This window comes from Oryx dammah, unplaced genomic scaffold (genome assembly GCF_014754425.2).
Source record: "Oryx dammah isolate SB20612 unplaced genomic scaffold, SCBI_Odam_1.1 HiC_scaffold_3, whole genome shotgun sequence".
NCBI classification, from domain to species: Eukaryota; Metazoa; Chordata; class Mammalia; order Artiodactyla; family Bovidae; genus Oryx; species Oryx dammah.
The window spans coordinates 1-129,312 of NW_024070187.1; the positions used below are offsets into that span (position 1 = coordinate 1).

At 41.9% G+C, this 129,312-nt stretch overlaps 5 protein-coding genes and 5 pseudogenes across 5 annotated transcripts; 8 read left to right on the plus strand and 2 right to left on the minus strand.

Moving 5' to 3' along the window:
* Positions 1-36,873: 36,873 nt before the first annotated feature.
* Positions 36,874-38,260, plus strand: LOC120862243 (endogenous retrovirus group K member 10 Gag polyprotein-like). The gene is given in 1 exon segment (XM_040238366.1): positions 36,874-38,260. A coding segment is annotated over 1 exon segment (1,359 nt). The 5' UTR covers positions 36,874-36,901.
* Positions 38,261-39,397: 1,137 nt separating this feature from the next.
* On the plus strand, positions 39,398-41,330 carry LOC120861641. The gene is given in 2 exon segments (XM_040237347.1): positions 39,398-39,974; positions 39,976-41,330. Coding segments are annotated over 2 exon segments (1,854 nt in total). The 5' UTR covers positions 39,398-39,453; the 3' UTR covers positions 41,309-41,330.
* Positions 41,331-47,515: 6,185 nt separating this feature from the next.
* On the plus strand, positions 47,516-48,419 carry LOC120861643 (annotated as a pseudogene).
* A 6,245-nt stretch (positions 48,420-54,664) lies between these two features.
* LOC120862244 lies at positions 54,665-59,298 on the plus strand (annotated as a pseudogene).
* A 10,083-nt stretch (positions 59,299-69,381) lies between these two features.
* On the plus strand, positions 69,382-70,426 carry LOC120862246 (annotated as a pseudogene).
* Positions 70,427-80,054: 9,628 nt separating this feature from the next.
* On the plus strand, positions 80,055-80,986 carry LOC120862247 (olfactory receptor 1052-like). The gene is given in 2 exon segments (XM_040238367.1): positions 80,055-80,148; positions 80,151-80,986. Coding segments are annotated over 2 exon segments (930 nt in total).
* A 9,716-nt stretch (positions 80,987-90,702) lies between these two features.
* On the minus strand, positions 90,703-91,639 carry LOC120861644 (olfactory receptor 5I1-like). The gene is given in 2 exon segments (XM_040237348.1): positions 90,703-91,458; positions 91,460-91,639. Coding segments are annotated over 2 exon segments (936 nt in total).
* Positions 91,640-98,386: 6,747 nt separating this feature from the next.
* LOC120862248 lies at positions 98,387-99,383 on the minus strand (annotated as a pseudogene).
* A 13,200-nt stretch (positions 99,384-112,583) lies between these two features.
* On the plus strand, positions 112,584-113,510 carry LOC120861645 (annotated as a pseudogene).
* Positions 113,511-121,388: 7,878 nt separating this feature from the next.
* Positions 121,389-122,324, plus strand: LOC120861646 (olfactory receptor 4C46-like). The gene has a single exon (XM_040237350.1). It carries the CDS (start codon positions 121,389-121,391, stop codon positions 122,322-122,324), a length of 936 nt encoding a protein of 311 aa, XP_040093284.1.
* Positions 122,325-129,312: the final 6,988 nt, after the last annotated feature.

The window sequence follows — 129,312 nt, forward strand, 5'->3', positions numbered from 1 at the left end:
CCTCTGCAATCGGTGCCGGGGCCTAAGACCTCGTGTGGAGTCTATTACGGAACCTGAGGTTTCCTCTCCAGTGCTTACATGGATTGGGGTCCTTCTGGTGGATCCTCAGGGGAGTCAGTCCTCGTCTCGTGTGGGGACATGCATGTCCGCTTTCCTCACGAGCTGGAGCAGCCGTAGCAGGCTTCCCGGCGCCTTGATACAGGGATCTGTGGCATTCTTTGGAGGCTTTCCCACGAGGCTTTCCGACAGGGCTGTCACACGTGCCACTGTGGTGTGAGTCGATCATCAGCGTGCATGTTGAGGAAGTGCAGGGAAATCAGGTTCTTCTGATGTGGACTGAGACATTTTGTGCACTTTGGGAATGTTGGCACGACCCCTGGAGTTCCTCTCGACTTTCCTGTGCTGAGCGCCGCCTCCGAGATGAGACAGCAAATCCGGGAATCCTTTCCCGACGAAGCAGGGAAAGGAACACTCTTCTCGAGCTTTGAGGAGGAAACGGGGCTCCTCTTGATGTGGGCGGGACCCTCGGTGTTCCTCTCGAGTGTAGGCGGGTATGTCGGGGTACTTCTTGAGTTGCAGCAAGGGTGTGAAGGACCCTTTCTAAGTACAAGAATGAAGGGGTGATTTGCATCGAGACACGTCAGTGGAAAAGGGCCTCATCTCGCCTGGAGGGGAGAACCTCCTGGATTTTCTCGAGTTGCGGCGGGACGTTCTCGAGTTACGACGGGGACCTCTGGGACCCTCCCTTGTGGCCTCAGGACAGGCCAGTCTCCCTGCGAGTTGCGAGGGGCCCGTCGGGATTCCTTCCAGTCGGTGCCGGGGCCTAAGGCCTCGTGTGGAGTCTATGAGGGAACCTGAGGATTCCTCTCCAGTGCTGACATGCATCTTGTGGTGCTTCTGGAGTCTCCACAGGGGAGTCAATCCTCGTCTCGAGTGGGGACATGCAGTCCGCTTTCCTCACGAGCTGGAGCTGCAGAGGCATCCTTCCCGGCGCCTTGATACAGGGATCTGTGGCATTCTTTGGAGGCTTTACCACGAGGGTTTCCGACAGGGCTGTCACCCGTGCCCCTGTGGTGTGAGTCGATCCTCGACATGCAAGTCGAGGAAGTGCAAGGAATTCAGGTTCTTCTGGAGTGGACTGAGACATTTTGTGCACATTGGGAATGTTGGCACCATCCCTGTAGTTCCTCTCGACGTTCCTCTGGAGACGCCTCCTGCGAGATGCGACAGGAAAGCCGGGAATCCTTTCCTGACGAAGCACGGAATGGAGCCCTCATCTCGAGATATGAGGAGGAAACGGGGCTCCTCTTGATGTGGGCAGGATGCTCGGGGTTCCTCTCGAGTGGAGGCGGGTATGTCGGCGAACTTCTTGAGTTGCAGCAAGGGTGTAAAGGACCCTTTCGAAGTTCAAGAGGGAAGGGGTGCTTTGCCTCGAGGTGCCTCAACGGAAAAGGGCCTCATCGCGCCTGGAGGGGAGAACCTCCTGGATTTTCTCGAATTGAGGCGGGACCTTCTCGAGTTAAGACTGGGATCTTTGGGACCCTCCCTTTTGGCCTCGGGACAGGCCAGTCTCCATGCGAGTTGCGAGGGGACTGTCAGGATTCCTCTGCAGTCGGTGACGGGGCGTAAGTCCTCGTGTGTAGTCTATGACGGAACCTGAGGATTCCTCTCCAGTGCTGACATGGATCTTGGGGTCCCTCTGGAAGTCTCAAGGGGAGCCAGTCCTCATCTCGAGTGGGGACATGCACGTCCGCTTTCCTCACGAGCTGGAGCAGCCATGACAGTCTTCCCGGAGCCTTTATACAGGGATCTGTGGCATTCTTTGGAGTCTTTCCCACGAGGCTTTCCGACAGAACTGTCACACATGCCACTTTGGTGTGAGTCGATCCTCGGCGTGCATGTCGAGGAAGTGCAGGGAAATCAGGTTCTTCTGCAGTGGACTGAGACATTTTGTGCACATTGGGAATGGTGGCACGACCCCTGGAATTCCTCTCACCTTTCCTGTGGAGAGCCCCTCTTCCGTGATGCGGCAGGAAAGACGGGAATCCTTTCCCCTGGAAGCAGGGAAAGGTACCCTCATCTCGAGCTATGAGGAAGAAAAAGGGCTCCTCTTGAAGTGGGCAGGACCCTCGGTGTTCCTCTCGAGTGGAGGCGGGTATATCAGGGAACTTCTTGTGTTGCAGCAAGGGTGTGAAGGACCCTTTCGAAGTTAGAGAGGGAAGGGGTGATTTGCCTCGAGACGCCTCAGCGGAAAAGGGCCTCATCTCGCCTGGAGGTGAGAATCTCCTGGATTTTCTCGAATTGAGCTGGGACCTTCTCGAGTTACGATGGGGACCTATCGGACCCTCCCTTGTGGCCTCAGGAAAGGCCATTCTCCATGCGTTTGCAAGGGGCCTGTCGGGATTCCTCTGCAGTCGGTCCCGGGGCCTAAGACCTCGTGAGGAGACCATGACGGAACCTGAGGATTTCTCTCCAGTGCTGACATGGATCTTGGGAAACTTCTGGAGCCTCCACAGTGGAATCAGTCCTCGTCTCGAGTGGGGACATGCACGTAGGCTTTCCTCACGAGCTGGAGCAGCGGTGGCAGGCTTCCCGGCGCCTTGATACAGGGATCTGTGGCATTCTTTGGAGGTTTTCCCACGAGGCTTTCCGACAGGGCTGTCACACGTGCCACTGTGGTGTGAGTCGATCCTCGACGTGCATGTCGAGGAAGTGCAGGGAAATCAGGTACTTCTGGAGTGGACTGAGACATTTTGTGCACATTGGGAATGGTGGCACGACCCCTGGAGTTCCTCTCTACTTTCCTGTGGAGAGCGCCGCCTCCGAGATGCGACAGCAAAGCCGGGAATCCATTCACAACGAAGCAGGGAAAGGAACCCTCATCTCGAGCTTTGAGGAGGAAACGGGGCTCCTCTTGATTTGGGCGGGACCCTCGGTGTTCCTCTCGATTGGAGGCGGGTATGTCGCGGAACTTCTTGAGTTGCAGCAAGGGTGTGAAAGACCCTTTTGAAGTTCAAGAGGGAAGGGGTGATTTGCCCCGGGACGCCTCAGCGGAAAAGGGCCTCATCTCGCCTGGAGGGGAGAACCTCCTGGATTTTCTCGAGTTGCGGCGGGACCTTCTCGAGTTACGACGGGGACCTCTGGGACTCTCCCTTGTGGCCTCAGGACAGGCCAGTCTCCATGCGAGTTTCGAGGGGCCTGTCGGGATTCCTCTGCAGTCGGTGCTGGGGACTAAGACGTCGTGTGTAGGCTATGACGGAACCTGAGGATTCCTCTCCAGTGCTGACATGGATCTTGGGGTCCTTCTGGAGGTCCCAAGGGGAGCCAGTCCTCGTCTCGAGTGGGGACATGCACGTCCACTTTCCTCACGAGCTGGAGCAGCCGTGACAGTCTTCCCAGAGCCATTATACAGGGATCTGTGGCATTCTTTGGAGTCTTTCCCATGAGGCTTTCCGACAGAACTGTCACACGTGCCACTTTGGTGTGAGTCGATCCTCGGCGTACATGTCGAGGAAGTGCAGGGAAATCAGGTTCTTCTGGAGTGGACTGAGACATTTTGTGCACATTGGGAATGGTGGCACGACCCCTCGAGTTCCTCTCGCCTTTCCTGTGGAGAGACCCTCTTCCGTGATGCGGCAGGAAAGCCGGGAATCCTTTCCCCTGGAAACAGGGAAAGGTACCCTCATCTCGAGCTATGAGGAGGAAACAGGGCTCCTCTTGAAGTGGGCAGGACCCTCGGTGTTCCTCTCGAGTGGAGGCGGGTATGTCGGGGAACTTCTTGTGTTGCAGCAAGGGTGTAAAGGACCCTTTGGAAGTTCAAGAGGGAAGGGGTGATTTGCCTCGAGACGCCTCGGCGGAAAAGGGCCTCATCTCGCCTGGAGGGGAGAATCTCCTGGATTTTCTCGAAATGAGCTGGGACCTTCTCGAGTTACGATGGGGACCTATGGGACCCTCCCTTGTGGCCTCAGGAAAGGCCATTCTCCATGCGTTTGCGAGGGGCCTGTCGGGATTCCTCTGCAGTCGGTGCCGGGGCCTAAGACCTCGTGAGGAGTGCATGGCGGAACCTGAGGATTTCTCTCCAGTGCTGACATGGATCTTGGGGTCCTTCTGGAGGCTCCACAGTGGAGTCAGTCCTCGTCTCGAGTGGGGACATGCACGTCCGCTTTCCTCACGAGCTGGAGCAGCGGTGGCAGGCTTCCCGGCGCCTTGATACAGGGATCTGTGGCATTCTTTGGAGGCTTTCCCACGAGGCTTTCCGACAGGGCTGTCACACGTGCCACTTTGGTGTGAGTCGATCCTCTTCGTGCATGTCGAGGAAGGGCAGGGAAATCAGGTTCTTCTGGAGTGGACTGAGACATATTGTGCACATTGGGAATGGTGGCACGACTCCTGGAGTTCCTCTCGACATTTCTGTGGAGAACGCCTCTTCCAAGATGTGCCAGGAAAGCCGGGAATCCTTTGCCGACGAAGTAGGGAAAGGAACCCTCATCTCGAGCTATGAGGAGGAAACGAGGCTCCTCTTGATGTGGGCGGGACCATCGGTGTTCCTCTCTAGTGGAGGCGGGTATGTCGGGAAACTTCTTGAGTTGCAGCAAGGGTGTGAAGGACCCTTTCGAAGTTCAAGAGGGAAGGGGTGATTTGCTCGAGACTCTTCAGCGGAAAAGGGCCTCATCTCGCCTGGAGGGGAGAACCTCCTGGATTTTCTCGAGTTGCGGGGGGACCTTCTCGAGTTAAGACCGGGACCTTTGGGACCCTCCCTTTTGGCCTCGGGACAGGCCAGTCTCCATGCGAGTTGCGAGGGGACTGTCGGGATTCCTCTGCAGTCGGTTACGGGGCCTAAGACCTCGTGTGGAGTCTATGATGGAACCTAAGGATTCCTCTCCAGTGCTGACATGGATCTTGGGGTTTCTGGAGGCTCCACACGGGAGTCAGTCCTCGTCTCGAGTGGGGACATGCACGTCCGATTTCCTCACGAGCTGGAGAAGCGTGGCACGTTTCCCAGCTCCTTTATACGGGGATCTGTGGCATTCTTTGGAGGCTTGCCCACGAGGCTTTCCGACAGGGCTGTCACACGTGCCACTGTAGTTTGAGTCGATCCTTGGCGTGCATTTCGAGGAAGTCCAGGGAAATCAGGTACTTCTGGAGTGGACTGAGACATTTTGTGCACATTGGGAATGGTGGTACGACCCCTGGAGTTCCTCTCAACTTTCCTGTGGAGAGCGTCTCCTCCGAGATGAGACAGGAGAGCCGGTAATCCTTTCTCGACGAAGCAGGTAAAGGAACCCTCATCTCGAGTTATGAGGAGGAAACAGGGCTCCTCTTGATTTGAGGGGGACCCTCGATGTTCCACTCGAGAGGAGGCGGGTATGTCGGGGAACTTTTTGAGTTGCAGCAATGGTGTGAAGGACCCTTTCGAAGTTCAATAGGGAAGGGGTGATTTGCCTCGAGACGCCTCGGCGGAAAAGGGCCTCATCTCGCCTGGAGGGGAGAATCTCCTGGATTTTCTCGAATTGAGATGGGACCTTCTCGAGTTACGATGGGGACCTATGGGAACCTCCCTTGTGGCCTCAGGAAAGGCCATTCTCCATGCGTTTGCGAGGGGCCTGTCGGGATTCCTCTGCAGTCGGTCCCGGGGCCTAAGACCTCGTGAGGAGTGCATGACGGAACCTGAGGATTTCTCTCCAGTGCTGACATGGATCTTGGGGTCCTTCTGGAGGCTCCACAGTGGAGTCAGTCCTCGTCTCGAGTGGGGACATGCACGTAGGCTTTCCTCACGAGCTGGAGCAGCGGTGGCAGGCTTCCCGGCGCCTTGATACAGGGATCTGTGGCATTCTTTGGAGGCTTTCCCACGAGGCTTTCCGACAGGGCTGTCACACGTTCCACTGTGGTGTGAGTCGATCCTCTTCGTGCATGTCGAGGAAGGGCAGGGAAATCAGGTTCTTCTGGAGTGGACTGAAACATATTGTGCACATTGGGAATGGTGGCACGACTCCTGGAGTTCCCCTTGACATTTCTGTGGAGAGCGCCTCTTCCGAGATGTGCCAGGAAAGCCGGGAATCCTTTGCCGACGAAGCAGGGAAAGGAACCCTCATCTCGAGCTATGAGGAGGAAACGAGGCTCCTCTTGATGTGGGCGGGACCATCGGTGTTCCTCTCTAGTGGAGGCGGGTATGTCGGGAAACTTCTTGAGTTGCAGCAAGGGTGTGAAGGACCCTTTCGAAGTTCAATAGGGAAGGGGTGATTTGCCTCGAGACGCCTCAGCGGAAAAGGGCCTCATCTCGCCTGGAGGGGAGAACCTCCTGTATTTTGTCGAGTTGCGGAGGGACCTTCTTGGGTTACGACGGGGACCTCTGGTACACTCCCTTGTGGCCTCTGGACAGGCCAGTCTCCATGTGAGTTGCGAGGGGCCTGTCGGGATTCTTCTGCAGTCGGTGATGTGGCCTAAGACCTCGTGTGTAGGCTATGACGGAACCTGAGGATTCCTCTCCAGTGCTGACATGGATCTTGGGGTCCTTCTGGAGGTCCCAAGGGGAGCCAGTCCTCGTCTCGAGTGGGGACATGCACGTCCACTTTCCTCACGAGCTGGAGCAGCCGTGACAGTCTTCCCAGAGCCATTATACAGGGATCTGTGGCATTCTTTGGAGTCTTTCCCATGAGGCTTTCCGACAGAACTGTCACACGTGCCACTTTGGTGTGAGTCGATCCTCGGCGTGCATGTCGAGGAAGTGCAGGGAAATCAGGTTCTTCTGCAGTGGACTGAGACATTTTGTGTACATTGGGAATAGTGGCACGACCCCTGGAGTTCCTCTCGACTTTCATGTGGAGAGCGCCTCCTCCGAGTTGCAACAGGAAAGCCGGGAATGCTTTGCCGACGAAGCAGGGAAAGGAACCCTCATCTCCAACTATGAGGAGAAAACGGGGCCCCTCTTGATGTGGGCGGGACCCTCGGGGTTCCTCTCGAGTGGAGGCGGGTATGTCGGGAAACTTCTTGAGTTGCAGCAAGTGTGTGAAGGACCCTTTCGAAGTTCAAGAGGGAAGGGGTGATTTGCTCCAGACTCTTCAGCGGAAAAGGGCCTCATTTCCCCTCAATGGGAGAACCTCCTGGATTTTCTCGAGTTGCGACGGGACCTTCTCGAGTTAAGACGGTGACCTTTGGGACCCTCCCTTTTGGCCTCGGGTCAGGCCAGTCTCATGCGAGTTGCGAGGGGACTGTCGGGATTCCTCTGCAGTCGGGGCCGGGGCGTAAATCCTCGTGTGGAGTCTATGACGGAACCTGAGGTTTCATCTGCAGTTCTGCCATGGATCTTGGGGTCCTTCTGGAGGCTCCACAGGGGACTCAATCCTCGGCTCTAGTGTTGACATGCACGTCCGCTTTCCTCACGAGCTGGAGCAGCCGTGGCAGACTTCCCGGTGCCTTGATACAGGGATCTGTGGCATTCTTTGGAGTCTTTCCCCCGAGGCTTTCCGACAGGGCTGTCACATGTGCCACTCTGGTGTGAGTCCATTCTCAGAGTGCAAGTCGAGGAAGTGCAGGGAAATCAGGTTCTTCTGCAGTGGACTGAGATATTTTCTGCACATTGGGAATGGTGGCACGATCCCTGGATTTCCTCTCGACATTTCTGTGGAGAGCGCCTCCTCCGAGATGCGACTGGAAAGCCGGGAATCCTTTCCCGAAGAAGCAGGTAAAGGAACCCTCATCTCGAGCTTTGAGGAGGAAACGGGGCCCCTCCTGATGTGGGCGGGACCCTCGGGGTTCCTCTCGAGTGGAGGCGGGTATGTCGGGAAACTTGTTGAGTTGCAGCAAGTGTGTGAAGGACCCTTTCGAAGTTCAAGAGGGAAGGGGTGATTTGCTCGAGACTCTTCAGCGGAAAAGGGCCTCATCTCGCCTGGAGGGGAGAACCTCCTGGATTTTCTCGAGTTGCGGGGGGACCTTCTCGAGTTACGACGGTAACCTCTGGGACCCTCTCTTGTGGCCTCAGGACAGGCTAGTCTCCATGCGGGTTGCGAGGGGCCGGTCGGGATTCCCTGCAGTCGGTGACGGGCCTAAAACCTCATGTGGAGTCTGTGACGGAACCTGAGGATTCCTCTCCAGTGCTGACATGGATCTTGTGGTCCTTCTGGAGTCTCCACAGGGGAGTCAGTCCTCGTCTCGAGTGGGGACATGCACGTCCGCTTTCCTCACGAGCTGGAGCTGCAGAGGCACCCTTCCCGGCGCCTTGATACAGGGATCTCTGGCATTCTTTGGAGGCTTTCCCACGAGGCTTTCCGCCAGGGCTGTCACACGTGCCCCTGTGGTGTGAGTCGATCCTCGACATGCAAATCGAGGAAGTGCAGGGAAATCAGGTACTTCTGCAGTGGACTGAGACATTTTGTGCACATTGGGAATGGTGGCACGACCCCTGGGGTTCCTCCCGACATTCCTGTGGAGAGCGCCTCTTCTTGAGATGGGACAGGATCGACGGGAATACTTTCTGGACGAAGCAGGAAAGGGACCCTCATCTCAAGCAACGAGGCGGAAACAGGGCTCCTTTTGATATGGGTGGGACCCACGGTGTACCTCTCGAATGCAGACAGTTATTTCGGGGAACTGCTTGAGTTGCAGCAAGGGTGTGAAGTACGCTTTCGAAGTTCGAGAGGGAAGGTGTGATTTGCCTCAAGACACCTCTGCGGAAAAGTGCCTCATCTCGCCTGGAGGGGAGAACCTCCTGTAATTTCTCCAGTTGAGGCGGGACCTTCTCGAGTTATGACGGCGACCTCCGAGATCCTCCCTTGTGGCGTCAAGAATGGCCAGTCTCCATGCGAGTTGCGAGGGGCCTGTCGGGATTTCTCTGCTGTCGGTGCCGGAGCCTAAGTCCTCGTTCACAATCAAGGCAGGAACCTGAGGATTCCTCTCCAGTGCTGACATGGATCTTGGGGTAATTCTGGAGGCTCCACAGGGGAGTCAGTTCTCGTCTCACGTGGGGACATGCACTTCCGCTTTCCTCCTGAGCTGAAGCAGCCGTGCAGGCTTCCCGTCGCTTTCATACAGGGATCTGTGGCATTCCATGTGGGCTTTTCCACGAGGCTTTCTCACAGAGCTGTCACACATGCCACTTTGGTGTGAGTCGATCCTCAGCGTCAAGTCGAGCAGTGCAGGGAAATCAGCTTCTTCTGGAGTGGAATGAGCCATTTTGTGCACATTGGAATGCTGGCACGACCCCTGGAGTTCCTCTAGGCTTTCCTGTGAAGATCGCCTCCTCTTGAGATGTGACAGGAAAGCCGGGAAACATTTCCCGAAGAAGCAGGGAAAGGAACCCTCATCTCGAGCTACGAGGTGGAAACGTGTCTCCTCTTGATGTGGGCGGGACCCTCGGTGTTCCTATCCAGTGGAGACGGGTATGTCGTGGAACTTCTTGAGTTGCAGCAAGGGTGTGAAGGACCCTATACAAGTTCAAGAGGGAAAGTTTGATTTGCCTCTAGACACCTCAGTGGAAAAGTGCCTCATCTGGCCTGGAGGGGAGAACCTCCTGGAATTTCCCGAGTTCTGGCGGGAATTTTAGAGTTACGGTGGGGACTTCAGGGACTCACTCTTGGGGCCTCAGGAAAGGCCTTTCTCAATGCGAGTTGCGAGGGGCCTGTCGGGAACCCTCTCCATTGGGTGCCGGGGACAAATTCCTGGTGCAGAGTCGAGGCCGGATCCTGATGATTCCTCTCCAGTTCTGATATGGACCTTGGGGTACTTCTGGAGGCTCCTCAGTGGAGTTAGTCCTCGTCTCGAGTGGGGACATGCACTTCCGCTTTCCTCAAAATGTGGAGCAGCCGTGGCAGCCTTCCAGTTGCCTTGATACAGGGATCTGTGGCATTCCATGTGGGATTTCCCACGAGGCTTTTCCACAGTGCTGTCACACGTGGCACTGTAGTGTGAGACGATCCTCTGTGTGCAGTCGAGGAAGTGCAGGGAAATCAGGTTCTTCTGTAGTGGACGGAGACATTTGGGGGACATTGGGAATGGCAGCTCGACCTCTGCAGTTCCTCTCGACTTTCCTGAGGAGAGCGCCTCCTCTTAGATGCGACAGGAACACCGTGAATCCTTTCCCGACGGAGCATGGAAATGAACCCTATTCTCAAGCTATGAAGAGGAAATGGGGCTCCTCTTTCTGTGGGCGGGACCCTCGGTGTTCCTCTCGAGTGGACACGGGTATGTCGGGGAACTTCTTGAGTTGCAGCATGGGGGTGAAAGACCCTTTCGAAGTTCAAGATTGAAGGTATGATTTGCCTCGAGATGCCTCAGCGGAAAAGGGCCTCATCTCGCCTGGAGGGGAGAACCTCCTGGATTTTCTCGAGTTGTGGCAGGACCTTCTCAAGTTACGACGAGAACCTCAGGGACCCTCTCTTGTGGCCTCAGGAAAGGCCAGTCTCCATGCAAGTTGTGAGGTTCCTGTAGTGATTCCTCTGCAGTCGTTGCCAGAGCCTAAGACCTCGTATGTAGTCGAGGCTGGAACCTGAGAATTCCTCTCCAGTGCTGACATGGATCTTGTGGTACTTCTGGTGGCTCCACAGGGGAGTCTGTCTTCGTCTCGAGTGTGGACTTGCAGTTCCACTTTCCTCCCGAGGTGGAGCAGCCATGGCAGGCTTCCCGTCACCTTGATACAGGAATCTGTGGCATTCCATGTAGGCTTTCTCACGATTCTTTCCCACAGTGCTGTCAAACGTGGCCCGGTGGTGTGAATCGATCCTCGCCGTGCAAGTCGGCGAAGTGCAGGGAAATCAGGTTTTTCTGGTGTGGACTGAGACATTTGGGGGACATTGGGAATGGTGGCACGACCCCTGGAGTTCCTCTCGACTTTCCTGTGTAGAGCACCTCCTCTGCGATGGGAGAGGAATCCCGGGAATTTTTTCCCGATGAAGCATGGAAAGGAACCCTATTCTCGAGCTACGAGGCAGAAACTGGGCTCCTCTTGATGTGGGCGGGACCCTCGGTTGTTCCTCTTGAGTGGAGACGGTATGTCGGGGAACTTCTTGACTTGCAGCAAGGGTGTGAAGGACCCTTTCGAAGTTCAAGAGGGAAGGTGTGTTTTGCCTCGAGATGCCTCAGCGGAAAAGGGCCTCATCTGGCCTGTGGGCGAGATTGCCTCGAGACGCCTCAGCGGAAAAGGGCCTCATCTGGCCTGTGGGCGAGAACCTCCTGGATTTTCTCGAGTTGCGCCGGGTCTCTCTCAAGTTACGACGGGTCTCTCACAAGTTACGATGGGGACCTTAGGGACCCACTCTTGTGGCCACTTGCAAGGCCAGTCTCCGTGAGAGTTGTGAGGGAACACTCAGGATTCTTCTCAGTCAGTTCCGGGGCCTAAAACCTTGTGTTGATTCCAGGCCAGAACCTGAGGATCCCTCCCATTGCTGACATGCATCTTGGGGAACTTATGGAGCTCAGTAGGAGAAGGAAAGTCAGTCCTCGTCTCGAGGGTGGACATGCATGTCCGCTTTCCTCCTGAGCTGGAGCAGCAGTGGCAGGCTTCCCGTCGCCTTGATACAGGGATCTGTGACTTACCCTAGAGTATTTCCCACGAGGCTTTCCCACAGGGCTGTCACACGGGCCATCGGGGTGTGAGTTGATACTCGGTGTGAATGTTGAGGCAGTGCAGGGAAATCAGGTTTCTCTGAAGAGGACTGAGACATTTGGGGGACTTAGGGAATTGTGGCACGCCCCTGGAGTTCCTCATGATTTTCCTGTGGAAAGCGCCTCCTTTTTGAGATGCGAGAGGAACACCGGTAATCCTTTGCTGGGAAAGGAACCCTCATCTTGAGCTACGAGGCAGAAACGGGGCTCTTCTTGATGTTGGTGGCACCCTAGGTGTTCCTCTCTAATGGATATGGTATGTTGGGGAACTTCTTGAGTTCCAGCAAGGGTGTGAAGTACCGTTTCGAAGTTCAAGAGGGAAGGTGTGATTTGCCTCGAGATGCCTCAGTGGAAAAGGGCCTCATCTGGCCTGGAGGGGAGAACCTCCTGGATTTTCTCTAGTTGAGTCAGGTTGCTTTCGAGTTACGACTGGGACCTCAGGGACCCCCTCTTGTGTCTTCAGTAAGGCCAGTCTCCAAGCGAGTTGCGAGCTGCCTCTCGGGATTCCCCTCCTGTCAGTGCCGGTGCCTAAGTCCTCGTGTGGAGTCGAGGCCGGTACCTCAGGATTCCTCTCCAGTGCTGACATGAATCTTGGTGTACCTCTGGAGGGTCCACAGCGGAGTCAGTCCTCGTCTCGAGTGGGGATATGAACATCCACTTTCCTCCCGAGATGGAGCAGCAGTGTCTGGCTTCCCGTCCTGTTCATGCTGGGATCTGTGCCTTTCCCTCGAGGCTTTCCCACGAGGCTTTCCCACAGGGTTGTCACACGTGCCATCGTGGTGTTAGTTGATACTCGGCGTCAAAAATCACACCTTCCCTCTTGATCTTCGAAAGAGTCCTTCACACTGTTTTTGCCACTCAGGAAGTTCCCCGATATACCGTCTCCACTCTAGAGGAACACCGAGGATCCCGCCAACATCAAGAGAAGCCCACTTTCCACCTCGTAGCTCAAGATGGGGGTTCCTTTCCTAGCTTCCTCGGGAAAGGTTTCCCGGCTTTCCCGAGGCATCTCAAGAGGAGGTGCTCTCAACGGGAATGTCGAGTGGGACTCCAGAGGTCGTGCCACCATTCCAAAAGTCCCCCACATGAATCAGTCGACTCCAGGGGTATTTGATTACCCTGCACTGCCTCGACATTCACACCGAGTATCAACTGACACCATGGGGTCTCCTGTTTGAGCCCAGTGGGAAAGCCTCGAGGGAAAGCCTCGAGGGAAAGCAACAGATCCTTGTTTCAAGGCGACAGTAAGACAGACACTGATCCTATAGCTCGGGAGGAAAGAAAAACTTGCATGTTACCACCCGACATGAGGACTGACTACCCTTGAGCCTCCAGAAATACCCCAAGATCCATGTCAGCACTGCAGAGAAATCCTCAGATTCCGGCCTCGACTCCACACCAGGGCTTAGGTCCCAGCAACCACTTGAGAGGAATCCCTAGAGGCCCCTCGCAACTCACATGGAGACTGGCCTTTCCTGAGGCCACAATACGGATCCCTGAGTTCACTTGCGTAACGCAAGAGGGACCCGCCACAACTCGAAAAATCCAGGAGGTTCTCCCCTCTAGGCGAAATGAGGCCCTTTTCCCCTGAGGAGTCTCGAGGCAAATCACACCTTCCCTCTTGAACTTCGAAAGGCTCCTTCACACCCTTGCTGCAACTCAAAAAGTTCCCCAACATACCCGTCTCCACTCGAGAGGAACACTGAGGGTCCCGCCCACATCAAGAAGAGCCCCGTTTCCGCCTCTTAGCTCGAAATGAGGGTTGCTTTCCCTGCTTCGTTGGGAAAGAATTCCCGGCATTCCTGTCCCATCTCAAGAGGAGGCGCTCTACACAGGAAAGTCGAGAGGAACTCCTGTCGTAGTGCCACCATTCGCAAAGTCCCCCAAATGTCTCAGTCCACTCCAGAGGAACCTGATTTCCGTGCACTGCCTCGACATGAACGCCGAGGATCGACTCACACCACGGTGGCACATGTAACAGGACTGTGGGAAATGCTCGTGCAAAAGCCTCATGGGAAAGCCTCGATGAAAAGCCACAGATCCCTGTATCAACGCGACGGGAAGCCTGCCACTACTGCTCCAGCTCGGGAGGAAAGCCGACGTGCATGTCCCCACTCGAGACGAAGACTGACTCCCCTGTGGAGCCTCCAGAAGTACCCCATGAACAACATCAGCACTGGAGAGTTAACCTCAGATTCCGGCCTCGATTCCACATGAGGTCTTAAGCCCCAGTACCGAATGGAGAGGAAACCCGAGAGACCCCTCCCAACTCGCAGGGAGACTGGCCTATCCTGAGGCCACAAGAGCGGGTCCCTGAGGTCCCTGTCGTAACTTGAGAGGGACCCGCCGCAACTCGAGAAAATCCACGAGGTTATCCCCTCCAGGCGAGAGGATGCCCTTCTCCGCTGAGGCGTATTGAAGCAAATCACACCTGCCCTCTTGAACTTCCAAATGGTACTTCACACCCTTGCTGCAACTCAAGAAAGTTCCCCGACATACACGTCTCCAGTCGAGAGGAACACCAAGGGTCCAGCCCACATCAAGAGGAGCCCCGTTTCCACCTCGTAGCAAAAGATGAGGTTTCTTTCCCTACTTCATCGGGATAAGATTCCCGGCGTTCCCATCGCATCTCAAGGGGAGACGTTCTCCACAGGAAAGTCGAGAGGAAGTCTAGGGTTGATTCCACCATTCCCAAAGTCCCCCAGATATCTCAGTCCACTCCAGAGGAACTTGATTTCGCTGAACTGACTCGACTTGCACGCCGAGGATTGACTCACACCACGGTGGCATGTGTGACTGCCGTGTGGGAAAGCCTCGTGGGAAAGCCTCGAGGGAAAGCCACAGATCCCTGTATCAACGCAACGGGAAGCCTGCCACGGCTGCTCCAGCTCGGGAGGAAAGTAGACGTGCATGTCCCCACACGAGACGAGGACTCATTCCCCTGAGGAGCCTTCAGAAGTACCCCAAGTTCCATGTCAGCACTGGAGAGGAATCCTGAGGCTCTGGCCATGATTCCACACAAGGTCTTATGCCCTCGCACTGACTGGAGACGTATCCCGAGATGCCACTCCCAACTCCCATGGAGTCTGGCCTTTCCTGAGGTCACAAGAGCGGGTCCCTGAGGTCCCCGTCGTAACTCATGAGGGACCCACAGCAACTCGAAAAAATCCAGGAGGTTCTCCCCTCCAGGCTAGATGAGACCCTTTTCCACTGAGGCGTCTGGAGGCAAACCACACCTTTTCTCTTGAACTTCCAAAGGGTTCTTCACTTCCATGCTGCAACTCAAAAAGTTCCCTGACATGCCCGTCTCCACTCAAGAGGAACACCAAGAGTCCCGGCCACATCAAGAGGAGCCCCGTTACCGCCTCTTAGCTCGAGATGAGGGTTCCTCTCCCTGCTTCGTCGGGAAAGGATTCCCGGCTTTTCTGTCGCATCTCAAGAGGAGGCACTCTCCACAGGAAAGTCGAGAGGATCTCCAGGGGTCATGCCACCATTCCAAATGTCCCCCAAATGTCTCAGTCCACTCCAGAGTAACCTGATTTCCCTGCACTGCGTCAATGTGCACGCCGAGGATCGACTCTCACCACAGTGGCACGTGTGACAACCCTGTGGGAAAGTCTGGTGGGAAGCCTCCAGAGAAAGCCACAAATCCCTGTATCAACGTGACGGGAAGTGGGCCACTCCTGCTCCAGCTCGGTAGGGACACGAAAGTGCATGTCCACACTCGAGACGAGGCCTGAATGTCCTGTGGAGCCTCCTGACATACCCCAATATCAATGTCAGTACTGGAGAGGAATCCTCAGGTTCCGGCCTCAACTGCACAGGAGTTCCTAGGCCACGGCACCGACTGCAGAGGAATCCAGAGAGGCCCTTCTCAACTCGCATGGAGCCTGGCCTTTCTTGAGGTCAGAAGAGTGGGTTCCTGAGGTCACCGTCGTAACTCGAGAGGGACCTGCTGCAACCCGAGAAAATCCACGAGCTTCTCCCCTCCAGGTGAGATGAGGCACTTTTCGACTGAGGTGTCTCGAGGCAAATCACCCCTTCCCTCTTGAACTTCGAAGGTTCCTTCACACCCTTGATGCAACTCAAGAAGTTCCCCGACATACCCATCTCCACTCGAGAGGAACACCCAGGGTCCCGCCCACATCAAGAGGATACCCGTTTCAGCCTCATAGCTCCAGATGAGGCTTCCTTTCCCTGCTTCTTCAGGAAAAGATTCCCGGCGTTCCCTTCGAATCTCAAGAGGAGGCGCTCTCCACAGGAAAGTGGAGAGGAACTCCAAGTGTGTTGCCACCATTCACAAAGTCCCCCAAATGTCTCAGTCCACTCAGGAGGAACCTGATTTCCATGCACTGCCTGGACTTGCATGCTGACTATCCACTCACACCATGGTGGCACTTGTGACAGACCTGTGGGAAATCCTCGTGGGAAAGCTTCGAGGGAAAGCTACAGATTCCAATATCAACCTGACTGGACGCCTGCCACTTCTGCTCCAGCTCGGGAGGAAAGCGGACGTGCATGTCCCCACTCGAGTAGAGAACTGAATCCCCTTTCGAGCCTCCAGAAGTACTTCACGATCCATGTCAGCACTTGAGAGGAATCCTCAGGTTCTGGCCTCGACTCCACACGAGGTCTTAAGCCCCGGACCAACTGGAGAGGAATCCCGAGAGTCCCCTCGCAACTCGCATGGAGACTGGCCTGTCCTAAGGCCACAAGAGCGGGTCCCTGAGATCCCCGACGTAACTAAGTTCCGACGCATCGCAACTCGAGAAAATCCAGGAGGTTCTCCCCTCCAGGAGAGATGAGGCCATTTTCCGCTGAGACATCTCAAGGCAAATCACACCTTCCCTCTTGAACTTCGAAGGTTCCTTCACACCCTTGCTGCAACTCAAGAAGTTCCCCGACATACCGGTCTCCAGTCGAGAGGAACACCGAGGGTCCCGCCCACATCAAGAGGAGTCCCGTTTCCGCCTCGTAGCTTGAGATGAGGGTTCCTTTCCCTGCTTCGTTGGGAAAGGATTCTGGGTGTTCCCTCAAATCTCAAGAGGAGGCGCTCTCCAAAGGAAGGTCGAAAGGAATCGTGTTGTGCCACCATTCCCAAAGTCCCCCAAAGGTCTCATTCCACTACAGAGGAACCTGATATCCCTGCAGTGCCTAAACTTGCATGCTGAGGACTCACTCAGACACAGTGGCACGTGTGACAGCCCTGTGGGAAAGCCTCGTGGGAAAGCCACAGAACCCTGTATGAAGACGAAGGGAAGCCTGCCACCTCTGCTCCAGCCCTTGAAGGAATGCAGACATGCATGTCCACACTGGAGAGGAGGACTGACTCCTCTGTGGAGACTCCAGAAGTACCCCAAGATCCATGTCAGAACTGGAGAGGATCCTCTGGTTCTGGCCTCGACTCCACACGAGGTCTGAGGACCCGGCACCTACTGGAGAGGAATCTCGAGAGGCCCCTCGCAACTCGCATGGAGACTGGCCTTCCCTGAGGCCACAAGACCGGGTCCCTGAGGTCCCCGTGGAAACTCGAAAGGGACCGCTGCAACTCGAGAAAATCCAGGAGGTTGTCCCCTCCAGGCTAGATGAGGCCCTTTTCCGCTGTGGCATCTTGAGGCAAATCACACCTTCCCTCTTGAACTTCGAAAGGGTCCTTCACACCCTTGCTGCAACTCAAGAAGTTCCCCGACATACCCGTCTCCACTCGAGAGGAACACCGAGCGTCCCGCCCACATCAAGAGGAGCCCCGTTTCGGCCTCGTAGCTCCAGATGAGACTTCCTTTCCCTGCTTCTTTGGGAAAAGATTCCCGGCGTTCCCTTCGAATCTCAAGAGGAGGTGCTCTCCACAGGAAAGTGGAGAGGAACTCCAAGGGTCGTGCCACCATTCCCAAAGTCCCCCAAATGTCTCAGTCCACTCCAGAGGAACCTGATTTGCCTGCACTGCCTGGACTTGCATGCCGAGTATCGACTCACACCATGGTGGCACTTGTGACCGACCTGTGGGAAATCCTCGTGGGAAAGCTTCGAGGGAAAGCTACAGATTCCAATATCAACCCGACTGGACACATGCCACTTCTGCTCCAGCTCGGGAGGAAAGCGGACGTGCATGTCCCCACTCGAGTTGAGAACTGAATCTCCTGTGGAGCCTCCAGAAGTACTCCACGATCCCTGTCAGCATTTGAGAGGAATCCTCATGTTCTGGCCTCGACTCCACATGAGGTCTTAAGCCCGGGCACCGACTGGAGAGGAATCCCGAGAGGCCCCTCGCAACTCGCATGGAGACTGGCCTTTCCTGAGGCGACAAGAGCAGGTCCCTGAGACCCCCGTCGTAACTCAATAGGAACGCACCGCAACTCAAGAAAATCCAATAGGTTCTCCCCTCCAGGAGAGATGAGGCCATTTCCCGCTGAGGCATCTCAAGGCAAATCAAACCTTCCCTCTTGAACTTGGAAAGGGTCCTTCACACCCTTGCTGCAACTCAAGAAGTTCCCCTGACATACCCTTCTCCAGTTGAGAGGAACACCGAGGGTTCCGCCCACATCAAGAGGACTCCCGTTTCCGCCTCGTAGCTCGAGATGAGGGTTCCTTTCCCTGCTTCATAGGGAAAAGATTCCGGGCATTCCCTTGAATCTCAAGAGGAGGCGCTCTCCACTGGAAGGTCGAGAGGAATCCAGGGGTCGTGCCACCATTCCCAAAGTCCCCCAAAGGTCTCATTCCACTACAGAGGAACCTGATATCCCTGCAGTGCCTCAACTTGCATGCCGAGGACTCATTCAGACCACGGTGGCACGTGTGACAGCCCTGTGGGAAAGCCTCGTGGGAAAGCCTCGAGGGAAAGCCTCGAGGGAAAGCCGCAGAACCCTGTATGAAGACAAAGGGAAGCCTGCCACCTCTGCTCCAGCCCTTGCAGGAATGCAGACATGCATGTCCACACTGGAGAGGAGGACTGACTCCACTGTGGAGCCTCCAGAAGTACCCCAAGATCCATGTCAGAACTGGAGAGGATCCTCTGGTTCTGGCCTTGACTCCACACGAGGTCTGAAGGCCCGGCACCGACTGGAGAGGAATCTCTAGAGGCCCCTCGCAACTCGCATGGAGACTGACCTTTCCTGAGGCCGCCAGCACGGGTCCCTGAGGTCCCCGTTGTACCTCAAGAGAGACCCGCCGCAACTGGACAAAATCCAGGAGGTTCTCCACTGCAGGCGAGATGAGGACCTTTTCCACTGAGGCGTCCCGAGGCAAATCACACCTTCCCTCTTGAACTTGGAAAGGGCCCTTCACACCCTTGCTGCAACTCAAGAAGTTCCCCGACATACCCGTCTCCACTCGAGAGGAACACCGAGCGTCCCGCCAACATCAAGAAGAGCCCCGTTTCCACCTCGTAGCTCGAGATGAGGGTTCCTTTACCCGGTTCGTCAGGAAAGGATTCTCGGTGTTTCTGTCACATCTCAAGATGAGGCACTCTCCACGGGAAAGTCGAGAGGACATCCAGGGGTTGTGCCACTTTTGCCAATCTCCCCAAAATTTCTCAGTCCACTCCAGAGGAACCTGATTTCCTGCACTGCCTCTACTTGCACGTCGAGGATCGACTCACACAACGGTGGCACCAGTGACAGCCCTGTTTGGAAAGCCTCGTGGGAAAACCTCGAGGGAAAGACACAGATCCCTTTATCAAGGCGACAGGAAGCCTGCTACCTCTGCTCCAGCTCGGGAGGAATGCGGACGTGCATGTCCCCACTCAAGACGAGGACTGACTCCCCTGTGGAGCCTCCAGAAGTACCCCCAAGATCCATGTCAGAATTCGAGAGGATCCTCTGGTTCTGGCCTCGACTCCACACGAGGTCTGAGGACCCGGCACCAGCTGGAGAGGAATCTCGAGAGGCCCCTCGCAACTCGCATGGAGACTGGCCTTCCCTGAGGCCACAAGACCGGGTCCCTGAGGTCCCCGTGGAAACTCAAAAGGGACCGCCGCAACTCGAGAAAATCCAGGAGGTTGTCCCCTCCAGGCTAGATGAGGTGCTTTTCCGCTGTGGTGTCTCGAGGCAAATCACACCTTCCCTCTTGAACTTCGAAAGTGTCCTTCACACCCTTGCTGCAACTCAAGAAGTTCCCCAACATACCTGTCTCCACTCGAGAGGAACACCGAGCGTCCCGCCCACATCAAGAGGATCCCCGTTTCAGCCTCGTAGCTCGAGATGAGGGTTCTTTTCCCTGCTTCGTGGGAACTGATTCCTGGCATTCCCGTCGAATCTCAAGAGGAGGCGCTCTCCACTGGAAGGTCGAGAGGAACTTCAGCGGTCGTGCCACTATACCCAAAGTCCCCCAAGTGACTCAGCCCACTCCCAAGGAACCTGATTTCACTGCACTGGGTCGACTTGCACGCTGAGGATCATCTCACAACACGGTGGCACGTGTGACAGCCTTGTGTGAAAGCCTTGTGGGAAAGCCTCGAGTGAAAGCCACATATCCCTGTATCAAGGCGACGTGAAACCTGCCACTGCTGCTACAGCTCGGGAAGAAAGAGGACGTCCATGTCTCCACTCGAGACGACGACTGACTCCGCTGTGGAGCCTCCAGAAGTACCCCAAGATATATGTCAGCATTGGAGAGGATTCCTCAGGTTCCGGCCTCGAATCCACACGAGGTCTGAGGCCCCAGCACCGACTGGAGCGGAATCCCGAGACGCCCCTCGCAACTCGCATGGAGACTGGCCTTTCCTGAGGCCACAAGAGCGGGTCCCTGAGATCCCTGTCGTAACTCGAGAGAGACCCGGCACAACTCAAGACAATCCAGGAAGTTCTCCCCGCCAGGCGAGTTAAGGCCCTTTTCCGCTGAGGCGTCACGGGGCAAATAACAGCTTCCCTCTTGACCTTCGAAAGGGTCCTTCACACCCTTGCTGCAACTCAAGAAGTTCCCCGACATACCCGTCTCCACACCGAGGGTCCCGCCCACATCAAGAGGAGCCCCATTTCAGCCTCGTAGCTCGAGAAGAGGGTTCATTTCCCTGCTTTGTCGCGAAAGGTTTCCGGGCATTCCCATCGAATTTCAAGAGGAGACGCTCTCCACAGGCAGGTCGAGAGGAACTCCAGGGGTGGTGCCACCATTCCCAAAGTCCCCCAAATGTCTCAGTCCACTCCAGAGGAACCTGATTTCCCTGCACTGCCTTGACGTGCACGCCGAGGACTACTCAGACCACGGTGCCACGTATTACAGCCCTATGGGAAAGCATCGTGGAAAACCCTCCAGGGAAAGCCACACATCCCTGTAACAACGCATCGGGAAGCCTGCCACTGCTGCTCCAGCTCGGGAGGAAAGCAGACGTGCATGTCCCCACTCGAGACTAGGTCTGAATCCCCTGTGGAACCTCCAGAGGTACCGCAGGGTTAATGTCAGCACTAGAGAGGAATCCTCAGGTTCCGGCCTCGACTCCACACTAATTCTTACGCCTCGGCACCAACTGGAGAGAAATCCGGAGAGGACCCTTGCAACTCGCATAGACACTGGCCTTTCCTGAGGCCACAAGAGCGTGTCCCTGAGGTCACCTTCGTAACTCAAGTGGGACCCACCGCAACTCCAGAAAATACAGGATGTTCTCCCATGCAGGCGAGATGAGGCCCTTTTCCACTGAGGCGTCTCCAGGCAAATCACACCTTCCCTCTTCAATTTTGAATGGGTCCTTCACACCCTTGCTGCAACTCAAGAAGTTCCCCGACATACCCACCTCCACTCGAGAGGAACACCGAGAGTCCCGCCCAAATCAAGAGGAGCCCCTTTTCCGCCTCGTAGCTCGAGGTGAGGGTTCCTTTCCCCGATTCTTCGGGAAAGGATTCCTGGCGTTCCCATCGCATCTCAAGAGGAGGCGTTCTCCATGGGAAAGTCGAGAGGAACTCCAGGGGTCGTGCCACCATACCCAAAGTCGCCCAAATGTCTCAGTCCACTCAAGAGGAATCTGAAATACCTGCACTGCGTCGACGTGCTCGCCGAGAATTGACTCACAACACGGTGGCACGTGTGACAACTCTGTGGGAAAGTCTCGTGGGAAAGCCTCCAGGGAAAGCCACAGATCCCTGTATCAACGCGACCGGAAGCCGGCCACTGCTGCTCCAGCTCGGTAGGAAAGAGGACGTGCATGTCCCCACTCGAAACGAGGCCTGACTCCCCTGTGGAGCCTCCAGAAGTTCCCCAAGATCCATGTCAGCACTGGAGAGGAATCCTCAGGTTCTGGCCTCAACTGCACACGAAGTCTTACGCCCCGGCACCGACTGGAGTGTAATCCAGAGAGGCCCCTCTCACTCGCATGGAGACTGGCCTTTCCTGAGGTCAGAAAAGCGCGTCCCTGAGGTCCCCGTCGTAACTCAAGAGGGACCCACCGCAACTCCAGAAAATCCAGGATGTTCTCCCATGCAGGCGAGATGAGGCCCTTTTCCGCTGAGGCGTCTCGAGGCAAATCACACTTTCCCTCTTGAAGTTCAAAAGGGTCCTTCACACCCTTGCTTCAATTCAAGAAGTTCCCCGACATACCCGTCTCCACTCGAGAGGACCACCGAGGGTCCCGCCCACTTCAAGAGGAGCCCCGTTTCCGCCTCGTAGCTCGAGATGAGGGTTCCTTTCCCTGCTTCATCGGGAAAGGATTCCGGGTGTTCCCATCGAATCTCAAGAGGAGGCGCTCTCCACAGGAAGGTCGAGAGGAATCCACGGGTCGTGCCACTATTCCCACAGTCCCCCAAATGTCTCAGTCCACTCCAGAGTAACCTGATTTCCCTGCACTGCCTCGACTTGCACGCCGAGATTGGACTCACAACACGGTGGCATGTGTGACAGCCTTGTGTGAAAGCCTCGTGGGAAAGCCTCGAGTGAAAACCACAGATCCCTGTATCAATGCGACGGGAAGCCTGCCTCGTCTGCGACAGCTCGGGAAGAAAGCGGACATCCACGTCCCCACTCGAGATGAGGACTGACTCCCCTGTGGAGCCTCCAGAAGGACCCCAAGATATATGTCAGCACTGGAGAGGAATCCTCAGGTTCCAGCCTAGAATCCACAGGAGGTCTGAGGCCCCCGCACCGACTGGAGCGAATACCAAGAAGCCCTTCACAACTCGCATGGAGACTGGCCTTTCCTGAGGCAGCCAGCGCAGGTCCCTGAGGTCCCTGTCAGAACTCAAGAGGGACCCGCTGCAACTGGACAAAATCCAGGAGGTTCGCCACTGCAGGCGAGATGAGGACCTTTTCCGCTGAGGCGTCCCAAGGCAAATCACACCTTCCCTCTTGAACTTGGAAAGGGTCCTTCACACCCTTGCTGCAACTCAAGAAGTTCCCTGACATACCCTTCTCCACTCGAGAGGAACACCGAGGGTCCCGCCAACATCAAGAAGAGCCCCGTTTCCACCTCGTAGCTCGAGATGTGGGTTCCTTTACCCGGTTCGTCAGGAAAGGATTCTCAGCATTTCCGTTGCATCTCAAGAGGAGGCGCTCTCCAAGGAAAAGTCGAGAGGACGTCCAGGGGTTGTGCCACTTTTGCCAATCTCCCCCAAAATTTCTCAGTCCACTCCAGAGGAACCTGATTTCCCTGCACTGCCTCAGCTTTCATTCCCAGTATCAACTCACAGCACGGTGGCATGTGTGACAGCCCTGTTGGATAGCCTAGTTGGAAAACCTGGAGGGAAAGTCACATATCCCTGTATCAATGCTACTGGAAGCCTGACTGCTCCTACAGCTCGGGAGGAAAGCGGACGTGCACGTCCCCACACGAGAGGAAGACTGACTCCCCTGTGGAGCCTCCAGTAGTACCCCAAGGTCCATGTCAGCACTGGAGAGGAATCCTCAGTTTCTGGCCTCAACTTCACACGAGGTCTTAGGCCCCAGAACCGACAGGAGAGGAATCCTGAGAATCCCCTCGCAACTCGCATTGAGACTGCACTCTCGAGAAGCCACAAGAGCAGGTCCCTGACGTCCCTGTCGTAACTCCAGTGGGACCCGCCACAACTCGAGAAACTCCAGGAGGTTCTCCACTCCAGGCTTGATGAAGCCCTTTTCTGATGAGGCGTCTCAAGGGAAATCACACCTTCCCTCTTGAACTGCGAAAGGATCTCTCACACCCTTGCTGCAACTCAAGAAGTTCCCTGACATACCCATCTCCACTCGAGAGGAACACCGAGGGTCCTGCCAACATCAAGATGAGCCCCATTTCCGGCTCATAGTTCGAGATGAAGGTTCCTTTCGCTGCTTTGTCGGGAAATGATTCCCGGGCTTCCCGTCACATTTCAAGAGGGGGTGCTCTTGACAGGAAAGTCAAGAGGAACTCCAGGGGTCGTGCCACCATTGCAAATGTCTCCCAAATATCTCAGTCCCCTCCAGAGGAAACTGATTTTCCTGCATTGCCTCGAATTTCACGCTAAGTATAAACTCACACCAGGGTGACTCTTCTGACCTCAGGGACCCGCTCTTGTAGCCTCAGGAAAGGCCAGTCTCCAGGCGAGTTGAGAGAGGCCATTCGGGATTACTCTCCAATCGGTGCCTGGGCCTAAGACGTCGTGTTGGTTCGAGGCCAGAACGTGAGGAATCCTCTTCAGTGCTGTCATGGATCTTGGGGTACTTCTGGAGGCTCCACAGGGGAGTCAGTCCTCGTCTCGAGTGGGGAAATGCACGTCCGCTTTCCTCCCAAGCTGTAGCAGCAGTGTCACGCTTCCCATTGCGTTGATACAGGGATCTGTGGCGGTTCCTAGATGCTTTCCCACCAGGCTTTCCCACAGGACTGTCACACATACCACCTTTGTGTGAGTCGATACTCAGCGTGAAAGTCAAGACAGTATGGGAAGTCAGGTTCCTCTGCAGTAGACTGAGACACTTGGTGGACTTTGAGAAAGGTGGCACGACCCCTGGAGTTCCTCTCGACTTTCCTGTGGAGAGCGCCTCCTCTTGAGATGTGACGGAAATGCCGGGAATCCTTTCCCGACGAAGCAGGGAAAGGAACCTTCATGTAGAGCTACGAGGCGGAAACGGGGTTCCACTTGATGTTGGCGGGAACCTCGGTGTTCTCGAAGGGAGACGGGTATGTTGGGGAACTTCTTGAGTTGCAGCAAGGGTGTGAAGGACCCTTTCGAAGTTCAAGAGGGAAGGGGTGATTTCCCTCGAGACGCCTCTGGGAAAAGGGCATCCTCTCACCTGAAGGGGAGAACCTCCTGGATTTTCTCGAGTTGCGGAAGGTCCCTCTCGAGTTATGACAGGGACATCAGGGACACGCACTTGTAGCCTCAGGAAAGGCCAGTCGTCATGCGAGTTGCGAGGGTCCTGTCAGGATTCCTCTCCAGTCGGTGCCGGGGCCTAAAACCTCGTGTGGAGTCGAGGCCAGAACCTGAGGTTTCCTCTCCAGTGCTGACAAGGATCTTGGGGTACTTCTGAAGGCTCCACATGGGAGTCAGTCCTTGTCTCGAGTGGGGACATGCAGGTGCTTTCCTCTCGAGGTGTTGCAGCAGTGTCAGGCTTCCTGTCGCTTCTATACAGGGATCTGTGGCTTTCCCTCGAGGCTTTCCCAGGAGGCTTTCCCACAGGGCTGTGACACGTGCCACCGAGGTGTGAGTCAATACTCGGCATGCAAGTCAAGGCAGTACAGGGAAATCAGGTTCCTCTGGAGTGGACTGACACTTTAGGGGGACGTTGGGAATGGTGGCACAACCCCTGGAATTCCTCTCGACTTTCCTGTGGAGAATGCCTTCTCTTGAGTTGCGATGGGAATGCCAGGAATCCTTTCCCAACGAAGCAGGGAAAGGAACCCTCATCTCCAGCTATGAGGCGGAAACGGGGCTCCTCTTGATGCTGGCGGGACCCTCACTGATCTGGTCGAGTGGAGACGGGTATGTCGGGGAACTTCTTGAGTTGCAGGACGAGTGTGAAAAACTCTTTTGAAGTTCAAGAGGGAAGGTGTGACTTGCCTCGAGATGCCTCAGAGGAAAAACGCCTCCTCTCGCCTGGAGGAGAGGACCTAGTGGAATTTTTCAAGTTGCGGCGGGTCCCTCTCGAGTTACGACATGGATCTCAGGGACCGACCCTTGTGGCCTCAGGAAAGGCCAGTCTCCATGCGAGTTGTGAGGTGCCTCTCGGATTCCTCTCCAGTCTGTGCTGGGGCCTAAAACCTCATGTGGATTCAAGGACGGAACCTGAAGTTTCCTCTCAAGTGCTGACATGGATCTTGGGGTACTTCTGGAGGATCTACAGTGGAGTCAGTCCTCATCTCTAGGGGCATATGCACGTCCGCTTTCCTCCCGAGCTGTAGCAGCAGATTCAGGCTTCCTGTCGCATTGATACAGGGATCTGTGGCTTTCCGTCAAGGCTTTCCCACGAGGCTTTCCCACAGGGCTGTCACCCGAGCCACCGTGGTGTGAGTCGATACTCGGCGTGAAATTCGAGGCAGTCCAGGGAAATCAGGTTCCTCTGGAGGGGACTGAGTCATTTGGGGGACTTTGGGAATAGTGGCATGATCCGTGTAGTTCCTCTCAACGTTTTTGTGGAGAGCGCCTCCTCTTTAGATGCGATGGGAAAGGATTCTCGGCGAAGCAGGAAAGGCAACCCACATTTTGAGCTATGAGGCAGACATGGGGCTCCTCTTGAGGTTGTCGGGACCCTCAGTGTTCCTCTCGAGTGGAGACGGGTATGTCGGGGAACTTCTTGAGTTGCAGCAAGGGTGTGAAGGACCCTTTTGAAGTTCAAGTGGGAAGGCGTGATTTGCCTTGAGACACCTCAGCGGAAAAGGGCCTCCACTCTCGTGGAGGGGAGAACCTGCTGTATTTTCTCGAGTTGTGGCAGGTCCCTCTCGAGTTACAACGGGGACCTCAGGGACCCAACTTGTGACCTCAGGAAATGTCAGTCTTCATGTGAGTTGCGAGGGGCCTCTCGGGATTCTTCTCCAGTCGGTGCCGTGTCCTAAGACCTGGTTTTGAGTCAAGGCCTGAACCTGAGGATTCCTCTCTAGTGCTGTCATGGATCTTGGGGTACTTCTGGAGGCTCCTCAGGGGAGTCAGTCCTCATCTAGAGTGGGGACATTCACCTCTGTTTTCCTCGCAAGCTATAGCAGCAGAGTCAGGCTTCCCATCGCAATGATACAGGGATCTGTGGGTTTCCCTCCAGGCTTTTCCACGAGGCTTTCCCACTAGGCTGTCACACGTGCCACCATTGTGTGAGTTGATTCTCTGCGTGGAAGTCAAGGCAGTGCAGGAAATTCAGCTTCCTCTGGATGGACTGAGACATTTGGGGCACTTTGGGAATGGAGGCACGACCCCTGGAGTTCCTCTAGACATTCCAGTGGAGAACGTATCCTAGTGAGATGTAACGGGAACGCCTGGAATCCTTTCCAGATGAAGCAATGAAAGGAACCATCATCTCGAACCAGGAGGCGGAAAATTGGGCTCTATTTGATATTGGCGGGAACCTCAGTGTTAATTTCGAGTGGAGACAGGTATGTCGGGGAACTTCTTGAGTTGCAGTAAGGGTGGGAAAGACCCTTTCTAAGTTCAAGTGTGAAGGTGTGATTTGCCTCGAGACGCCGCATCACAAAAGGGCCTCCTCTTGCCTCGAGGGGAGAACCTCCTGGATTTTTTTGAGTTGCGGCAGGTCCCTCTCGAGTTACGATGGGGACCTCAGGGACCCGCTCTTGTGGCCTCAGGAAAGTCCAGTCACATGTGAGATGGGAGGGGCCTCTCGGGATTCCTTTCCAGTCGGTGCCAAGGCCTGAGACCTCATGTGGAGTCGAGGCTGGAATCTGAGAATTCCTCTCCAGTGCTGACATGGAACTTCAGGTAATTCTGTAGAGTCCACAGGGGATTCAGTCCTCATCTCTAGTGGAGACATGCACGTCCGCTTTCCTCCCGAGGTGTAGCAGCAGTGTCAGGCTTCCCGTCTCGTTGATACAGGGATCTGTGGCTTTCCCTCGAGGCTTTCCCACGAGGCTTTCTCACAGGGCTGTCACTCGTGCCACCCTGGTGTGAGTCGATACTCAGCATGAAAGTCGAGGCAGTGCAGGGAAATCAGGGTCCTCTGGAGTGGACTGAGACATTTGGGGGATTTTGGGAATGGTGGCACGACCCCTGGAGTTCCTCTCGGCTTTCCAGTGGAAAGCGCATCCTCTTGAGATGCGAAGGGAACGCCGGGAATCCTTTCCCGATGAAGCAGGGAAAGGAACCCACATCTCGATCTAGGAGGTGGAAACTTGGCTCCACTTGATGTTGGCGGGACCCTCAGTGTTCCTCTCGAGTGGAGACGGGTATGTCGGGGAACTTATTGAGTTGCAGCAAGGGTGTGAAGGACCCTTTCTAAGTTCAAGAAGGAAGGTGTTATTTGCCTCGAGACGCCTCATCAGAAAAGGACCTCCTCTCACCTGGAGGGGAGAACCTCACGGATTTTTCAAGTTGCACCATGTCCCTCACGAGTTACTATGGGGACCTCAGGGATCCGCTCTTGTGGCCTCAGGAAAGGCCAGTCTCCATACGAATTATGAGGGGCCTCTCGGGATTCCTCTCCAGTTGGTGCTTGGGCCTGAGACCTCGTGTGGAGTCGAGGCTGGAAGCTGAGAGTTCCTCTCCAGTGCTGACATGGAACTTCGGGTACTTCTATAGAGTCCACAGGGGATTCTGTCCTCATCTCGAATGGGGACATGCACGTCCACTTTCCTCCCGAGCAGTAGCAGAAGTGTCAGGATTCCCGTCATGTTGATACAGGGATCTGTGGCTTTCCCTCGAGGCTTTCCCACGAGGCTTTCCCACAGGGCTGTCACCCGTGACACCGTGATGTGAGTCGATACTCTGTGTGAAAGTCGAGGCAGTGCAGGGAAATCAGGTTCCTCTGGAGTTGACTGAGATATTTGGGGAATTTGGGAATGGTGGCACGATCCCTGGATTTCCTCTTGTCTTTCCTGTCGAGTGCACCTCCTCTTGAGATGCGATGGGAGAGGTTTCCCGGCGAAGCAGGAAAGGCAACCCACATTTCGAGCTATGAGGCAGAAACGGGACTCCTCTTGATGTTGTTGCGTCCCTCGGTGTTCCTCTCGAGTGGAGACGGGTATGTCGGGGAACTTCTTGTGTTGCAGCATGGGTGTGAAGGACCCTTTCAAAGTTCAAGAGTGAAGGTGTGATTTACCTTGAGATGCCTCAGCGGAAAAGGCCCTCCTCTCTCGTGGAGGTGAGAACCTCCTGGATTTTCTCGAGTTGTGGCAGGTCCCTCTCTAGTACGATGGGACCTCAGGGACCCACTCTTGTGGCCTCAGGAAAGGCCAGTCTCCATGCGAGTTGAGAGGGACCTCTCGGGATTCCTCTCCAGTTGGTGCCGGGGCCTAAGGAGATTCATGTAACTCATGTGATCCAGTTATATAAGTAACAATAAACAGCTGTGAAACAATAAAAAGGTGTGTAACAATAAACAGCAGTTTTTAACTCATATGTTTTGGAGTAGTTTGTTGTGCTCTCTTTAAATACAACTGATTTTCTTAGTTTTTGATGCTGCCTCAATCACCTTCCCAATTCTTCTCAAATAGCAATTCAGCATTTCTGCTTTCCTTCCACATGGAGGATGCTCAGTTCAAATGTACAATTAAAAATTTTAGAAAATTTAACATATTGTTGATGTTATTGAATCTTCTGATGAAATGATTCCCTTAAATAATATGATCTTCTGTGATATAAATACAGGTTATCAAAAATTTAGATCTTAGTATTTATAGTACTTAATTTATGTGCAATGCCTATAAAACAAATTTCAGTTAAATATTTATATTTAAGTCATTTTTAAGAGAAGTTTCTGCTTTGTCTTTAAGATAGATATGCAAAGCAGTTTTCTATGACTGGGTTGCATAGATAATATAAACATCACTGTAAATAACTCTCTCTTTTTAGTCTTACTGCCATGAGACTCTCTCCAGGGAGATGCATTTTGTTGCAACGCTTTCAGAGTATACTAAGAACAACGGCAAAAAAATGATGCTAATGAGATATCATTATGAATTTACTATATATAATAGTAATTAACTTTATATATAATACCAAAACATCACTGTATTGGCTAAAATACATGTCCAGTGCCCGTATTTTCTGAGAAAAGAAAGTTACTTATTCTAGAGGGAAACAATAAGTCATACCATGGGCTTGAAATGTCTTCAGTTCAGTTCAGTCACTCAGTCGTGTCTGACTCTTTGGGTCTACATGAATCGCAGCACGCGAGGCCTCCCTGTACATCACCAACTCCCAGAGTTCACTTAAACTCACTTCCATCGAGTCGGTGATGCCATCCAGCCATCTCATCCTCTGTCGTGCCCTTCTCCTCCTGCCTGCAATCCCTCCCAGCATCAAAGTCTTTTCCAATGAGTCAACTCTTCACATGAGGTGGCCAAAGTACTGGAGTTAGCTTCAGCATCATTCCCTCCAAAGAGATCCCAGGGCTGATCTCCTTCAGAATGGACTGGTTGGATCTCCTTGCAGTCCAAGGGACTCTCAAGAGTCTTCTCCAACAACACAGTTCAAAAGCATAATTCTTCAGTGTTCAGCCTTCTTCACAGTCCAACTCTCACATCCATACATGACAACAGGAAAAACCATAGCCTTGACTAGGCGGACCTTAGTCGGCAAAGTAATGTGGGATAGCTACCATGCAAAAAGCCCTAACCTAAGACACCGCCAGGCTCGCTCACAGAACAAAGGACTGACTAGAGCTACATGAAAAGCCCTAACCTAAGACTCCATCAGGCCTGCTCACAAAACAAAGAACTGAAAAGAGCTAGCCAGCTGCAGGCCGGCCCATCCCCCTCCGGTAACAGACAGGCGAGTGCAGCCAGAGCTGGAAGGGGGTAATCACAGCCCCAGAGAGGCATTATCTACCAAATTACAAGCAGGCTTCTTTGCTAACTAAGACTTCTTGGGCTTCTGGATGGTCAACATCCACCTGAGAAGGTGCACCAGTTGTACACCCAGAAAACCAAATGGCATGGAAGGGGGAGGTGATAAGTCACAGCAACCCGATAAGTTGCAGCGACCACGCTCACTAAACACCTGGTCACCTGAGCTGCTCGGACCTGGGAAGGGCACAAAATGCAGGTCCAACCGAGTCTGCACCTCTGAGGACTACCTGAGTGCCTGAACCTGAGCAGCTTAGATCTGGGAGGTGTGTGCAGCCCAAGGCCGGCCTCAGATGGTTCCCAGTGGAGCAACCTCGAGTCTGAGCAGTGTGGGCAGGGAGGGCACATGTGCCATGAGCGGGGGCAGGCCCACTGTGGCTGAGACACTGCAAGCACACACCAGTGTTATTTGTGGTGTCCCTCCCTCCTGACAACGCAACTGAACAAGTGAGCCTAAAAAAGTGTCCACCACTACCTCCTTGTGTCAAGGTGGAAATCAGACACTGAAGAGCCCAGCAAACAGAAGAAGCTAAAACAGAGAGATCCACCTTGGAAGTGACAGGTGCAATATATTTAAACCCTGTCGTTAGTACTGACTACATAGGAAGGGGCCTATAGATCTTGAGAAATATGGGCTGGACCAAGGATCTATCCGAAAATGAACTGACCCCACTCTGCCCACAACAACTAGTCCTAGATATACTTTTACTATTTTTACTATCATTTTTAAAATTTTTCTTTTAAAATTTGTAAGTCCTCTATTACTCCTTTAATTTTCATTTTTATAACCTGCTATTAATTTGCAAAAAAAAAAAGAGACTCTATTTTTTAAAGCAAACTTCATATATATACATAGTGACTTTTTTTTACTTTTTTTAATATTGCATTTTTGAAAATCCAACCTCTGCTACAGATTTTTAATTTTTGCCTTTTGATATTTGTTATCAATTTTTTACCTTTTAGAACCCAGTCTTCTGTACCCATTTTTACTTGGAAGCAACATTATTGGCTTGACTGCTCTCTCCCACTTTGGACTCTCCTTTTTCTCCACCAGGTAGCCTCTATCTCCTCCCTCCTCCTTCTCTTCTCTACCCAACTCTGTGAATCTCGGTGTGTGTTCCAGACAGTGGAGAACAGTTAGGGAACTGATTGCTGGCTGGATCTGTCTCTCTGCCTTTGATTCCTCCCTTTTATCCTCCTGGCCACCTCTGTCTCCTTCCTCCCTCTTCTCTTCTCTGTATAACTCCATGAACATCTCTGAGCAGTTCAGACTGTGGAGGGAACATAAGGAAGTGATTACTGGCTAGCTTGCTCTCTCCTCTTTTGATTCCACCTCATCTCACTCTGGTCACTTCTAACTCCCACCTCCCTCTTCTCTTCTCCATGTAACTCTGTGAACCTCTCTGGGTGTTCCCCACTGTGGAGAAACTTTTCATCTTTAACCTAGATGTTTTATCAATGGTGCTGTATATATAGAGAATTCTTGAGGCTACTGTAAAAATAAGACTGAAAACCAGAAGCAGGAGGCTTAAGTCCAAATCCTGAGAACACCATAGAACTCCTGAATCCAGGGAACATTAATCGACAGAAGCTCATCAAACACCTCCATACCTACACTGAAACCAAGCACCACACAACGTCCAGCAAGTTCCAAAGCAAGACATATCACACAAATTCTCCAGAAACACAGGAACACAGACCTGAACTTCAATATACAGGCTGTCCAAAGTTACTCCAAACCCACTGACATCTCATAAAACATTATTGGACACTTCATTGCACTCCAGAGAGAAGAAATCCAGCTCCACCCACCAGAACACCGACACAAGCTTCCCTAACCTGGAAACCTTGACAAGCCATCTGTACAACCCCCCCCCCCACAGCAAGGAAACTCCACAATAAAGAGAACTCCACACACTGCCAGAATACAGAAAGGTCACCCAAACACAGCAAGAAAAACAGCATGAAGAGAAAAAGGAATACACAGAAGTACAGGAACAGGATAAATGCCAACCAAAGCAAACAAAAGAGGAAGAGATAAGGAATCTACCTGATAAAGAATTCCAAATAATGATAGTGAAAATTATCCAAAATCTTGAAATCAAAATGGAATCACAGATAAATAGCTTGGAGACAGGATTGAGAAGATGCAAGACAGGTTTCAGTACAGTTCAGTCACTCAGTCGTGTCCGACTCTTTGCAACCCTATGAATCGCAGCACACCAGGCCTCCCTGTCCATCACCAACTCCCGGAGTTCACTCAGACTCGCGTCCATTGAGTCGGTGATGGCATCCAGCAATCTCATCCTCTGTCATCCCCTACTTCTCCTGCCCCCAGTCCCTCCCAGCATCAAAGTCTTTTCCAAAGAGTTAATTCTTCGCATGAGGTGGCCAGAGTACTGGAGTTTCACCTTTAGCATCATTCCTTCCAAAGAAATTCCAGGGTTGATCTCCTTCAGAATGGACTGGTTGGATCTCCTTGCAGTCCAAGGGACTCAAGAGTCTTCTCCAACACCACAGTTCAAAAGCATCAATTATTCGGCACTCAGCCTTCTTCACAGTCCAAATCTCACATCCATACATCACCACTGGAAAAACCATAGCCTTGACTAGATGGACCTTTGTTGGCAAAGTAATGTCTCTACTTTTGAATATGCTATCTAGGTTGGTCATAACTTTTCTTCCAATGAGTAAGCATCTTTTAATTTCATGGCTGAAGTCACCATCTGCAGTGATTTTGGAGCCCCAAAAAATAAAGTCTGACACTGTTTCCCCTGTTTCCCCATCTATTTCCCATGAAGTGATGGGACCGGATACCATGATCTTGGTTTTCTGAATGTTGAGCTTTAAGCCAATTTTTTCACTTTCCTCTTTTACTTTCTTCAAGAGGCTTTTTAGTTCCTCTTCTCTTCCTGCCATAAGGGTGGTGTCATCTGCATATCTGAGGTTCTTTATATTTCTCCTGGCAATCTTGATTCCAGTTTGTGTTTCTTCCAGTCCATCGTTTCTCATGATGTATTCTGCATAGACGTTAAATAAGCAGGGTGACAATATACAGCCTTGTGGCGGCAGTGGCCAGTGCACTAAGCGCAGGCAGCGGCGGTGGCGGCCGGCTCAGTAGGCACAGGTGGCGGGGGTGGCCGCCAGCGCACTAAGTGTGGCCAAGAGCTACCCTGCATCCGAGGGCAGGGGCGATGGCCAAGAGGAGAAAGGTTTAACAAGGACCTAGAAGAAATAAAAAAGAGTCATTATATAATGAATAATGCAATAAATGAGATCAAAAACACTCTGGAGGGAGCAAATAGTAGAATAATGGAGGCATAAGATAGGATTAGTGAATTAGAAGATAGAATGGTAAAAATAACTGAATCAGAGAGGAAAAAATGAATTAAAAGAAATTAGAACAATTTCAGAAACCTCCTGGACAATGTGAAATGGCCCAACATTCAAATCATAGGAGTCCCAGAAGAAGGCAAAAAGAAAGACCATGAGAAAATACTCGAGGAGATAATAGTTGAAAACTTCCCTAAAATGGGGATGGAAATAATCACCCAAGTCCAAGAAACCCAGAGAGTCCCAAACAGGTAAAACCCAAGGTGAAACACTCCAAGGCACATATTAATCAAATTAACAAAGATAAAACACAAAGAACAAACATTAAAAGCAGCAAAGGAAAAACAATAAATAACACACAAGGGGATTCCCATAAGGATAACAGCTGATCTTTCAATAGAAACTCTTCAGGCCAGGAGAGAATGGCAGGACATACTTAAAGTGATGAAAGGAAAAAACGTACAGCCCAGGTTACTGTGCCCAGCAAGGATCTCATTCAAATATGAAGGAGAAATCAAAAGCTTTACAGCAAACAAAAGCTGAGAGAATTCAGCAACACCAAACCAGCTCTCCAACAAATGCTAAAAAGGGTCTTCTCTAGACAGGAAACACAAAAAGGGTGTATAAACTCAAACCCAAAACAATAAAGTAAATGGCAATAGGATAATTCTTATCAATAATTACCTTAAATGTAAATGGGTTGAATACCCCAAACAAAAGACAAAGACTAGCTGAATGGATACAAAAACAAGACCCTATATATATTGTCTACAAGAGACCCACCTCAAAACAGGGGACACATACAGACTGAAAGTGAAGGGCTGGAAAAATATTTTCCATGCAAATAGAGACCAAAAGAAAGCAGGAGTAGCAATACTCATATCCGATAAAATAGACTTGAAAACAAAGGCTGTGAAAAGAGACAAAGAAGGACACTACATAATGATCAAAGGATCAATCCAAGAAGAAAATATAACAATTATAAATATATATGAACCTAACATAGGAGCACCACAATATGTAAGACAAATGCTAACAAGTATGAAAGGGGAAATTAACAATAACACAATAATAGTGGGAGACTTTAATACCCCACTCACACCTATGGACAGATCAACTAAACAGAAAATTAACAAGGGAACACAAAAGTTAAATGATACAATAGACCAGTTAGACCTAATTGATATCTATAGGACATTTCACCCCAAAACAATTTCAACTTTACTCAAGTGCACAAGAAACTTTCTCCAGGATAGATCACATCCTGGGCCATAAATGTAGCCTTGGTAAATTAAAAAAAAAATTTTTTTTGAAATCATTCCAAGCATCTTTTCTGACCACAATACAGTAAGATTAGATCTCGGTTACAAGAGAAAAACTATTAAAAATTCCAACATATGGAAGCTGAACAACACGCTGCTGAATAACCAACAAATCAGAGAAGAAATAAAAAAGAAATCAAAATATGCATAGGAACGAATGAAAATGAAAACATAATGATTGCAAAACCTGTGGGACACTAAAAGCAGTGCTAAGGGGAAGGTTCATAGCAATACAGGCATACTTCAAGAAACAAGAAAAAGTCAAATAAATAACCTAATTCTACACCTAAAGCAACTAGAAAAGGAAGAAATAAAGAACCCCAGGGTTAATAGAAGGAAAGAAATCTTAAAAATTAGGGCAGAAATAAATGGAAAAGAAACAAAAGAGACCTAGCAAAAATCAACAAAGCCAAAAGCTGGTTCTTTGAAAGGATAAATAAAATTGATAAACCATTAGCCAGACTCATCAAGAAACAAAGGGAAGAAAATCAAATCAATAAAATTAGAAGCGAAGATGGGGAGATCACAACAGAAGACACAGAAATACAAAGGATTGTGAGACTACTTTCAGCAATTGTATGCCAATAAAATGGACAACTTGGAAGAAATGAACAAATTCTTAGAAAAGTACAACTTTCCAAAACTGAACCAGGAAGAAATAGAAAATCTTAACAGACCCATCACAAGCACAGAAATTGAAACTGTAATCAGAAATCTTCCAGCAAAAAAAAAAAAAAGCCCATGTCCAGATGGCTTCACAGCTGAATTCTACCAAAAATTTAGAGAAAAGCTAACACCTATCCTACTCAAACTCTTCCAGAAGATTGCAGAGGAAGGTAAACTACCAAACTTGTTCTATGAGGCCACCATCACCCTAATACCAAAACCTGACAAAGATGCCACAAAAAAAGAAAACTACAGGCCAATAACACTGATGAACATAGATGCAAAAATCCTTAACAAAATTCTAGCAATCAGAATCCAACAATACATTAAAAAGATCATACACAATGACCAAGAGGGCTTTTTCCCAGGGGTGAAAGGATTCTTCAATATCTGCAAATCAATCAGTATAATACACCACATTATCGAATTGAAAAATAAAAGACATGAGATTATCTCAATAAATGCAGAGAAAGCCTTTGACAAAATTCAACATCCATTTATGATAAAAACTCTCCAGAAAGCAGGAATAGAAGGAACACACCTCAACATAATAAAAGCTATATATGTGCAGGAGACTGCCCATAATGGGTTAAGTCTTGGGAGCTGCTTGGCGTGTTTGCTAAGCCCTAAGGCCTGTTCCTTAAGCGCCCTGTCCCGCCTCTCCTAAGAATGTCATCATGACCTTATGGCTCCAAAAGGTCTAGCAGCTGCTGCACTTCAAGGACAAGTACTCCTTAAACAATGTTGGGTTTGAAGATTGTCTTGTAAATATTAGCCCTCTGATATGTGCCAGGAGTCACATATATTTTCTTATAAAAACTCTCCTCAATAAACGAAGGCATCAGCCATCAGCCATCAGCTGTGTTGGTCTGATCCTCTCAACCCCATCTTTCTGTCTCCTTTTTTTTTCTCAGCGATCGAGCTCCGTTTCTCGTGACTCCTGGGTGGGGAAAAAACCTTGCAGTGCTGGCCGCGGCAGGTGGCGCCCAACGTGGGGCTCGAAAACGACAGCTCTTCGTCACTACTCATTATATGAACGAGTGAGTAATTGCACGGTGTCGGTGCTAGTTAATAAGAAGTGGAGTAGTAAGGATTATTGTTGAGAGTATAAATCATGGGGCAGACGCACAGTCGTCAATTGTTTGTACATATGTTATTTGTTATGTTAAAACATAGAGGTATTACTGTTTCTAAAGCAAAATTAACTAATTTTCTTTCTTTTATTAAAGAAGTTTGTCCTTGGTTTCCTAGGGAGGGGACCATTAATCTAGAGACATGGAAAAAGGTAAGAAAACAAATTAAAACGCACTATACTTTGCATGGTCCAGATAAAGTGCCTATTAAAACCTTGTCCCTTTGGACTTTAATACGAGATTGCTTAGATTTTGACAATGAAGAGTTAAAACGGTTAGGTAAATTGCTCAAAGAGGAAGATAAAACAAAAAATGAGCCAGAATATGCTGTTCTGAAGGGGCTAGAGGGTAAGCCGCAACCACTTAAATCTCCCCAGTCCCTTGATGTAAATGACGTTCTTTCCTCTGAAGACGCAAATGAATTAGAAGAAGAAGCTGCTAAATACCACCATGAAGAGTGGGAGTTTTTAGCTCAAGAGGAAAAACACAAGGCTTCTGACGATGACCTGATGGAATGTGTCAGAAAACTTGCTAAATTGTTGTGCAGTTCAGACCATAAGTTTAATCTTTCCGCTTCTGCTCCTCCTCTCCCTCCCGCTTATGCTCCTTCTGTTGTTGCCGGATTGGATCCCCCGCCTGGACCAGTGGTTCCTTCATCATCTCAGGACACCATTTCTCCTTTACAAAAAGCTCTGCGACAGGCTCAGCGATTGGGTGAGACGGTATCTGATTTTGCTTTAGCTTTTCCTGTGTTTGAACAAAACAACCAACGATTTTATGAGGCCTTGCCTTTTAAACAGTTAAAAGAATTGAAAGTTGCTTGTTCTCAATATGGTCCCACTGCCCCTTTTACTATGGCAATGATTGAAAATTTGAGAACTCAAAATTTGCCTCCTAATGACTGGAAGCAAATAGCCAAAACATGTCTTTCAGGTGGAGATTATTTATTATAAAAATCAAAATATGTTGAACAGTGTGGCCGTATTGCAGACGTAAATCGGCAACAAGACATTCAAACTTCTTATGAAATGTTGATAAGAGATGGCACTTATCAAGCTACTAATGCACAACTAAATTTTTTACCAGGTGCTTATGCACAAATATCTAATACAGCACGACAGACATGGAAAAAACTTCCTAGTTCTAGTACCCGGACTGACGATATGTCTAAAATTAGACAGGGGCCTGATGAGCCCTACCAAGATTTTGTGGCCAGACTGTTAGATGCCATTGGTAAAATTATGTCTGATGAACATGCTGGTGTTATTCTTGCCAAACAGCTGGCCTTTAAAAAATGCCAATTTCCCTGGACAAGTTATACATCATTATCCTGCAGATAAATTATTACATTTTGCTATGCATCATCCTTTTATTTTTCCAAAAATAGTTAAAAATCAACCTATCAATAATGCCACTCTTTTGTTCACAGATGGTTCTTCCAATGGCATTGCAGCTTTAATTATTAATGACCAATCTTATTATACTCAAACTGCTTTTTCTTCTGCCCAGGTTGTCAAATTATTTGCAATGCATCAAGCTCTATTGACGGTTTCAACTCCCTTTAATTTGTTCACTGATAGTCAATACATCGTTCAGGCTTTAAATGTGTTAGAAACTGTTCCTATTATAGGTACCTCATCAGAAGAAGTGTTTACTTTATTTTCATCTATCCAGGCTACTATACAAGCTCGGCAACATCCTTGTTATTTTGGGCATGTCCGAGCTCATTCTTCATTGCCAGGGCCGATATTTCATGGTAATCATGTTGCTGATTCTTTAACTAAGCAACTCTTCTATCAATCTGCTGTTAGTGCTGCTCAAGCCTCTCATGCTTTGCACCATCAAAACAGTCATTCTTTGCGTTTACAATTCAAAATATCCCGTGAAGCAGCTCGACAGATTGTTAAAAACTGCCCTACATGTCCTCAATTTTTTGTCCTACCCCAATATGACATTAATCCACGTGGCCTTCGCCCTAATCATATTTGGCAAACGGATGTCACCCATGTCCCTCATTTCGGTCGTCTTAAATATGTTCATGTCTCTATTGACACTTTCTCTCACTTTCTTATGGCCTCCCTTCACACTGGAGAAGCTACTCGGCATTGTATACAACATATGCTTTCTTGTTTTTCTATCTTAAGAATTCCTCAAGTTATTAAGACTGACAATGGCCCTGGCTATGTCAGTCGATCTTTCCAACGCTTCTGTGCTTCCTTTCATATTCAGCATAAAACTAAAATACCCTACAACCCGCAAGGACAAGGCATTATAGAGCGAACTCATCAACGGCTGAAACATCAACTTTTAAAACAAAAAAGGGGGAATGAGCTATATGCTCCTTCACCACAAAATGCTTTACACCATGCTTTATTTGTTTTAAATTTTTTAACTTTAGATTCACAGGGGCTTTCTGCCGCGCAACAACTATGGGGAGACCATCACCTGAAGAAGAAACCTCTCGTAAAATGGAAGGATCCCCTCACTGGACGATGGTCTGGACCAGATCCGGTACTGATTTGGGGGCGGGGTCATGTTTGTGTTTTCCCACAGGATGCCGAAGCGCCACGCTGGATCCCGGAAAGGTTGGTACGCGCGACGGAGGAGGTCCCTTGTGTACCAAATGCGACGGATGTCCCTCAAGGATGACGTGGAAAATTTGCCTACTTCACAGCAGATTCATGCATTGATGCAGCGAGCTTAAAATAAAGTCCATACCCTGCCGCCGGTGACCCCTACAAACATGTTAATCATGCTGCTCATGACATTACAACAAATACAACAAGGGACTGCCTTAACATACTGGGCTTATGTCCCAGATCCACCATTAATTCAACCTCTGGGATGGAATGAGGAAGTGCTTCCTGTGTATGTTAATGATACGTTCCTCCTGGGTGGAATGTCCAACACTCATATTCAATCCCAACAAGCTAACATCTCCTTTTTTGGACTCACCGCACAATATCCCATGTGTTTTTCCTACAAGCTAAATCAACCTTTCTGCATAACTGTATCTGCTTTCACCTCTTACCCGCAGGTGACGATTCCAGGTATCGCATGAAGCAGGCCGTATAACACAGCATGCAGAAACTGGACCTTTACATATACCGTTCTGTGACCGTAACATCAGCATAAACATAGGCATTGATGTTCCTTGGACACTCTGCCGAGGAAGAAGCGCAACTGTCTACGACATCAATAATGCTGGCACAACGTTCTTGTGGGACTGGGCACCAGGGGGAACCCCTGAATTCCCAGAATATAGGGGACAACATCCTCCCATCCTGGCGATAGGATCCCATAAGATCTATCAAACAAAACTGTGGAAATTACTGGCTGCCTTTGACTATGGTTATGGATTGTATATTCAGCCTAATATTAGTGGGTCTAAATATGGAAATATAGGTACCACTGGACATCGGTACCCCCAGGCTTGTGTACCTTTTCCTTTTATGCTATTAACAGGATCTATATATATTAATCAAACTCATAATGTCTATCACATAAATTGTTCAGACTGTTGGTTGACAAATTGTATAAGAGGAGTCTCCATGGGAAAACAGGTCTTAGTAGTAAAACAACCTGCCTTTATTATGACACCTGTAAAAATTGCTGAAACTTGGTACGAGAAATCTGCTTTAAAATTGCTACAACACATTAATTCGGCACTCAGCCGTCCCAAAAGGGAAATTGGTCTTATAATCCTTGGGGTGGTTTCTCTCATTACCCTTATTGCTACAGCTGTAACTGCTTTGATTGCATTAGCTCAATCAGTACAAGACTCTACTATTGTAGATTCTCTAGCTTTTAATGTTACTAAGATGATGGGAACTCAAGAGAACATAGATAAAAAAATAAAAGATAGACTTGCTGCTTTATATGATACTGTAAAAATTTTGGGAGAAAAAATTCAAAGCCTTAATTTTAGAATGAAAATTCAATGTCACGCTAATTATAAGTGGATTTGCGTTACCAAAAAGCTTTATAACAACTCTGATTTTCCTTGGGATAAAATTAAGAAACACCTCCAAGGTATTTGGTTCAACTCCAATATTTCCCTTGATTTGTTACAATTACATCATGAGATTTTGAAAATTAAATATGCCCCTAAAGCCTCTTTAGATACAGCAAAAGAGGCTGAAGACTTTATAAGCAACTTGTTTTCAAACTTTCCCAGCCTCCATTCTTTGCAACAAAGCATGATTGCAATTGGCGTGATTATAACTGCGGTGCTTGTCTTGATGTGTTTAGCTCCCTGCATAACCCATATCATTGTAAAAGAATTTTTATCCATGCGAGTGATGATACATAGAAATATGTTACATCACAAACATCTAATGGAGCTTTTAAAAAATATAGAAGGGGGAGATGCGGGGGACTGCCCATGATAGGGTTAAGTCCTGGGAGCTGCCTGGCTGATTGCCTCGCCTAAGGCTTTGTTCCTTAGCTCTCTGTCCCGCCCCTCCTTAATATGATAACATTAACCGCATGGCCCCTGCAAAAGTATGATACACCGCAACATGCTGCATCATAGACACTTAATGGAGCTTTTAAAAATAATAAAGAAGGGGGAGCCCTGCCGCGGCCAGCACTGCAAGGTTTTTTCCCCACCCGGGAGTCACGAGAAACGGAGCTCGATCGCTGAGAAAAAAAAGGAGACAGAAAGATGGGGTTGAGAGGATCAGACCAACACAGCTGATGGCTGATGGCTGATGCCTTCTTTTATTGAGGAGAGTTTTTATAAGAAAATATACGTGACTCCTGGAACATATCAGAGGGCTAATATTTACAAGACAATCTTCAAACCCAACATTGTTTAAGGAGCACTTGTCCTTGAAGTGTAGCTGCTGCTAGACCTTTTGGAGCCATAAGGTCATGATGACATTTTTAGGAGAGGCAGGACAGGGCGCTTAAGGAACAGGCCTTAGGGCTTAGCAAACACGCCAAGCAGCTCCCAAGACTTAACCCATTACGGGCAGTCTCCCGCAGCTCCCCCTTCTTTATTATTTTTAAAAGCTCCATTAAGTGTCTATGATGCAGCATGTTGTGGTGTATCATACTTTTGCAGGGGCCATGCGGTTAATGTTATCATATTAAGGAGGGGCGGGACAGAGAGCTAAGGAACAAAGCCTTAGGTGAGGCAATCAGCCAGGCAGCTCCCAGGACTTAACCCTATCATGGGCAGTCCCCCGCATATATGACAAAACTACAGCAAACATTATCCTCAATGGTGAAAAAATGAAAGCATTTTCCCTAAAGGCAGGAACAAGACAAGGGTGCCCACACTCACCACTACAATTCAACATAGTTTTGGAAGTTTTGGTCACAGTAATCATAGCAGAAAAAGAAATGAATCCAAAATGGAAAAGAAGAAGTAAAACTCTCACTGTTTGCAGATGACACCATCCTCTACATAGAAAACCCTAAAGGCTCCACCGGAAAATTACTAGAATTAACCAATGAATATAGCAAAGTTGCAGATTATAAAATCAACACACAGAAATCCCTTGCATTCCTATACTCTAATAATGAGAAAATAGAGAAAAAAAGGAAACAATTCCATTCATCATTTTAACAAAAAGAATAAAATATTTAGGAATGTATCTACCTAAAGAAACTAAAGACCTATATACAGAAAACCATAAAACACTGGTGAAAGTAATCAAAGAGGACACTAATACATGGAGAAATATACCATGTTCATGGATCAGAAGAATCAATATAGTGAAAATGAGTATACTAGCGAAAGCAATCTACAGATTCAATGCAATCCCTATCAAGCTATCAGCGGTATTTTTCACAAAGCTAGAACAAATAATTCCACAATTTGTATGGAAATACAAAAAACCTTGAATAGCCAAAGCAATCTTGAGAAAGAAGAATGAAACTGGAGGAATCAATCTGCCTGACTTCAGGTTCTACTACGAAGCCACAGTCATCAAGACAGTATGGTACTGGCACAAAGACAGAAATATAGATCAATAGAACAAAGTAGAAAGCCCAGAGATAAATCCACACACCTATGGACACCTTATCTTTGACAAAGGAGGCAAGAATATACAATGGAGAAAAGACAATCTCTTTAACAAATGGTGCTGGGAAAACTGGTCAACCACTTGTAAGAGAATGAAACTAGAACAGTTTCTAACACCATACACAAAAATAAACTCAAAATGGATTAAAGATCTAAACATAAGACCAGAAACTATAAAACTCCTAGAGGAGAACATAGGCAAAACACTCTCCGACATAAATCACAGCAGGATCCTCTATGACCCACCTCTCTGAATATTGGAAATAAAAGCAAGAATAAACAAATGGGACCTAATTAAAAATATAATCTTCTGCATAACAAAGGAAACTATAAGCAAGGTGAAAAGACAGCCTTCAGAATGGGAGAAAATAATAGCAAATGAAGCAATTGACAAATAACTAATCTCAAAAATATACAAGCAACTACTGAAGCTCAATTCCAGAAAAAATAAACGACCCAATCAAAAAATGCGCCAAAGAACTAAACAGACATTTCTCCAAAGAAGACATACAGATGGCTAACAAACATATGAAAAGATGCTCAACATCACTCATTATCGGAGAAATTCAAATCAAAACCACAAATGAGGTACCATTTCATGACATTCAGAATGGCTGTTATCCAAAAGTCTACAAGCAATAAATACTGGAGAGGGTGTGGAGAAAAGGAACCCTCTTACACTGTTGGTGGAAATGGAAACTAGTACAGCCACTATGGAGAACAGTGTCAAGATTCCTTAAAAAACTGGAAATAGAATTGCCTTATGATGGACAGGGAGGCTTGGCATGCTGCAATTCATGAGGTCACAAAGAGCTGGACACAACTGAGTGACTGAACTGAACTGAACTGAACTGAACTGATGACCCAGCAATCCAACTACTGGGCATACACACCGAGAAAACCAGAATTGAAAGAGACACGTGTACCCCAGTGTTCACTGCAGCACTGTTTATAATAGCCAGGACATGGAAGCAACTAGATGTCCATCAGCAGATGAATGGATAAGAAAGCTGTGGTACATATACACAATATAGTATTGCTCAGCCATTCAAAAGAATACATTTGAATCAATTCTAATGAGGTGGATGAAACTGGAGCCTATTATACAGAGTGAAGTAAGCCAGAAAGAAAAACACCAATACAGTATACTAACGCATATATATGGAATTTAGAAAGATGGTACGATAACCCTGTATGCGAGACAGCAAAAGAGACACAAATGTATAGAACAGTCTTTTGAACTCTGTGGGAGAGGGAGAGGGAGAGGGTGGGATGATTTGGGAGAATGGCATTGAAACATGTATAATATCCTATATAAAATGAATCACCAGTCCAGGTTCAATGCATGATACATGCTTGGGGCTGGTGCACTGGGATGACCCAGAGGGATGGTACAGGGAGGGAGGTGGGAGGGGGTTTCAGGATGGGGAACACATGTACACCCATGGCGGATTCATGTTGATGTATGGCAAAACGAATACAATATTGTAAAGTAATTCACCTCCAATTAAAATGAATAAATTTATATTTAAAAAATGCCCTTAACACTGTTCCAATTTTTCTGGGACACAGAAATTACATCAGAGAATGGTGATTAATTATATGTGTTTTTTTCATGGTTTTAAGAGAATGAGGCAAGAGATAGTCTCTAGGGTTTATGACCCAAAGTATGTGACTCTGGATATAAGAATATATCAATCACTTCCAAACAGGACAGATCCTGCTTTCAACATCAGCATGTATGCATTAGATTCTAAAGACAGATTAATATTAATTTCAATGTTGGGAACCTGGGGGGAAAAGTGTGGAGGGGAAATTTACCATTTATATACAGATATTGTTGAGAATTATCTATTCATTGAAAATTGTCTTTCTGAGGTTTCAAGGAAGAGGAACTGTACTCAGCCTACAGAGCTCTGTATTAAAGCTGGCTCAGCTGAGCTCCTGAGTGAGCATGTGTGGGTGCTCAGTGGTTCAGTGCTACACAATGTTGTGCCAGGCTCCTTTATCCATGGGATTATCCTGGGAAGACTACTGAACCAGGTTGCCATTTCCTCCTCCAGGGGATCTTCCCGACCCAGGGATCAAATCTGAGTTTTCTGTGACTCCTGCATCCTCAGGCAGGAGGATTCTTTGCCATGGAGCCACTTAGGAAGTCCAAACCCCTGAGTAACAGCCCCTTAAACAAGAGATGCCTGGAATGTGGGATTAGGAGAGTTCTGGGAATCTGAGGAATGTGTATTGGCTTGCTACTACAAATGTTTGAAGTTGTAGTCGAGGTAGAAAGGACAAGTATTTTGAAAAAGAGAGAGAGATCAAGCAAACTCTATAATGATAAAAGGAAAAAGGACCATTTTTACTTAAGAAAATAAAGTGGCTCTAACAGCAAATATTACAACAAAATTGTGGGGGGCAGGATGTAGGATAACTATATGAAATGTAACATTAATTTAAAGTGAGTGTTTAGGAAATAATTCCCTGGTGACTCAGTGGTTAGAACTTTGCCAATGCAGGGGTGCAGATTTGATCCCTGGTCAGAGATCTGTAATCCCACATGCCTCATGGCCAAAAACAAACAAAAAAAAAAAAAAAAAACAAAAAACAGAAGAGATATTGTCACAAATTCAATATAGACTTTATAAACGGTCCACATCAATAAAAAATAAATAAAAGAAAATGAATGTTTAAGCACCTTAGATAAATTAATTATATTTAGAACATCCAGCTTTGTGATAGGTTGTCTTCAATACTCAAATTTATGAGTTTAGGAAGAGACAGAATCTTGAGTTCTTTGTTTTGCATGTGATCTGATCTTTGATTTGCATATGATCTGATGCATTGATGGCCATCTGAAATCTATTTCTCAAGTTTTGAAACTAGAGAGAACTTTACCAGAAATGATAGATAAAGAGCTTCTGGTTCTGGTTCAGTAGGATCTTAGAGGTACTGGTCACCAATTAGAGAAATGGAGTTAATTTATATTACTGTTTTCTCATGAAATGTTTCCATAGTACAGTGCTACCTCAAGTATTTAATCTTTCTTCTTTACAGGTAATATAGGGACAGAATAAATACCCTGTGCACCTTGAAGAGAGAAAAAAGAGAGAGGAAGGCCAAGAACTGGACATTTCTAAGTTAGAATCTTTAATAAGGATAGCTATTCTTGTTGTTATTTTTAATATAAATTTATTTATTTTAATTGGAGGTTAATTACTTTACAATATTATATTGGTTTTGCCATATGTCAACATGAATCCGGCAGGGGTATACATGTGTTCCCCATCCTGAACCCCTCTCCCTCCTCCCTCCCCATATCATCCCTCTGGGTCTTCCTAGTGCACCAGCCCCAAGCATCCAGTATCATCCATCGAACATTCTTTCTGAGAGAATATTTTTCTCAAATTTCTTTCTTTGATGCTTTCTAGTATAGCTCTGTGATATGAATACTTTCATCAGGCACATTCCCAAAGTCTCCAGTTTGTCATAAATTAGAAGTATGATAATAAATAAAGAAAATAGCATCTGGACCTTGGACAAGGATCAAGATTACTGTAGACTAGTGGATAATTGCTGGGAGCCTGGATCAGGGTTCATGTCGTAGATGTGTAGATTAGGCCTTATTTGCATGGTACAGGGAAAGTAAAAAGTCTCCATCTTCTGTTTTGACACCTCTAGAATAAATAACTAGACTAGATTATCTTTATTATTTTTTCAATATTGTTATTCCTCAAACAATGATGGGGGATTGACAAACTGGACTTGCTAGGTTAAGAAGCATACTCTGTGAAAAATTATAATTTATTTTGAAAACAAGTTTACTGATTCAGAAGCAAAACAACTATTAAAGTGCTATGGAATTAATAGTAAAGGGACAAATGTAAAATGTTAGGGGTGTCATTTTTAATGTCACATTCTGAACATACAGTGCAAAATTCAGTTTGTTTTGAAGTTTATCATTTTTGCTATTAGTTATACAACTGAAACAAGTAGCTTTGGTACTAGGGTAAATTAATCTTTTATGAAATTATAATGTTTAAGAAAATCTGAAAGTATTATGGGAGGATTTCATTTAAAATAATCCCAAGTGACTTGAACTCATTTTTTTTTTACTTTGAAATATTAAAAATTAAAATTGAGAACTAAGAAAGTTCAATAATTATAATTTTACTTAAATTAAATGTTTAAATGCTTGTCAATTCTATACATGATACAGGATGCTTGGGGCTGGTGCACTGGGATGACACAGAGGGGTTGTACGGGGAGTGAGGTGGGAGAGGCGTTCATGATGGGGAATACGTGTATACACGTGGGGATTCATGTTGATGTATGGCAAAACCAATACAATATTGTAAAGTCATTAGCCTCCAATTAAAATAAATAAATTTATATTTAAAAAATAGACATTTAGCATAGCATGCATAGAAAATACACAGATTCTAAAAAGGACACTTTGCTTCATCTTCCAGCTCTGGTAAGGAATAGTTAACCAAGTGTCTTACATCCTTATTTCCCTTAATATCTTTCTTGCTAGGACTGATTCAGATTCTGACAAACAGAAGCCATGTTTCTATCAGAGAGAAATAAAAGTCCACTCTCCTGGGCTTCTCTGATTACCCAGAGTTGCAAGTGTCTCTTTTCTTGACATTCTTCACCATCTACAGTGTCACTGTGGTAGGGAATCTTGGGATGATTGTAACCATCAAATTTATCCCCAAACTGCACACCCCCATGAACTTTTTCCTCAGCACGTCTCCTTTGTTGATTTCTGTTATTCCTCCATCGTCACTCCCAAGACCATGGTTCAACCTCATGGTTGTAGGCTGTGTAATACAATTGTTTTTCTTTTGTACCTTTGTGGTGACTGAGTGCTTTTTATTAGCTGTGATGACCTAAGACAGCTTCGTGGCCATCTGAAACCCTCTGCTCTACATGGTGGCCATGTCCTCGAGACTCTGTGCCACGTTAGTGGTTGGATCTTATGCTTGGGGAGTAGCTTGCTCCTTAATACTCACCTGTACTGTTACCAAATTATCATTTCAATGTTTCAACACAATCGATCACTTCTTCTGTGAGTTCTCCTCCCTACTTTCCCTCTCTTGCTCTGATACTTATCTCAACCAGTTGCTGCTTTGTATTTTCTCCACCTTTAATGAGGTTAGCACACTCTTCATCATTCACTTGTCTTATGTGTTTATTGTTGTCACCATCCTCAAGAAGCCTTCAGCCTGTGGTCGTTGCAAAGCCTTCTCCACCTGCGCCTCCCACCTGACCATCATCAGCATCTTCCCTTCCTCTTCCTCTACTGTGTGCCCAACTCCACAACCTCCAGGTACACAGTCAAAGTGGCGTTTGTGTTTTACACTGTGGTCATCCCCATGTTGAATCCCCTGATCTACAATCTGAGAAATAAGGATGTCAAAGACACAGTCTCCAACATCATGGACTATAAGATATTTTCATACTAAACATTATTCTGGAAGATTTTCCCCTTGATATGTAAATAAACTGTGTCTTCAAAGGTTGGTTGATAAAAGGAAATTTATTATTAATGAAATGTTAATACATAAAATAGAAAGTACATGGTGTTTTGCTTAACTGTACTAAACTTGACTTTCTCTCTTACCTACTAGAAAAAAAGTTAGCCATCTATCAAATCTTTTTCACCTAAAATTTTAGAAAAAATAATCTGATTACAAAGGTTAAAATACATAAATATCATGTGGCATACTTGTGTAATCTTAATAATTGTTTATTTCATCCTCCTTTTTTTAATACCTATGGTAGACTAGGCTCTCAATAATAACATTCATTCCTCTTACAAAAAGTGCAAATAGTAGTTAAGACAGTTTTCATCCTTCAAGGAATGAAAATTCAGTGATGATAGTAGGGCACTTTAAAAAGTGGAAATTGTATAAAATAGAAAACAGTAAGTATAATGGAAGGTTTCAGAGGGAAAATTTCAAGTCTTTAAGAGAGATACTGTTATAAAATAGGTATTATGTATCCTGGTTTGAATAACAGAAGAGACAGAGTTTTAGGAGACATATTTCAACATTGGAGTTTTATCCAGGAGACTAAAGCCTGAGAAATAAGGTCAGAATGCAATACTAAGTCGATGACACAACAATAATTTGTTTAATTGAATAAATACTGTGCTTGCATATTTGGATATTTTTGCATGTTGTGTATTCAGGTTACTTGGCATGAATGAAAGTTGATAAGACATAGTCTATATTCCGAATGTGTTTTCAAAAGAGCTCCAGTGTGGCAACATAACCAGCTATGATTGTTGTTGAGTCACTCAGTTGTGTCCAATTCTTTTGCAACCCCATGGACTCTAGTCCACCAGGATCCTCTATCCATGGGATTTCCCAGGCAAGAATACTGGAGTGGGTTGCCATTTCCTTCTCCAGTGATAGAGTCCACCAGAGACTTAAAAACGGTAGACCAGATCTCAGAAAATTTTACACACAAAAAGGAAGCATGGTAAGTACCTGCCTAACATGCATTTCAAGTTATTATTCTGCCTAGGAAGACATCAAAAACATTATCAGTTCTTTTTTTTTCTGAATAAAATGTCTGTATCCTTCACAACTAAAGAAAGTGAAAGTGAAGGTTGCTTAGTCATGTCCAATTATTTGTGACCCCATGGACTACTCCATAGAATTCTCCAGGCCACAGTACTGGAGTGAGTAGCCTTTCCCTTCTCCAGGGAATCTTCCCAACCCAGGGATCGAACCCAGGTATCCTGCATTGCATGCAGATTCTTTACCAGTTGGGCCACAAGGGAAACCCTCTCAACTAAACTCCTAGCTTTAAAAAACAGTACTTGGAGTTCCCCTAAGAGTTGAAAACAAGTTGCCTATATGACCATATTCAACATACGAGAAGAAGGTAATTACTAACATCCAGACCTATTCAATCTGACAAATTAGAAATACCAGATCTTGGGACTTTCCTGGTGGTCCAGGGGCTAAGAGTCTGCACTCCCAATTCAGGGATCCTGGCTTTGAGCTCTGATCAGGGAACTAGATTCCTCGTGCTGCAACTGAAAGATTCTATGTGCTGCAACTAAAGTCTGGTGTAGTCAAATGAATAAATATTGAAAAACAGAAATACCAGATCTTCCAATGTTCTGGTCTGGAGAACTCCATGGGGTCGCAAAGAGGTGGACACGACCAAGCGACTTTTACTTCACCTAACATTAATAGCTCACTTTTCCTTGAATAATTTGTACACTATTCTCTCTATTCAATATGTCTAGATAAATTCTGCAGTGTTTACTTTTCAAAAGATCTAAACACTCATAATATTTGAAAGCATTAAATGTAAATGGGAAGAGAATCTGTCAAATTTGTGCTGGAATAGGAATGACACAAATATTTCAGTCAATTTCTCACCATATTCTTTCCTCAAATTTTTTAAAGTAATGCATTAAAGTTACATTGCCTTCTAATTTTGCTGAAGACTAAAATTTTGGAAGTTATATCTTTTAAGGTGATTTGCTATCCAATATGTTAGTTTTCAACATGATCCCAATCCTTCAGTTATCCAGGTATCTATGCCCCTTTCTACTTTTCTGATTAATGGTGGAATCAATCTCTCCATGTTCTGAATGTAGACTACTTTGTGACTAGCTTTGACTGATATAAAATGTAGCTGAAGAGACATTGTGCCATCTTCAAGCATCTGATGGCCCTGTGGCTTTCTCAAAATCTCTTGGAATTTTCATAGTCTCTTAGAAAAACTGCCATGTGAATAAGCACAGGCTAGCCTATCAGATAATGAGCAATATGCCTGACACCCCTATTCCATGAAATAGCATTTAGCAACCTCCCGACTGGAGTGTGAGGCCTTCTTAGATCACCTAGACTGCAAAGATGATAAAATACATGTAAGTACACCAGCCAAGATCAGTCATGTCAAGATCAGATGAGGGTACTGATCTTACTGACTCATGTAATAGTGATGCATGCAATAAGCAGCTTTTTCTTTTTGTTTGTTTGTTTGTTTAAGCTAATGTTTTGGAGTAGCTTGTTATGCTGTCTTTAAAACCACTGACGTTCTTAATTTCTGATGTTAACACAAAGATCTTCTCAAGTCTTACCATATAGCAACTAAGCATATCAGCTTTTCTTAAATGCAGCTTGATTAAAATGTGCAATTAAAAAGTTTAGACAATTTAACTAGCTGATATCATTGAATTTTTTGATACAATATTTTAATAAAATTATAGTACCTTATTTGTATAAATATAGTTCACCAAAAACTTAAAACTTCATAATTTTATTATACATTTTATTAAAATGATCATTAAATAGAATTCAATTATGTTTATATTTAAACTACTTTAAAAAAAATATCTGCCCTGCCTTTAAGACTTAGATAAATAGATAAGCAGATAATTCTTCTGAGTGTTTTGCTCAAATGATATAAAACATCACTGGCCATGCTGTTCTTTATAGATGTCTTTTTATTCTTCCTGTAATGGAACACTCTCCCTCAGGGAGATGCATTTTAAAACTGGCAATACCTTCAGGGTATACTAAGAACAACAACAACAAAAATAGATTCTAAATAGATGTATTATAATCATCAATCCACTAATATCTAATTTCAAAATATCACTGTATAGTCTAAAATGCCTGAATAAAGTTCTCATTTTTTGAGGGAAAAAAAAAAGTATATAAACCAGAGAGAAACAAGAAGTCATGTCAAGGGTTGGAAAAATCTTGAATAACTGATGCTTATGTCAGAAGCTTTCTCTATCTCCTTTATACTTTAATAAAACTTTATCACACACACACACACACACACACACATACGCAAAGATAATGTCAGGCTTTCTTGAAAGCAGTACTTCACAGAACTCTTATGTTTTATGTTTTGGGAGTTTGTTTTTGCTTTTCTAATTGGGATAATTCACCAAGTAATACATGAATGAATAAGAGGAATCCTTGCTTCTGAAAAATGAAATTACACGGAATTCTTGAATGTTTGGTATATTCAAGGGCACACACAACAGACTCTCCCTTGAGCACTTTTGGTTTAAGGAGAGGTTATGCAGTCAGATAAGAAGTGACATGGGAGAGATCCTTCAGGCAGACCCATTGAACGGTCTTTGTGTTGAGCAGGGAGCACTGTTTCCAGCACCATCCGTGGCTCTGCTCTTCCTAACACAGGGCCAGATGGCAAAAATCAAAGAGCAACATATAAGCTCATTCTATCAGTGATTCCACTTATGACTTTGTGTAAGTTACAGCTGCCAGTGTCTAAGTCATCTTAGATGCTGCATAGCAGTAATCATCTCACTTATTTTCATAGCTATAATGATCTCACTTATTTTTATAAAGATGAAAGGTGTGGGTGGTTGCATTCAGAAGAGTACACAGCACATACAAAGTGATCAGCAAATGTGAGCAATTGCTATTATTCTCAGCAAAGATGGATCATTATTTCCACCCCTTTCTGGTATTCAGCAGAATGCTATTGTGACTTCATACCCTATGTCTTCCAGAAAGGAGCTCTAAGAGTAAGACTGGCACATATTATAAGACTTATCCACATATTTCATAATGGCAACATAATCCGTGCTTCAGAGGGCAATGTTTGAACGCAGCAAAAAATGCTCTGCAGTTCATCATGACATCTGAAAGGAATTTTGTTGAACTGTAATAACATATACCAACTTGGGGCTTTCCAGGTGGCTCAGTGGGTAAAGAATCCACCTAAAATTCAGGAGATGCAGGTTCAATCCCTGGGTCAGGAAAATCCCCTGGAGGAGAGCATGGCAACCCACTCCTGTATTATTGCCTGGAGAATCCCATGGACATAGAAGCCTGGTGGGCTATGGTCCATAGACTCACAAAGAGTCAGACATGTTTGTGAACCAGCTTTAAATAGCTTTTCCCATCTGACTGCATCTCATACAACTCCTTAAATATTTGAGTCCCAAGATGATGTTGCTTGCTCTCAAGATGAAGTTGTTTGTTTGATCTCTTGTTGGTGTCCCACAGAGATCAATGATTGATTTGGAAGCATAAGAAATAAAGCTCCAGGGATACAAACATATGAGCTCCAGGGATACAAACATATAAAAACGTAAAGCATGTAATGTTTTCCTTCATAGCATCTTCACAAATAGGAAGCAAGGCCTATCTCACAGGTTGGTTGGACTACTGCCAGGGTCCAGCCCTGGTGGATCCAGGGTGATTCGAAGGTGGGGGGATGGCGTCGGCATCTTTGGAAAAATACATATTTAATTACAGATATATAGAGAGATTAGAAATGGATAGTGTAGTAGGAGAATTAGTGGAGAAAAAAGGCTGAATTCAGCCAGAGAAACAGGGAGCAAGAAACATGGTGGAATCAGTCTTTCCGGAAACTGATCCAATTTCTTTATTTTTGGCTTTGCTTATATACCTGTTGTTACACATAGGGATGAATACAGAGTCACGCGGGGGTCTTAGGGATATTACATCATCTTCTGGCCATGAGTGAGACCTGCTGACATTCTATGATCCTTTTTTTCTGATGACCAAAATCCTTATTTCTTCCAAGGGTGTTTTTTCTTAAACCAGGCACCACCCTCCAGATAAAGTTGCATTCCTATAGGGTAAGGGTGTAGTGAGTTACAATCAAGAAAGGAATTTATTTAACCCAAGGTTAATAGGATTAATCTTAAAGGTTAATACTTATTTCTCCTATATGTTTAAAGGTTAATACTTATTTCTCCTATATCTTAGTTATATTCATTATACGGGCAGGGAATATGGAGATTTAGCAGCAAACATCAGCCCAACAAATGAAAATCCTTTTACCAATGTTACCCTTAAGAGGCCCTATGCTAATTAAGACTCTCAAAATACTCCAAAACTCTCTGTGCTGTTTATGGTTAAGAGGTAGTAAACAATCATGTGGCAGGAGTATGGATAATCCTGTCACACAAGCTAGTCTGTCAGCAGAGAGGTTTGACCTGAGTCATCCTTGTCCCACCCAGGGCAGGGAATTAGCAGCAATTATTGACACAACAAAAGAAAAACCCTTCACCAATATAATTCTTAACCAACCCACTATACTAATAATTTCTAACTCCCCAAAAGAATTTGCCTTTAGTAAGTCTAAAACCTCTCATGCCTCTCAGGTTGGGAGGCTGTAAACAATCACATGTGGCCAGACGAACCTACACAGGCGGGCTAGATAACCTTCAGAGGAGTCCGTAAGCTGAAACACTCTTGTCACGCCCAGGAATTTTTATTGCCTTGGAGCTGCACGTTTACTCCTTCTCCAAGAGAAAGGTTATGGGAGAGAACATAAAACAGACTCTGGTTTTGGGGTAGATGCTTGGGAACAGGGGGTTTCCTGACGCTTGATCATGCCTTTTCGTATGCCAAGCCTCCTTTCTCATGACCTTTGCCATGGGCAGAGTTCCTCACGCTGGCCCCCAACAGACTACACTCTGTTTTGGGGGGAATGGACTGAACTGTATTTCCTGAGATATGGAAGCTTGTTTGTTTGACTTCTCATAAGGGTAGTATTGTTAGCCATGTATAAGAGTGGGAACAATTGAAAAAGAGGGTAGTGACATTAGAAATTTTTAAGTCTGTAGTTAGCCTGTATTTATAGAGTATTTTAAGAAATGTCCAAATTTTGAGCACTCCTTTTTGAAAGTATTTTCACTTATTGTGCTGAACAATAATCTCGATAGGAAATGGGAACAACTCCATCTGCAGAGCCGAATATCTTGAAACAGCTGTCAGTGTAAGAGGGAAACAGTGTGAGCCAACAGGAAAGAATGCTCAATTTCTCTCCCCTTCCTTCCTCTTCCCCCTTCACTTTAACTCCATCAACAGAACCTGGGAAAGACAGCAGGGAGAGTCTCCTGACAGTCACTCTGAGACTGGGAGTTGGTGCTGAGGGGTCCTCAGAACTGTTCCAAGAGGAACACAGACATGTGAAACACCTCTGGATCAGACAGAAGGGGGATTTACTTTGTCCTTGTGCCAAAGGGATTTATATAAGTGTCTCTATAGCAATTTTCTCATATTTGATACTATTGACCTTTTGGCCCAACTTATACTTTGGTCTTTTCATGTGTTGTGGGTGTGGGGGGGGGTGTGGGGGGGAGGGGTTGGGGGTGGATAGGGAGATGCTGTTCTGTACCTTGTAGACTATTTAGCAGCATCTCATCTGTCCAGGAGGCTTCCCTGGTAGCTCAGAGAGTAAAGAATCTGCCTGTGATGCAGGAGACCCGGGTTCAGTCTCTGGGTCAGGAAACTCCCCTGGAGACAAGAATGGCTACCCACTCCAGTATTCTTGTCTGGAGAATTCCATGGACAGAGAACCTTGTCAGGCTTACAGTCCATGGGGGTCTCAGTCAGAAGCAGCTGAGTGACTAACCCTTTCACTTTCACTAGTCGGTCCACTAGATGTCAGTAGCAACCCTCCTGATTGTGACAATCAACAGTATCTTCAGATAAATGTCCTGTAGGGCTATAATCTCTCTCCTTGTTAGGAACCACTTCTCTCTATAAGTAATCAGTAGCCTGATTTTTCTTTAAAACCAGAAAAGTTTTTCCACAATTATGTACTACTTTGAAATCAGAAAAAGACAAAGTCACTTGTACTGGCCATTGAGGAGAGAAAACCATATCCTCAGAATAATTATGTTTTCAAACCACAGTATTTTAATTCACATGTTCTTTACCTCTTCGAGGGCTTCCCTTGTGGCTCAGCTGGTAAAGAATCAGCCTGAAATGTGGGAGGCCTGGCTTCAATCCCTGGGTTGGGAAGATCCCCTGGAGAAGGGAAAGGCTACCCACTCCAGTGTTCTGGCATGGAGAATTCCATGGACTGTATAGTTCATGGGGTCGCAAAGAGTCAGATGTGACTGAGTTACTTTCATTTCATTCACTTACCTCTTTGAGTGGCTCGAGGGTAAAGAATCTACCTGGAGGATACACCTGAGACGTTCAGTACCTGGGTTGGGAAGATCACCTGAAGGAGAAAATGGCAACCCACCCCAGTATTCTTGTCTGAGAAATCTCATGGAGGTAGTGGCTTAGCAGGCTACAGTCCCTAGAGTTGTAAATAGCTGGACACAACTGAACACACATGCATACATTAACCTTTTTTGAAGTTATTTGAAGAATGTGGAAAATACTGATGTGTAGGGGTTTAGTCCAGATTTTTTCCCCCTAAAAATAACCAACTGGTGCCTCCAAATCATTTTATTGTTACTAAGGGTGAGTAGAGAAAATACTCTTCATTGGCATTTTCAATATGTCAAAAGCTTTGAATATATATCTCCTTTATTAAAAAAAAAAAAAACCCCTTAAAACTTTTATGTTTTGTGAGAATTCAGGCAAGATTCTTTTCTAAAGTTTTTTTATAAAGTTATCAAAACAAAATACTTATATTTAATGAATGTTGTGAAGATCAGATATACAATGCAGCTTATGTATAGATGTATAATATTCTGTGTATGCAATCTGGTTTACTATGTTTTTACTTGCCATTTATCATAATCATTTTTTAGATCATTAAAACTTCTTCATGTATGGCAAAACCACTATAATATTGTGAAGTAATTAGCCTCCAGTTAAAATAAATAAATTTTTATTTTTTTAAAAAAGCAAACTTCTTCAAAAAGTGGAATGATTTTCCATAATATTTATTCAGTATATCTTTGAACTTTTTTCCTGTTGCTCGACACTTTAATTCTAAATTTTGCTTTCATAAATAATGGTGCAATGCAGCAGCAAGCATTTCTGTTAATTACATGTTCACATCATTGTTTAGCTCTTCAAATAGAGCTAAAACAGAGGATATATTTGTCAAATAAGTCTTCATAAGACTTGAGAGTCACAGTTACAGAATATTAGATTTTGAATATCAGTTCCCTGAAGAATGACAGAGTGTACCATAATTAACAAAATCACTATGCAAATTTTATTGGAAAATATACTAATATAGATTATAGACTCTGCTTTCCCAAATTAACCATATTTAAATAAACAAACACTTGTGAATTAGCAATCTTAAATAAGCATACTTCCTATATTTCACAATAAAAGATTTTCTAAAATATTATCCACTGAATCCCAATACTTTGAGAAATGATTAAAGAGTAAGTGAGTAACAAGGTATTGGAATATTTTAAATAACCATTTTATTGACCTATAGTTAATTTTCAAAGCTGTGTTCCTTTCAGGTTTACAGTAAATGATTCAGATATATCTATATCTATGTAAGTGTATCTACTCTGTATAAATATAGATATATCACATTCTTTTTCAGAGTCTCCTCCATTATAAATTATTATAAGATATGGAATATTGTCCCCTTTGCAGCATAATATGTCCTTGTTATTTATTTTATATATAGTGACTGAAATTTGCTCCGTAGTGTCTGACTCTTTGCTACCCCTTGGACTATACAGTCCATGGAATTCTCCAGGCCAGAATACTGGACTGGGTAGCCATTCCCTTCTCCAGGGGATCTTCACAACCCATGGATCAAACCCAGGTCTCCTTCATTGCAGGTGGGTTCTTTACCAAATAAGCCACCAGAGAAACCCTTATATATAGTGCTGTGTATATATTAATTTAATAAAAACAACATGGGTACTTAAATAATATTTTATATCTTTCTGATGATTCAATTTTAAGCCCAGAATTGTATATAACTAGGAGTCAGGTACGACTGAGCGACTTCACTTTCACTTTTCACTTTCATGCATTGGAGAAGGAAATGGCAACCCACTCCAATGTTCTTGCCTGGAGAATCCTAGGGGCGGGGGAACCTGGTGGGCTGCCGTCTCTGGGGTTGCACAGAGTCAGACACGACTGAAGCTACTTAGCAGCAGCAGCAGTTTAAGGAATTATACAGACTCATATGGATGCAAGTCTTTCCTGTGATCTGTGAAGTAAACTATGGACTCGATGTATTTGAGTGATGCAATTTCTGAGCTTTTACTAAACTTTCCCAAAGCAATGCTTATTTCTTTGCTATAAAATATATCCTATATATTGTCATGTCTCTTTTAGGATAATGCTGCTGCTGACACTAAGCCGCTTCAGTCGTGTCCGACTCTGTGTGACCCCATAGATGGCAGCTCACCAGGCTCCCCAGTCCCTGGGATTCTCCAGCGAGGACACTGGACTGGGTTGTCATTTCCTTCTCCAATGCATGAAAGTGAAAAGTGAAAGTGAAGCTGCTCAGTCACGTCTGACTCAGAGACTCCATGGACTGCAGCTTACCAGGATCCTCTCTCCATGGGATTTTCCAGCAAGAGTACTGTAGTGGGTTGCCATTGCCTTCTCCCCTTTTAGGAGACGGTCAAAACTAAATTGGGGAAGATCTCATGGAGAATAACTATTAATATTTTTCTGCAACCATGGTAAAGTGAGGACACGGACAAGGAAAACTGCACTGCTATGACAGACGTCATTCTCCTTGGATTCTCTGATGCCCCTGAGCTCTGAGTCTTCCTCTTCCTGCTGTTTCTTTCCATCTATGCAGTCACAGTTTGGGGAAACCTGGGCATGATTTCTCTCATTCAGGTCAGCTCTCAACTCCACACCCTCATGAACTTTCTCCTCAACCACTTGTCCTTTGTGGATTTCTGTTACTCCACTACCATCACACCGAAGGTGCTAGCTAACATCTTAAATGAAGACAGAGCCACTGTCTTCCTGGAATGTGTTGTGCAGTTCTACCTGTTTTGCACATTTGTGGTAACTGAGGTCATTCTGCTTGCAGTGATGGCCTATGACTGCTTTGTGGCCATCTGTGACCCACTGTTCTACATGGTCACCATGCCCCGAAATCTCTGCATGGAGTTGATGTCTTGTTGCTATCTCAATGGTACTGTATGTTCTGTGATTCACTTGTGTTTATCTCTTCAGATCCCATCCTACAGATCAAATGTGATCAACCACTTCTTTTGTGATCTTCCTCCTCTCTTGTCTCTTGCTCTCATGTCACCGTGAATCAATTGGTGCTATACATTGTGGCCACTTTCAATGAGGTTATCACCATTGTGAGCATCCTCACGTCCTACTTGTTTATTCTCATCATCATCCTGAGGATGCACTCTGCAGGCAAAGTGTGCAAAGCTTTTCCACCTGTGCTTCCCACCTCGCTGCCATCATTGTCTTTCACAGAACAGTCCTTTTCATTTATTGCCAGGCCCACTCTGGCACCAGCATGGGCATTGACAAAGTGGCCACAGTGTTCTGCACTGTAGTGATCCCCATGCTGAAACCCCTGATCTATAGTCTGAGGAACAAGGATGTGAAAGAAGCACTCAGAAAAGCGGTGACCTCCAAAATATTATCCTAGAGAATATTTTCCTAGTAGGACTCAGGATTAGAAATTGGAAGCTGATGAAAGCGTAATGATGCATTTCAGTGTTGGAGTGAAAAGAACAGTCAAGATGTGAATAGCTATGAGTGAATCATTTTAATTCTCTAATCTTTGTGCCTTTTAAATTTACAAGTTTAGGACTGAGAGTATTTCAAAATGTGCAGCCTACTTCTTTGCTTTGATGCTATCTAAAATGATTTAAATTTGACAGTGTGCTGCTAAGTCACTTCAGTCGTGTCCAACTCTGTGCGACCCCATAGATGGCAGCCCACCAGGCTCCCCCATCTCTTGGATTCTCCAGGCAAGAACGCTGGAGTGGGTTGCCATTTCCTTCTCCAATGCATGAAAGTGAAAAGTTAAAGTGAAGTTGCTCAGTCGTGTCCAACTCTTAGCGACCTCATGGACTGTGGTCCATCAACTCCTCCATCCATGGGACTTTCCAGGCAAGAGTGCTGAAGTGGGGTGCCACAGGACTGTTAAAACACACAAATTTAATTTTCTCTTAGACTTTCATGAGTTTAATGGACCAAGTATCACATTTTATTTCAACATCCATTATGGGGACTATGATTCATTTCACAATTTAACACCTGTTATTTTACAACAAGGAACACACTTTTGTCAGTTTTTACAGAGAATAAGATTCCATATTATTTTTTTGTTTTTGTCATTGCAGTGATCAGTGGTTTTGGAGTTTCATATATTATCACATCTGAATAATAGAGACATTGATAATAATTACATTACAGAAATTTTAGGGAAATTAAGTTACATGTCAAGTGAAAATAGCTTAGGAATATCCCTAACACATAATTGTTCATCTCTTTATGTATGTGTATATTTGTGTGTATGTGTGTGTGTGTGTGTGTGCATAGATGTATATTGTCTATTGCACTTGGCAGTATTGTGCTTTGCATTTTTACACATTGAAGATTTGTGGCAACCCTGCATCAAGCAAGTCTATTAGCATTGTTTTTCCAGAAACATTTGCTCACTCATGTCTCTGTCACATGTCACATTTTGGTAATTCTGGCAAAATTTTAAAGTTTTTCATTATTGTGTGAGTTATGGTGATCTGCCATCTCTGATGTTACTGTTGAAAAATATTATAACTCACTAAAGATTTAGATGGTGGTTAGCATTTTAAAGTATTTATCAACTAGGATATGTATATTTTTTTAGTTTTTATTGATTTGCATAAAATTTTTAATTATTTTATTTTATTTTGGCTGTGCTGGGTCTTCTATGTGACATGTGGACTTCTCTAGTTTGCAGTGTTTGGGTTTAGTTCCCTGTGGCATGTGATATCTTAGTTGCCCCACAAGGGATCAAGCACAGGTCCCCTGAAAAGAATAGCGGATTCTTAACCACTGGACCACTAGGGAAGTCCCAATATATGTACATTTCTAAGACATAATATTTCAGTGTGCATACTTAGACATATGAACACTGAAAATGTGTTTGATCTGCTTTATTAATGATATTTGCCTTATTGGAAAGAGAAAGTGAACTCACTCAGTTGTGTCCAACTCTTTGTGACCCCATGGACTGTAGCCTGCCAGGCTCCTCCATCCATGGGATTTTCCAGGCAAGAATACTGGAGTGAGTAGCTGTTTCCTTCTCCAGGGCATCTTCTTGACCCAGGGATCAAACCGGGGTCTCCTGCATTGCAGCAGACTCTTTACTGTCTGAGCCACCAGGGAAGCCTAATTTGCCTTATCACAATAAAGTGAATATACCAAACCTATAATATCTCCCAACTATGTCTGTATGCCTATAAATGTATATACCTACATATTATATAGATATACTGATATATTATATATGTGTATGTATTGGTTCGTTGTTGTTTAGTCACTAAGTTAGGCTTGAGTCTTTTGGGACCCCATGGACTATAGACCTTCAGGTACCTCTATGTATGCAATTATTTCATAACCATTGTTATGAATAGCAGCATTGCTGACTTTTGCCTCTTTTCTCATTTTTAATTACTTTCTTCTGACTTACTTTAAAAATATGTATTAAATGCTTACCGTGACTCATAGGTGGACTTCTAACCTCTGTGTATATTTTTTTTTCTGTGTCTTGATGAAATGACTTTTGTTCATCCTTCCTTTATGTGTTTAAACTTCATTTCTTCCTTCAAACTTGTCTCATATGTGCCACTGATACTTTGTTTGTGCTTCCATTATGATTTATGTAAATTTCTACTTTAAATTCACATGCTCAATGAAGCATTTCTCTCTGTGTCTATACTAACGTTAGAAAACACTGTACTGGAGTTTATGAAAACCAGGATAGGCAATTTGACTCTCATTTTTTAATTTGACAAGTAACACAAACTTCTTAATTTCTCAGTTTCCTCAAGTTTGAACAATGGTTATTACTGTTAACCTCTCAACATTATACCGAGATTATATTTTGACAACATGTAGGTACTCACTGGCACTAGGAAGATACTTTATGTGTGTTTCAGTGAAATCTTTGAGGCCTGGAACTATATATATTCTTTTCTCTCTCATTATCACTTATGTATTATGTTATCTTTATTTTTTATTAGATGAATAAAAATTGGTATATAATTCTGTATGTATATTGATCTTAATATTAGAAGTTAAAGTACTATGTTGACTTTTAAGATTGTAAATTGGTTCAAAATTGTTCCATGTTGAATATGTTGTACATGGTGTATTATATGAGGCAGGTCCACTTAAGAAAAGAAATCCCTAATAAGGTTGAGTACATGGAATGCTAGATTTTGGAAGCCTGGAGAGATGAAGAATGTTTGAATGTAATGGTATTTTATTTATTTAATTATTTTGGTTGTGTTGGGTCTTCATTGCTTCATGCAGGCCTCTCTAGTTGCAGTCCATGGACTTCTCTTGTTGCAGCACATAGGCTGTCTTGTTACAGTGAGTGGGCTTACTTGCCCTGTGGCATATGAGAGCTTAGTTCCCCACCCAGGGATTGAACCTGTGGCCCCTGCATTGGAGGTGTATTGGATCCAGTGGTTACTGGATCACCAGGGCAGTCTCTGATTTAATGATTATTAACTTCTTGAAGAAACTATCATTCTTTATGTGTGCAGAAAACAGGGAAGAAGTATCCTTGCCAGAATTTCAGAAGTTGGAGGACGTGCTCTACTCATCTTATGTGAAGTTAATGAGGAAGAGACAGAGCTCTAAGGGTGTCTACACGTTTCAGCCACTAGCCTCAGGCCCCATTGATCTTTGGTCCCTGGGACAAGCCAGACTGCTGCTTTTGCTTCTGAGTATGGTGAGAAACTGGAAAAGAAACTGGAAAGCAAGATTTCTTTCTTTTCTCCTTCCCATTTCGTTTGAACTTTTCCTCCTTTTCTTTCTCCCCTTTCTCTTTTTTTCTGCTTTTTGCACAGAAAGTTAATCCTAAAGGTAATCCTTTTGGGGGGCTCCAAAATCACTGCAGGTGGTGATTGCAGTCATGAAATTTAAAGACACTTACTCCTTGGAAGAAAAGTTATAACCAACATAGACAGCATATTAAAAAGCAGAGACATTACTTTGTCAACAAAGATCTGTCTAGTCAAGGCTATGGTTTTTCCAGTGGTCATGTATGGATGTGAGAGTTGCACTGTGAAGAAAGGTGAGCACCGAAAAATTGATACTTTTGAACTGTGGTGTTGGAGAAGACTCTTGAGAGTCCCTTGGACTGAAAGGAGATCCAACCAGTCCATCCTAAAGGAAATCAGTCCTGGGTGTTCACTGGAAGGACTGATGTTGAAACTGAAACTCCAGTACTTTGGCCACCTCACACGAAGACCTGACTCATTTGAAAAGACTCTGATGCCTGTAAAGATTGAAGGCAGGAAAAGAAGGGGATGACAGAAGATGAGACGGTTGGATGGCATCACCAACACAATGGACATGGGTTTGGGTGGACTCCAGGAGTTGGTGATGAACAGGGAGGCCTGGCATGCTGTGGTTCATGGGGTTTCAGAGTTGGACACGACTGAGTGACTGAACTGAACTGAACTGAAAGATAAGCCAGTTAACAAGTGTACCTGGGGATTCAGGTTGCAAGTACCAGCAGCAATATCATAGCCCAAAGAATCGAAGAGTGGACAGGAAAACATGACAAAAGGCTACACCATGACTTTTTAGGGATTGCAGTACACAATGTCGAGTTTCTTTTTCTAATCTGTTTTAATTTCGCTTAGTGTGTGTGTGTGTTTGTGTGTGTGTGTATGCTCTGCTGCTGCTGCTAAGTCACTTCAGTCGTGTCCGACTCTGTGCGACCCCATAGATGGCAACCCATCAGGCTCCACCGTCCCTGGAATTCTCCAGGCAAGAACACTGGAGTGGATTGTCATTTCCTTCTCCAATGCATGAAAGTGAAAATTGCAAGTGAAGTCGCTCAGTGTCCGACGCTCAGTGACCCCATGAACTGCAGCCTTCCAGGTTCCTCCGTCCATGGACCTTTTCAGGTAACAATACTGCAGTGGGTTGCCATTTCCTCTTCCAGAGGATGTTCCTGACCCAGGGACCAAACCCACATCTCTTGCATTGGCAGGCAGATTCTTTACCATTGTGCCAGCTGGGAAGTTCCACTTACTCTATAAATCTCTCTGTAACTGAATATTCAAGTACTCCTCAAGCCTTTTATCTTCATTTTATGATTTTAATTATAGATATATTACACTTTATTCTTTGCAATATTTGTAAACCAAAAATGACAGAGTGTGGTGGTCATCTTTTAAGATCTAAGTAAAATTCCATGGTTCCATATTGTACAATACATGTCATAATTCCCTTATAATTTCTAAAGTAAGAATTGTTATCTTTTCTTTAGTTGCTTTGCTTTATTGTTCTTGTTGTTACTGCTTTCATACTGTTGCCTGGGAAATCCCATGGACAGAGGAGCCTGGTAGGCTTCAGTCCATGGGGTCACAAAGAGTTGGACACTACTGAGAGACTTCACTTTCGCTTTTCACTTTCATGCATTGGAGAAGGAAATGGCAACCCACTCCAGTGTTCTTGCCTAGAGAATCCCAGGGACGGGAGCCTGGTGGGCTGCCATCTATGGGGTCACACAGAATCGGACACGACTGACGTGACTTAGCAGCAGCAGCAGCAACAAGGCATACAGGATCTCAGTTCCTGGACCAGGGTTGGAAACTGTACCCTCTTCAGTGGAAGCTCAAAGTCTCCTTGGTTAATTTTAGACTTAATAACTAAATGAACTTTTCCTGGGTAACTTGTTCTAAAAGGAATTTTAGCCATCAAAAATAAATATTCTTGGAATCTGGTGACTTTGTTGATCATATAGAATGGAAAGAGTGATTCAGAATTGTGGAAGGGGGTAAAAGAAATATATAAATCATTGGACCATGGAAATATAGATAAAACATTCAACTTTATTTCTGTATTTATACCTTGTGTCAAATAAAATGGTTTGATCAAAGTACACAGATCAGCAAGAAAAAATGTATAAAAAACATCTCTCGCTAATAATACGAAAGTGAAAATAAGTCTCTCAGTCGTGTCTGACTCTTTGCAACCCATGGACTGTAGCCTACCAGGCTCCTCCACCCATCGGATTTTTAAAGCCAGAATACTGGAGTGGATTGCCATTTTGCTCTCCAGGGGACCTTCCCAACCCAAGGATCGAACCCTGGTCTTCCACATTGTAGGCAGGCGCCTTTACTATCTGAGCCACCCAGGAAAGTCCATATTTTAGATAAAATAAGACTTCAGAAAACATCTTCACATGGATTTATAGCTTATTTCTTATGTGAACCTAAAAATTAGAAGCAAAGGAGAAAAACAACAGCAAGAAAAATTTAAAATATGGAAGTATTTTAATGTTCAATGATTTCTTTCCCTTTCTGTTCACTTTGCTTATCTTTCCATTGGGTGTTCAAGTTTTTCAAAGTAATTTATAAGACATTTTACACTTTAAAATCGCCCACCTCTATGAAGAATATTTACAAAATATCATAATTTGGTAACATTTAGTTTTATGTATCAAGCATGTTTTTCAATATGTAGTTTACTTTTCAGTTGGTTTTTGTTTTGTTTTCAATATGCAGTCTAGATTTTTATGTAGTTACATTTACTTTTATTGATTTAAAGAATAAATGCAGTGAAAATAAATCCATCTCCATTCTATATTTTATCTCAAATTTGGATGATATTTGAACTTAAATTTTGGTAAGTATTAAGCTTATGGGTTTTTTGTTGTTGTTTTATACTTTTTAAAGTGAAACAGTACTTGTAAACAAATTGTGCAGCTCTCATCCCCAAACTATATAGAAATGTTCACAACAATCATTTACTGAGAATGATTTCCTTCCCTGTTGGTATGTAACATATCCAGTAACATTTATTAAATTATTATCTTAGTGTTGATACTTCTATCAGACCCTGGGTAATATCTAACACTCCCTATTCCATCTTCTTTTCTTTACTAAAGAATGAAGGATATATTATTTAACAATTGGCTTCTCTAGTGGCTCAGATGGTAAAGAATCTGCCTGCAGTGCAGGAGACTTGAGTAATATTATTTAACATTCAAAGTACAAAGTTTTCTCTGCTACACCCAGTGGTGTTATACAAGGTTATAATATATACTATTTTCTATCAGCAACTGTCATATTAATACATGAACAGAACTATATCGTTCCTCTAGCTGGATATAATAATCCTCAGAGAGGGTGAGGAGATGACATTTATAAACCACACACAAAATTAAATATTACAATTAATGGGAATAAGTTGCAGAGTTCCTTGTAAACGTTTTGCCATCAATGTTGATCATATTCAATATTCAAATTACAAAAAGTAAATTAACTCAATTGTACATGCATTTGCTCATGCCAGATTATACATATATATATATATTCTCAGAACATTAAGGTGTACACCTGAAATATATAAAATTTTTGCTTGTCAATTGTACTTCAGTAAGTTTAAAAAAATGTAAAAGAATAAAACAATATATTAAAAATATATTTACTGATTAGTAAATATAACTTTTGCTGTCTCTTGTTACTATACAAAATGTTTTAGATTCTACCTCAGTGATCATGGAGCATGGGGAGAAGACATTGACACTTTTGATTGATTGTTGTATAAAATGTTTCTAAAGCTGCTGTTTGTTTTTCAAGAAATCAGAATTCCATCAGAAAATAGTCATTGATTCTAATTGCTTGTTCTGAGGTCTCCAAAGAACAAGGCAGGGAGTTTTCTCTAGGGTCTTTTTGGCACCAGGAGTAGCAGAGACAAGAGAGTCCTCTCCCCCAAACAAGTGACTCTCCAGAGGCTGGAGGGGAGGCTGCCCTTCCCACCTGCAGGTTTGTGTGTAGGTTTGAGAAAATAGGATCTTATTTACCATGTAAGGTGATCTAGAAGATATCTTAGGCTTGTCAGTTTTTTATGTGAAAAATTATTTTAGGGAAAGTTTGAGCCACTGCAAACATTACGTTTTTAGAACAGGAAGGCCATACTTTCTAGACAGCTCTGTAGAGGGGCCTTGGTGTAACTGAGCTTCTTCATAGTCTCCTGGACAAGTGTTTACTGGGAAGGGAGGGACAGAGGGGCCTGAAAGTTTTCAGGTACGTGGCTCTGTGCTTCTGTGACTTTTCAGACAATAGCGAGGTACTTCTAAAGCTGAACTGAAAGAATGAAATGAACCTTCTGGAGAAATAGAATCAATAGGACTAGCTCTAAATAAGATTTTAGAGCAAGGGGAAAAATATGTTGGCTCATAAAAGCAAAATAAAAAAAAATTAGGAAGAAATCATAAGAAAGATTTTAGACCATTCTTCCCATATCTAAAGATAAGCTAAATTGTTTAATCCATATGATAACATCATTCGGGAGATAAGAAATAGTTTTAAGTCAGACAGAAGACAAATGAAAAGCTACCAGAATAAAAGAAACAAGACAGTAGTTCTCAGTTACAGGCAATTATTCACCTTCTCTCCCCTCCCAAGTGTACACGTGACAATACCTGGAGACCTTCTTTATTGCCACAATGGAGAGACCAGGGAGAGGGTGATGCTGTCATAGAGGCCAGAGATGTTATTATATGTGGTACCTTGAACAGTGTAAGTACTCATAAAAAGGAATAAATCAGCACAAAATATCAATAGTGCTGAATTTGAGAAACTCTGAGAAAGGTCACTAGTAAAGAATTTTATAATAGTGAGAATTTATTTGGAAAGACCACCTTCTGAATGATCCTTAAATCTTTGAATATCTGAACATACAGGACCTTCAAGAGTCCTGCTACATGGGACCTTGAACCTTTAATGCTGAAACCTCTAGAGCCAGTTGGTTCTAGGGATGTGGAAACAGAGATGACCTTACCAGATATATTAGTTTGAGCAAGAAATCTTCATTATTTGATGGAGGGAATTTCTGGCAGGCAAGATCCTATTGTTCTAAAACAAGGAAGTTCCAAGTGGAATGTACTGTTCACTATAACATTCTAAATTCTTCTAGATATAAGGTTGAAAGATTTAGCAAGCAAAAGTACAGAATGGTAAATTTAATTTGAACTTCTGATAAACAATGAATGTTTAGTATGAAAAGTTCCATAGAATACTTTGGATGCATTTATACTAATAATTCATTATCTACTTGAGATTCAAATGTAACTGGGCTTTCTATCTGTGTGCCAGTTTAAGAAATCCCATCTCTCTCTCTCTCTCTTTTTTTTTTCTATATTAAGAACTCCTTTATTAAAGTGTCATCAGAGTGTGTAGAATCTCAATTTTCATCCATGCTTCTGACAACTTGAGTATTCTAGGTGCCTAAGGAAGAGAGAATCATCTAGACAAGTGTCAATATTTAGGACTTTTAATCATATTTATTTCTAAAAAGGGCTTTCCCTAACATCCATTCTTTATGCTACATATTTACACAGACAAGAAGATCTCTGCAGCCCACACATAAATGTTGGACTAACCTTTATAGCTTTATAGCATGGAATTTGTCTTTAAAGTGGCCAAAACAAAAGTTAGCAAAATGAGGGGTGAAATATGATATTTACAAAGTAGAAAATGCTCATATCTCAATCTGTAATGTGAATCACAACCTGGTGTAGAGATGGGTATGTCACTGGGAATTGAGGAATATGGGCTCGAGCTGTAGTTGAGCATCAATGCCTGTATGTCACTAGGCAAGTCATAGCTTCTTCAAGTTTCTGTTGCTCACATGTAAAGAAAGACTGCTCAATAGGTGTTATTTCCGAAAAGCTGTAAATCATTATTTAATTTGCTAGCTGACCTTTTCAGTCAAAAAAAGAAGGATGATGATTAAAGTGCTAATCAGATATTTAAAATATGAGCATAACTAAGTACAGGTTTCCTGGTGGCTTAATGGTAAAGGATCCACCTGCCAATGCAGATGACATGGGTTTGATCTCTGGGTGAGGAAGATCCCCTAAAAAAAGAAACGGCAACCCACTCTGGTATCCTTGCCTGGAAATTCCATGGAAAGAGGAATCTGGTGGGCTGCAGTCCATGGGGTCGCAGAGTCAGACATGACTTACCAATTAAACAACAATAAGTAAGTTGTTATTACTTACCACATAGACTAATCTTTGTTTACATCACAAATATGCACATATTTTATGTAAAACTTATTTCTGATTATAGAAGTTATTTCAAGTGTTTTCATTTTTTATTAATAACTATATCAGCTAAAATTATTTCATTTTGCAGAATTTATGAAGTTCAGTATTAGAATGTCTCACATGAGGATTTAATTACATGTTACAAACAAAATTGCTTGATTTATAATTATAATATTTGTATGTCATTAAAATTATATTTCAGAACTTGAACAGAATTAGGTTTTAAATTCTTGAAGAGAAACATTAACGAGTAATTCTTTTCTGAAGCTGTAGTTATTTTTGCCTTGGATGATGAACCCCTATCAGGATTATAACACAGATTCATTTTGGCTCATTTCATATCCCCTCTGCACAGGGCACAAGTAAGCATGATTTATGTGTCAGTCACTCTCCCAATATATTATTTCCAAGACAGATGTTCAGATCTGTCCATCAGGAAGCATGTCTCTGACCAAGAGAAATATAACCGTTGGGGCCACATTTGCCCTCTTGGGTTTCTCAGACTACCCAGAACTGCAAGCCCCGCCCCTCTTCTTGGCATTTCTGGCCATCTACAGCTTCAGCATAGCAGGGAACCTTGGGATGCTGTTCATCATCAAAGTTAACCTCAAACTGCACACCCCCATGTATGTTTTCCTCAGCCACCTCTCATTTGTGGATTTCTGCTATTCTTCCATCATTGCTCCCAAGACCCTGGTGAACCTACTTACAGAAGACAAAGCATTTCATTTTGGGGATGTATGGTGCAGTTCTTTCTCGTTTGCACCCTTGTGGTGACTGAATTAATCCTGTTTGCTGTGATGGCCTATGACCGCTTCATGGCTATTTGCAACCCTCTGCTCTACACAGTCGTCATGTCCCAGAGACTCTGTGCCTAGTTAGTGGTCGTGTCATAGTCATGAGGAGTAGCTTGCTCCTTGACTCTCAGGTGTTCTGCTGTCAAATTATCTTTTTACAGTTTCAACACAATCAATCACTTCTTCTGTGAGCTTTCTTCCTTGATTTCCCTCTCTTATTCTGATTCTTATCTCAGCCAGCTTCTTCTTTTCACTGTTGCCACCTTTAATGAGGTGATAACATTGCTGGTCATTCTCACATCTTGCATGTTCATTGTTGTCACCACCTTGAAGATGAAATCAGCTGATGGTCATCGCAAAGCCTTCTCCACCTTCCCCTCCCACCTGGCCTCCATCAGCATCTTCCCTGGCACCATCCTCTTCCTCTACTGTGTGCCCAACTCCACAACCTCCAGGCACACAGTCAAAGTGGTGTCTATGTTTTACACGATGGTCATCCCCAGTTTAATCCCCTGATCTACAGTTTGAGAAATAAGGATGTCAAGGACACAGTCAGCAAACTAATGAAAACAAAATTGTTTTCACTTTTAATGCATGCAACTGTTAAATATTTATTTTGGTTATTAAAGAACACTTTTCTGATTTTGAATGGATTATGTGTCAAAAATTCACTTAAAAAGTCACTTTAGATTTGAAAAACAAAAACCGCAATGGAAAAAAATATGAGTTTTAGATCAGGAGGCTATACCTGGTTCTGACTAAATAAGTCAGAGAAGATGGATCGACCTGACTCAGTAATTATCTACAAAACCAGTTTAATATGATTTTGTTCATAAAGTAGTATATAGAACAAAAAAATATAGATAATATATCAAACATACTGTATATGTGCAATAAATTCTAGTTCTGTTATTCCCTTTTTCCTGATGACTAACAAGCAGTCTTAAAGAAATGAACAATTTTATACTTTAAATTTCATGAATAGATGAGAGGGAAAGATATATTTGTACTTTCAGGAACCTCCCCAGCCAGTGTTGTTTGTTAATATCATAATACAGTTGGTTGGAAGAGACTGTACAAAATCATTTGTGGCTATCATGCATCTTTTACTTGGCCTTGAAGGATAGACAGATTTTTAAAGAGAAACAAAAGAGAATGACTTAAGTTTTACTTGGAAGTGAGAGTTGGACTGTGAAGAAAGCTGAGTGCCGAAAAATTGATACTTTTGAACTGTGGTGTTGGAGAAGACTCTTCAGGGTCCCTTGGACTGCAAGGAGATCCGACCAGTCCATTCTAAAGGAGATCAGTGCTGGGTGTTCATTGGAGGGACTGATGCTGAAGCTGAAACTCCAATACTTTGGTCACCTCATGTGAAGAGTTGACTCATTGGAAAAGACCCTGATGCTGGGATCGATTGGGGGCAGGAGGAGAAGGGAACAACAGAGGATGCGATGGCTGGATGGCATCACCATCTCGATGGACATGAGTTTGAGTAAACTCCAGGAGTTGGTGATGGACAGGGATGCCTGGTGTGCTGCGTTTCATGGGGTTGCAAAGAGTCAGACACGACTGAGCGACTGAATTGAACTGAACTGAAAATACATAGTGGTCAAGAGTTAATTATTCATACATATTTTAAGCTATTATTTTATGTCATATGCCTACAACCTGTATTGCTAGGTGCTTGAAGAAATGAAATTGTATATACATTGTAGCTTCAATTCTAACTTATTTTGGAAGAAAGTTTCAGTATAGAGAATGAAACAATTTACAAGAGGCTTAAGAAAATTAGCTTGCTTCTTGAAATACTGAGAATAAAAACAAAGATACTTTATACATGTTGCATGCTTTGTGTTGCCTGTCTATCACTTACCAATCATTATACATATATTATTACTTCACATGGCAGTTTGATCAAGCCTGTATCTTAGTTCTCCTTAACAGGACTCTCTAGAAAGTCTCCATAAAACAATTGAATAGATTTGCTGTAAAATTGGGAGCTAATAGCTTTCCTGGGACGTGAACATTGTTTTAAAATAGCTCTAATTTTTAAGTATAATCTAAACATATAAATAATCTAATCTATATGGTTGTGTAAATCAGGGAGGATTACATTTTCCTCTAAGCAATGCAATATTTAGGGGCTTACCTGATAGCTCAGTTGGTAAAGAATCCACATGCAAAGCAGGAAATCCAGGTTCGATTCCTGGGTCCGGAAGATCACCTGGAGAAAGGAAAGGTTACCCACTCCAGTATTCTGGCCTGGAGAATTCCATGAACTGTGGTCCATGGTCGCAAAGAGTTGGACATGACTGAGCAAATTTCACTTTCACCCTCATAATTTGAAATTAGCAATCATATTTATATTTTCTTTGATCTGTTGCCTCATCAGTTTTGCTAGAATTACTTACACATCTGTTTTCTATCCTATAATCTTTGTGTCTGAATGAAATTCCAAATCTTTTGAGAAAAATATTAAAATAACTAGTTCTATTTTCATGAGAATGAAATAAAAACTTGAAAACAATTCATTAAGGTAATTTCAAATGCTTGTATGATTTCAAACTTACAAGGATGAATTATGTAAATCACTTTTTCGGGTTAACATTTTGATATGTAGTGATAACCAACATTATTTCATCTATTCATAAATAAAATATATTCTTCTACAAATCATTGCTTACTTGATATTTACATTAACTAGAATATCAATGGAAAGTAGCAGAAATATCATATTAACCTTGACTCAAATCAGTAATAAATAATCCATTTTCAGGGCGTAAAATTTCATGTCTCTTCTCTATCTTGACAAAGGATGACTTTTTTTTTTTAATTCAGAGACACAATTCCTTTATTCTTATTCTGAAAAAAATGGAAATACATATTACTTAAGTCCTCTGATCGTGATTTAAAAATTAGTGTGTGGCGTAATCAAGAGGATTATTTAATATGGCAACACTACAGGCATTGATGCTCTTCAATAAATACTGATGTAAAATTCCATACTCTTCTATTATTTACCTTTAGATTTCAGTTCATTTTTGGTAAGTCCTATAGCTTCTGTCACAACAGCAGCAGTAGCATAGCTGCTGTAGAGTATAATTTACATTGATTTACTCATTTTTTTTAACTCATGTGCCTCTAAAATGAGTGACTTAAACTGCTTTCTAAAGAAATCTCAACTATGATAATGTATTGAGTTAAATATACAATGGCAGAAAGCATCTCATGCATGAATATATTGATATAAAACAAATTAGAAAATATACTTTAGAACAAGAAATATTACTAAGAATAAAGAGGGCATAAAATGATGAAGCTATGGGTTTATCATGGATTAGGTTCTTATTATTAGTCTAAAACTTAAGGAAGGAAAGTTTCCAAATTGATTTTTCTGTTTTAACTTTAAAGTAGGCAAATCCCTCAATTTTTGTTGCTACTGTTGCTACAATTTGTTTTTGTTTTGTTTTGCTTTGATTTGTTGTTTGGTCAAGCAATAAAAAGAGTATGTTTTCAATTTAAAGAATTGGATAATTCTCAATTTTAAGGAAATTAGTTCAAAGTATGGAGAATATGCACTTCTCAGGTGGCACTAGTGGTAAAGAACCCACCTTTCAATGCAAGAGAAGTAAAAGACTTGGGTTCAATCACAGGGTCTGGGATCCCCTGGAGGAGGGCATGACAACCTTCTCCAGTATTCTTGCCTGGAGAATCCCATGGACAGAGGAGCCTGATGGGCCACAGTCCATGGGGTCTCAAATAGTCGGACACGACTGAGTGACTTGGCATGCATGTATGGAGAATATACCAGGTATACTGGATACCAACGTTTCCAGTACTTGACTCAATCTCATTACTGTATATATGAAAGCATGTATAATTCTCCTGCTGCTAAGAAGGAGGGCAGATAATAAAATTTCTCGGTTTTCTTTTTCTTTTTTTCCCTTAGGAAAATGTCCGAATGGTGGATCCTACTCATATAGAAACTGCACTATAGTACTTGAGAGACATTGGGGAAGTTTTTACTTGCCTTTCTTAATATGGATAAATGATTTATGTTTGTAAGGCAGTAGCCAAATGAGAGTGATAACATATGATATCTCTGTGCATTCATACCTCTACATATACATCTTCATTTACATCTACATATATACACTACATGTGCAATTTGATATCTATATTTTTTAAATTAACCATATTTTTAAAAATGCAAGACCATAATTTTAAAGAACGATAATTTTCTACCCAAGATATGATGCCCCATACTTAAAAAAAGAAAAAAAAAGTTCTATTTTTTTACTGTTAACTTTCCCTATAGTTAGAATTCCAAATAATGTTACATTGTAGTTTTGGAGATAGTTTTTTCTCAATTTTATCAAAATGTAATTAAATTATTTCTTTAAATAACTAACAAAGAATAAGTCCACTTGCAATGTGGAAGACCTGAGTTCGATCCCTGGGTTGGGAAGATCTCCTGGAGAAAGGAATGGCTACCCACTCCTATATTCTTGCCTGGAGAATTCCATGTACAGAGGAGCCTGGAAGGCTACAGCCCATGGGATCGCAAAGAGTTAGACATGATTTTCACTGTCAAGAAAAAAAAATCTCATTAAAAAATCACATAGCTTTTATGGTTTTCAAGGCTAAGACTTGGGGAATATGTTACCAGTGGCTTTCCAGAAAAATGTATACCAGAATTACATCTTTCTAAGTCCTTATTTACGCTGACAAATATTGTAATTAATTAAATCCTTTTGTTAATTTGATAGGTAAAAATGATGATTATCCAGATATATTGAAATTCTCTTTTGTTTATTCTGCAGAATTTCAAATATAACTGTCCGTATGAGCCACTAATTTCAAAGAGATGGGTCATATTCCCCAACAAGGGAATTGTACAAATCTTCACCTACTGCAAATTTATATGACTGATAACTGAATGAAACAATTACCTTGGATTATATAAGATCATAAAAGCTGTCACCCTACTTTGGCAGACTTATGACATTTCCCAAAGAAAGAGTCAATCTCCATCAGGCTCTGAATTAGATCACTGATTATGTTTCAAGGTACAACAAATTATCTAATTGAATTCATCAGCTCAATTAATTTTGATAAATTAAAGTTTGGAATTACATTGATTTCTGCTCATACTTGAATTTTAATCTTTTAGTCAGTGGGATCCACTAGGACATTGAAAAGTTTGAATTATTTGATGATTGCCTTTTAAAGAGTGTTCAATAAAAATAAAAAAATAAAGCCAAGAAAAAATAAGACAGTGTTTGATGTCTATAATTTTCTGAAGTTAATATAAACATGTTTTCTCCTTTTTTTTTTTTCAGAAGAAACACAAAATTTGTCATTTGGTTTCCCAAACCTGACATATGGTAGAAGGCACTCCTGTGGGAAAGACCATTGTCACTGAATCATCAAAAGCTCCTGAACTCAGAGTCTTTCTCTTCCTGTTCTTCCTCCTCAAAGATGCCGTCACAGCTTTGGCTTGAGCATCACTGCACCAATTTAAGGCTATACCAGTTTATTCCACCATCCTAGTATAGCCTGTTAATTGTTTGATAAATTGCTTTGAGCAGGTTAAGTAAAATTAGATAGCAAATATATAATACAGTTTTACATATAATAACATACCATTTTTGTGAGCCACAATATAATAATATGTTTCCCTGAGACATTCTTAACATGTAGAAAAACATATGACATCACTTAATTTTTTGTTTTTACAATTTCTCAGTAGAACTGTAATTATGCAGGTAAATATTCCCACCAGGAATGGGGTATCAGTGTGTGTTCCTGGGATCTGATGTGAAATCAGAAAACTAGTCTCAAAAGCCTCAGAGAAATATAAAAGGTCTTGAATTATCCTAGGGAACAGCAGTCTTCTTGAGGGAAGTGCAAATTTCTTCTATGAACATAGAAGGGCATTCAAATCAGATTATTAAAAAAAAAAGATATTGCAGTAGGTCAATTTTTCTCTTTAAGTCTCAAAATTGACTTTTCCTGTGAAAAATGAACCACTGCTGACACAGTATAGAAAGAAGGTGAATGAAAAAGATAGTGATCTGGTAAGTATTCTTAGCAGGGTATTAGAACTTGATGGGATTTTAAATTCTTTTAAGTTCATAATCACTTATTCTATATCTAGAAACTGATAGTTTGAGAATAAACTTTCCCAGAGTAACACAAGTTTTAAATGATCAAGATACTTCTAACAAAATCAATAACAACAAAAAAGCCCAGTCATTTGACACATGATATTAAAACAATTCTTACTATATTGGACTCTGATTAAGAATCTAAATGTTAAAACTGTTCTAATCACCTATTATTTCTTTTTAAAGCATGTACATAACCATTAAGGTTGACTCAATCTGTTTAGTATATTATCCATCTTCTCTTACAGAATTGCATTGATGCCATCAGTTATCAACACCCAAGTAACAGTACTGGGGTGGGGTTAGAAGAATGTTTTTAAGGGAGTAGAAAAAAAAAATTAAGTAGTGGCTAGTATCAATAAAGAGAAATTCCTACAGGAATAGATGATTTTGCTAAACTCTTCCAAAAATCCTGTTTCCATGCTCACCTGCCAAGTACATAAACAGATGGTAGTTGGCTCCTAAATGGAGTCTATTTTTTTGTTTTCTGTATTCTTTTCCCTTTCCATTTGTTCTACTTAGCTTTTATATTTCTTTTTTGAATCTTAAAATTTTCTTTCAGACTTGAAGTGTGTAATAAATTTGAAATATTATTACACTTAATATTCTCTATATAAATTGTTCTCTTCAGGTCCTGTACATCTGTGAATAGAAATAGGAGGTTTGGTAGAAAAACAACGTCACCAAAGAAGTGTTTGTTTCTCATGGTCAAGGCCTCAAGCTTATTTAAACATTGTCCCTAAAGATGAGTCTCTTTATTTGATGTCACTGCCTACAATGCAGGAGATCCCAGTTCTATCTTTGGTTCGGGAAGATCCCCTGGAGAAGGAAATGGCAATCCACTCCATTACTCTTGCCTGGAGAATCCTATGGACAGAGGAGCTTGGTAGGCTACAGTTCACTGAGTCTCAAAGAGTCAGACAGGACTTCACTTTCACTTTCACCTTTGAATAGTCATTTTTCACTATTACAAAAGAAAGAATAGCTCAGAAAAGATACAATTTTATCTTTTTCTTGCCTTCAGAGAGTGGCAATTGCTCCAGTCCTTAGTCAATAGACAGTCTTGTCTCTATGTTTGCAGAACAAAACAGATGGGCTATCATTCAAGAAGAGTTAATATTTTCTAAGGAGTAAGCCATCTGTATTTCATAAAAGGATAATTCCAATGAGTTAAATAGTAGATCAGTGGTGCTTTCCTTCTTTGTTTAACCCTTTGCTTAGAGGAACAGGAATCCTGGTTGATAATAAAATAATAAGTATTAATTTCTTGAGAAGTTCAAACTTGTCTCAATAGCTTAATAATATTAGCTTTCAAGGTGGTGCAGTGGAAAAGCATCTGCCTGTCAATGCAGGGGGCAGGAGAAATTTGAGTTTGATCCCTGGGTTGGAAAGATCCTCTGGAGGAGGAAATGGCAAACCACTCCAGCATTATTGCCTGGAAAATTCCATGGACAGAAGAGCTTCATGGGCTACAATCCATGGAGTTTCAAAGAGCTGGACACACTAAGCACATACACATCACACATTGAATATTCACTCTGTGAAAAATACTATTGAAAATACATATATTAGTTCATTTAATCCTCATCATTACCTTGTAGACAAGTGTCACTATAATATGTAATTTGCATATCAGAAAATGAAATCACATAGTTGTTGAAATTTTGCTGAAGTCATACGAATATGAAGTGGAAGAGCCAGACACACTGGATTTATCATCCATGCTTTCAACCACCACAGCACATCTTCTGTGATACTGTGTCAAAAGATGTAAACCTGGTGGGACACAAACTCTAAATCAAGATTTATGCTAGCTTTCAGCTAATATCCCTATATCCAATTCAGCACATTGAGTTTTGGGGAATAACTGTTTTGGTTATGTTAATCTTTTAAGTACCACTATCTCTAATATTTCCATTTCTGGGGAGATAGTATTTATTGAAGAGTGCCCAATGATCCAGAATGTCCAAACTCTGGCCCTGAGTCTTTGATTGCAAAGTTATGCAATCCTGGATTATTAACTGGGTTGAAATCATCAGTTCCTTTTCAGTAGAGGTGGTCAACATATTTTAAAGAGCTGCGAGAATTAAGGTAGATGAGAAAACACTTTGAAAATTATAAAATGGCAATGTATCCATGCCAGATTTTCACATTTACTCTAATTTATCTCTTTCATCTCCTGCATTGGCATACAGATTCTTTACTATTCCAGTGACCTGGGAAGCTGTTAATTTAGCTGACAGAACAAATGTAGAAAAATAGACATTAAGTAATCCAGAATCTGCAACTTTATTCTACCCATAGTTCATTTTCTATACCCAAAGAATAGCTTTGTAAATAGTTGCATTATGTCTGTTAATTCTAAATGTATGAAAAGTTTTAAAAGACATTCAATTTTATTAAAAATCTGGAACAAATTGAGAAAAAACAGGAGGATAAGGCTGTGGTAATGTGGTTAGATCATAATCTGAGATAGAGTATATAAAATGAAAATGAAAATATATTCAAATCTGATATTAGGCAAATGGTGAATTTGTAGGAGCTGTGTGTGATGTAGGTTGTTAAGGAAAAATTATATATGTATTATACATACATACATATATATATATATATATATACACATTATATATGACATACAATGTATGTATATATATATATATGGGCTTCCCTGGTGATAAAGCTGATAAAGAATCCGCCTATAATGCAGGAGATATGGGTTCAATCCCTGGGTTGGGAATCTCCCCTGGAGAAGGGAAAAGCTACCCACTGCAGTATTCTGGCCTGGAGAATTCTATGGACTGTATAGTCCATGGGGTCACAAAGAGTCAGATATGACTGAGCTACTTTCACTTTCACTATAGATAGACATACGAACTTTGTACTTTTGTATAAAATGTGCACATGTAAAAGATTTTACTTATTTCATTCATTAAGATGCTATAAGTGTTACAAATGATAATTCAAAGAATCACAATATTGCAAATCAGGAATTCACAAATAAACTGATAATAGATACAAAACTCTTTCCACTATAGAGCAAATCACTTGTCTGTATCCTGGGAAAAAAATGTACCTGTCTATAAACAAGTATCATGTGTGTTTCTCTGGGTCATTTACAATTTACAGAGCTGTAGACTAGTGCAATGACAAGAGAATGCAGACATCATTAAAAGAAGTGGGTAGATGACCCTTTTTAAACATCTGTTACAATTTATCATTAAACACTGAAATATTCCTGAATGCTATCATTATATTGCCTGGATTATTTCAGTAATTGTCCAAGCATGAAAATTTCTCTAGTTAGATTCCATAGCTTGACTTATTATCTAAAAAATAAAAATTAAAAAATGGATGTACTAACTACAATTAATATGTTGCCAACTTTAGAAGAGTGCATCAATGAGATGCTAAAGATATTTAACTGCAGAATAAAACTCATTTAACATATAATTTGATGAGACAGGCACTGTCATTTTCATACTAATGATGATGAAACTTAAACTTAGTGATTACTTGGCCTGCCTAAAGAATTGCAACCGCTGAGCAGTAGAGTTAGGATTCAGTTGCTAATTCTGTTACTGATTCAGTAACTAATTCTGAATAATTTCTCTTTCTATTTTACAAGCAACTCTTAGAAGTTCCTTTGTTCCTCAGAGGCAAAATTGCTTCTCAGTGTATGAAAGATAAGGTACTTTGACTCCTCTAACTAGCAAGGTTTCGACTGAAATAGAAATACTTTAATTTGTTGTGCAAGTAAAAAAATACTGCAAAGTGGAACAGAAGTGAATTACTCAGAGTTTGCTATGTGCAATGTGATTAACCATGATCATTCACATTGGTGAAAGATGAAAGATGAAAGAGTAAATAAAAGTAAGAGGTTCAGAGGTCAGAGTTCACCCACTGGTTTGATGCTGTGTCATGACAGCTTTAAGGAATAGAAGCAGTAAGTTATCAGTTCAACTGGAAATACATAAATTCTCTGTGCTTACTGTTCATATGCCTAGGGGTTACGAGGATGCCCAAGTGGATTTAGAATTAATGTTCTAATCACTTTATTTGTTTTCTTATTTATTTTTTTCTGACCCTTTAGGTTATTATAAACATCAGTACCTGGTCAAAATTCCAACCTCCAGGAACCCTGCAGAGAATGGAGGTGGAGAAGAGCACTGTGAAGACACAGTTCTTTCTCTTGGGATTCAATGATCACCTAGAACTGCAGAGTGTTCTTTTTGCTGTTTTTCTGTCGTCTACTCTGTTACCCTGATGAGAAACGTTGGGATTATTTTATTATTCACAGCCAGTCCCCCTTTGCACAAACCTATGTACTTTTTTCTCTGCATCTTGTCTTTCGTAGATGCCTGCTGCTCTTCAGTCATTGCCCCCAGGTTACTTGTGGACTTATTTTCTGATAAAAAGACCACTTCTTACGATGACTGTGTTGCACAGTTATATTTCTTCTTCTGTTTGGTGGACACAGAGTCTTTTCTCTTGACTGTTATGGCTTATGACCGGCCCATAGCCATCTGCAACCCTCTGCTTTACACTGTTATTATGTCCAAGAAGATTTGCTACCAGCTTGCAATTGGAGCATTTCTGGGAGGCGCCATCAGCTCATTCATCCACATCACAAATATATTTCACCTGTCTTTCTGCTCCAGTGAAATTAACCATTTCTTTTGTGACACCTCCCCTCTCTTCTCTCTGTCCTGCACTGACACTTGCATCCATGACGTTGTACTGGTGGTCTTCACTAGTTTAGTGGAAGCCCTCTGCCTTCTAACACTTCTCCTCTCTTATATTTTCATCATAGCAACTATTCTTAAAACAGCTTCTGCCAAGGGAAGAAGAAAAGGATTATCCACTTGTGCGTCCCATCTGACCATGGTCTCTATCTGCCATGGTACCCTGATCTTCATTTATTTGCACCCTGGCACTGGCCATTCAATGGCTATTGGTAAAGTGACCTCTGTGTTCTATACATTGATTATACCTATGTTAAATCCCTTAATTTACAGCCTTAGGAATGAAGATGTAAAAAGTGCCTTCAGGAAAATCATTAGCAGGAAATTTCTTTTTTAAGAAACGATGAAACTAGGCTGATGGCTTTTCTACCCTGTTTCTTGACCTTTGTTCTTTAAATCTCTAAAGATTCTGAGAACTGAAGCTCTAGTACTTTGACATAAGTTCCTATAACCCACCAGTACTACCTTCTGAATGTTTCCCATTATTTTCAATTGTGCCTAAATTGAATGTAGGGAGAAGGCCTTAATGATCTTAATCTTCTCTCCAAACAAAGGAAGAGTAGAAATAGAGTCTCTTTGCTGTTTTGCACAAAAGGTCTTTTTTACATCTCTTTTCTCTGTTCCTGAGAGGCCCTAGTGAGGTACCATGAGAAGAGCAACTGCTCTATCCATTTCAATTAAACTTACTTCCCTAAAGGCTCCATTTTTAAAAAAAACAATAGGCTTAATAGACTTGTTCAGTCAGAAGAGAGTGTTACTGTATCAAATAAGTTTTGTTCGTACCCTTTTTATGTACTTGCATCATCCTGTAAATATTCCATCATAACACATAGAAGTAAGTAGTAAATAAATAAAAAAATAAATAAGAAACCTCCCTCCATGTCTAAATATTCCATAAAAGCATGACACTTACTATCCTGTTCACCATTTTTTCTACTGTGTAACTTACAGTGTTTGACCTGAGAATTCAATTCAGAAATACTTATTGAACAACAAATGAATGATTGTAGCCAGAACAATTAATATTAAATTGAACCTTTGTAAATTGATCAAAAAAAAATATTTTCTTTGATTTTATCCTACCATGTTCACTTTAGGTGAAATCTATTTGCATATATTTTCTTTTGCCCTAAACAGAAATAAGAGTCAGAGACAGGAATTATTTGTTGTAAAACTCTTCATTCTGCTTTAATTCCTCTTCATTCTGCCTTACTTATGTCAGCACATCCCCTAGTCCTCCAAAGAACAACAAAGAGGACTCCATCTCCCCACTGGGTTCATAGCATTACACTAGTTAATAATGAAAATAAATAAACAAATAAACTGAAAGGTCCCATAATATAGTTTAAATCATAAACCATATATGTTGAATCATATATTAACATAAATATCATTCCATTTGTAGGGGAGGAACAAAGTATTAGTTATATTAGCATGCTATATATAGTGATCATGTTATCTATGAACGTATGAAATAAATTTTGTTGACCATCTGGTGATGTCCATGTGTAGAGTCTTCTTTTGTGTTGTTGGAAGAGGGTGTTTGCTATGACCAGTGCATTTTCTTGGCAAAACTCTATTAGTCTTTGCCTTGCTTCATTCCGCATTCCAAGGCCAAATTTCCCTGTTACTCCAGGTGTTTCTTGACTTCCTACTTTTGAATTTCAGTCCCCTATAATGAAAAGGACATCTTTTGGGGGTATTAGTTCTACTAGGTCTTGTAGGTCTTCATAGAACCGTTCAACTTCAGCTTCTTCAGCGTTTCTGGTTGAGGCATCGACTTGGATTACCTTGATATTGAATGGTTTGCCTTGGAGATAAACACAGATCATTCTGTCATTTTTGAGATTGCATCTAAGTACTGCATTTCGGACTCTTTTGTTGACCATGACAGCTACTCCATTTCTTCTGAGGGATTCCTGCCCACAGTAGTAGATATAATGGTCATCTGAGTTAAATTCACCCATTCCAGTCCATTTTAGTTTGCTGATTCGTAGAATGTCTACGTTCACTCTTGCCATCTCCTGTTTGACCACTTCCAATTTGCCTTGATTCATGGACCTGACATTCCAGGTTCCTATGCAATATTGCTCTTTACAGCATTGGACCTTGCTTCGATCACCAGTCATATCCACAGCTGGGTATTGTTTTTGCTTTGGCTCCATCCCTTCATTCTTTTTAGAGTTATTTCTCTACTGATCTCCAGTAGCATATTGGGCAACTACTGACCTGGGGAGTTCCTCGTTCAGTATCCTATCATTTTGCCTTTTCATACTGTTCATGGGGTTCTCAAGGCAAGAATACTGAAGTGGTTTGCCATTCCCTTCTCCAATGGACTACATTCTGTCAGACCTCTCCACCATGACCCACCCATCTTGGGTTGCCCCGCGGGCATAGCTTAGTTTCATTGAGTTAGACAAGGCTGTGGTTCTAATATGATTAGATTGACTAGTTTTCTGTGAGTATGGTTTCAGTGTGTCTGCCCTCTGATGCCCTCTTGCAACACCTACCATCTTACTTGGGTTTCTCTTACCTTGGGTGTGGGGTATCTCTTCATGGCTGCTCCAGCAAAGTGTAGCCGCTGCTCTTGGATGAGGGGTATCTCCTCACCACTGCCCTTCCTGACCTTCAATGTGGGATGGCTCCTCTAGGCCCTCCTGTGCCCGCACAGCCACCACTCCTTGGACTGGGGTTGCTCCTCCCGGCCGCCACCCCTTGCCTCAGGTGTGGGGTTGCTCCTCCCAGCCGCCACCCCTGGCCTCGGGGGCCGTCATTGGCTCCCACCCTTATGGCAGAAAATGAAGAGGAACTAAAAAGCCTCTTGATGAAAGTGAAAGAGGAGAGTGAAAAAGTTGGCTTAAAGCTCAACATTCAGAAAACCAATATCATGGCATCTGGTCCCATCACGTCATAGAAAATAGATGGGGAAACAGTGGAAACACTGTCAGACTTTATTTTGGGGGGCTCCAAAATCACTGAAGATGGTGACTTCAGCCACGAAATTAAAAGACGCTTACTCCTTGGAAGAAAAGTTATGACCAACCTAGATAGCATACTCAAAAGCAGAGACATTACTTTGCCAACTAAGGTCCATCTAGTCAAGGCTATGGTCTTTCCAGTAGTCAAGTATGGATGTGAGATTTGGACTGTGAAGAAGGCTGAGTGCCAAAGAATTGATGCTTTTGAACTGTGGTTTAGGAGAAGACTCTTGAGAGTCCCTTGGGCTGCAAGGAGATCGAACCAGTCCATTCTGAATGAGATCAGCCCTGGGATTTCTTTGGAAGGAATGATGCTAAATCTGAGACTCCAGTACTTTGGCCACCTCATGTGAAGAGTTGACTCATTGGAAAAGACTTTGATGCTGGGAGGGATTAGGGGCAGGAGGAGAAGGGCACGACAGAGATTGAGATGGCTGGATGGCATCACTGACTTGATGGACGTGAATCTGAGTGAACTCCAGGAGTTGGTGATGGACAGGGAGGCCTGGCATGCTGTGATTCATGGGGTAGCAAAGAGTCGGACACGACTGAGTGACTGAACTGAATTGATGAAATAAATTGGAATAATATTCTAAACAAAATTTTAACAGTGGTTATCACAATTGTGTAGTGCTAAAAATTGTTGTATGCTAGTTAATCCCTGAAATATTTTCCAAAAGCTTAATTAATTGTGTATTTTGTTCTGCCTGTATTCAATTAGCAATTAATTCAGTTGTGAAAACAACACAATTTAAAGTTCTCAGAAGCATTCATTTTATCTTAGGTTGTGGCCATGAAAGGAACACGGAGGCACTCTTTATAATTTTAGGAGGAGAGAACAATTGCTTAAACAGATTTTTATTTAGGTTAGGTCCTATACGCTTATGTTCAATATCCCTTTGATGCTGATGATTTTATAATTGTTATGCCCAGTGTCCGAGTCCCCAAAACGGAGAGAATAAGACATCCACAGCAATGCAAAAGCATAAAGGGGTTTATTGCTAGCTTGAGCTAGGGCTCCCATCTCATCCAGAGCAGTGGAGTCTTGACGAGAGCCCTGAGCTCTGACTCACAGCTGCTTTTATACAGGCAGTTCTTAGTACAGCTAGCAGGTAATGATTTCCAAATCCCGCATTCCTACCGGATTGGCTCAGGTTTGGCACCATCAGGGACTTTCCCAGAGTGTGGTTCCCCGGAATCATGACTCAGGTTTTAATCCGGTTTGGGATCAAAACCTGAGAGTTCCAGTGAGAACTCTCCTAGGGTGGGGCTTCCTAGAATTATGACTCATGCTTACAGGAACCTGAGACTTAGGCCTACTGTGGCATGTTGAGCCTGTCATGGCTCAGGTCAGGTCCCAACAATAATCAAGATATCATTTGAAGGAAACAACATATTAAAAAACTTGGAACGTTCAGCAGATTATTTGAATTAGAATTCTAATATGAATTGGAATTTTAGACAAATGTATTTTATTGTTTCTTCAATATTTTCTCTCATGATTTCAAATTATTTATAGTTCATAGAATATAGCACATATCAGGAACTCACAATCACTGTCTAAAGCTCTTCACAACTGAATGAAATTTATTAAGAACATATGAAAGTATTTATATCTGCAAACATGAGGCTTCTTAGGTGGTGCTGAGGCAGAAATTTCTAGACAATGTGAGACTTTGAAAGCTCAATTCCTGTTTTTTTTTTTTTTTAATTTAATTTTTTTTTCTTCTCAAGTAAGCATCTCACTCCTTTTTCCAACTTCCAGGCATTCAGAGGAATGCCTCTTTGGTCTGGTAAGTCATAAAACATTCAGACCCAGGACAATACAATCATGAACTGCTGTTTAGTCTATCAAGGAGAAAAGCTAGAGGTAGACAATTAGCTCCAAAACATATATATCTAGCCCCTAAATAATGGCCTGTGGTCTTAAGAAAATGTCAGAGAACAATGTCACAATGTTTGGAAAAACTGAGAAACTTGGGGATCCAAGAAAGCCATAAAAATGACAAACTGGATGTTGTTAAGTTTAAACTAATTGGTCAAAAATGATGCATATTAAAGTTACAAGTCAACCAAAAATGTACAGATCAATACTAATAAATATATAAAGCTGTTGTAATTCCCATCTTTTGGGGGCTCTTTTCCCCTGTCAGTGTCTATGCTAAGGACTTTGCATCTTTATCTTTTAAAATAAATTGTGCCTGTGTGTTTGCTAGTTTGTGGAGTTCATTCCTCCGCTCCACGAACAGAACCTGGTTTCCTGTTTCAGCACCAATGATAAGCAATCATCCTGCCAGTGCAGGAGATGCAAGAGGTGTGAGTTCAATCCCTGGTTGGGAAGGTTCCCTGGAATGTGGAATGGCACCCCACCCCAGTATTCTTGCCTGGAAATTTTCATGGACAGAAGAGCCTATGGTTCACGAGGTTGCAAAGAGTTGGACATTTCTGATTATTATTGTAAAGAAGCCCATTCATATCATGTAAAATTAGCTTCACTGACCATTTTTCAATTATATCTGTAATGAAAAAATCCCTTTTCTATCTTTATCTTTTCAAAGTTTTGATTTAATAGTGTTTACAGAGGATCAGGAAACCTGGGTTGTTTTTGTTTGTTTGTTTTTGATTTATGCTCATTTCAAGAAAATGATGAAGATGGAAGAGAGTTTAAGGTAATAACAAGATTTGAAGTGAGTAGACCTGAGTTCAAATCTTTATACTACCTTTTACTTGTTAGAACTGTGATATTAGCCAACTAACTCCTCATCAGAGACTAAATTCTGGTACTGAAAGAAAATATGGTGTAGTTTATCACATAAGATCACGAGATGGAGTCTGCAGGATTCATCTTTAAGTTTATAGCCAGCTCACTGGGCTCGGTCGATCCCCTGGAGAAGTGAATGCCAACCCACACCAGTATTCTTGCCTGGAGAATCCCATGGACAGAGGAGCCTGGCGGCTACAGTCCATGGGGTTGTAAAGAGTCAGATACGACTGATGTGACTTAGCATGCATGCATGCCAGTCTTAGAGATTCTGGTTGCACATCTCAGCTGCAGCTCATATCTGGAGTTCTCTGCCCAGAACCCTAAGGATTAGCTTCTCCTGACCCTGCCTTCCCTCCTGCTAAAGCTTAGCAAAGATTTCTTCAACAGTGACCTATGCTAACCACACCATTTTCAATATTGGCCAGATGCTGGAAAAGTACCTTAATGGTCTAATTTCCAGATGTCACAAGTCCCACCTCACTACTGGTTTCTGTGGACAAAACCATTCGTGTAAAGTTAGTTTCTTTACTGCCATGAGTGGAATTGGATTTATAACACAGTACACATTTTTATTGTCAGAAGACTTTGTTCTCTAATTCATCCTCTCACACACTGTTCAACTACCTTGGGGTTTATCATTGACTTTAGACTCTCCACCCACACTCTCTTTACTGGCCACACCACAGTAGTCAGTCAGACTATCATCTCACCATCCAACTGCTTCAGTTCCCATCTCTGGCCCTCAGAGGATGCCCTTTTTTAGAAATGTTAACTGCTTACTGATCAAGGGATTTCAGACTGTATACATTTTTGAGAAAATATTTTACAAGCCAGACTTTGATAAAGTTGATGTTTGCAGACTGTATTATTTTTTTAAATCCACCATATTTCACAATATCTTTTTAAAATGTGTTAAATATAATTTTTTTAAATTTTAATTAGAAGCTAATTATTTTACAATATTGTAGTGGTTTTGCCATACATTCACATGAATCTGACACGGGTGTACATGTGTTTCCCATCCTGAACCTCCCCCACCTCCCTCCCCATCCCATCCCTCTGGGTCATCCCAGTGCACCAGCCCCAAGCACCCTGTATCATGCATCAAACCGGGACTGGTGATTCGTTTCACATATGATAATATACATGTTTATTCTCCCAAATCATCCCACCCTTGCCCCCTCCCACAAAGCCCAAAAGACTTTTCTATACATCTGTGTCTCTTTTGCTGTCTCGTATATAGGGTCAGTGTTACCATCTTTCTAAATTCCATATATATGAGTTAGTATGCTGTATTGATGTTTTTCTTTCTGGCTTACTTCCCTCTGTATAATAGGCTCCAGTTTCATCCACCTCATTAGAAATGATTCAAATGTATTTTTTTAATGGCTGAGTAATATTCAATTGTGTATATGTACCACAGCTTTCTTGTGCTGATGGACATCTAGGCTGCTTCCATGTCCAGGCTATTTAAACAATGCTGAGATGAACATTGGGGTACACGTATCTCTTTCAACTCTGATTTTCTCAGTGTGTATGCCCAGCAGTGGGATTGCTTGGTCATATGGAAGTTATCTTTAAATAGGCATATGTGTAATATGGTACCCTTCTGAAGAATGAGCCAAAAACTGCAAGAGAAAGAAACAGTTGCTGCCTATTATGAGCATATAATCTGAATTAAAACCAGTCAATATAAAAAGAAATTTTTTTTGACTGTGTCTCATGGCTTTTAGGATCTTAGTTTCACAACCAAGAATTGAATCTGCACCCTCTGCAGTGAAAAATCAGTGTTAACCACGGGACAGCCAGAAAAGTCTCACTAGTAAAATTGTTTTTATTTCATAAAATTTTACTCATTATATGCACTGGGGAAGATCATGTGATAAAGAAGCAAGGGTTCAAATTTAAAAAAATAATAATGAATAAATTCAATAGTAGACCACATTAACTGCCTTCTGAGAAATCTGTGTGCAGGTTAAGAAGCAACAGTTAGAACCAGACATGGAACGATAGACTGGTTCCAAACAGGGAAAGAAGTACATCAAGGTTGTATATTAACACCCTGTTTATTTAATTTATATGCACAGTACATCATGGGAAACGCTGAGCTGGATAAAGCACACGCTGGGATCATGAGTGCTGGGAGAAACATCAATAACTTCAGATATGCAGATGATACCACCCTTATGGCAGAAACTGAAAAAGAACAAAAGAGCCTCTTGATGAAAGTGCAAGATGAGAGTGAAAATGTTGGCTTAAAGCTCAATATTCAGAAAACTAAGATCATGGCATCTGGTCCCATCACTTCATGGCAAATAGATGGGGAAACAGTGGAAACAGTGGCTGACTTTATTTTTGGGGGCTCCAAAATCACTGCAGATGATGACTGCAGCCATGAAATTAAAAGATACTCTTCCTTGGAAGAAAAGCTATGACCAACCTAGACAGCATATTAAAAAGCAGATAAATTACTTTGCCAACAAGGTATGGTTTTTCCAGTAGTCAGGTATGGATGTGAGAGTTGGACAGTAAAGAAAACTGAGCTCCGAAGATTTGATGCTTTTGAACTGTAGTGTTGAAGAAGACTCTTGAGAGTCCCTTGGACTGCAATGAGACCCAACCAGTAAATCCTAAAGGAAATCAGTCCTGAAAATTCTTTGAAAGGACTGATGCTGAAGCCGAAACTTCAATACTTTGGACACCTGACATGAAGAAATGACTCATTGGAAAAGACCCTGATGCTGGGAAAGATTAAAGGCAGGAGGAGATGGGGACGATAGAGGATGAGATGGTTGGATGGCATCACCTACGCTATAGTCATGAGTTTGAGCAAGATCCAGGAGTTGGTAATGGACAGAGAGGCCTGGCGTGCTGCAGTCCATGGGGTCACAAAGAGTTGGATAGGACTGAGCGGCTGAACTGAAGTGAAATTCAATACAGGGCTATAACTACAGACACAAATGACATTATTATAAAATTTAATGAGGTTTAGAATATGAGTTACCATCATAACTGAAGGGGATGGCAGGGGAAAAAAGTCATGTAGGACTTAATATTTGAGGGAAGCTTTTTCTTTCTTTCTTTCTTTCTTTTTTTTTTTAGAAAGCCTTTTTACCATGAGTACAATTTTGACAGTTAAGCTTCAATCTGCATATGGTTGCTATTGTTTAGTCACTAAGTCTTCTCTGACTCTTCAGTGACCTCATAGGCTGTAGCCATGCTCCTCTGTCCATGCAATTTCATAGGTAAGAATAGTAGAAGAGGTTGCCATTTCCTTCTCCAAGGGATCTTTCTGACCCAGAGATCAAACCTGTGTCTCTTGCATTTGGCAAGCTGGTTCTTTATCACTGAACCTCAGAGACACCTCTACCATCTACATATACTGCCATGGAAATCAAATTAATTAACAAAGAATGTCAGTGAGTTTCATTTATAAATTTTCACAAAATAATGCTGCAATATATAATCCAAAGCTTAACCAATACAGAGTATAACTGTAATAACAAAATGAGAGACAAAGTGTAAGAATATGAAATATAGAATATTATATGAAGGGTAAATCTACTTCTGAAGAAAAAAATATAAAAGTTCAAATTTACTTCATTTAGCCTATTTCCTACTGGAAATATTTCATATAGTCTATTTCCTATTGATAGATATTTAGATTATTTTCAATAGCTTGCCCCTGATGCTACTGCAGGGAAAGATTGTAGGTCAGAGGAAACGGGGACATCAGAAGATGATATGGCTGGATGGCATCACCAGCTCAATGAACATGAGTTTGAGTAAGCTCCGGGAGTTGGTGATGGACAGGGAAGCCTGGTGTGCTGTGGTCCATGGGGTTGCAAAGCGTAGTAAACAGCTGAAAAAATAATTATATACAACTGAATTGAACTGATATTATAAGCTCTGATGCAATGAATACTTTGAAAGTGGTAAACTTTTGCAGGTTCAATTGTTAGAAATAGAATTACTGGTTTAAATGATACTTGAATATTTAGTTTTCAAGTTCCAGCTGAATTATATATATTTATTCAAATATTAGCAAATTATCTTCCATAAAGAAGACTAATTAAAATTTCTACCAACAATGAATGAGTGTGAAAAAAAAAAATCAACCTTAAAATGATAAAGAATTAGACATATGTAACAGGGCCTGGCTCTAACATTAGCCTCTGGCCCAATTTTGTGGTTGAGGCTTCATTGCCTGTAGAATTAGGGAACACCCATATTCAACTGACTTTTCCATTAGTTAAAACTAAAGGTCAAGCAACAGGGTAGAAAAGTTATCAGCCTCAGTTTCATCCTTTCTTAAAAAAGAAATTTCCTACTAATCATTTTCCTAAAAGCATTTTTCACATCTTTGTTCCTTAGACTGTAAATCAGGGGGTTCAGCATAGGTATAATCAATGTATAGAACATAGACATCACTTTATCAATATCCAGTGAATGGCTAGCACTGGGACACAAATAAATGAAGATCAGTGTACCATGGTAGATAGAGACCATGGTCAGATGGGACGCATAGGTAGATAACCCTTTTTTTCTTCCATCAGCAGATCTTGTTTTGATAATTGCTGCTATGATGAGGATATAAGAGAGGAGAAGTGTTAGAAGGCAGAGGGCTTCCACTAAACTAGTGAAGACAAGCAGTACAATGTCATGGATGTAAGTGTCAGTGCAGGACAGAGAGAAGAGAGGGGAGGTGTCACAAAAGAAATGGTTAATTTCATCAGAGCAGAAAGACAGGTGAAAGGTATTAGTGGTGTGAACGACTGAACTCATGGTGCCCCCTAAAAACGCTCCAATTGCAAGCTGGCAGCAAATCCTCTTGGACATAATAATGGTGTAAAGCAGGGGGTGGTTACAGATGGCTATGTACTGGTCATAAGCCATGACAGTCAAAAGAAAAGCTTCTGCAGCCACCAAACAGCAGAAGAAATATAACTGTGCAGCACAGCCATTGTAAGAAATGGTCTTCTTATCAGAAATTAAATCCACAAGTAGTTTGGGGGCAATGACTGAAGAGCAGCAGGCATCTATGAAAGACAAGATGTGGAGAAAAAAAGTACATAGGGGTGTGCAATTGGGGACTCGCTGTGATTAATAAAATCATCCCAAGGTTCCCCATCAGGGTTACAGAGTAGACGGACAGAAACACAGCAAAAAGAGCACTCTGCAGTTCTGGGTGGTCACTGAATCCCAAGAGAAAGAACTGTATCTTTACAGTGCTGTTCTCCACCTCCATTCTCTGCGGGGTTCCTGGAGGTTGGAATTTCAGTAGGGTACCGATGCGGATGTTGATAATAACCTGAAGAGTAGCTACAAAGGAAAATAAAGTAGTTAGAATAGTAATTCTAAATCCACTTGGGCACCCTCATAACACTTAGACATAAGTAAAGTAAGTTTATTATAAGCATAGCTTTTCAATTGAAATATTTTTTTTAATTAATTAATTTTTTTTTTTCCTTTTAATGTTTGGCAGAGACAGGTAGCTTGTAGGACCTTAGTTCCCTATGAGCAATGGAACCCATCTACTTTATACTGAAAGCACAGAGTTCTAAACACTGGATGGCCAGGGAATTCCCTGAGATAGTTTAATTATTTGAGTTGATCATTTATATTTATATTTCTTAAAGATATATATAAATTTTTTCCCATTAAATGTGACACCATCAAACCAGTGGGTGACTCTGAATTTCTTAATTTCATCAACTCTCTCACCTGTCACCAACATCAAGTGATTGAGGTTAGTTACACTGCTACATAACAAACTGAGTAACTAGCCTCTCTTCCCTTTGTGGTATTTTTATTTACACAACAAATAGACATATTTCTGTTTTAGTTGAAGCCTTATACATGTAGAGAAGTTCTTTATTTCTCACCTCGAGCTGAGAATTTGCCTCTGAAGACTAAAGAAACTACTTAAAGTTTCTTGAAATCCACTCATGAAATAGAAGGAGGTAAGATTCAGAATTAGTTATGTAAGTAACTAAATCCTAACTCTGCCACTTAGCAGTTATAACATCTTCAGTGGGCAAAGTAATCACAAAATTTCAGCTTCATCACCTGTAAAATGAAAAGGACAGTGCCTTCCTCATCAAATCATGTGTTAAATTTCCTTTTAGGCTCAATATCTTCACCATTTTATTCATTCACTGTTCCAAAGTTGGCAACATAGTAATTCTGAGGAATTCCATATATCTATTTTATGTTATCTGAAATCCAAGCTATGAAATACAACTAGAGAAATCCGAATGCTTGCATATGTATTAAATTCATCTAGGCAATACAATAATAATTTCAGGACTATTGGATGGCCCCTTTGATTAAAATGATAAAAGATGGTATAAATGCTCACCTACCCACCTCTCTGTTATCTCTACACTTCCTTGTCATTGCTTTAGTCCACAGCTCTGTAAATTGTAGATAACCCATAGCAATGCAAGTGACACTTGTCTATAGACAGGCACATTTTGCCTAGGATAGAGATAATTGATTTCTCTCCCTGCTGATGGTAAAAATCCAGCTTTACATCTATTTGTCAGTTTATTTGTGAATTCCTGATTTACAATATTGTGGTTCTTTGAATTATGTTGTGTACATTTTATAACACGTTACGTATTGAATAAAGTAAATAAAATCTTTGATACCTATACATGCTATATGCATTGTTATTGTTGTTCAGTCGTTAAATAGTGTCTGATTCTTTAGGACTTCAGGGACTGCAGCATGCCAGGTCTCACTGTACCTCACTGCTCCTGCCTTAAAAAGTTAAAGATAAGTTAAATATGTGTGCATTTATGTTATATACACATATACATTTTTCTTTAACAGTTTACATTAGTCATAGCTCCTACAAACTCAGTATTTAAATAACTTCAGATTTGAATACATTTTCATTGTCATCTCATAGTCTCTATCTCAGGAGAACACTACCAAAGTCTTAACCTCCCATCCTATCCTCAATTTGTTCCAAGATCTTAACAAAACTAAATGTCTTATTAAAACTGTGTATACATTTAGAGTTAATAAGCACAACACAACAATCTGTGAAGCTATTTTTTGGATACAGAAAATGAACTACAGACACAATAATACTTGTAGATTCTGCTCAACACCTATTTTCCTGCATCTGTTCTGTTTCTAGGTAGATTAGGAAAATTCTGGGTAAATGTGTCTATCTGATATTAATACATTTGCATCTTATAATTTTCAAAGTAAAGTTTCTCATCTAATTTAAGTCTCATAGTTCTTTAAACAGTGCTGATCATCTCTCAGTTTTATTGAAAAGGAACTGATGATTTCAGCCCAATGAATAGTACAGGACTGCATAGCTTTGCAATCAAAGAACAGGTCCAGAGTTTGGATATTCTGTACAATAGAGATTCTTCAATAAACACTATCTTCCCAGAAATTGAAATGTTAGAAATGGTGGAGCTTGGAAGATTGCTGTAAATAATATATTTTCCCAAAACTCAATGTAGTCACCTGCTAGGGAAATCCTTAGTCACTTTTTCTTTTTTCCTTTTAATTTCTTTAAGTTTTTACTTTGTATTGAGATATATCTGATTAACAAACAATGTTGTGGTAGTTTTAGGTGAACAGTGAAGGACTTAGCCATACACATGCACGTATCCATTCCCCCTCAAACTTTCATCCCATTCAGGAAGCTACAAAACATTGCACAGAGTTCCCTGTGCTATACAGTAGGTCCTTGTTGATTACCATTTTAACTACAACAGTGTGTATATGTTCATCCCCAGATTCCATTCTCCTTCCCCCTACTCCTTTCCACTGGTAACCATAAGTTCATTCTCTAAGTCTGTAAGTCTCTTTCTCTTTTTATAAATTCATTGGTATCACTCTTTTTAGGTTCTGCATATAAAAGATGTCATATGGTATTTCTCCTTCTCTGTCTGAATTACTTCACTCAGTATGATACTCTCTAGGTCCATCCATTCTGCTGCAAATTGGCATTATTTCATTATTTTTAATGACTGAGTAATATCATTATTTTTTAAAACATTTTTTTCCTTCTCCCTTAAAGTCAGCCCTCTTATCTGCCTGAATCCTTTTACTTGTGTATTGACAGTTGTTGATATCAATGCATACCATATGCATCCTATCCATAAGATAGGACAGATAATATAATATAAAAATCAGTTCAGCTTTAATTGATATATAACTCCATCCATTCTTTAAAAATGAATAATCTATAATAAGCACAGTGTTTAATTCAGATTTCTAATCAGAGTCCAATAATTGTGAGGTTTGTTTTAAGGTTTGCTGTTGTCGTTGTTTAGCTGCAAAGTCTTATCCTACTCTTTTGTGACCCCATGGACTGTAGCCCACCAGACTTCTCTGTCCTTGCAGTTTCCCAGGCAAGAATGCTAGAGTGGGTTGCCATTTCCTTCTTCAGGGAATCTTCCTGATGAAGAGATCAAACCCATGTTTCCTACATTGGCAGGCAGATTCTTTAACACTATCATGTGTCAAACATTAGGTTTTTGTTTCTGCTGTTGTTTTTGTTAGATATATTTTCAGAATTTAAAACCTGTATTACCCTAAGTATGTTTATCCTCAAAACATCAGTTTCTATGTGTAAAATAAGTGAGCTTCCCTAGTGTTTCAGAGAAGAAAAGTCTGCCTGCAATACAGGAGACCTGGGTTCAATCTCTAGGTTGGGAAGATCCCCTGGAGAAGGAAATAGGAACACAATCCAGTATTCTTGCCTGGCCAAACCCATCAACTGAGGAGCCTGGTAGCTTATGAATGAATTAGTCACTCAGTCGTGTCCAACTCTTTGCGACCCCATAGACTGTAGCCTATCAGGCTCCTCTGTCCATAGGATTTTCCAGGCAACAGTGCTGGAGTGGATTGCCATTTCCTTCTCCAGGGGATCTTCCCTACCCAGGAATCGAACCCGGGTCTCCCGCATTGCAGGCAGATGCTTTAATGTTTGAGCCACCAGGGAAGCAGTAGGTTATAGTCCATGGGGTCTCAAAGAGTTGGACATGACTGAGCTATTAGTAAAAAATAAAAAGAAAAAAAAAGAAAGAAAAGTAAAATAAGCACTTAAAATCAGATCAAGTTCTAATAGCCTAGGATTAAGGTAAGAATACTTACCAGATTATTATCTTTTTCATTCACCTTCTTAGTACACTGTTGTCAGTATCAGTTCATTTTTCACTGGAAAATTCAATTTTAGGACTTAAAGATTTAAAAAGAAAAACTGATCCATTGTCTAATTTTTGCAACCCATTTGGGCTGGTCTTCTCTGTTCATAGAAGAAATCTGTGCTTTCTTTGGAAGGCTGCAGTTCCTTAGGGTAATGCAAGATCTTGTATCTCAGATCTCAGGATCAACTCTATGATATCCAAATCCCAATGGGAAAACTTACCTGAGCAATTAGAGTTCTACTGAGGAGTCAAATACACACAAAGGAAATGACATAATGTGCTTTTCTATATCTTAAGAACATCTCAAGCAAAAATATATTATGGCTTTCAAAACAGTAGATTGTTATACATAAAATTGGAGGATGATACTTGCTATCTGATTTGACCCATTCAAAGTAATTTATCAATTAATAGAAAAGACGTTTTATGTGACAGGACAGTGGTGAACTGAAATGAAGCCAAATATACCCATACAAGAATTGAGAATTAGAAGGCCTTTAAGTAAACACTGTCAACTAAAAAATAATATAATCACAACCTGAAAGTCGAGATTTTACTTGATGGGAATGTTAAGGACTCTGAGACCAGGAGGGATGAGAAAACCACTCCAAGGAGGCAGGAGACACTGGTTTAATCTCTGGGTCAGAAAGATCCCCTGAAGAAGGAAATGGCAGCCCACTCCAGTATACTTGCCTGGGAAATCTCATGGACAAAGAAGCATGGTCCATGGGGGTCACAAAAGAGTCACATGTGACTTAGTGATTAAATAACAACAAACATATGTTAAAAAAGTGATATGAATCACTTTGCTGTACACCTGTAACTAGTACAACTTTGTTGATCAATTATATTTTAATTAAAAAAAATAGATTTCCAAGAGCCTGAAATTGTGTTTCATTTTTACAACTGGATTAATTGCTAATTGGATACTAGGAGAACAGAACTCTAAACTTTTGTTTAGAATATTATTCAAATTTATTTCATAGTTATGTAGAGAGACGGCATAAATCATTACACGTGGCATGCCAACATAACTACTGCTTCTTTCTCCCCAGCCCACCTCTCACAAGGGGAATATATTTTTATTAATAGCTCTTCTTTTACAACTTAAATTATATTAACAGGGCATTCAGTTTCTTTTTTCTTTTTTTTTCACTTTTAACTAGTGTAATGTTATAAATGCACTGGGGATTTGAAATTGTCCACTGGAAAAAAAATGCAGAAACTAAAAGTTGAGAGTTATATTTTATTTGGCAGACATTCTGAGGACTTCAAGCCTGGGACACAGCATCTCAGATAGTGCTAAGAAACTGTTCTGCAGAGGCAAGTTCTGAAGAGACAAGGGGGAGCCAGGAGAGATAGAAGATTTTGCAACAAAAGATCAGATAATCAGAACACCAAAAGATTATTGTTAATAAAAAGAAAATCAGATAAACTAAAGAATTTAGCACTTTTTCTGTGTATGGGAAGGTGCAACCGTTTGGACTCACTGATATTGTTCCTTTGATATGAACCTTAGCTATCTTGAGAGTCCCCTGGACAGCAAGGAGATCCAACCAGTCTATCCTAAAGGAATTCAGGCCTGAATACCCATTGAAAGGACTGATGCTGTAGCTTAAACTCCAATACTTTGGCCACCTGATGGAAAGAACTGACTCAATGGAAAAGACCCTGATGCTGGGAAAGATTCAAGGCAGGAGGAGAACGGGTCGACAGAGGATGAGATGGTTGGAATGGCATCACCAACTCAAGGGACTTTTGCTTGAGTAATCTCTGGGAGTTGGTGATGGACAGGGTGGCCTGGTGTGCTGCATTCCATGGGGTCGCAAAGAGTTGGACATGACTAAGTGACTGAACTGAACTTAGCTATCTGGGGCCAGCCTACCTTAAGAAAGCCTATTCTGTGCTTTCTCATCCTGAGTTCCCTCAGGGCTCACTGACCAGGCAGCTGTATTATGACAGCTTCATGACTGCATCCTCCTTTGTTTACTGATGTGGTAAGCAATAGTTTTCATAAACAAAGTCCTCTCCAGTGGCATCTGGAAAATCAGATGTTTGGTGATAATAACTGAAGCAGAATGAAGAGAAATTGAGCAGATTTTTATGCCAAATAATTCTTGTCCCAGATTCTCATTTTTTGCCTAAGGCAAAAGAAACAGTGCAGATGGATTTCACCTAAAGTGAACAGACTAGAATGAAAGTAAGGAAATTATTATTATTTTTTTATATAAATTAACAAAGGTTCAATTTTTTAATTAGTTTTTCAGGCTAATTCATTTATCTATTCAATAAATATTTTTTAATTGCATCCTGAGGCTAAGCATTGTAAATGGTAGACAACAGTGAACTAGACAGGAAGGACCAAACTTTTATGAAATATTTAGTCTAGGGAGAGAAATTTCTCATTCAGTCTTACTTACAAATTATTTGCTTATAAATGTTAAGATGGAGCTTTATTAGGGTGAAACAAATACATGAAAAGCATATAAACAAACCTAATTTGACCCACTAAGACTCCCATTTGACTCAGCAAGTTTATTAAGCCTTTTGTTAAAAAAAATAAATAAATAGAAGCCTTTAGGATGGTAAGTCAAATTAACATGGGTGGGGGGTTGCTCTGTGCATGATATCTCGCTGAGACTTCTCCAATAAAAGAAAAAGAGGTGTAAAGAACCCTTTCTGCAAAACAGGAGAGTGATCCTATTTAGTTTGGAGAGTTTAGTGTAATGACTGTTCCCTAAATTGATTTAGGTGACAATGTAAATGGTGGAAAATATTCAGAAACTGTACAAGTAAGACTACAAGAATCTATGTCAAAGTTCCTGCACAGCTACTCTTAGAATCTTTAAATACTTTAGGATGAAAGTACTGTATCTCCCAGAACGTAATTTAGTGATGATTGCTTTTTTTAGGGCACCTTTTACATCCTTATTCCTTAAGCTATAGATCAGTGGGTTTAACATGGGGATGACAACTGTGTAAAAGATAGAGCCCGTTTTGTCTATGTCCATGGAGTAACTGGAGCTGGGTCCGAAATACATGAACATGAGCGTTCCATGAAATATAGCCACAGCAGTTAAGTGGGAGGCACACGTAGAGAAAGCTTTGTGTCTCCCCTCTGTTGAGCTCATTCTAAGGATGTTTGTCATGATGTAACTGTAGGAAAGGAGAACAGTGATAATGTTGGTCCCCACAACACAGCCAATAAAAGTGAACATCACAATCTCACTAATGGATATATCTGAGTAGGAGAGGGCTAGTAATGGTGGGATGTCACAGAAAAAGTGATTGATGATATTGGAATTGCAGAATGACAGCCAAAATGTACAACAAGTGTGGATTGCCAAATGAAGCAAGCCTACTATGTAGGCAATAACCAAAAGCTGGGTACAGATTCTCCTGGACATGGCAGTTGTATAAAGAATTGGATTGCAAATGGCCACATAATGGTCATAAGCCATGACAGCCAACATGAGACGTTCCACATTTGTAAAGGCTCCAAAAAAGTACATCTGGATGACACATACATCAGATGGAATCTTTTTTTACTTAGATAAGAAATCAGGCAGCATCTTGGGAGACATAGTAGAAGAATAGCAGATGTCAAAGAAGGACAGATTGCTCAGGAAGTAATACATGTGTATGTGCAGTCTGCGGTCCTTCTTGATCAATAGGACCACCAACATTGGCAACCACAGTTATGCCATAAACCAGCAGGAAGAGCACGAAGAGCCCCTACTGCACATCTTGTCTACCAGAAAGTCTTAAGAATATGAAGTTAGTAAACACAGTGCAGTTTTCAGCAGTCATCCTTCACATAGGGAAATTCCTAGTTATGAAAAAACAAATGGAAGTGGAGGGTTAATATCATCTTACTGTCTTAATTGCTAAGCTGCTATTTGTCTTTGTATTTCAGTAATTAGAAGAGATAAATAATGCTAAAATGCCTTGGAGTTAAATTGACCATTTGGGAAATATTTCCAATTTGATATAACTGATAAAATGATAATAATAATGATACATTTGTAAACCACTGTAGTGTTTGCAGCACAAATTCATCTAAGCTAAATCAGGCTATTTCCACATCAATTTGTATAGCATTTATGACCATTTTTGATACTTCAATCTAATATTAAGAAATATATATCTTCAGATTGAAGGCAAGATTCTCACAATTAGTTGATCCAGATAACCCTAGTCTTCTGAAAAGATCTCTGCTTTGTTTTGTTTCAATGATGTTGTCATATCCTGTAATAGAGAAATATAATTAATGAGTGATGTAAATATTTTATATACTGCTTTGCAATTTATTCATCTTTCATGAATGTGGAGCAGGAAGAGCAATGGCAAGTTTCTGAACATAACAAGAACGCATTTCCCCATTAAACTCTCAGGTCTGTTCAACTTTAGTATATGAGAGATAGTTTTTGGAGACCCACTGGAGCAGAAAGGTGATAGCTTTTGAGTTAGAGGGTGGAAGGGTGCCTATGTATGAAATGTTAGAATGGAGAGGCAGTCATAGTCCAGGGTTGATATTTTCACCTCTGAGAGCTGCTGCTACATAGGGGAGATGATGAAGAATGTCTGAACCCAATTGTAGAGATGTTGATGGCACAGATGACAGAGAGGCAAGAAAGACACTGTGGTTTACTGTGTGGATCCTTCTGACCAAATCTACTCTTCTGAACATGATACATTTAATACAAGATCAGTTATGTAAGACACATGATACAAATACTCATATGTTCACAGTCCCAGAATCTCAGAGACAATCATGCATGAACTGTGTCTCCATCCTAGTCTCTAAAAATTTTAATAGTTTCATTCTTTAATTTGATCCATATTTCTCTTGAATATCTCTGAGGCCAGTCATCCTTGATTTAAGAGTCACTTGTCTTAGGGGGACCAATTGAATTTTATGTCCCCTTGTTATACTTTACCCAAGCCAACTGTGTGATACACAATGTTATACGCATATTCTTACATTCTGCAAGAATATAAGAAAAGTGAAGTTGAACGTAGGGCTTCCCAGGTGGCTCAGTGACATAGAATCTGCCTGCCAGTGCAGGAGATGCAGAAGACGTGAGTTTGCTCCCTGGGTCAGGCAGATCCCCTGGAGGAGGAAATGGCAACGCTCTCCAGTATTCTTGCCTAGGAAATCCCATGTACAGAGGAGCCTGGCAGGCTACAGTCCATGGGATCACAAAAGAGTTGGACTATGTATATTTATTCTGGTATTCCCATCTCTTTCAGAATTTTCCAGTTTATTGTGATCCACACAGTCAAAAGCTTTGGCAGAGACAATAAAGCAGAAATATATGTTTTTCTGGAACTCTCTTGCTTAAACCTATATGCAGGTCAGGAAGCAACAGTTAGAACTGGACATGGAACAACAGACTGGTTCCAAATAAGAAAAGCAGTATGTCAAGGCTGTATATTGTCACCCTGCTTATTTAACTTCTATGCAGATTACATCATGAGAAACGCTGGGCTGGAGGAAGCACAAGCTGGAATCAAGATTGCAGGGAGAAATATCAATAACATCAAATATGCAGATGACACCACCCTTATGGCAGAAAGTGAAGAGGAACTAAAAAGCCTCTTGATGAAAGTGAAAGAGGAGAGTGAAAAAGTTGGCTTAAAGCTCAACATTCAGAAAACAAAGATCATGACATCTGGTCCCATCACTTCATGGCAAATAGATGGGGAAAGTGAAAATAGTGTCAGATTTTATTTTGGGGGGCTCCAAAATCACTGTAGATGGTGATTGCAGCCATGAAATTAAAAGACACTTATTCCTTGGAAGGAAAGTTACGACCAACCTAGAGAGCATATTAAAAAGCAGAGACATTACTTTGCCAACAAAGGTCTGTCTAGTCAAGGCTATGGTTTTTCCAGTGGTGGTCATGTATGGATGTAAGAGTTGGACTATAAAAAAAGCTGAGTGCAGAAGAACTGATGCTTTTGAACTGTGGTGTTGGAGAAGACTCTTGAGAGTCCCTTGGACTGCAAGGAGATACAACCAGTCCATCCTAAAGGGGGCCAGTCCTGGCTGTTCATTGGAAGGACTGATGTTGAAGCTGAAACTCCAATACTTTGACCACCTCATGTGAAGAGTTGACTCATTAGAAAAGACCCTGATTCTGGGAGGGATTGAGAGCAGGAGGAGAAGGAGACGACAGAGGATGAGATGGCTGGATGGCATCATCAACTCGATGGACATGAGTTTGTGTAAACTCTGGAAGTTGGTGATGGACAGGGAGGCCTGGCATGCTGCGATTCATGGGGTTGCAAAGAGTCGGACATGACTGAACGACTGAACCAAACTGAACTGATGTATATTTATCTGTGTATATCTGAAGAACTGATACTTTCAAATTGTGATGCTGGAGAAGCCTCTTGAGAGTCCTTAGGACAGCAATGAGGTCAAACCAGTTAATCCTAAAGGAAATCAACCTTGAATATTTACTGGAAGGCCTGAAGCCGAAGCTCCAATACTTTGTCCACCTGATGCAAAGAGCCAACTCATTGGGAAAAAAACCCGACTTATTGGAAAAGACCCTGATGCTGGGAAAAATTTAGGAAAAAAGAGAAAGGTGCAGAGGAAGATGAAATGGTTAGTTAGCATCACCAATACAATTTGGTGCAAATGAATTTGAGCAAACTCAAGGAAAGAATGAAGGCCCGGGAAGCCTGGTGTGCTACAATTCATGGGGTTGCAGAGTCAGACTTGACTTAGCAACTGAGCAACAATAGCAAATATATTGATTTGAAATAAAGATTAGAAAAAGTAAGTAAAATGAAATTTTGTCTATATTTCATATCTTGTTTTGTTTATATAACATGCTTTCTCTCAAAAAAGGATTAAAAACCTAAGGAAATCTCAAATATATATCAGAGAAACAAGAAAGATATCAATACCTGTCCCAGAATTCTTGCCTTGTTTGTTGCATGCAGTTCTATCTACCAGAGGATTCAGTATTGTCTCCTGCCTGATCTAGATTATATAACCATGTCTGTGTCTGGTCCCTGGGTGATGAACCCTTGGTCTCTCAGGAATAATTAGCAGACATCATGATGTAGTTTATCACCTGGCATTTCATACAAGTAAGTTGATTGTGAATGGAATACAGATACAGTTAAATGATACCAATCAACAAGCATTCTTTATATCCAGTTCACAAATCCCTATACAGGCACTTTATTTTCATTTGATAAATTACAAAACAAATGTATAACCATTCACCCTTAGATAATTACACAGGCATCCCATTAAATTCATCCACAAAGTAAAGATTTTTAAGAACAACAAAAATCTTTGTATATTTATACTACCTATGGATAACTAGATCTTGTTTTCTACACCACTTGGCTTTTAATTTTTAAATAAAAATGATGTTACAATAAATTATGTAATGAATTATAAGTATTCATATATATATATATATATATCACACCACTTAGTTTATATTCAATTATTAATACCATAAAAACCTGTGATGTGAGAAAATTAAATATATATAATTTATAATCTTTCTGCACTTTCATATTGTGTGGATCACAGCAAAATGTGGAAAATTCTTAAAGAGACAGGAATACCAGACCACATTACCTGCCTCCAAGGAAACCTGTATGCATCTCAAGAAGCAACAGCTAGAACCAAACATGGAGCAACAGGCTAGTTCAAAATTGGGAAAGGAGTTACCTCAAGGCTATATATTATCACTCTGCTTATTAAACTTAAATACAGAGTACATCATGTGAAATGCTGGGCTGGATGAAGTACAAGCTGGAATCAAGACTGCTGGGAGAAATATAAACAACCTCAGATATGTAGATGACACCACCCTTATGGCAGAAAGTGAAGAGGAACTAAAGGGCCTTTTGATGAAGGTGAAAGAGCAAAGGGAAAAAGCTGATTTACAACTCAACATTCAAAAGCATTAAGATCATGGCATACAGTCCCATAATTGCATGGCAATAGATGGGGAAACAATGGAAACATTGACAGACTTTATTTTCTTAGGCTCCAAAATCACTGCAGATGATGACTGCAGCCATGAAATTAAAAGACACTTTCTCTTTGGGAGAAAAGATATGCCCAACCTAGGCATATTAAAAAGCAGACACGTCACTTTGCTGACAAAGGTCAGTATAGACAAAGTTATGGTTTTTCCAATAGTTACATATGGATGTGAAAGTTGGACCTTAAACAAAGCTGAGCATCAACGAATTGATGCTTTTGAACTGTGGTGTTGGAGAAGACTCTTGAAAGTCCTTTGGACAGCAAGGAAATCAACCAGTCCATCCTAAAGGAAATCAATCCTGAATATTCATTGGAAGGACTAATACTGAAGCTGAAGCTCCAATATTTGGCCAACTGATGGAAAGAGATGACTCATTGGAAATGACCCTGATGCTGGGAAAGATTGAAGGCAGGAGGAGAAGCGGATGACAGAGGATGAGGTGGTTGGATGGCATCACCGATTCGATGGACATGAGTTTGAGCAAACCCCAGGAGATGACAGGGAAGCGTGGCATGCTGCAGTCCATGGGGTTGCAAAGAGTTGGCATGACTTAGCAACTGCACAACCACAAAATAGCTTATCAAGGTCAGATATTTCTTTTTATTAATATAAATTTATTTATTTTAATAGGAGGTTAATTACTTTACTATATTGTATTGGTTTTGCCATACAGCAACATGAATCCACCACAGGTATACACGTGTTCCCCATCCTGAACCCCCCTCCCTCCTACCTCCCTGTACCATGTCTCTGGGTCGTCCCAGTGCACCAGAGCAGATATTTCTTAAAATAAATTCTATGTGGGAACTTCCCTGGAGGTTCAGTGGTTAAGACTGCATTTCCACCACAGAGGGTGAGGGTTCCAGTTGGCACCTTTGGTGTGAGTTAAGATCCCACATACCACATGACAGGCCAATAAATAAATAAATAGAATAAAAATCCTAAAAATAAATAAATAAATAAATAAATTCTATAAAGGATGTTTAGGAGCAAAGAGTATTAAAATGACTTAAAACTTGCAATTTTTGCTTTTTCACCTATACTCATTTTATATTATCTAATTTTCACTGCATGTTTTTATAGATTTGACATATTATCACATATATTCTGACCTAATATCCTCATAATATGAAACAGAAATTGAAGTCCAGAGGGAATAATATTCTGCAATTCTGTAGACATTGTTTCTTTACTTCCATAGAAATATCTCAAAAATAGATTACTGAATACAGTACAATGAAACAAATTTGTCTTAAAATATAACTCTAAGTAGTCTCTCAGATGTTATGGCTTGTTTATGTTAAAGTGACACTTGAAAACTCACAAAACAATGACATATAGCTCCTAGATTCCTGCAAGGACTGATGCATCATACAAGTCCCATTTCTAAACCAAGGAGGAGTCCAGCAGTGACCAAGAGCAGAGGGGCAGCTAGGAAGCACTGTCACACTGGGAGGGAGTCTGTTTTAGTTACATCACATGGACTTGAACATAATCAATGTCGGGGTGAAGAGAAAGTGATGTAGGTGACCACTTCGTTGCAGTTTGAGGAAGGAATAGGAAGTAAAGAAAGTGACGTCCCTTGGCATTGTACAACCTGACAGTTTTGAGGAGGTGATCGCTGCATTATCCATCTATTGTAATATTTTATCACACGTGTGCATCATTGCTGTATACTTTTTTTAAATATAAATTTATTTATTTTAATTGGAGGTTACTTTACAATATTGTATTGGTTTTGCCATACATCAACATGTATCTGCCACAGGTATACATGTGTTCCCCATCCTGAACCCCCATCCCTCCTACCTCCCCGTACCATACCTCTGGGTTGTCTCAGTGCACCAGCCACAAGCATCCAGTATCATGCATTGAACCTGGTCTGGTGACTCAGCACAGGTTGCTGCTTGTTCTTTAGACACCTATACGTGATAAATATTCTTTCCAAATGTACTATAATCATGTATATTACCTCTACAACTTCAGTCTTAATGCAGTTAATTTAATTGTCACAGATGTGTAAATGCAAAATGTGAGCAAACAAGAAAAGATGTGCAAGGCATGTACCAGTTTACGCATTCCAGTAATTCAGTAAGTTTCATATTTCTTCTGAGCTCTGCTGCTGCTGCTAAGTCACTTCTTGTCCGACTCTGTGCTACCCCATAGACAGCAGCCCACCAGGCTCCGCTGTCCCTGGTATTCTGAGCTCTAACTTGGAATAAATACAAAGAAAATGATTTTCAGTTATTTTTGTTTATGTCTTCATATTGTTTACTGTTATAGTATTTCCCCTTGGTGTCTATAAAGCTAGAACATCCTTCAGAAATTAAAAATAAATAAATAAATTAAAAAAAAAGTATAAGTGGGAATAAGACAAGAATATTAAAAAGAGAGCTTTATAATAAGATGGAAGAAGTAAAATTAAAAATGGTATGAATGATGATAAATTAAAACTAATTAAAATTTCTTATTAGAAAAAAAAAAGAATTTTCAGAAAAGAGGTTTCTGTTACAATTATTAATGCTTTTCCTTAATGTATTCTCTTCTTTATGTGATGACCTCAATATGAAAATGCCAAATGTACTTCTGTGGCAGATATTGACAAGGAAATTTTCAAAAACCTTATGTAATTGCTAAAAGTATTTCAGCATGTATGTATAAGACAATGATATAGTTGTGGTCATTCAGAATTTATTTGCATTCTCTATTTTTCTGGTGTATATTTGGAGGGAGTGAAGTCAATCATCGTGACCATAACCTGATTTCTTTCCAGACGTATTTTTCTTAGATGCTTCTCTTTCTTTAAGAATACCATGTTTCCTCAGGCTACACACTGTTTAGACAGAACCCCATCTTATCTTCACAAACCTGACTGCCCATCCAGGCTATGATGAGTACTTCTCCCTAAATCCATAACATGGATAGCAGTACGCTACTGACAATTGGATAACGTAAATTGTTTCCCCAAAGGTTTGGGCATTAATAGAAAATACCTTTTTGAATCATAAGGGCATGGAGGGAGAGACTGAAGGTAAAATGTAAAATGCAAGACTTTGGAGACAAACAATTGAGATAAAAAATCTGTATCTAAACAAACTTCCTTGATGCCAGTGATGTCCCTAAACATAATACTGTATAGGTTACTCTCTATACAAAATTTAAAAATAAAATTTAGATTTAGTAAATATTCATATGGTTTTCTATAAAGTATGTCAAGTCACATCTGCAGTATGACTTTTCAGTGTGAATCATCCAGGTTTTCCACATCTTGTGTTAGCCACTCAGACGTGTCTGACTCTCTTCGATTCTATGGATTGTAGCCCACCAGGATCCTCTGTCCATGGAATTCTCCAGGCAAGGATACTGGACTGGGATGTCATTCCCTTCTCCGGGGTATCTTCTCGACCCAAGGATTGAACCCAGGTCTGTTGCAGGCAGATTCTTTACTATCTGAGTCACCAGGGAAGCCCTTCCACATCTTAAACAACACTTATTGTTGTCTGCCTTTTCAATCCTGTCCATTGTGTAGAATATCTGATTCTCTGATAAGACAAAAAGCTGGAAATCAACTTATATGAATATCCCCTTTCACGAAATGTCTCTTAAAGTCAAAATTCTGCATAGGTCAGTTAATTGGGCTTGATTGATGGGATTGGACCTCCTGTAACTCACTGGACTGGAGATGTAATTTTTCCCATCCATTGATATATATGCTGCTGCTAAGTTGCTTCAGTCATGTCCGACTCTGTGTGACCCCGTGGACTGCAGTCTACCAGGCTCCTCCATCCATGGGATTTTCCAAGCAAGAGTACTGGAGTGGGTTGCCATTGCCTTCTCCTGTAACTGCATAGTGATACACCAATTCAACTTACTGCTATGGGGGAAAAACACCATTTAATGAGACAGGAAGACAAAGCACAAACCCGACTAAGGGGACACATGCTGTGGACCACAGCTCTGCTATGACCAGAGGAAGTGGGGGGATGGGTGAGGGGAAATGGATAGGTAAACTACAGCCTCATGGGTGGGTGGGCAGACTCTGGATTGAGGACAACTAAGCAGACAACAGGATGAGACAGGAAATCAAAACCAATGATGAGAGAGAGAGAGCCTCGTACCTCTGTTATACTTTTTAAATAATCCCAAATAGAAATTATTGATAGAGGCATATCAACATAGATACAGCACATGGTAGTGAAATGTTCACTAGTGATTATTGCATTCATAACTCTCTTTTGACCAGTGGAAAATGAGGTTCATGGAGGAAGTGATTTGTTGAAGGTGACAGTTACTGTAAGTTCTGAAACCATATGCACAGAAAAATAGTCAATCTAATCACACTAGGACCACAGCCTTGTCTAACTCAATGAAACTAAGCCATGACCGCAGGGCCACCCAAGACGGGCAGGTCATGGTGGAGAGATCTGACAGAATGTGGTCCATTGGAGAAGGGAATGGCAAACCACTTCAGTATTCTTGCCTTGAGAACCCCATGAACAGTATAAAAAGGCAAAATAATAGGATACTGAATGAGGATCTTCCCAGGTCAGTAGGTGCCCAATATGCTACTAGAGATCAGTGGAGAAATAACTCTAAAAAGAATGAAGGGATGGAGCCAAAGCAAAAACAATACCCAGCTGTGGATGTGACTGGTGATAGAAACAGGGTCCGATGCTGTAAAGAGCATTATTGCATAGGAACCTGGAATGTCAGGTCCATGAATCAAGGCAAATTGGAAGTGGTCAAACAAGAGATGGCAAGAGTGAACGTAGACATTCTAGGAATCCGTGAACAACAATGGACTGGAATGGGTGACTGTAACTCAGATGACCATTATGTCTACTACTGTGGGCAGGAATCCCTCAGAAGAAATGGAGTAGCCATAATGGTCAACAAGAGTCCGAAATGCAGTACTTGGATGCAATCTCAAAAATGACAGAATGATCTCTGTTTATCTCCAAGGCAAACCATTCAATATCACGGTAGTCCAAGCCTATACCCCAACTAGTAACGCTGAAGCTGAAGTTGAATGGTTCTATGAAGACCTACAAGACCTTTTAGAACTAACACCTTAAAAAGATGTCCTTTTCATTATAGGGGGATGGAATGCAAAAGTAGGAAGTCAAGAAACACCTGGAGTAAGAGGCAAATTTGGCCTTGGAATGCAGAATGAAGCAGGGCAAAGACTAATAGAGTTTTGCCAAGAAAATGCACTGGTCATAGCAAACACTCTCTTCCAACAACACAAGAGAAGACTCTACACATGGGCATCACCAGATGGTCAACACCGAAATCAGATTGATTATATTATTTGCAGCCAAAGATGGAGAAGCTCTATACAGTCAGCAAAAACAAGACCAGGAGCTGACTGTGGCTCAGATCATGAACTCCTTATTGCCAAATTCAGACTTAAATTGAAGAAAGTAGGGAAAACTGCTAGACCATTCATGTATGACTGAAATCAAATCCCTTATGATTATACAGTGGAATTTAGAAATAGATTTAAGGGCCTAGATTTGATAGATAGAGTGCCTGATGAACTACGGAATGAGGTTCGTGACATTGTACAGGAGACAGGGATCAAGACCATCCCCATGGAAATCAAATGCAAAACGGAAAATGGCTGTCTGGGAAGGCCTTACAAATAGCTGAGAAAAGAAGAGAAGCGAAAAGCAAAGGAGAAAAGGAAAGATATAAGCATCTGAATGAAGAGTTCCAAAGAATAGCAAGAAGAGATAAGAAAGCTTTCTTCAGCAGTCAATGCAAAGAAATAGAGGAAAACAACAGAATGGGAAAGACTAGAGATCTCTTCAAGAAAATTAGAAATACCAAGGGACCATTTCATGCAAAGATGGGCTCACTAAAGGACAGAAATGGTCTGGACCTAAAAAAAAGAAGAAGATATTAAGAAGAGGTGGCAAGAATACACAGAGGAAATGTACAAAAAAGATATTCACGACCCAGATAATCACGATGGTGTGATCACTCTCCTAGAGCCAGACATCCTGGAATGTGAAGTCAAGTGGGCCTTAGAAAGCATCACTACGAACAAAGCTAGTGGAAGTGATGGAATTCCAGTGGAGCTATTTAAAATCCTGAAATGTGATACTGTGAAAGTGCTGCACTCAATATGGCAGCAAATTTGGAAAACTCAGCAGTGGCCACAGGACTGGAAAAGGTCAGTTTTCATTCCAGTCCCAAAGAAAGGCAATGCCAAAGAATGCTCAAACTACTGCACAATTGCACTCATCTCACATGCAAGTAAAGTAATGCTCAAAATTCTCCAAGCCAGGCTTCAGCAATACGTGAACCGTGAACTTCCAGATGTTCAAGCTGGTTTTAGAAAAGGCAGAGGAACCAGGGATCAAATTGCCAACATCCACTGGATCATCAAAAAGTAAGAGAGTTCCAGAAAAATATCTATTTCTGCTTTATTGACTATACCAAAGCCTTTGACTGTGTAGATAACAATAAACTGTGGAAAATTCTGAAAGAGATAGGAAGACCAGACCACCCGACCTGCCTCTTGAGAAACCTATATGCAGGTGAGGAAGCAACAGTTAGAACTGGACATGGAACAACAGACTGGTTCCAAATAGGAAAAGCAGTACGTCAAGGCTGTATATTGTCACCCTGCTTATTTAACTTCTATCCAGATACTTATTAAACATCATGAGAAGCGCTGGACTGGAAGAAGCACAAGCTGGAATCAAGATTGCCGGGAGAAATATCAATAACCTCAGATATGCAAATGACATCACCATTTTGGCACAAAGTGAAGAGGAACTAAAAAACCTCTTAACGAAAGTGAAAGAGGAGAGTGAAAAAGGTGGCTTAAAGTTCAACATTCAGAAAACTAAGATCATGCCATCTTGGTCCCATCACTTCATGGGAAATAGATGGGGAAACGGTGGAAACAGTGTCAGACTTTATTTTGGGGGGCTCCAAAATCACTGGAGATGGTGACTGCAGCCATGAAATTAAAAGACGCTTACTCTTTGGAAGAAAAGTTATGACCAACCTAGATATCGTATTCAAAAGCAGAGACATTACTTTGCCAACAAAGGTCCGTTTAGTCAAGGCTATGATTTTTCCAGTGGTCATGTATGGATGTGAGGGTTGAACTATGAAGACAGCTGAGTGCCAAATAATTGATGCTTTGAACTGTGGTGTTGGAGAGCACTCTTGAGAGTCCATTGGGCTGCAAGGAGATCCAACCAGTCCTTTCTGAAGGAGACCAGCCCTGGGATTTCTTTGGAAGGAATGATGCTAAAGCTGAAACTACAGTACTTTGGCCACTTCATGCAAAGTTGACTCATTGGAAAATACTCTGATGCTGGGAGGGATTGGGGGCACGAGGAGACTGGGACGACAGAGGATGAGATGGCTGGATGACATCACCAACTCAATGGACGTGAGTCTGAGTGAACTCTGGGAACTGGTGATGGACAGGGAGGCCTGGGGTGTTGTGATTCATGGGGTCACAAAGAGTCGGACATGACTGAGCGACTGAACTGAACTGAACTGAACTGACCCTTACCCCTCCACCAGGCAACAGTTCAATGTCTAATAAGATTTGAACAGAAAAGAAATATTAATTTATTGATATATGGCAAACAGATATATATATATCTTTATATATATATCTTTATATATATATATCTATATATATCTTTATATATATATATATATAAAGCATGAATAATGAGCTTTTGGGGGAGCACTTTTTGACTTGCAAGCAGGCTGTTTTCTAAGGCATCTGTGGGTCAGATAATCAGACATCATGGGGACAGAGTGAGGAGCTCAACGAGGGTAGATTATATACTCTTTTACTTGGACTATTGAGTGATAAATAGTCTTTGGACAATCTGTTTAACTTTCCACAAGAATGGCAAGTTCTACAAAGAAATAAAGTGAGTGTAGAATTTCCTCTATATATAGACATCTAGGGCAACTGAGTCAGGGGGAAGTGGACAAAGAGCCTCCTTTAATTAAGCAGTGCTTCTCCCTGTGGCTTCTGCCATAAGACAGCTCTTTAAGCACAGAAGATTCTGCCTAATGCTAAATAGATAATTTTTCACCCTTATCTATTTTTCAGCTTTGCCTACCTGTTTGCTTTTAGCTCTTCTCTCCTAGCCCCCACATCAAAAGATTATCTGTTTATTTTTAACAAATATAGTCATTTAAAATTTGTAACATCCATCTGAAGAGTAGAAGTGAAGACTGTATCTATTGAAAACCAGCATTGCTTCTTTTTTAAAAGTACATCTTCTGCTTTCTCCTTCTTTGATTTTTTTCTGAGACTTGCAGATTTTCAGATACCTGAACAATACAAACTCTCCTGGGAATAAAACCATGAATGGATCCTATACCAACCACCTGATGACACACAACCATCTCCCAAAATTGCTCCAGATCTAAGAAGCTTAAGAGAAAAATACTAACTTTTGAGTAATAACCTACCATCCTTCATTTAGTACCATAACTTCAGGAATTCTGAGTATTCTAAATGGTATTTTCAGAAGTTGAAAAAAAAAAAGATGAACTGGGATATTTGAGATAATGGCATATGAAATAACATTTATTTCTGATAGCTAGTATTTGTCTAATACAGAACTTCACATTCAAGATGATAACAGCAGATTATTTAAAGGTATATTTCCTGTTCCATTGTTCAAGCTACAATAATTGGAATAAGAGTGCAAGGAAGAGGTGGAACATATTAAATATATATATATATATACATATATATGATTATATATCTCTATGTATAGCAGTTATTTGATACATAAGTGTTTATGTATAACAGTTTTAACAGAGTTAAAGTTGTAGTGCGACTTTATATCATGAACCTCCAAAGGCATCGATACAATGGCCCCCCAAGGCAATACTTCATAACATTATGTAACATCCTATGAATTATTTCCTTATTCTTTGCAGATTGATCATTTTTCACTCATCTCTTCTCCTCTGTCATGAAATCATGCAGCTGAAAACTAATGTGACTGAGTTTATTCTGCTTGGATTGACACAAGATCTTGTTAGGAAGAAAATAGTGTTTGTCATTTTCTTGATTCTCTACTTGGGAACATTGCTGGATAACCTGCTAATTATTGTTACTGTCAAGACCAGTCGGGCACTCGGGAGTCCAATGTACTCTTCCTTTTCTACTTATCCTTATCTGATGCCTGCTTCTCTACTTCCATAACTCCCAGAATTATTGCTGATGCCCTTTTGAAGAAGACTGCTATTTCTTTCAGTGAGTGCATGATCCAAGTCTTTACATTTCATTTCTTTGGCTGCCTGGAGATCTTCATCCTTGTCCTCATGGCTGTTGACTGCTATGTGCCCATCTGTAAGCCTCTACACTACACGACCATCATGAGTCATCGAGTCTGTGGTGTGCTAATGTCCCTGGTCTGGTTGGGGTCCTGTGTGCATTCATCAGCTCAGATTTTTCTAGCCTTGAGTCTGCCTTTCTGTGGTCCCAATGTAATTGATCACTACTTCTGTGACTTGCAGCCTTTGTTGTAGATGCCTGTACAGACATCTATGTGACCAACCTACTCTTGGTGTCCAAAAGCATGGCCATCTGTACAGTGAGTTTTGTCATGTTTTATTCTATGCTATCATCTTGCATTCTCTGATAAACCACAGTTCTGAAGGAAGGAAAAAGGCCCTCTCAATCTGAATCTCCCACATCATTGTGGTCATCTTGTTCTGTGGTCCTTGCATATTTATATACACTTGCCCTGCAACCACTTTCGCCGTGGATAAGATGATAGCTGTGTTTTATACAGTTGGGACACCTTTGTTCAACCCTCTGATTTATACCCTAAGCAATGTAGAAGTGAAAAATGCCATGAGGATGTTATGGAGTAAGAAGTTGATGTCAGATGACAAAATATGAATAGAAATTTCAAGATTTATTCAGTGTTTGAACTGACCTAGAAAAAGTCCATAGAGACCATTCTCGTCTCATTGTGAAGTTACTATAATTCTATCTTAGGGTGTGACAGCCACTACCCTTAAGATTGAAAAGCAGTGTGCACACATATACTTGTTAGTGTTGAGTCAATCTTATGTAGAGGAAGAGAGGACACTAGGTATAAGCAGGCTTTAAAGCCCAGTAGCTTAGATGCTGTGTCTTTATATCTCTCGCTTGCCTGGCATTATCTCTGAGGTTTTCATCTAATGTGTTCCCTGCCCTTCTTCACCTAGCTGTCCACTGTTTTGCTCCGATGTAATCTTGCCCTATATTCTTATATACACAACTTAGTAACTTTTTATTTCCTCAACATTTTATTAAAGCTTTTCTTTCATCATATCTATTCAGTGCACTTCAATTAGCTTTTTCTTTTCCTGATTAATACTAGATTCAAGTAACTGCAGAAGCTTCATATAGTAAGAGACAGTATATAATCTAGCATTTTTTTCTTTCAATTATTTATTGTTCAATCCAAATTCTTACCATATGTTTAACCAGACCCTTCCTTCTCATATGGAGTTAAAATTATGTCAATTTTTTCAATCTTAATAAGGTTTTAAATGCTAAGTTTCTTCTCAGTTTAGTATTTTGTTTTTCTTTTTTTTAATTATTATTATTATTATTATTTTACTTTACAATATTGTATTGGTTTTGCCACACATCAACATGAATCTGCCATGGGTGTTTAGCATTATTAATAAAACCTACACTGTGCTCCTCACACGATGGAAGTGACTTAATTCACATGCACATTGTGCTCCTAATATGACTTCTGCTGATCTGGGGACACTATTAAGGTTTCTCTTGAATCATACCAATCATGATATTGAAAAAATAATGTTGGACTATTGTAAATATAGTATATACATTACAAATTAAATAGATTTATGTGGGGTTGGAGATAGAATGTAGACAGTTGATGTTAGTGAATTTCAAAATATTAATATATTGAATATGCTGAGTGAGATAAGTCAGAAGTTATTTATACTTGAGAAAGAATTATTTATGTACACATATATGAATTATGAATTTCCTTTTTGGAAAAGGAAAAACTAGAATCAGCAAAAAGTATTTCTGGTGATTTCTAGAAATTCCAAAGAAGTAATGGAAACAATAGGTAGCACACAAACCAGATTTAGTGAAGAAAAATAATTCTGTTTTAGGTACTTCAAATACAACATACAAATGAACAAGAAGTATATTAAAGATGCTTAATATTACTAAGTATTAGAGAAATGTAAATTCAGAATGGCCATCATTAAATATGTCTACAAATGATAAATGCTGGAGAGGGTATGGGGAAATGGAAATTCTCCTACATTGCTGGTGTGAATGTAAAATGATACAATAGCTAAAGAGAACAATATAGAGGTTCCTTAATAAACTCAATATACCTAGTATGTGACCCAGCATATGGATTCTGGATATATACTTGGAGAAAACCATGATTCAAAAGGTTACATGCACACTGATGTTCATTACAGTGCTGTTTACAATAGCCAAGACTTGGAAGCAACTTAAATGTCAACAGATGAATGGAGAAACAAGATACAGTATATATATATATATACACAAACACAATGGAATATTACCCAGCAATTAAAAAGAATGAAATATACCAAGTACAGCAACAAGGTTGGATCTGAGATTATTATACTAAGTGAAGTAAGTCAGACAGAGAAAGACAAATATCATATGATATGGCTTATATGCAAGAACCTTAAAATAAAAGATACAAATAGACTTATTTATGAAACAGGAACACTCAGAGACTTAGAAAATACAATTATGATAACCAGGGGAAAAAGCAGGGAGGGGAGGGACAGACTGTGAGTTTGGGATTGACATGTATATGCTGCTATATTTAAAATAGATAATCAAGAACCTACTGTATAGTACAGGGATTTCTGGTTAATATTCTGTAATAATCTAAATAGGATAATAATTTAAAAATACAAAGGACGCTTGTATGGGTATAACTGAATCACTTTGCTGCATACATGCAACTAATACATTATTGCCAATCAATTGTATTTTAATATAAAATAAAAATATAAAAACAACTAAATTAATGAAAGGAAGGTTGTGAAGTATTGATATAATAATAAACATAAAAAGCACTGAAACATAACAGAAAGTCCAGAAATAGACTTAAATAGATGAAAAGTTTTACAAAGATATCAAAGTAATTGAAGCAGAAATAATATATTTTTAAACAAATTATACCACATCAATTGGATATCCTTACATGAAAAAAAGGAACCTCAGCCACTACCTAGTGCTATAGATCAAAATTAGCTCAAAATGAGTCATAGATCAAGAGGTCAAATCTAAACCTATAAAAATTATGTGGAAAAATTACAATCAAGAACCATAAAGAAACTAAAATGTTGAACACTGTTAATATTTTAAATCTTCTGATCATTAGAGATCATACATTTTAAAAATAAAAAGGCAATTCACAGAGTAGGAAAAAGTTGTATCTACATTCACATGTACAACTATAAAAATTCTGTGAAAAAATTACAATCAAGAACCATAAAGAAACTAAAATGTTGAACATTGTTAATATTTTAAATCTTCTGATCATTAGAGATCATACATTTTAAAAATAAAAAGGCAATTCACAGAGTAGGAAAAAGTTGTATCTACATTCACATGTACAAAATTTTACGTTATATATAAATTTATGTGTAAAATTACATATGTAAATTCATTTTATATATGATGCATATATATGAAAGAATAACTATATCTAGTATATATACATATATATAATCTACAATTTACTGATGAGAAACCCAGAGTTCCTATTTCAAGTTGCACAGTTCAGTTCAGTCGCTCAGTCGTGTCCGACTCTTTGTGACTCCATGAATCGCAGCACGCCAGGCCTCCCTGTCCATCACCAACTCCCAGAGTTCACTCAGACTCATGTCCATCGAGTCAGTGATGCCATCCAGCCATCTCATCCTCTGTCGTCCCCTTCCCCTCCTGGCCCCAATCCCTCCCAGCATCAAAGTCTTTTCCAATGAGTCAACTCTTCTCATGAAGTGACCAAAGTACTGTGGTTTCAGGTTTAGCATCATTCCTTCCAAAGAAATCCCAGAAATCAAATTGCACAGAGGTCTTCAAAAAACAAAAACAAAAACAACTTCCTAAAAAAGGTATAGAAATTGCCTATAATATAACATTTAAAATGATCAGCTTCAGTAGTTATCAAGAAAGCAAAGTAAAACCTCAATAGTGTATCACTACATATTTCCTAGAAGGACCAAAATGATACCAAGGGACAGAGATGTCAAATAATTTACTTTGAAATCAAAACTAATTTCTTGTGTTTTATGTATCTATCAACATGTGTAATGTCACTTGCTGCTAAGTCACTTCAGTCGTGTCCGACTCTGTGCGATCCAATAGATGGCAGCCCACCAGACTCCCCCATCCCTGGGATTCTCCAGGCAAAAACACTGGAGTGGGTTGCCATTTCCTTCTCCAATGCATGAAAGTGAAAAGTGAAAGTGAAGTCGCTTAGTCGTGTCCGACCCTCAGCGACCCCACGGACTGCAGCCTACCAGGCTCCTCCATCCATGGGATTTTCCAGGCAAGAGTGCTGGAGTGGGGTGCCATCGCCTTCTCTGGTAATGTCACTTAGTATTCCATAGTGACTGTCACAATTTTTCCAGACATAACTTACTGGAAACTTTTTAGAGTTTCTCTATATTCATAGCTTTCTAATGATGGTGAAAAACAAGTTTTATATTCAAATACTTTCAAATGGCTGTCATTAGTCTTATGGCCTCACTGCTCCAGCTCTCAAGAAATCAGTACTAGGTTTCTAGGAACTTTGATACTGATAATAAGAAAGTTCTCTCTCTGACAGGAGTGCACAAATTAACTACATCGCAGGTCCCAAGGCTGGAATACTGCTCTCCTTGTCACTTACATGGCTTTTGTCCTTCTTAGAAAACCAGGCTTGTATAAAGGGGATTCACTATTTTAGCCACAAGTGCAGAGAATACAACTCCCCACTCAAGAATGAGTGTTTCTCAAGCATGTCTCTTCAGAATACCTGCTTCTAAGAAAAAGCCTTTCCATCAAAGTAGATAATTAGTTCCTGGGAGAGAAAAGAGTAGCTATAAGACAAAGTTCTTGAACCTCTATTGCAACCTTGTTAAATATCCACACATGCAATTGAAAATGTCTTTATCTGTATATACATTTCCAGAGAAAGACTTGTCAAAAGTTGAAAGATTCATTTGAAGGGTGTTTCCACCACATTTTCTCCCTGCTGACTTTTGGAGTAGACCATCCATGGATGATCATTTCTCCATGCTTTTCTATATCAATTTATTCTAAGTTCAAGTTCCAGATTTTCTGTGAAATTTCATTGACTCTTTAGGCTTGAAGGAAATATGTAAACACACAGAAGGATTTATCTCCTATTGATTTGATACTGAGTTATCTGAATAGCTTCTTTCTGAATATGTTGCATCTTTCATATTGAAAGTTCCTTATCCTAAGAGGAGGTCAGTTCAAAGATGGGATTAATTCTGAATACCCTCAAATATCATTAATATCATCTAAGACCAGAAGGTAAGTTCTTCAATAGTGGTGATGCTTAGTAAAGATCGTTACTTTATGGATATTGTTGTTCAGCTTCTTACTCGTGTCCGACTCTTTCCAACACCATGGACTGAAGCATGCCGTGCTTCCCTTTCCTTCATCATCTCCTGGAGCTTGCTCAGACTCATGTCCATTGATAAGAGTTTATGTATATGGTAATTATATTTTAACACTTTTCAAAAAAAATAGCAATTTTAAAGAATTAAATTTTAAAATTTATTTTTAATTGTAAAAGAAAGAATTCATCTCATTCTTCTGCAAAATGTTGAAAATGACAATCCCAGTGACTGGACATATTAGTCTGTGAATTAGAAACCCAGATTAGAATCTTGCCTTTTCCTACCTGCAGCTTCTTGATCTGGGGTACATTTCTTGCAACCTTATATTCTTATTTCTCCTAATATCAAGTGAGAAAACTAATCCCCCTCACAGGCTGTTATGTGAATATAAATGTATCCAGCACACCACTGAAGACACACAGAGAAACCTTACCTATTTTTATGACTATTTTTCACAGATGATTTGGAAGAATTGACTTTTTTGGCAATAATACAGAAAAATAAAACCATACATTAAACTGAGGAACAGTTCTTTCCAATTTTAAAGAAGCCAAAAAGACCCATGTTATGCATAGCAGTTGCTCCAAAGAAGAGTTCTACATATCCATGTTTGGACTAAACAAGTCATGGTTTGTATCAATTAGTAATTATGTTGATGTATTTTTGTATGTAAGGTGTATTTAAATTTTGTTTCCAATGTCATGATTAGTCTTATTTAAAAATGTATATGATAGCAAAATAAATGTAGGTTAGAGAATTGAGTCTTACAAATTTCTTAATCTTGATGAGATTCAGTTTTTTCATCTGTCAAATTAAGTTAATGACATAATTATTGCTATTGTGTGCCATGCATATTTCTGCTATATGGATGGAATGATACCATTCTCATAGGTTTATCCCAGATCACTTCTCTACATGGATGACTCCTCACATGTAGCTCTGTCTGTTTTTGAAAGCTGACTGGTCCATTCATAATGTATATATTTATTTGTGCATCATTTGCAAAAAAAAAAAAAAAACTTGTTTTTTAGCAGTTTACTAATATCACATGTTTGCTGCTGCTGCTACTAAGTTGCTTCAGTCGTGTCCTCTGATTTTTTGTGACTTCATATACTAACAGTCCAGAAGTGTATTTGTTGGAAAGGAACCATCCTTTTTTTTCTTCTGCTGCTAAGTCGGTTCAGTCGTGTCTGACCCTGTGTGACCCCATAGACAGCAGCCCACCAGGCCCCGCCCCCCGTCCCTGGGATTCTACAGGCAAAAACACTGGAGTGGGTTGCCATTTCCTTCTCCAATGCATGAAACTGAAAAGTGAAAGTGAAGTCGCTCAGTCGTGTCCGACCCTCAGCGACCCCATGGACTGCAGCATACCAGGCTCCTCCCTCCATGGGATTTTCCAGGCAAGAGTACTGGAGTGGGGTGCCACTGCCCTCTCCAACTCCCCCATCATTCTCTCCAGAAATAATCAACGTCAGTTAATGGCTCGATGTGTATTTTTCTAGATGGTTTTTATGCGTAAGTGTATTTTTTGAAACGGAAGTGGGTCATAAGGTACAGCTGATTTGTTAAGTGTTACTGAATAGTGTGGGCACCTTTGTGTGTGTGTGTGTGTGTGTGTTTCTGCCTCGTCCTTTTCCTCTTGTCTTGTCTACCTGTCTGTGTTCATCACTTTAATAGCTGCCTTCTATTCTGTGAGTAATTAAATCCAGTCCTTATGATGGGACATTTGTTGATCTTATAAATCTTTGCACACATCTTTGCACAGCCGGCATCTTTGCACACAGCTGTTTGTCCCTTTATCTGCTTCCTCAGGATAAACTCCTAGAAATGGGGTTCTTAGAGCAAAGGTAGGTCATTACGTGGAGGGCCCAGGAAGCTTTGCCAGCCTGAAACTCTCATTGGCAATATTGAGAACCTATTTCCTCCCAGCTGTCCCCAGTGGTCACTGCCCAGATGCACCTGCTCATCAGTATTAACAGCCACACGTCTTAGGCTGAGGCTCTAAGCTTAAATTTGCATTGATCTCTGTTTACTTGGCATGTCCACTTTTTTTCCTATCACTACATAGTATGAAGTAGCGTGGGTTTAATCGCTGGGTCAGGGTGATCGCCTGGAGAAGGAAATGGCAAGCCACTCCAGCATTCTTGCCTGGAAAGTCCCATGAAGAGACAAGCCTGTTGGGCTACAGTCTATGGGGTCACAAAGAGTCAAACATGACTGTGGCGACTTAGCATGCATACAACCATGACATGCATATAGTAATCTATTGTTAAAAGTATATCTATAAATTACTGGATTAGGGAAATTTATAGGAAAGATGCTAATTTAGTTACAGTCACTCCTGTACCTTTTCATTAGTTTCCCATACCAATGTTTTGCTGCAATTTGTGTCAGCTCATGTATAGTCTGATTCTTGTATTCCTTTCTGTCTTCCATTCTCCTATGATACAAATCACACAAATATCTTTATTGGAATTATATGCAACATTCCCTGTTTCTCAAATCTCTATTCATCCTTATACCCAATTACCTTACACAATCTCCCATTTCTTAAGAGTAGCAAGAAAATCCACCAGCCATTCATAACTTTTACATTAGCTACTACTATGTGCTCACTCAGTTGTGTCTGACTCTTTATGACCCCATGGACTATAGACCATTGGGCTTCTCTGTTCATGGGATTTTCCACACAAGAAATGGAGGGCTTGTCATTCACTTTTCCAGGGAATCTCCCTAACTCAGGGATCGAAGCTGCCTCTCCTATTTTTCTTGCATTGTCTGGCAAATTGTTTCTCACTGAACCACCTGGGAAGCTTTGCTACTACTATGTGTAAGACCTGTTGATTCACATTAGGCTCTGGGTCATCTCAAATGATTAAATGTGTACAGATGGTCTACTGCTGTGTGTGCATAGGGTTCCTCATGTCTCCAACTATAAACATATCCTAGGAGAGGATTTCAGTTAACTTCAAGAGATCAGAAATATTTTCTTCCTTTATCAAAAGAAAAAAAATACTCTTCAGAATTCAGAACTTAATAGAATTTGGCATTTATTACATGTAAAGGATAAATTCAAGATTGAGCTAATATGATTTTTTTTCAGGTAATGTAATTAACCATGATATACATGGAGAATATGAACAACATAACAGAGTTTGTCCTACTCACACAGAATCCAAAGCTACAGAACGTCATCTTTGCTGTGTTTCTGGTCATCTACATTGTCTCTATGGCAGGGAATGTGCTCACCTTGGTCACCATCACAGTCATCCCATTACTGGGGTCCCCAATGTACTTTTTCCTGGCTCATCTCTCTTTTATTGATGCTTGTTACTCCTCTGTCAATAACCTGAAATTGATTGTAGATTCTCTACATGAGACAAAAACCATCCTTTTCAATGAATGCATGACTCAGATATTTGGGGAGCATTTATTTGCAGATGCTGATGTCATCCTGATGACTGCAATGGCCTATGACCACTATGAGGCCATCTGCAAGCTGTTGCACTACACCACCATCATGAACTGGCAGTTGTGTTGGCTGCTAACTGAAGTGGTATGGGTGGGACGCTTTCTTCATGCAACCATACAGATCCTCTTCATCTTCCACTTACCCTTCTGCAGTTCTAATGTCATAGATCACTTTATGTGTGATCTGAACCCATTGCTTGAACTTACCTGCTCTGATACCCACACTCTAGGGCTCTTCATTGCTGCCAACAGTGGTTTCCTCTGTCTGTTAAACTTCCTCCTCCTGTTGGGCTTCTATGTGGTCATTGTGTGCTCCCTAAGGACATACAGTTTGGAGGTGAGGCACAAGGCCCTCTCCACATGTGTTTCCCACATCACAGCTGTCATCATATTCCTTGTGCCCTGCATTTTTGTGTACCTGATACCAGCAACTACTTTTCCAATTGATAAAGAAGTTACTGTGTTTTATACCATGATAACTCCCATGTTAAATGCTTTCATCTATACCCAGTATAGAAATGCCCAGATGAAAAATGCCATTAGGAATTTGTGTAATAGAAAAGTGATTTCAGGTGATAGATAGATAAAGTTTACAGGAAGCCCAGCATTGATTCTACTAATGCAAAGATCAAAAGGACATTGCTGATGTGTTCAGCAAAGAACACCTATGAGATAAAAGGAAAATAAATAGCCAGTATACATCATAGATTCTGCAGGCGGGAGAAGAAATGGGTACAAGAAAAGTCAGGAAAAACTTAGCAGGAGACTACTTTTGCATGTTTGGAATATTCTACCAGGTTGGGGCTTAACTTTTCTAGTTTCATTAGTGTATGTGGATTAATCAACTCATTCTGAAGGGTTAAGAGGGTAGCAGAGATGTGCCTGCAAACGGGTCTCTCTGCTTGGGCTGAACGTCCTTGCAAATGAGGCGTTCTGCCAAAGAGTCTGGACACAGCTTTGAGTTTAATGGTCCCTTGCAAACGAGGGAGCATTCCCTTCTTGTGATAAGAAGGAAAAGAGGGCTTTGGACAGACTCTGCAGTAGACTGGGATTTCACTCCCCTTTGCTGTACAATAACATGTATGCACCTGTTCTGTACTGAAAAGGCTTATTCATGCAGTCTGGAATTCTGCCTGGGGGGCTTTTATAATAATAAACCACAATTAGTTTTGGGCAGTTCTGTTCCTCCGGCCGGAGTGTGTGTATCGTCTGTCTCTTGTGTGTCTCCTGTTTGTTTTGTGTCATTTCGCTCACAACATCTGGCACCCAACGTGGGGCACGAGTGAAACCGAAAGGGTGACTAACCCCGGGGGGATTTTAAATCCATAGCAGGGGAACTTTCGGGAAAATCATGGGGAATTTGTCACCCTAGCAGAGGAACTTTCAGAAAGTCATGGGGAATTGCTCATCATCATTACGGACACAATACATGGAGTTAGTCAAAGGACTTCTCCACTCCATAGGCATTAAAGCCTCGACTCATCGATTGAGTGAGCTCTTTCGCTTGGTGGAGCAATATTGTCATTGGTTTCAATGTCAAACTAAGTTACAGTTAAACTTGAAGGAATGGAAAATAATTCAAAAGGAATTGAGAACGCAACATCAGAAAGGTAATGTGATCCCTTTGAAGTTATGGACTTTGTGTAGTGCTATAACACAGGCTTTGACCTTGCTCTCTACTGCTAATGAAACTAAATCTAAGGCTTCAAGGAGGGGAGAAATAATTTATGAGGATGTGTCAGACGTTGGTGGGGCTTCTGCATCACCTGAAGGCAAGGATACAATGAGCCTCCTTCTGTAAATGGTGAAACATCTGATAGTTCAGAATCAGATTTGGAGGCTTCTTCAGTTTTGTCAGAGGAGGGCAAAGAGATTAAAGAAATGACCCATCTATTCCAGGAATGGTGGAAATCCCATAAGGAGGAGAAAAAATCTATACCTTCTGCTCCTCCTTGTGCTTCTCCTTTCCTCACTGCGGTTAATCAGCCCAATGTGGGCAGGGAACATTATCAGTTCTCCTTTCCTTTGTCTATGCTTCATGATGATGACTTGCCTGCTCCCCCTGGTGGGTTTATTGATCCTCCACAATTATTTCCCATCCAGAGACAGCAGGATGGCAATGTGATAAATGTTCAATACGTTCCTTTGGAATATAAATTTTTTAAAGATCTTAAAGCTGCAGTAGCGCAGTACGGTCCTCAATCTCCCTTTGTTTTGGCTATGCTGGAATCATTGGGAAAAGGCAAATTAATCATTCCGTTAGATTGGGAATCTATTGCCCAAGCTGTCTTGGAGGGTTCTCAATGGTTGCAACTTCATAGCTGGTGGGAAGAAGAAGCTAGAAAGCAGGCTCGGATTAATGAGGGACAGAATCCCCCTGGTCCTCTTGAGGACAAGCTAATGGGAGAGGGCCTTTATCAGGCTTTAAGAGAACAGGCTCAGTACTCTGATCAGGACTTAGAACAAGTCCGCCAGGTCTTTTTATGAGCATGGTGCCATGTGGTGCCTACTGGCCATGCCCAGCCCTCCTTTGTTAAAACAATGCAAGGCCCCAATGAGCCATATACTGATTTTCTAGCAAGATTGAGGGTAGCTGTGGAACAGGCTGTAGGGAGGGATGAGGTTTCAGAGATATTATTACAAACTTTAGCATTTGAAAATGCAAATCCTGAATGCAAGCATATACTGGGACATTTAAAGGGACAGGGCGCATCTACAGCTGAATATATCACAGCCTGCTCGGGAGTAGGAGGAGCTGAGCATCAGGCTAATGTCTTTGCTACAGCCTTGGCCAAAACTATGGGACCACAAAAGGGAGGTAACTGCTTTCATTGTGGAAAACCTGGTCATATGAAAAGAGAGTGTTGGAAATTAAAAGCTGATCAAGGTGCAATTCCTAAAGACAAATCTCTTGCTGGGAGGAATAAGACTCCTCCTGGACTTTGCCATTAGTGCGGGATGGGGTTTCATTGGACTAATGAATGCAGATCTAAAACAGACAAAATGGGCAACCTGATACCAGGAAACTATCCTGCGGGCCTAAGTCCTTAGGGCCCAGGAACAATACCGGGGACTTCTCCTCCTTGCCCTCCTGCCATCCCACCTGCCCCAACCCTGTTCCCTCCCAGCAACCATTACAAGTCGATGCCCCATTAAAAGGACCTCAGTTGATGATTTTGCACTTATGGTCTGCTACTTCAGGGAGTGCTGCTGCTGATTTGCCACTAGCTGATAATGTTCTTTTGTCACCAGGGGGAGGATTTATAAATTAAAGACAATGTATTTGGACCACTGCCTAAAGGCACTTTTGGCTTGATATTAGGCCATAGCAGCGCGGCTTTGAGAGGTTTAACCATAATTCCTGGGGTAATAGACTCTGACTATGTTGGGGAAATTTTAATTATGGTCTCTACTTCTACCACACTTTCATTGTTAGCTGGGGAACGTATTGCTCAAATACTTCTCCTACCTTATCACCACTTTTTGACTCATCCTAATGAATGAACAGGAGGATTTGGAAGTACTGGGCAACATATATTTTGGGAAATGCTTATCAAAGATTCTCGTCCTGTTCTCTCCTTGATTATACAAGGAAACAACTTTGAGGGACTAGTAGACACAGGGGCGGATGTTTCAGTCATTTCTTCTCAACAATGGCCCCAAGATTGGGAAAAAGAAAAAAAAAAGCCCTTTAATGCTGACGGGATTGGGCTCCATTGCAGATGTCTGGAAGAGTACCCATCCCTTGCAATGTCAATTCCATAATGGAAGATCAGTGTTTGTTACCTTTTATATTGTAAATATATCTATTAATATATGGGAAAGAGATCTTCTCTCTCCTTTGGGGGCTTCTGTAACCATTCCATCAGAAAACTAGTAGCCACTGCTCAAATTCCTCGAACACTCCCATTAAAATGGTTAACTGATACTCCAAAATGGGTTGAGAAGTGGCCATTACCACAAATGAAGCTCAAGGCGTTAGAACAATTAGTACAAGAACAACTCCAACTTGGTCATATAGAGCCCTCTACCTCACCCTGGAATTCTCCTGTTTTTGTTGTAAAAAAATAAATCTGGAAAATGGAGAATGTTAACTGATTTACGAGAAGTTAATAAATGTATTGAACCTATGGGAGCATTGCAATTGGGACTTCCCTCTCCAGCTCTTATTCCTCAGAATTGGTCCTTAATGGTGCTAGATCTTAAAGACTGTTTTTGGTTGTTTTTTTTTTTTTTTACTATTCCCCTACAATGACAAGATAGAGATAAATTTGCTTTTACAGTTCCTGTTCTTAATCATGCTCAGCCTGTTAAGCATTAAAAGTGGACAGTCTTACCACAAGGAATGATAAATAGTCCTACCTTATGCCAAGAATTCGTAGCTTGCTCTTTACAATCCCTGTGTCGAGAATACCCCAATTATATTCTATATCATTATATGGATGATCTCCTATTAGCAGCTCCTAGTATTGCTGAACATGATGAATTCTTTTTAAAAGTACAGGAGGCTTTAAGACTATACAATTTGCAAATAGCCCCAGAAAAAATTCAAAAGGAATTTCCTATTTCATATTTAGGGACAATATTGGAACAACATAGAATAAGGTCCCAAAAATTGCAAATTAAAAGAGACCACCTCAAAACCTTAAATGATTTTCAAAAGTTATTGGGAGATATTAATTGGCTATGCCTGGTACTTGGGATTACTACTTATCAGTTACAACATTTGTTTTCTACTTTAGAAGGAGATACAGCTCTGGATAGCCCCCGGACCTTAACCCCACTGGCTTTACAGGAACTTCAATTTATTGAGCAATGACTGAATGACAGCTTTTTGACTTACTTACATGTGTCTCAACCTATTTCTTTTATAATATTTCATACTCCTTATTTTCCATCTGGTGTAATTGCTCAAGAAAAACGATTAATAGAATGGGTTTTCTTACCTAACAGTTTTTCCAAAAAGTTGACTATACATATGGATAAATTAGCCTTCCTTATACAGAAGTGTCACCATCGTATTTTACAATTGTCAGGATGTGAACCACACCAGATTGTTACTCAGTTAACAACTGCTCAAATATCTCGATGTTTACAATTTAGTGAAAACTGGCAAATTTCTCTTGCCTCATATCCTGGTTCATTTTCTAATCATTATCCATCACCTAAATTGATTGATTTTCTCCTAACTAACTCTATGATATCTCATTCCCCAATTTCAGATGTTCCAGTTAAGGGACCCAATATTTTTACAGATGCAAATAAAAATACTGCTGGATAGTGGACCCTAGAAAGTTTCAAGGTTCTCCCCCACTCATTTTCTCCTGTACAGCCCGCTGAATTGTGGGCTATCTATTTAGTTTTGCAAGATTTTCCCCAACTTCCTATTAACATTGTTTCAGATTCTCAATATGCTGTTCTCTCTTGCCTACAGCTTCCCCATGTCTCCATTCCACTGACCCTTAAAACAGCTATTAATAAATTGTTTTACCAAGTACAACAATTGCTCTTGCAGCGTTCAGAGTTAATTTTCTTTACTCACATCCATGCACATTCTGCCCTTCCTGGACCCTTATCATTTGGAAATGCTACAACTGATGCCTTACTTTATCCTATAGAAGCAGCAAAATAAGAACATCTCTTACAACATACCAACTCCAAAGGGTTACAAAAATCTCATTATATTACTTGAAAACAAGCTCAAAATATTGTTCGTTCTTGTTCCATATGTGCACCCTTTGTTTTGCCATTTACCCCACCAGGTGTCAACATGAGAGGACAACAAGCAAATCAGATATGGCAAATGGATGTAATTTACATTTCTTCTTTCGGACAACAAAAATGTGTGCATCATACTATAGATACTTGCACACATTTTCAATGGGCCACTGCATTACATTCTGAAAAGGCTGACACTGTTATTACTCATTTATTATCTTGTTTTGCAGTTATGGGATTACCAATTGAATTGAAAACTGATAATGCACCTGCTACAAATCCGTGAAATTAGCTCACTTTTTATCCCAATACCATATAACTCATACTTTTGGTATTCCTTATAATAGTCAAGGGCAAGCTATCATTGAAAGAGCTAATCATACCTTGCATGATTATCTTAAAAAAATTTTAAAAAAGGGAAACAAGAGAGATTTATGAAACCTAAAGACATTCTGAATAAAACCTTACTTACCCTAAATTTTTTGAACTTTTGGAGCAAGGGAAATTTATCAGCAGCAGAGTTGCATTTTCAAGGGAAAGAAGAGGATAAGAAGATCTTGAATATGCCTATTTGGTATAAAGACAAAGAGAAAGGTTGGATCCCAGCATCATTAATATATTTGGGATGAGGGTATGCTTTCATTTCTGTTAATAATTACAGGTTTTGGACCCCAGCAAGATTGATCAAAATCAACAATGGCTGATCCCCTTGCTCAAAAATTCGAAGAGCTTACTATGTAGAGAAGCTTTACTTTCCGTACAAGGGAAGCAACACCTCCTACATGTGGTCAAATCAAGAGGTTGACCCAGGAAGCAGAGAAGATGTTAATGAAGGCAGGGCAACCTCTGAATCTTACCAATCTTTTGCTTGCCATGATGGCGGTGGTGACATGTCAGGTAATCGGTGTATCGGCAAGTAATCATACATATTGGGGATATATACCTAATCCCCCATTAGTAAGAGCAGTTTCCTGGGGGGAATCAGAAGTGCAGGCATGTACTAACGAGACTGCCTTCTTTCCCCCACCAGCTTGCGGGGGAATAGAACGACTATCTCATCATAAACAATATAATATTAGTACTTTGACCATTGCAGTGGAAGGTATTCCTTTGTGTATAGGAGGACACCCCTTTTGTCTGTCCACCAAGGAACATTCTCATCATTCTTATAATACATGGGGGGTAAAGTATAATAATTACCATTTTGCTACTTTTACTGTGCTTGTTTCCACCAGGGGATTTAACACCTCGACAGAACTGATAGACATTCATAATGGAAAACACAGGTCGCTATGTCCTGTTAACTTTTTTGTTCCTTCTCTAGAATCTTTGGAGTGGGAACGTTGCCGAAGTCATCGACCCTTTAAAGTCATGAATTATTCTGGGGCCATCATTGTAGATTGGAGTCCAGATCATGGGCAATTCTTAGAAAAATGGTCAAATAAATCTTTTAGGTCACATCGTGCAAATAGCACTTTGATGGGCAATGGTAATGAAACAGTAAAATGGCAGCAATTTGCACTTGTCCCTCCTCAATTACAATTGCAAGGATATCCGCACATTTCAGGAGATATTTGGAAACTATGGGCAGTTTCTGGTAATCTCACTATCTGGTCAGGAAACTATACTTTGGACAGTGGTGACTCTTCCGGTCCATTCCATGTTAATTTACATGTTAATAAATCTTATTCCGCAATGGCATGTGTAAAATATCCTTTTACATTGTTATATGGGAATTGGACCTGGAATGATACTGTGGGGTCTGTGTCATGTGACTATTGTAATCTAATTCAATGTGTAAATCGGTCTTGGTGGGAAGAATTCAAAAGACGAGCCTATAACGCCAATTTCTC

Excerpts from the sequence above, each read along its gene's own strand:
- LOC120861646 (XM_040237350.1), top strand. The coding sequence starts at position 121,389 with ATGATATACATGGAGAATATGAACAACATAACAGAGTTTGTCCTACTC.